The following is a 118,129-nucleotide window of genomic DNA, read 5'->3' on the forward strand; positions in this document are numbered from 1 at the left end:
AACTTGGTATCAAGCTTAAAATTTTAGATATGAAATTTCAATTCAATAAACCAAAAGGCTTTTGAGAAAAAGATAAAAAGCCTTGATTCTTTAGAGTAAAAGTACTACTTCCGGTTCAGGTAAAAATATTAGGATATAAAATTTATAATTTCTATGACATGTAAAAAAATTGAGGTTACATATAGGCATAAGGGGAGGTACCATTTCCAATCAATTTAAAATTTGAAAAAAAATTACGTTGTATCGTTAAGAATTTCAGTAACCGATACTAAGTTTCAGTTCAATAGGATTAACGGTGTTTAAAAAATCCCCAAAATACACACACACACACACACACACACATACACATAGACGCACACATTTTTTCTAGATTATGAAAACGTGACCAGTGATCGATTCTGAGTTCGAATCAGTCAAAATCTCGAGTTCGAATTTTCTCATCATCACAAAACTTCATCTATTATTACTACAGCTATAGATAAAGTAATAAAGGTGCATAATTAAGCACAACTAACTGTTGACAATTCAAGTTACATAAATTTCCAACATTCTGATTATTCAAGTGTAGACAACAAAGATATATATATTTTTTTATTTACAAAGTACACACAAGACAATGTCGTGTAAATAATGTGTTACTATAAAACCCCTGTCATAGAGCTTCATATCTAACAAATTGCAAAATGACGACTTTCACGGTTTTTTTGAAATGTGTTTACATCTTCGCATTCATTGGTTACATTCAAGGAACTGCTATACAGCATCCGGATAACAACGGTAAGTCATCACTTTTCATTTTATAATTATTGATTTTTATTTTAATTAATATGTATTATTTATGTATTCGAAAAGATGGATGAAACTATTTTTAAGCTGCAAAAAGTATCACTACTACGGCACTACATAGTGCTTTTAATATTATGTATTTTATAATTTTGGAAATTTTTGTTTGGGAACTGGGTTTCTGAACGAAATACTTTAATATCTCTTAATAAATAGAAGAGGGAAAGTATTGTCACTATCCCTAGATTATTTGATTTTTACTACATATATATTGTTCATGACAGATGAAAACAGGTGCATGAAGAAAAATGAAGAGTGGGATTGGTGCAAGTGTGAAAAAACATGCTTAGATCAAAATCCTGTATGTCCTGATTGGTGCCAACCAGGATGCGCATGCAAACATCCATATCTGAGAGATACTTGGACTGGCCAATGTGTACTTAGCTCACAATGTTCTAACGGTAAGTTTAATTGATTACTACTATCAAGGAACTGCTATGAGTATTCATAAACCCAGCAATTAAGCAGTGGTGTAATCGAGCCAGGTCGCCGCCCTGGCACTTTGATTGATATAAACATAGTTTTTCGAGTACAATTAAAAAATATTTTGAATAAAATTTAATATAAAATTTTGTATTCCAAATATTGTGAGCAGACTCTCGTTATAACACTCGATTACCACAATCGAATAGTAATCTGAGCACATTCAAAACTTAAAATACATTTAATGAACTTTATTGGATTTTTTATCTGAAACCACCCAAAACTTCGAAAGAAAACATTCTTTGAACTATTGACCATACGCACTCGAGGATAGATAAAATGAGGAAACTCAGCTTTAATGAATACTCGAATATTTTTCATGACAGATGACAACAGGTGCTGGAAGAAAAATGAAGTGTGGGATTGGTGCAAGTGTGAAAAAACATGCTTAGACCAAAATCCTGTATGTCCTCAATGGTGCCAACCAGGATGTGCATGCAAACATCCATACCTGAGAGATCCTTGGACTGGCGAATGTGTAAATCGCTCACAATGTTATAACTGTAAGTATATGTATGTATGTGGTAGTAAAAATCTTTAAAGAAAATAATCAATTTGTAACTATTCGTGTGTAATAGCAATTCCAGTGTGTCCAAGGAATGAAGTATACACTGAATGCGGTACCAATTGTCCTTTAACGTGTGATAATATGCACAATGCTCCGTTAGCTTGTAATCGTGGTTGCTTTGTTGGGTGTGAATGTAAAAAGGGATATGTAAGGGACACCAGATCAAACAGATGCGTACATCCATCGCAATGTTATTATCGTAAGTATTTATTTTTTGAACTACTAGCTGAAATAATTTGCCTATTGATTTTTAGAAATATTTTTTCGAACTCTATTATCCATTTTATTTTATTCTTTTCCAATTCTTCACCATTCCACAGCTTAAATTTCTCTAAAAACTCTTTAAGTCAACAGTCCTGAATTGTTGGATTGTTTTATATAAATCTTTTATTTTTTCAGGTTGGTAAGCAGCTGTCAAAAATCAATGATACGTTTTCGCCTGAAAATTTTTTTTAATATATGAAACATCCTTCTACATGAAGATTTATTTTACATTTAAAATACTTGTCAAATGTATTAAAAATAAAAATAAAATTACCGATTGCAATCTAATGATTTCTTTTTTACAAACCTCTTCTTACTTCAACAACGATTTGGTCGTGTGACAAAGTTTGGGTTCTTATCCGATCGTTTTAAAACTTTGCCATTTTTTTTATAACTTAAATGTGAAAGCTACAAGAAAGATCTTCCTTTCTAGTGATTTTATTTTAATTTTTGTTTGAAATGGTTATAGTTTAATTTCATCATATCAATAGAAAGCGTTTAAGAGCACAAAAATAATAGTCAATTTGGTCACATTTTATTTTATTGGTTATATTTTTTTTTTGATTTTTAAATGCTTTTTATTATTACGAAATTATGTTCACAATACATCTTATATCTATTTTAATAGCTACTGATCTACTGATCATTTTCTATTTTACAATTTTAATTTAATTTGGTTAGTAATCACAGTATTATATTATTCTAATGTTAATCTAAAGCATAATAGGAAAAAGAGCTCAAAAACCTATTTACAATCCTTATTGGTTATATACATATCTACCAATATATCAATCTTGGAAAATTTCTTGAAAAACCGGTAACACTCATTATATCGTGGAACTTTTTTTTGCAAATTTAGGAATAAATTTCTTGGTTTCTAATGAACTTCAGGATTTTTAAATGAATGGAAAATTTGCAGGGTATTAAAAATATGGATAAAAAAATAAGAAATTATCAATTGCATTGGGCACAATGCAATACTGACTTTTTTTGTCAATCTATTGAAGTTGATCGATAAATGATTGTTTTAATATAACAGTTTAGTTATTAGGAAAATCATAGTCCTCGCCTCTGCTGGTTAGATTTGGGGGTTTTGTGTCTCCAAATCGATCGTTTCTCTATCAGAGTTTGCCAATTTTATCTGATCATTGCTGAAACGGTTCCTGAAAATTGGTATTAGATCTAATCCTGTTGTCACAAAATCTACCTGTGTATAATTTGTAATAATTATACAGAGTAATCTGAAATCAATAGATATCTCTATAGACATCTCTATATTTTCGTATTTATTATATGTAAAAAAATTGTATACAAAAAAAAAATCTAAAAATAATCCATAGATGTCTCTATGATTATTATTTCTGATTAATTGTTATATGCTATATATTCTGATTGTATATATATGTATTACTGTATTTCTGATTGTTTATGTATTCTGTATTTCGTTAACGTACACCCGTCGCATTGGAGCAAATCTGTAATGGCGAGTTTATATTGATTTGTAACAATAAAATAGAATGAATAAATATTGACTTAATTGTACATCGTCAAAAAAAAGATTCTCAGAAACACAATTATCGCAGATATTTAAACAAATAATCCATATTGAACATTTGAATCTGTTGACTGTATTAAAAATATATTATCGTACTTTAAAACGAGATGCAAATTAACTGTTTGGATCATCCATATTTTTTAATTATCCGTGTCCTCTTCCTTCCTCATCATAATAAGCCTGGATAACCCATTATATGTATGTACATACATAACTAGTAAAAACCAAAGAGAATACAAACATTATATGTACATATGTATATATGTATACTGCTTTCTGAGAATACAAACATTATTTAAAAATCACAAACTACTAAAAATTGCAAGAAAAAGTTTTACTTTCATATCATAAGAAGACGAAATATGAGATAAAAAAATTCTAGAATATTTAAATAAAACACTAAAACATTAGTCTTATTAAATTGACATCTACTAAATTATCGTAGAGTTATTGTCACTGCAAAATTCTTGAATCATTAATTTTAATGTCTAGGCTCTAAATATACAAACTTGAACACGATGATTATATAAATATTAAGTTAGCAAAAAAAATCTGATCATTAATAATGAAAATTGACAGATGTATGGCTGTATCTATGATATACATATGTACATATGTATGTATGAATGTAGGTATAGTTATGTAGATACATAAAATTCCTCAGTTTTCAACAACGCAAACAATTATATATAACTAGTTGTTTTACCCGGCTTCGCTTAGTATTTGTAATATAAACAGCTTAAACATGGCGAATCTAATAGTAAATATTATATATAATCGTAATAAATGTGTAAAATTCTATAACTGAGAGGTTTGAATAGTCATATGTTCAATTTTCCACAAAAAGCAATTACACATTTCGACACAAAAAATGGTTCAGAGACGAGATATGACTTTTCTTATAGATTTATGCCCAGTGAACACGAATCTGGTAAGAAAAAATGTTGATTGGCTTGAGATTCGATGTATGTGTTTACTAAATCGAACAGTTTTTCTATATCTTGGTGTTGTTCGGTCGACGTCTCAAAATCTGTCAATTTCCTGTTCAAAATGAATATTTGAATCTATAGTCGGGTATTTAATCTTTCATTTGTAGTACTTTTCAGCTTTCAAATCTCTCTAAGTAGTCGTTTAGTTCAAATCAAAAGTCAAAAGTACGTATTTTCACTTGGATTTTTTTTCCACTGTTAATACTATTTTATATTTCAATAGAAAATACTCAATGTAGCGTTTTCATCTCCCGATGGTTTTTTTTTAAAGTTTCATTGGATTGATTTTAAGCGTATATGTATAATATTTTATTTGTGTTGACTTTTTTCTATGGAAGGAAATATGTATGTCCATTTTACTAATTCGAATCGCGTTATATGTAAAATGTCTTCATGAGAGAAATCCAGTTTGGTGTTATTTGCTTTTTATTAGATAGTAGAATTTATGAAGTAGAAGCTTAAAATTTAATTAAAGTAGTTGTCAATATACATATGTACATAGGTATGCATATATTATACATATTGATCATGTGAGTGGATTTTTATTTGGAATTACATGTAAACATGCATGTATACGTATGTGAAAATTTCTGTTAGATAAATCATTTAAAAGATTTTTTATAATTGTTCAAGTGTTTGTTATTGTATTTATTATTATTATATGAAATTGAAATACAAGTATAAAACCCCTGGCAGAGTAGTTTATGTACAATAGACAGCAAAATGTCAACTTTAGCGGTTCTTTTGAAGTGCGCTTTCATCTTCGCATCCATTGGTTGCATCCAGGGATGCAGCGAAGAGGGTGTCAACGATACGCCTCCAAGTAGTGAGTCAATAAAAGAAATCCTTATGAAAAAAATATGACCTAATTTTACGTGGCTTGTGGCTTGTCTGCAGATAAGTCGGTTGTACTGATAACACTGAGCAACAAAAAATCACGTTTTTGAGTTACCAGAGCGGAGACTAGCCAATCTTTACTAAGTTTGACCCACTGAATTCGAATATGATATTGATTTTTGTTGGTGGGTGATCGTTTACGAGATATGAGCGTTTAAAAAAATCCGCGATTTTTACAGTTTTTTGGCTTTTGCGGTCTTTAACTCAAAATTTAGGATTGTTACGCTCAAAGTGAGTATTGGAATCAATAGTCAGATATTTTTCCTATTAATTCTTATATTTCATTGCTTTAAAATACTTCTAATTAATTGTCTAGCGAACTTTAAAAGTCAAAAATATATTTTTTCTTACGGATTTTTTGTCCGTGCTATTTTTCATTTATTTGGCAAATTTTTTATTTCACCACGTTTATAAAGATTGGTTTTCTATCTCAATATTTTTTTTTTATCTAAACGTACTAACTAAAGCGGTAATTGCAATTTAAATGCTTTCGTTGTATATATGGTTGTATCGCGTAATATGTTAGGGCAAGCGAGATGCCGTAATATGTTAGGGCAAGCGACATTTAAAAATTTTATTCGAGTTTTTGTAAAACTGGGTTTTTTAAAAGATTTTGTTGTCTTATAGAAAAAAAATGGTTTTTGGCATAGAATCTATTTATTTATTAAATTTTTTTTACTTATATTATATCTACATATATAATACTCATTAAAAACACTTAATCTAATATTGTGCACCCCTTCCTTTATTTTATATCACTTCTCTTATTCTTGAAGGCATCGATTCCACCAATATTTTTAAACAATCACCTGTAATGTCGTCATACCACACTTTTTCTAATGTTTGTACGTTCTCAATCGGGTTTAAGTCAGGACTATTACCCAGCCACTCCAGCGTCAAAATTCCATGTTTTTTTAATAAAGTCTTTCACCCTAATATCATAACTAGTCACCGGAGCCTGAGGGGGCCGTCTATTGTTCAATGGTTGTAAATGCATTGTTAAAGGTTTGCCGAACAATGGATAGCACTGTAACTATCCTACCTCTAATCATAACATTAAATTGTACAATATTTTTGCATTTAAAATATTGCCTAGGATATGAAGTATTTTAAAAAATATAAATATGCGGATTTAGCGCGATGACACGGTGCAGAATCGTCCTGGAAAATGCTCTGTGTTCCATACGAGCAATGCATTTCAATAGATGGGAACAGGTTCATTGTTAATATATTTTTGTAAACTTCTGCGTTTACCGTTCCATCAATAAAAGCCAACTGGTCCACCCAAAAGTAAAAGAAAGACCCCAGACCATCTTTCCTGCAGGATACTTCACCATTGGCAAAAAGCATTCGTCACTTAGATGTTCCAGACGTTCCAGAGTTCTGCGTCTCACACACCGCATTTAATCGGACCCGAATAAATTTGATTTACTCTCATCCGAGAAGATGATATTCTGCCAATCACTTAGGGTCCAATTTTCATATTTCTCGGCCCATTCCAGACGCTGCAGACGCATTTTTTTGGTGAGAAATGGTTTTGTTGTTGGTCTTCTAGCAAAAAAACCCCATTCACGAAGGTGATTTCACAATGTTTCTTAACTTATTTCAGAACCACTAGCTGCTATAAACTGCAATCTGATATCGGGTCTATCACTATATTACAGGTCTGTTACCGAGAGTTGGCGCGTTCTCATACTCACGCACATGCGCGCGAAAGAGACAGAGCGTCTTTTTATTATTGAATGCAGTGTGACAGCATGCTATGCACCTATTCACAGACACTACACAAGCGCATTTGTTCTATAATAGACCTATAATTGAAATTGCTTATGTCACACCATATAACAAAAATACATAACGGTAATTTGATTTAGCGAGGTTTTGAACCATTTTTTTCATATTAAAGAATTGAATAGAGATATTAAATTAATTATATTTTAAAGATATTTGAAAAAAACAAAACGACCGCGATGCGAATCGAACACATGACCAACATATGTATTTTTTTTATTTTTTTTATTGAAAAACCTAATATGCTATAAACCCATGCGATGATTTTTCATCGGTCTCATCATATTTTGATAATAACATTTCTAAGTGATTCCTGTATCAATTCCTTTTCAGAAACAACCCGTTGAAATATCAACGGGCTCAACACTAGTTATAAATAAAAGGCTTGTCTGTTGGAAGATAAGATTCTAGTCACTAAGAAACAGCTACGATAGAAAAATTGTTAGATACTTATGTATCAATTTGTTTACAGACTTTATATCAATGGTCAATCATTGAGTTTCGTATAAGGTTAAAAGGAATCATAATCCAACGTGCATACATAACTAATATATAGAGGTAGGATAGTCACAGTGCTATCCATTGTTCTATTGTTGTAAATCCTTTGTAAAAAAGGTTCGGCAAACCTTTAACAATGCATTTACAACCTTTGAACAATAAGCGGCACTTTCTGGGTCCGGTGACTACTAATATATGTACTTTTCATGTCAGTCGGTTCTAAATGCTGGAAGCAAAATGAAGTGTTAGATTGGTATAAGTGTGAAAAAAGTTGCGATAATCCTAACCCCAAGTGTCCCGAATGGAGGCAACCAGGTTGCACCTGTAAATCTGGATATCTGAGAGATCCTTGGACTGGAGAGTGCGTCCTTCCTTCGCAATGTTCCAACGGTATTTCAAATTTTTATACTATTATTCATATGTTTTAACTTTGTAATAAATACTTCTGATTATATACATATGTAGTATGCACTGGACCAAATGAAGTATTTTCACCTTGTTCCAAAAGTTGCGAGAAGACTTGCGACAACGATGACCCAATTTGTAGTACTGTTTGCAAACCAGGATGCATATGCAAAGAAGGTTATGTGAGAGATACTACGAATGGAAAATGCGTCCTTCGTCAACAATGTTCTGGAGGTACATGTCCAAGATCTTTCCATTTTTATTTTGGTTAAAAATTATTATATTAAGCTAGTACATAGAAGAGATAAGAATATTTCACTACTTGTACCTATAGGTACATATAATATGTGTGCAATAACTTCCGAAAACATGCACAATCCACCCAAAGATTGTCCTTCGGGGTGTTTCGAGGGATCTATCTGCCATCATGGGTATCTGAGGGAAACTTAATCAAATAAATGCATACGTCCTTATACGTGTTAATATAAATATGTATTATAAAAATAATAAATTTGATTTAATGTTTTGGGACTTCTTTTCTCACTTTAAAATCTTCTAATGTTGTCAACTATTCAATACACCAAAAATAAGTTACATGTTTTTCTCTTGGATGTGTATCCATGTGTATCATCTTCATCATTAATTTTAATGTCTAGACTCGATATACAAACTTGAACACGATGATTATATAAATATTAAGTTAGCAAAAAAAATCTGGTCATTAATAATGAAAATTGACAGTTGTATGGCTGTATCTATGATATACGGGTCTACGTGACGAGACAGAATGTTAAACGACGGATATATATATATATATATATATATATATATATATATATATATATATATATATATATATATATATATATTTATCTATATAATCAAATTGAATAGAAAAATGATATAATTTATGATATTTATTCAATTTTACTTCGATTTAATTATTCAAGTGTAACCGAAGTCTAGACATATGCTTACAAACAACAATGTAAATATGAATCGGCATTATAAAACCGCTGACTATTCAGTACTATTCTATAGACTGCAAAATGTCGACTTTCGCGGTTCTTTTGAAGTGCATTCTCATCTTCGGATTCATTGGATATATCCAAGGATATAACACTTGTAAGTTGAAACTACAAGTATTTAGTTTTAAAATATACATATACATATGTACATATGTCCTACAACATATGTATATTAAGCTTTGAGTTTTATTGAGAATGATAACAAGCAGTTTCATGATTTTGTTACTATATTTTTTTATTTACATACATATTAAATATTTTATGTATGCATTTAATGGCTTTTTCCGACTTCCCAGTGTTTGTTTGTTCATGTTTTATCATTAAATTAATGCTCGTTTTATATATTGTTTATTTTTTAGCGTATATACATATGTTTATATGTCTCAGTTGGCATGCCGAAAATCTCTCTGTTTTTGTCGCATAGCATTACTTACGTGAGCGCGAGCAGGATACAAGGGGACTCGGTTTGATGTCACCTGGTCCAATTGTATCCTTCTCGCTCACACGCATCTAAGGTTTTGCGACAAAAGCAGGGAGATTTTCACGACATGCCACTGGTATGAACATATGTATGTATAAATAAATTAGATTGGTTCCCCATGTTGTATGAAATTTATCTAATGTCGGCTAGATTTGATATAAATTATTTTATATATAGTGTACCTAATCCGCTTATATGAAAAATAGTGCTTTCAACTAGTGGTGGCTCGTGCGAAATTACGAAAAAATTGAATTTACAACCTGTGAATGTAATTAAAATAAAACGATTAGCCGCCACTGCTCTTAACACTAATAAATAATTTTTTAATATCAACAGGCTGAATGAAATTACTGAATCTATTTTTTTGTAACAAAAATACAATACCTTTGATTGATTGATAATTTAGCATAATGCTGTTGCGTCGGGGTGGGTGGAGGATCCAAATGAAAGGCCAAAGTCACTTCACAGCATTTATTGACTGATTAAGGAGGTCCACGCGCAGCCAGCGCTCATTCCAAAACAATCCCCTATGCCAAGTGCACTTGGCATAGGGGATTCTGAGAACTCTAGCGGGAAGTGACTGAGTGCCGTTACCGACCACTTAGAATCCCGCTAGGTCAATTCGAGGGTCTCCATTGTTAGCCCCCGACTGCACTTTAGGCTATATTAGGGGGATAATCCCTAATGCACTTAACCGTCGGCTCCTCTTTCCTACTCTACAATAATTACGAGTAAATAGTTTTCTTTCCAAATTTCAAAAAAATATTTTATAAAGATGAAACTTTGTAAATTTCTTAGTATACCAAATCTAAATAAAAAAAGACTATATGGAGATATTGGGACTTATGTCTATGTATGTATATGAGACTTATACTATGTATGTCTTAATCATAAACACTTCATTTTATGATAGGTGGGTTACACTGCTTGAAGAAAAATGAGGTATTTGATAAATGTCTAGGATTGTGTGATAAAAGATGCGATAACAAAAATCCTGCATGCCCTAAAATATGTCATCCAGGGTGCATTTGCAAATGTGGTTACCTGAGAGATCCCTGGACTGGAGAATGCGTTCTTCCCTCGGAATGTAGCAACGGTATGTATACATAGAACAAACATCTTAAAATGTTTATTTTATTATTCGTGCGATTTCACTTTCTAATAATTATTCTAAAAATGTGAATATACAGTATGCAATGGACAGCACGAAATTTTCTCACCCTGTTCTAAACATTGTGAGAAGACTTGCGACAATGATAACCCTTTCTGTACCAAGATTTGCAAACCGGGATGCATCTGCAAAGAGGGATACGTGAGAAATACTGAGATCGGAAAATGCGTTCTACCTGCGCAATGTCCCAAAGGTGCGTGTCCTTGTCTAATCAACATTTAATATTCACCTATAATGTAAAATACAATATTTATTTTCAATTTCAGTGTGTCCATTGAACGAAGAATATCAACAATGTGGCACCATGTGTCCCATAACTTGTGATAATAGGCACAATCCTCCGAAAGTTTGTGGTCTGGCTTGCGTTTCAGGATGTTTTTGCGTTAAGGGGTACGTGAGGGATACTAAATCAAAGAAATGCGTTCTTCCATGTGATTGTCCACGTTGTGAGTATAAATTTATTATCTATTTTTGATCAATCTAAGCTGATGCATTGGGCCAAACAGTTCATTTCTGATGCAGGCTAGAAACTTTTTATTAATCCGTCCAAGATTTCGAATTCTGGCGACTTCAAATCTAATATTGTATATGTAATTTGGAAAGAGACTTTGTATATATGTATGCATGTACATACATATGTATGTATGTATGTATGTATCCTTCGTTCGTAGAAATCCGTGACGTCACCGAACAAATAATTTGCTTTTTTCCGATTCAAAGGATTCAAAGTTCCCAGGGGCGTAGGCGCTGAGGGCGGAGCCCTATTGGGCGCAGCCACCAGGGGTGGAGCTCTGGGAGGAAAAGCCCTAGGGGCGCAGACGTCTGGGGCGGAGCCCTAGGGGGCGCAGATGCCGAGGGTGGAGCCCTGGGGGGCGAAGTCCTAGGGCTCCGCCCCCTAGAGGGCACAGACGCCGAGAGCGGAGACCTAGGGGGTGCAGACGCTGGGGGTGTACATATAATTTTTTATAAGAGACTTACTATATATGTACATATGTTTGTTTGTTCGTGACAGTCAATTTAATAAAATAAAACAAATCAGTATTCATATAAATTTATATAAAATAAAAATATTCAAATAAATTTATATAAAATGAAAATATTCAAATAAATTTATATAAAATAAAAATATTCAATTAAATTTAATAAGATTATTCATGTTTAAGCGGTTTATATTACAAATGCCGAGCGAAGCCGGGTAATACAGCTAGTTAATTATAAAATAAAACTTTATTTTTAGCCTAGGTAGAAAATATGTTAAAATTTTACTTAAATGTATTTTTTTATTGTAGGTCCAGGACATCGTGGTGAAAGTTCAGAGAAAAAAATTTCCCATCGAAGTTGCGTAGCTCCAAGATCCAAAGAAAGGGGTCATGGTAGACATTCAACAGAACGAAAGGGTTCCAAAGAAAAGGGTCATGGTGGACATTCAAAAGAAAGAAAGGGTTCCAAAGAAAAGCGTCACGGTGGACATTCAAAAGAAAGAAAGGGTTCCAAAGAAAAGCGTCATGGTGGACATTCAAAAGAAAGAAAGGGTTCCAAAGAAAAGGGTCATGGTGGACATTCAAAAGAAAGAAAAGGTTCCAAAGAAAAGGGTCATGGTCATTCAAAAGAAAAAAAGGGTTCCAAGGAAAAGGGTCATGGGAGACATTCAAACGAATACAGAAGCCGAGAAAACTGTGGTTGTTATTAATTATGGATTTTGATGTCTTTGAAAAAAATAAATGAAAATACATTGTATCAAAAATACTTATTATTGTGATTATTACTGATCAGAGAAATGTTTTATTAATAGAAGTGGCTTTAGGCGTCATATTGTTGTCAAGTGATGATTGTCCACAGAAAATCCTAAATAATTTTAGCATCAGTCGTATTTGATGCTTGGTGCTCGACGTAGTATGTCCGATAAAAACTTCTCTGTTTGTTTATATTATTTGCAAGATGGGTAAGCATCGGAAAAATGCATTCAGAAACACACAATAAACAACATGGGATACATTTTTTATAATTGATCTGATTGTAGTCCGTGCGTTGTAACGTAGTTATGGAGACGTGGGTTCGACGGGCTCTTCTATAGTGGCAGATCTTCGTGTGATGTAATCCAGGAAGAAATGGAAATAGATTACCAGGCAGAAAACGCTTTCACAGTTCCTAAGGAATTAGACACACGACTACAGTTAGTAGAAGAACAGTTCAGGAAGCACTTGGAATAGGGTTTCTGAAGTCTTGAGTTTTATTATATTTCTCTGTTCCTGGGACTCGAGATTATGACTTTTTTTCATTTGAATCAAATTGGAAATACTTATTGGAAAAACATGCATATGCATATGTATATAAATTTATTTAATTTTAAAATACTATTTTTTTTGAGACAACTTGAAAAAGTTTTAATTGACAACATAGTCGGGAAATAATTTTGTAACAAATATTGTATATTTGTACATATGATTGTTAATTAATAATATGAGAACACATATTTTAATAGCACATGTTTTTTAATCAGTGATCATTTGTCATTATTTTTTATTAGATGATTCCAAAAATATAAGTCATCGATTTGTGTTCTAAATCATAATGATACAATGTATTCTAGAACATCAAGGGATAAACCTTCAATTAAAAATAATTATTGATTAAGGTGTATTAAATGGGTAAAAAGTCATCGGTTCTCATGGATTTCTTTTTGTTCATCAAAGAATTGTAAAAATATACAGCCAAAATTGCACTAAAAAACGGTGAAGCATCCTCCAAGTAAAATTGCCTGAGAATACTTTTCTTATTGGACAAACTTGTTTATACAATTTGAACCATTAACAAAATAGGTAATATTAAGATACATAAAATGTAATGGGAGACTGTTATTTCATGGTACCCCGACTTTTCCACGCGGTCAATAAGCGCCCCTTCGTTACCGCGCCGCGACAAAACAATTTGGATTACCATTAAAAGCCCGAGTGAAGTAGTATTTAGTGATACATATACAGGTATTCCTCGACTTACGACGGAGATACGTTCTTTTTTTTCGGTGATTTTACTTACTTTTATTAATACAGTAATTCAAATGAATTCATATTAAAATTAAAAAAAAATTAAACATCTACCTCATCCGTACTTATTAATTATAAATTATACATCCTCATCACTTATCACTAGTCACCGGAGCCTGAGGGGGCTGTGTATTGTTCAAAGGTTGTAAATGCATTGTTAAAGGTTTGCCGAATAATGGATAGCACTGTGACTATCCTACCTCTACTTATCACATAAGTACAATCCATTTCTTCATCTTCAGTTTGAGATACAGTCGTATGAGTTTTTTTGAAAAATGTGTCTAATTTTGTTTGAACAGTATCCTGTTTTTTTTCTCTATATATTTCTTGGTAGCATGCGAGATTTTCTTGAATCCTGCGGTTCACATTTGAAAATCTTTCACTGTATGGGTCCATCATTTCAAACTTTTGTATTCCTTGATTAATTAAATTAAAAGCAGCAGCCATTTCTTTCAATACAAATTTTTTCAGCGGTTCCGCAGATGTGATTAATTCATTTTCATCAATATCCTCTTCTACAACCATTTGAGTTTCAAGATCTAATAATTCTGCATTGGTTAGATCTTCTGAATCTTTTTCAAGAAGTTGGTTGATGTCTTCGTTATCTACGTTCAATTGTAGACGTTCACTAAATTGTACGATTAGGTTAGTAATATCCTCGACATTTTTTTCTTTTTCGTATATGGAAAGAGAAACGGGTTCAAATCGATTGGTGAGTTTTTTCCATATTCCGTACATACATACTGAAGTAACTTCTTTCCATCCCTTATCTATATTTTTTATAGCATGAAGGTTATTATAATTTTTCCAAAATTATTGAAAAGTTTTTCCTTCTTCTATTGCTTCAATGCCTTGCGCAATGCCTTCAATGTAATTTTTAAATAATGAGGTTTAAGAGGGTTGGATAGCAGCGTCACTTTTGAATATCGCTTTATAAAAAATGTTGTTTTTGTTTCTGTCTTCGAGCTAAAGCCCGACCTACCACGAAAGTGAGTGAGAGTGTGTGTGTGCGCGCGCGCTTTGCATCGAGCACAAATTCCCAAACATCGAATATTATTGATGTACTAGTGTTGGACCCGTTGATTTCAACGGGTGGTTTCGAAAAGGAATTGAAACTCGAATAAAAATAAAGTTAAAGATATTGAATCGACTGGTTTCGGAAAGAAATTGATGCACGAATTACGAAGTGATTACGAATTACGAACTACGTTTTGTGCATCGCCGACCTCCTGCCGCCTTTGCCCCCGATGCCTCCGTCGCTCCGGGGCCTTCGGCCCCAGCGCCGCCGACGCCTCCGGCGCCCCCGACGCCTTCGGCACCCCGGGGGCTTCGCCCCCAGCGCCGCCGACGCCTCCGGCGCCCCCAGCACCCCCGATGCCTTCGGCACCCCGGGGGCTTCGCCCCCAGCGCCGCCAACGCCTCCGGCGCCCCCAGCCCCCCCCGATGCCTTCGGCACCCCGGGGGCTTCGCCCCCAGCGTCCCCGATGCCTTCGGCACCCCGGGGGCTTCGCCCCCAGCGCCGCCGACGCCTCCGGCGCCCCCAGCCCCCCCGATGCCTTCGGCACCCCGGGGGCTTCGCCCCCAGCGTCCCCGATGCCTTCGGCATCCCGGGGGCTTCGCCCCCAGCGCCCCGATGCCTTCGGCACCCCGGGGGCTTCGCCCCCAGCGCCGCTGACGCCTTCGGCGCCGCCAGCGCCCCCGGCAATGAAAAAAATGAAAAAACTGAAAAAATGAAAAAAATGAAAAAACTGAAAAAATGAAAAAAATGAAAAAACTGAAAAAATTAAAAAAATTAAACTGAAAAAATGAAAAAAATGAAAAAACTGAAAAAATGAAAAAAATGAAAAAAATGAAAAAACTGAAAAAATGAAAAAAATGAAAAAACTGAAGAAAATAAAAAAAATGAAAAAACTGAAAAAATGAAAAAAATTAAAAAACTGAAAAAATGAAAAAAATGAAAATTATGAAAAAAATGAAAATTATGAAAAAAATGAAAAAAACTGAAAAAACCTGAAAAAAACTGAAAAATATGAAAAAACTGAAAAATATGAAAAAACTGAAAAATATGAAAAATATGAAAAAAATGAAAAAAAAAAAAATTTTGTTCCCCATACTGGTTGACGGTTGATCGTCCGTCACATATATACAAATATACATACAAATATACATACAAATATACATACAAATATACAAATATATTTAGCGACAGTCCGTTTTTATATAGATTGATGCGAGCGGGAAATATTTGTACTTGCATCGTTTGGGAACATGCATCTTTCGTAATATGCTGTTTCGGTCGCTCGCGCTTATGAATTATTTACGCGTCCCGCTTCTTTGTTCAGTCGTGTCATATGCATATCGTTCAGCGTTTGTTTGTACGAAAGTCTAAGAACTGAGTACTTACAATGGATGGAAGAAAAGGGAAGAAATATCGTATGTTCCAGTCGACTAAAAGACAAAAACGATATTTTAAACGAAATATCCATCTTACAACACATTCGACCACCAGGTAATAATGCTTTCTTGTGACTTAGTAACTATTATTTATTATGCAAAATGTAGTGATGTGAGTCGAGAATATTCTCCAAATGATTATATTTATTTATTTATTTATTTTATACCAGGAAGGCCTAACAGGTAAACCCAATGCGCCTTACTGGCCAAAGACAATTATATAAACATATATTTATGAACACCATCCATATATACACAAAAACTTACACGTATACACGAATACACATACATACATAAATATAAAAATACACAGACATACATATGTACACACCTATACATATAAATATTCACGTATACGTTATACGTATATATATATATATATATATATATATATATATATATATATATATATATATATATATATATATATATATATATATATATATGTATATATGTATATATATATATATATATTTATATATATATATATATATATATATATATATATATATATATATATATATATATCATCATCATCATCATTTACAGCCATTCGCCATCCACTGCTGGATGAAGGCCTCTCCAACACGCTTCCACTCGTCTCTGTTTTGCGCAACACTCATCCATCTCATTCCGCACATTTTCCTAATTTCGTTCACCCATCTTCCTTGCGGTCTTCCTTTTACTCTTTTGCCTTCTCTCGGGTACCATTCAAGCACTTCTTTTGTCCACCTTTCGTCCATCCTCCTAGCTACGTGACCCGCCCATTGCCATTTCAATCTCTTCACTCTATCCACTATGTCCACTACCCTTGTCATATTTCTCACCCACGTGTTCCGCTTCCTGTCTTTCCTCGTTATGCCAAGCATACAGCGTTCCATACTTCTTTGAGTGCATTGGATTTTATTTTGCATCTTGGCGTTCAGTGTCCAAGTTTCACATCCATACGTCATCACTGGCAAAACGCATTGATCAAAGATCCTTTTCTTCAGGCAGAGTGGCATTTTTGATTTAAAAACAGCATTCATCCGTCCAAATGCACTCCACCCCAGTTTCATACGTCTCTTTATCTCTTCATTTTTACTACCAGACATGTCAATTATTTGACCTAAATATAAATAATTATTTACTACTTCTACTGGTTTATCATCTAAGGGGATGCTATCAGGCATGCAATAACTATTGAACATTAGTTTAGTCTTATCTACGTTAATTTTTAATCCTACTTTTCTACTTTCCCTGTCCAGCTGTGTTAGTCTGATAAGTAGGTCAGCTGAATCACGAGCTACTAAAACTATATCGTCTGCGAACCGAAGGTGACTCAAAAAGCGACCATTGATGCTTACTCCGGCTGTATCCCAATCCAATTTCCTGAAAACTCCCTCAAGCACCGCATTGAATAACTTGGGCGAGATTGTATCTCCTTGTCTTACTCCTTTTCCTATGCTAAATCTATCTGTACCTGAAAAAATTTTAACTGAAGCTGTGGCATTCTTATATATTGTAGCTAACAGTCCCACATAGGGTTCCGGCACTCCCTGTGTTTTTAGAGCGTTAAGTACTGCATTATGACTAACTGTATCGAAGGCTTTCTCATAATCGACGAAACCTAGGCACAGTGGCCGTTGATATTCGTTGGCGCGCTCGATTAGTTCGCCAACTACTTGGAGGTGGTCCATTGTGCATATATATATATATATATATATATATGTGCTAATAGAAAATACCATTAAGAATAACCGTAGCCTGAAAAAGTGCAAACAAAGCAATCTTAGGCAAAAACCAAATGATCGCAATCAGATCAGAGAGCGGAGTAATAATTAGGAATAGAGAAGAGATCATAGACAGAGTTTATACGTTCTATGAAGAACTTTACGAGAACAAGAACGGCCAATTCCCCGCTCTGGAATCGACACACGGCCAAAGGGTTCCTGCAGTATTGCCTAGCGAAGTAGAGGCCGCGCTAAAAACTGCAAAGAACGGTAAAACCCCAGGGGAAGATAATATTCCCATTGACTTACTAAAATGTGGCGGCCCCCCCCTAATTAATATCTTAGCTAGGCTTTTCAGCAAATGCATCCAGAACCAAGCTATACCAGAAGGATGGAATAACGCAACTATCATTTTAATACACAAAAAAGGCGACAAAAGCGATATCAAGAACTACCGACCCATTAGTCTACTTTCAGCGGTCTACAAGCTCTTCACGAAGGTTATTACAGAAAGGCTGAAGAATATCCTCGACGAGAACCAACCTATAGAGCAGGCAGGGTTTAGGGCAAATTTCAGCACAATGGACCACCTCCAAGTAGTTGGCGAACTAATCGAGCGCGCCAACGAATATCAACGGCCATTGTGCCTAGGTTTCGTCGATTATGAGAAAGCCTTCGATACAGTTAGTCATAATGCAGTACTTAACGCTCTACAAACACAGGGAGTGCCGGAACCCTATGTGGGACTGTTAGCTGCAATATATAAGAATGCCACAGCTTCGGTTAAAATTTTTTCAGGTACAGATAGATTTAGCATAGGAAAAGGAGTAAGACAAGGAGATACAATCTCGCCCAAGTTATTCAATGCGGTGCTTGAGGGAGTTTTCAGGAAATTGGATTGGGATACAGCCGGAGTAAGCATCAATGGTCGCTTTTTGAGTCACCTTCCGTTCGCAGACGATATAGTTTTAGTAGCTCGTGATTCAGCTGACCTACTTATCAGACAAACACAGCTGGACAGGGAAAGTAGAAAAGTAGGATTAAAAATTAACGTAGATAAGACTAAACTAATGTTCAATAGTTATTGCATGCCTGATAGAATTTCCCTTAGATGATAAACCAGTAGAAGTAGTAAATAATTATTTATATTTAGGTCAAATAATTGACATGTCTGGTAGTAAAAATGAAGAGATAAAGAGACTTATGAAATTAGGATGGAGTGCATTTGGACGGATGAATGCTGTTTTTAAATCAAAAATGCCACTCTGCCTGAAGAAAAGGATCTTTGATCAATGCGTTTTGCCAGTGATGACGTATGGATGTGAAACTTGGACACTGAACGCCAAGATGCTAAATCCAATGCACTCAAAGAAGTATGGAACGCTGTATGCTTGGCATAACGAGGAAAGACAGAAAGCGGAACACGTGGGTGAGAAATATGACAAGGGTAGTGGACATAGTGGATAGAGTGAAGAGATTGAAATGGCAATGGGCGGGTCACGTAGCTAGGAGGATGGACGAAAGGTGGACAAAAGAAGTGCTTGAATGGTACCCGAGAGAAGGCAAAAGAGTAAAAGGAAGACCGCAAGGAAGATGGGTGAACGAAATTAGGAAAATGTGCGGAATGAGATGGATGAGTGTTGCGCAAAACAGAGACGAGTGGAAGCGTGTTGGAGAGGCCTTCATCCAGCAGTGGATGGCGAATGGCTGTAAATGATGATGATGATGATATATATATACATATATATATATATATATATATATATATATATATATATATATATATATATATATATATATACATACATACATATACATATACATATGTATTCGACTTACGACCGACGGTCAGGAACGTATCTCCGTCGTAAGTCGAGGAATTCCTGTTTACTTTATAGTATTCTCGATTTACAAGCCATCGATGTCGCCAATGCTGCTGCTGTTGGAAACTTAGCTGTAGCCTCCACAAGTTCTGGACCGACATCTTTGTATACAGTTCCGCGAGATTTATTCGATCAAAATTTATCAGAAACAGCTAGTTCAACGTCATCAACAAGGCTTGATGATTTAGTTATAGAAACAGAAGCAGACAATCCCAACGAAACAGATATTCATGAACAATTAGAAGGGCGCAGAATAGTAGATATTAAATATTTATTTTCAGCGCTTTCAAAAATTAAGCATGAACACACTAATTGTACATTATCTGACTTAAATTTTGTGAAAGAAATAAGAAAAGGTTTTCTCAGCGAATATGTTTTTCGGTGTAGAATGTGCTTAGCAAAGGAAACTGTATACTCCGAAGATCCGAAACTGCAAGTTTCCGCAAATACTGCTTTCGTAGAAGGAATTATTTGTACAGGTAATGGCTATTCACAATTAAATGAAATTTGAGTCGTGGAACTTACACAAGCATAGAACAACATTTAGCGCCTACAATCGAAGAATGTGCCTTTGATGAAATGATTGTCGTTGGTGAAGACGAAAAAAGGCTCGCCATTTTAAATGGTGACATAGACGAGGAAAGATATCCCTTACTGACAGTCATTGCAGACGGTTCTTGAGCAAAGAGATCATATAAAAGTGGGTTTAACTCCTTGTCTGGTGCAGCGTGCATAGTAGGGCTCCGAACTAAAAAAGTTTTATATCTCGGAGTACGAAACTCTTAGGGCGGTTTCAGACTAGCGTTTTATACGCGCGTATAATCTCGTTTTTTGAAGTGCATGTAGGCACATACAGGCGCTTCATTTTCCATACGCGCAACTCGTACGAGCGTAGACGCGCTTATAAGCTCGTATTATCCATGTTGATACTAAATCACCACTACCGGTTCGAGCGAAAACACCGAAAGAAGCCCGTGTACGCGCGTTCGGTTTTTTGAAGCGCAAAAAGTAGCGCGCGTGTAAGCGCGTATGGCGAAATGACCGTATACGCGCAGAAATAAAACGCTAGTCTGAAACCGCCCTTACTGCTGCATATGTGCCAGAGCTACAAAATTAAATATAGATGCAACTGAGCACAAGTGTTTTAAAAATTGGCGTGACAGCGCTAATGCCATGGAAGCTGATAAGTCTATTTAAATATATCTATATTTTATTTAATAATGTGTGTTTTATTTTCATTTATTATTTTATGTTCAGTATATTTGTTATCTGCAAATGCATTTTCATTTTTCAAAACTGCACCAAGGAAAGATCCCTGGAAAATATACTTCCCACTTTTATTACCAATTGTTTTAATAAAAAATATATTTGCCTTCTGTTTGTACCTGTGAACAATATTCAAGAAGAAAAAAATCGTATATATCAATTTAAAATAATTTGCCCGTGAAAGGGTTTAATTACTATAATCTTTTCCAATTCCATTTAAATGGTAAGAGTAACTAAACCGGTTTCTAGATCTGGTGAAGTTAATAAAGCAGCATTTCTCGATGTTGAACGGCAACAAGTTCTTCGTTGACCAATTGAAAATCGCGTCCAAATCCGATTGAAGGTCAGCTGAATCGCAATGGGCATCAATAGATTTGAATAATTTGAGATCGTCAGCAAACAATAAATATTCAGAGTGTTCAATTTCCTTATATATGTATATCATTAATAAATATATTGAATAGGAGGGGACCTAGATTAGAACCCTGTGGAACACCAGAAAGGGTTGGATATTCATTGGAAATTCTACCGTAGTACGATACGTTTTGTTTCCTATTTATAAAATAGGAATTTATAAGATTGAGAAAATTATTAGATAATCCCAGACTGCTCAGTTTGATGATTAAAATCTGGTGATTGACAAGGTCAAAGGCTTTTTTGAAATCTGTATAGCAACATCCACCTGCCCACCGACATCCAGTGATTTAGTAATGTAATTTGACAGACAGAGTAAATTTGTCACCGTCGACCGGGACTGCCTGAATCCATGCTGTTGATCTATTATAAAAGGATCACAGTGTCTATATAGGTATCTATGGATAATTATTTCCAAAAGTTTGGCAGGAGCTGATAGAACGGCTATAGGTCTGTGACTGTCTATCAATTGCCTATCACCCTTTTTGTAAACGGGAATTACTTTGGAGATTTTCCATTTATCTGGAAAAACTCCAGATTTGAGACATAGGTTAAAAATGAAGTGTAGAGGCTGAGTTAGCGCTTTCTGGCAACTTTTCAAGATAAATGGTGGAATGAAATCGGGCCCGCTGAGAATTTAGGTTTTATCTTAATAAAAGCAAAGTTTAGATCTTCAATAGTGCATTGATCTAAATGAAAAGTTGGAGACCAATCGATCTCGTCAGAAGGATTGTAGGTCATATTTGTGGCATTTTTTGTGGGAGCTTGGGTATTGCCGAAGTAATCAGCAAAAGCATCAGCAATATTTTGTAAGCCAATCACATCAGCATTTTTATATTTGTAAGAACGTATTTGGTTTAATGAACGTTTGGATTTAATGAGAGACCAAAATGCTGAAGGATCAGGAGACAGGGTATGTTCACACGCAGTGATATAGTTTCTATGGCAGTCCCTTATTAGGGATTTAGAGAGATTGCGCAATTGGATAAAGTCTGCTCTAGCGATAAAACATTTGGTGGCCTTCCAGATCTTATGCACGTAGTTATTTTTTCTAACTACCCTATTAGTTCATTGGAGAACCACTTCGGGTAGTTAGCATTTGAATTAGGAATCAAAACTTTTCTATTAAATAATAGGTCACACGTTTCATAGACAGTTTTATAAAATGTATTAACAGCATGATTTATATCTTTACAATTATATAAAACGCTCCAATCAGAAAATAATAAAATATTAGACAGCTTGGTGAAGTCATCTTTAGGCTTGAATATCCAACCAAGCATCATCTGTCCATCACCTCTCAAAGAATGACTATCATGGAACTTTCCAGATACACTAAACTCAATGGAGAGCTCAATTGATGGGTGGTAGATGTCCTCCGTGATTAACGGGTCAATCGATCGAGTGACAGTGATATTAGATGATGTATTGGCATAAATCAAGTCCAAAATGGCACCATTATAGTCATTCTGGATTGTATTTACTTGAACTATGTTTACCAATGAAATAATATAGTCAAGGTCAGCGTTAGCGCAATTTGATGAACACAAATTAACTCAGATGAACGCCAAATATTAAAATATGACCCTTTGCCAGTTTTGAATAGTTATTAGAGATAAAGTCAAAGAAACACATATGTATATGTAGGTCTCATGTGTAGATCGGGGAGGGAAGTATACAGCACAAATGTAAACATATTAGGCACACCTACTAATTTAACTTTTAGCCATAAACATTAATTATTTTCTAGATCAGGTAACCTTTCGATTGCTAAAACGATTTTACTTCTCAGAGCTAATAAGACTCCCCCTCCTCTAGTACCTCTATCGCGCCGGTAGATATATCTTCTGTCAAATAGTTCCCCATCCAATACAGATTCACTAAGCCATGTTTCTGCTAAAGCAATGACATCAGGACATTGGGTGGTGGCACTATTAAACAGAACCTCCGTTTTTGAATTTAACCCACGTACATTTTGGAAGTAACACAAAAATTTTAAGTTGGTGGGTTCCAACCTATTTGGAGGCAACACTTTTTTATACTTATTAAAGGTCGTGAGATCGCGTTTACCTCGATGGTCCATTGGTATTTTACTTTTAGAATGTAGTGCTGTCAGCAACCGGTTCTCACTTATCCTGTTGGAGGAATCTAAGAGCACCCTATTTGTTATAGGGTGCAAGGCTCCCACGAAATTTCCATGGATTGAATGATATACCAGTGGGCCAAAAGTCCGGATCCAAGACACTCGTAAAAACAGCTTCGACGACAGATAGTTTAAATGATGAGTACAGGTTGGGGCCCTTAGAATTTAATTTTACAGCTGTAGCATCACTGGATGGCAATTTAATGTTAACGTAATTAGTTAATGAGTCAATGGTGGTGTCCTTGTGAAGATAAAGAACATGAACAAACTTCCTATGTTGTGCTGGCAATAATAGGTTGCTAGTAGAACCGGTACCAGTAAAGAATTGTCGAGAAGGACGAGATGATGTTCCTGGAGACGAAGATAGTGCGGTGTTCTGTAGAATATTATCAGGTGTAGAAGCAGAAGCAGGAGCACAAGAAACAGGAACACAAGCAGATGCTGGAACAGAAGCTGATGTAAGTGTAGTTGAAGCTGAAGATGGCAGATGTGAAGAAGAAGACTTGACTGTAAGATTTCGCGGGTTTTATAGGAGAAGAAGGAGAAGTAGAAACAGAAACAGGAGAAGCAGAAACAGTAGCACAACCAGGAGTAAATGCTGAAGCTGAAGCAGATGCAAGTGAAGTTGAAGTTGAAGAATGCTGAGGTGAAGCGGCAGAGGATACCGCTGAAACGTCATACTGGCCACTGACAGGTGTTTGTTTACACACAGTGGTATTGTTGCATTCCGTGTGTGTTGTCGAAGTGAAGAGTACATGTAATATTACCTCATCCGATTGCAGAGTCGTAGGTACGCCAGAAACAGCTGGAGCCAGGATTGCTGCCGGAGAAGGACGACACATCATCCTCCTAATTTCACCGATATCTGAGTGGACAGTCTGGAGGAACTCCACAGACTGTTTCAGCGAGGCCAGACTGTCAAAAGCTGAGGCCAGACTGTCAAAATATGTATCTAAACGCATTATAACATTATAGACTCGTTATTAAATAATTATTTAAAAAGCATAATTTTCAACAATAACCATAGAACGGGAGATGTTAATGTGGGTACCTTTAAAACTGCTTTAAAAAGATAATTTTTTCGAGAATTGCCTCTGCGAATCGTAAATGATGTAATAATTTTACTATGGGAAAAGCCGAAAAAAATTATTCGAGCTCCGCAAACGACTTATTTTATATTTGTGAACGAAGATATCGGTGAACGAACGGCCAGTGAAAAAGATGGCCGTATACGAAATGCCGGGAGCGACGCGTCAGTAAACGAGATGTCGGTGAACGGGCGGTCTGTGAAAGAGATGGCCGTATACATAATGCCTGGAGCGACGCGTCAAGTAAACGAGATATTGGTGAACGGACGGTCTGTGCAAGAGATGGCCGTATACATAATGCCTGGAGCGCGTCCTCGGTTAACAGAAATTCTGTGAACGTGTTGTCGTGTCACCATATATTATATATGTACATATTATGTATGTATATGGAAATTTTTGAAAGAACTTCTTTTTCACTTGGTAATTTTATACTTAATCGATATTTGAACAGCTATCTGTTTTCACATTTGTATTCACAAATTGAACATTATATAATTTATGATATTTATTCAATTTTAAGACCTCTCATTTAATTATTCAAGTGTAACCGAAGCCAAGACATTTGTATATGTATATTGACAAACAACAATGTAAATTTTAATCGGCATTATAAAACTGCTGACTATTCAGTCCTATTCTATAGACCGCAAAATGTCGACTTTAGCGGTTCTTCTGAAGTGCATTCTCATCTTTGGATTCATTGGATATATCCAAGGAGATAACACTTGTAAGTTGAAGCTACAAGTATTTAGTTTTCAAATATAATATACATATACATATGTACATATACAGCACCCCAATTTGCGTTCACACAAAAAAATCCTACTACAAATGTATCAGCTTTGAGTTTTATTGAGAATGATAACAAGCAGTTTCATGGTTTTGTTACAATTTATGTTATGGTATGTACGTAGTAACAATAGATGAAATTTTGTGATCATGCGAAAATTCGAACTCGAGATTTTGACTGATTCGATTACTGATCTAGGAAAAATGTGTATCTGTATATTTTCAAGATTTTTTGAACACCGTTAATTCTATAGGTTACTGAAATCCCTATCGACACGACGTAATTTTTTTTCAAGTTGACCGGAAATGGTACCTCACCATATACATATGTAGGTTTCCCCTTTTTTTTAAGTTTTTGAATTCAATTATCTCCCAAATCGCTAACTGAATCGGACTGAAATTTTTTTATATGTAATATAAATTATAAATTTTATAACCTAATATTTTTATCTGAACCGGAAGTAGTACTTTTACTCCATAGAATCAAGGTTTTTTTTATGTTTTTCTAAAAAACCTTTTAGTTTATTGAACTGAAATTTCAAATCTAGAAGTTTAAGCTTAATACCAAGTTATTTATAAAATTTGGTAAGCATCCGTCAACCGAAAGTGGTAGTTTACTCTTGTTCGATTTTTCGTCCACTATTTTGTATCGAAAATGTTGTCATAGCTATTAGTATTTCATAATGCGGCCGGTATGTGTGTTTGTACGGTTCAATATCTAATTTTGTTTTGTAACCTCCTTATATTCCTCTAATACATAGATAAAGTCATGGGTTGGTCACATCCAATTTTTTTTAATTTACTAAGGGGACTCGGTTTGATGTCACCTGGTCCAATTGTATTCTTCTCGCTCACACGTATGAATGGTTTTGCGACAAAAGTAGGAAGATTTTCACGACGGTATGTATGTGTATGTGTAAATACATTAGATTGGTTCCCCATGTTGTTTAAAAAATTTTCATTTTATCGAAATTTAAAATTGCAATATCTAATTTCATCTAAATTTTATATAAACTTTGGTTTTTTAAGATTATTTTATTTATAGTGTACCTAATCCGCTTATATGTACATACATATACTAATAGTAAGACATGAAAAATAATGCTTCCAACCAGTGGTGGCTCGTGCGAAATTACGAAAAAATTGAATTCGCAACCAAATTTAATTGTAATTAAAATAAAATGATTATCCGCCACTGCTCCGAACACTAAGGACCAAAGATTGGCGTTGAAAGGATGCTTTTCAAATAAAATACTAAAACTACTAAGAACCCTCTCAAAATTTTTATATTATTTTAAATAAATTTTTAATATCAACAGGCTGAATGAAAATAACTCAATCTATTTTTTTGTAACAAAAATACAACAAACAACTTTGATTCATTGATAATTTAGCATAATACTGTTGCGGCGGGGTGGGCCAGCGGCACTCCGATACTGCCGACCAATCAGCGTTCTCCCGCATTGGCCCGTTGGTTGGGGTACCAACTCTTAACACTATAGCACTCACGTGCAACAACCTTTCAACTTCACTCACATTATTATACATTAATTATAATCATTTAGATTAATTCCTACATATATGTACATATATGTACAAGAGTAAGAGAGAATCCTCATTTATACGTACATAAAATAAAAAGAGAGCAAAAATAAAAAGGTTGAAAAATAAGAGAGGTTTACAAGAAAATTACAGAACAAGTTAAAAATCATTGAAAAGGCGTGCTGCTTGGCGGCGCCCCTTAAGTCTTGGCGCCCCCCCCCCGCATTGCGGGGTCTGCGGGCGCGGTAGCCACGCCACTGTCCCTAATGTACCTAACCAGTGGCTCGTCTTTCCTACGCTACAATTTTACGAGTGTATTTTTTGCAAAAAAAATACATAAAAAATAGTTTTTTTCCAAAATTCAAAAAAATATTTTACAAAGATGAAATATTGTAAATTTCTTAGTATACCAAATCTAAATACAAAAAAATATATTGAGATATTGGGACTTAAGTTGTGTATGTATGCATACATATGTACATATATGTATGTATGTATAATATATATATATGTATGTATGTATAATATATATATACTATGTATGTATGTATAAATCATAAAAACTGTTCATTTTATGATAGGTGAAACACAATGCTCGAAGAAAAATGAAGTATTTGATAAATGTCTAGGATTGTGTGATAAAAGATGCGATAACGAAAATCCTGCATGCCCTGAAATATGCCGTCCAGGGTGTATTTGCAAATGTGGTTACCTGAGAGATCCCTGGACTGGAGAATGCGTTCTTCCATCGGAATGTAGCAACGGTATGTATATAACAAACATCTTAAAATGTTTATTTTATTATTCGTGAGATTTCACTTTGTAATAAATATTCTAAAAATGTGAATATACAGTATGCAATGGACAGCACGAAGTTTTCTCACCCTGTTCTAAACATTGTGAGAAGACTTGCGACAATGATAACCCTTTATGTAACAAGATGTGCAAACCGGGATGCATCTGCAAAGAGGGATACGTGAGAAATACTAAGATCGGAAAATGCGTTCTTCCATGTGATTGTCCACGTAGTGAGTATAAATTTATTATCTATTTGTTAATCTAAACTGGTGCGTTGGGCCAAAGAGTTCATTTCTGATGCAGGCTAGAAACTTTGACTCTTTTTTTTAATCCGTCCAAGAACTTTTTTTAACCAGGGTAAAAATTAGGTTAAAATTTTACATAAATGCATTGTTTTATTGTAGGTCCAGGACATCGTGGTAAAAGTTCAGAGGAAAAAAATTCCCGTCGAAGTTGCATAGTTCCAAGTTCCAAAGAAAGGCGTCATGGTGGACATTCAAAAGAACGAAAGGGTTCTAAAGAAAAGGGTCATGGTGGACATTCAAAAGAAGGAAAGGGTTCCAAAGAAAAGGGTCATGGTAGACATTCAAAAGAAAAAATGGGTTCCAAAGAAAGGGGTCATGGTGGACATTCCAAAGAACGAAAGGGTTCCAAAGAAAGGGGTCATGGTGGACATTCCAAAGAACGAAAGGGTTCCAAAGAAAAGGGTCATGGTGGACATTCAATGGAAGGAAAGGGTTCTAAAGAAAGGGGTCATGGTGGACATCGTGGTAAAAGTTCAGAGGAAAAAATTTCCCATCGAAGTTGCATAGTTCCAAATCCCAAAGAAAGGGGTCATGGTGGACATTCAAAAGAACGAAAGGGTTCCAAAGAAAAGGGTCATGTTGGACATTCAATTGAAGCAAAAGGTTCCAAAGAAAGGGGTCATGGTGGACATTCAAAAGAACGAAAGGGTTCCAAAGAAAAGGGTCATGGTGGACATTCAATAATAGGAAAGGGTTCCAAAGAAAGGGGTCATGGTGGACATTCAAAAGAACGAAAGGGTTCCAAAGAAAAGGGTCATGGTGGACATTCAATAATAGGAAAGGGTTCCAAAGAAAGAGGTCATGGTGGAAATTCAAAAGAACGAAAGGGTTCCAAAGAAAATGGTCATGGCGGACATTCAAAAATAGGAAAGGGTTCCAAAGAAAGAGGTCATGGCGGACATTCAAATGAACGAAAGGGTTCCAAAGAAAAGGGTCATGGTGGACATTCAATAATAGGAAAGGGTTCCAAAGAAAGAGGTCATGGTGGACATTCAAAAGAACGAAAGGGTTCCAAAGAAAATGGTCATTGTCGACATTCAAAAGAAAGAAAGGGTTCCAAAGAAAAGGGTCATGGTGGACATTCAAAAGAAAGAAAGGGTTCCAAAGAAAAGCGTCATGGTGGACATTCAAAAGAAAGAAAGGGTTCCAAAGAAAAGGGTCATGGTCATTCAAAAGAATACAGAAGTAAAAAAAACTGTGGTTGTTAATTATGGATTTTGATGTCTTTGAAAAAAAGTAAATAAAAATACATTGTATCAAAATAACTGATTATTGAAAAGTCAATCCATATAAATTAAGTTCATTTGTTTTTTTATTATAAACTACCGATAGACCCGATGAAATTTTCATAGGGTGTATTAAAACTACGTACATACTTACCAACCTACATATGAACAATATAAAACAACAATAGAAAAATTAATTTATTAATTTTCAGTAGATGGCGCTAAATGCTCATGGTCCGATTATCCCATAGGAAATATTGATAGCAAATAATATATATATATACAGGTTTTATTTTGATTCTACCACCCAAACCTTACATACATACAGTCTCTTTCGAAATTATATATTACTAGTTGTTTTACTCGGCTTCGCTCAGTACTTGTTATATAAACAGCTTAAACATGGCGAATCTAAACTCTTAATCCCAATAAATACTGTGAAACGACTTTGGCCTTTTAATTGGATCCCATCTAGAGGTTGTGATTTCTCGACTTTTTTTGATTCTCGAGATTCGAGAATCTCCTTTTCTCGGAATATTAGAATCTCGAGATTTGAGAATCTTATTTTCTCGAAATATTTGAATCTCGAGAATTCGAGATTTTCTTTTTTTGTTTCTCGAGATTCTCGAGAATTCTCGAGAAAGTATAATTTTTTTTTTAATATAGTGAATTGATTTTTTTAGCATATAAACTTGACAACATACAAAAATAAAAAGGACACAAACACTACATACATATGTATATTACATATATCAGGGGTTTACAACTTTATTAAAGACATGACGAAAGAAAGATATAGAGAGATATAATAGAACATTGAAAAGAAAAAAAAGTAAAATTATATAAAAAAAATATTATAAAAGAAGGCATGAAAAGAAAATAAAAATATACAAAAGTAATTTAAAATAGTAAAAATAACAATATGTAAAAAATAATTTTATAAAATTCCCAGTGTTGCTACCCGGCTTTGCCCATGTTTTTGTGACCGGACAAATAATAAAAATACTGACCATCTATGCATATTAAAATACTGACTATAAATTGATTAATATCTAAGGAATAAATAAATAATAAATCAAAAATCTTTGTTTTATGTGTGTTAAGTGGGGTCAGATTGTCAGTGAAAATATATTTTCACTAGCGTTTTAGTGATATCATAACCGAATAATTTCGCACTAGTGACTAGTACCTACATGCACATACATATGTATATGTAACTTAAAAATGGTGCGATTTCGTTGTAACATGTGTATATGTACTTACATATATGATGACCGAATAATAACTTACCGGACAAATAATAAAAATACTGACCATCTATACATATTACAATACTTCACAAAATTATTTACGAGTTAACAAGTATACAAATCAGTCAGTTTATTGAGCAAAAACATGAAGTGACAAATTAAGAATATTCTCGATATTTTCGAGATTCTAATAAACGATTTCTCGAGATACGAGAATCTCGAATTTTCATAATAAAATATTCTCGAGAAATGAGAATCTCAAAATTTTACAATAAAATATTCTCGAGAAACGAGAATCAAAATTTCTCGAGAAATCTCGAGACGAGATTTCTCAATCACAACCTCTAATCCCATCCCTACGCAACAATAGTAACAATCAATTTTATTTAATAGAATTAACATGACTAATAGATTATGTCAAAGAAAACAATTTACTTTCTAAGTAAAAATATATTTTTTTAAATTTTTATCATTTCGAATTCAGAAAATAAAAAAAAACTTATAAAATTACAAATTATTTCAGGTTTTAATTAATTATAATACAATGTTATTTGAAGACAATTGATTGGTGATCCACATGGTGAGCTGGGGTACGTTTGTGAACATACCCAGAGTGTTTGGTGTTTTGAAATTGAGTGCCACGCCGATGATCCCACTTAGCATGTATCGGTTTTTTTTATACTATTGAAATATAAATTAATAACCGCAGCAAAAGTATAGTTCATATTATAAAAATTCCAACACAAATCAATACTAACCGGCATCAGACAAACGAGTGGTCCTCCATTGTCTCCTTGATTGGTACCAATTTCTTTACCTTCGGCACACATATAAGAAATATGTAAACTAAATGTTTTGCCAAAGTCACTATTTTTAAGGATATTTTCACATTTGTTGTTTTCAATAATTTGTAATTCCATCTCAAGATTCATTAAAATGAAAACAAAAAACATTAATTTGTTATGTCTATACCATCAAACTAGCAATTATGTCAATTTTATTTTGAAAATTGTTTGAAATATTTTGTTAAAATTACCGTCACTATCATTCTAATGCCTAAAAAATCTATACTTATCTACTTTTGTAGAAAGAATGAACAAAAAAAAAGCTTTACAAAGCAAAAACACATAATCTACAAAACAAAGAAGTCAAAAATAAATTTTATAATATAAAATTTGAAGTGAATTAATTAAGATTACTTTTAAAAATAAATATATAATTTTAAATTTTTTTATGCTGTTGGTGTTTATCGAGCAAAACTCGATCTTCTTGATGTTATATGATATATAATATGATAAAGGATATTTCGATACAAATAAATTATGTAATAGAGAAGTACCTTTTTTAACTGTCTTCCATTTCCAAGGATATTTTTTCCCCAACCTGAAGAAAAACACCATTCACCGATTGGTACTCTATAATCTGATAAACAAATCAAGCCGGTATTTTCTTCTTCAAATACAGGTGACTCCAAAATTAGCAAGGCTATGTCAAAACTCAACGCACCTGAAAAATACACTAACTCATACAAAAATCTCAATCATTTAGTAAAAGTGATATAAGATTTCAATACCAGCTCGATAATACAGGTGTGTTATTATTTTAGCGACATTTCTCTCTTGATAATCATATCTTTCGCTTTCACTTTCTATATCCCAATCGCCGGCTCTAATTTTAAGTTGGGGTAATGCAGTCCCATTGCGTGCCATTACACAGTGAGCTGCGGTTACAACCACCTTCCAATGAATCAAAGAACCTCCACATATGAAAAGGTGTGAATTCTCTGCAAATGTTGCTCCTGTATTTTCTCTGTGAATGTGGTTATACAATAGTTTACAATTAAATATGATGAAATTCCTATACCAAGATTTACCTCATAAATGTTCCCACAAATGGCAGTCAGTAATACAATATTTAGGAGTAACGTTCGAAAAAAGAATGATATGGGCACCTCACATTAAGGGAGCGAAATGCAAGGCGATGCGGGGTATATCCTCAATATATCCAATATTTAATCGCCATAGTTCTTTATCAACTCAAAATAAAATAAAATCATATCGCGCGCTCATATTACCATTATTAACCTATGCTTCACCTGTATGGAATAACGCCTCGAATACTAACCTTTCCAAGCTCCAAGTAATACAAAATAAATCCCTAAAAATAATTTATAATACACCCATATATACTAGCTTGAAAAAACTGCATGCCATATATAATATTCCGTTTGTTACAGACATAACTAACAAACTAACAGATTCTATGACAGAATCACTAATAACCATACACTAACACACTTGTGAAGAGTCTCGGTGATTACAACAAAATGTCTATATATACCCTTCAGGTATAAACATAGATTACCTAAACACAATCTGCTTTAGATCGTCGACTTTAGAGAGTCTTTAATTAATATTATGTATTAGATGTATTATGAGCATTTATACGAATTGTAAATAGGTTTTTGAGCTCTTTTTCCTATTACGCTGTACATATTAACATTATAATAATATAATACTATGATTACTAACAAAAATAATTTAAAATTGTAAAATAGAAAATGATCAGTAGATCAGTAGCTATTAAAATAGATATAAGATGTATTGTGAACATAATTTAGTAATAATAAAAGCATTTAAAAATCAAAAATCAAATAAATGTTCCCAAACTCACGGTGAATATATTATTATATTTGAGAATCTTCATCTCTCAATACAATTTTCTAAAGAAATGTCCAAGAAACCAAAATTAACAATGGAAGTTATCCATTGAAAAATAGATGTGTATGAATGTATTTAAAAATTCTCTTGAATAATTAATTTTATAACATTTATTTTCACAATTGTGGCATCTCCATTTTTCCATTTATCTTATTTAACTTCTAATTTTTTAGTAAGTATATAATTATTTAAATTTAATTTTAATTTTGAATTTTATAAATACCTGAAAATCGCAACCATCCAAGGATATTCCCCAAATTCCGTCTCAAATTCATTGCTTTTAACTTTTGGACCGATTCCAATACTTTTTATTTCACCACAATTACTATTGGAGGCATCGATGGGTGTAGATTTGGCAGGCGGTTTAATTATTTCAGTGATATTCACAATACTTGAAAGGGGGCAACATACTTCCAGATAACTTTTACATTCTGTCACCCTACGCAATAGATTTCACTTTTTTATAGGTACGAAGTTAGATCAATTTAATTAAGGTTAAACTGATACCATACCTGATATCAATTATTCCTACTCCATCTGTTTTTAAATCAATGTCTTCGCAAGTATAATATGGGACGCATTTACAAGACTGTTCTAAAACAAAAAAAGTAGCGTTATTTTTATTTTCTATGAATGAATATGCTTTATATAACTTACAATAATTATCAAAAATTCCAACTCTAAAACGTCGTGATTATAAAAAAATCTATGAAAACTGCTTAAATTAATTTATTAATCATTATAGCTATTTTTTACTTTATTTTGACCTATTATTTGGTAGTTCATTTTTGGAAAAACCGATAAGTTTATGCAAAATTATTCAAGCTTTAACATTTCTATAAATGATAGCATTTCCACAACTATCATGGCATTGCTACATTGTAAAAAAACTTTTGTTAATCGATTCTCATTCTATCTATGTACATACATATGTTCATCAGTTTTTATAGGTTGTGGCTTGTACTTGTATGTAGGTATTATTCGTTGTACATACATATGTATATGATAATAATTTTTTAACAATTAATAATATTAACTAATTTGGATTATATTTTTTACTCTACGTCACTTTACGAGTTCGAATTAAATTTTAAGAGGTTTAAAACATAATTTTAACAGTAAACACGCTGACAGTGACAGTCCACGCGCATGCGCAGAAGTCTTTGCGCCTGTCGCAGATATAGTACCTTCAAATAGCCACAACCGTTTTTATATTAAAAAAATATTCAATAAAACTATTATAATTATTTATATGTATTATCAACCAGGTTTCTAATGATAAATGAAGTGTTTACGCGTAAATATAATATTGTATTATTATATATATATATATACATAGTATGTACTTGCGAGGTTTTGCGGTCGTTGTGCTAAAAATTTGATCTATTAAGTCGTCCAAGTTTGTTTGCGGAAATCCACCAACGAAAGCAATGAAGCAAATCAGGAAAATAATCTTCCAATACATCCTAAAAAAAGAGTAATATTTGTTTACATGTCATTAATATCACACATACTTATACACGTATGCATTTTAAGGAGGGTCCCTAAAAAGAAATAAAATGCTTTGAAAAATAATTTCTTTAAAAATCGTATAAACGTTAACCTTTTCAGAACTTTATAAGCAAATGGAATTTCAATATAATGATATCAACTAATAATAAGAGTTGTTATCATTGATAACAAAATGAAAGCAATAATTCTTGACTGGTTTTTAACCAAAAACGATCATGTGAATAATAGAAACAAAAAAAAATTAATAATACTCGTCTTGACCTCAGATTGATACGTTGAGGTTAATGAAGAGCAACCAGTTTTAGAGATTAACAAAAACAAGTTTTCGAGGACATACAATCATATGGACGATTGAGAAAATACAAAATGGCTGTTTTGTTGTATTATTTGACTGTTTTGATATATATTGTGTACATACCTATGTATATTATCAATACGAATTAGTGTGAATTCATTCCAGCTTTATAATAAACACGGTCAAAGCAATATGGATCGTCGCAAAACACTGATAAGGGATCTTGGCTAGAGTGTTGTACAGCGATTTAGTTCTTAAAAAAGAGTGCCGGAGCGTCAGACTTACATATGTACCTCCTCTCCCCTCCCCTAGCCCATTTTTTTTTAATTGGTCAATATTCAATTTTTATGATTTTTAAAAGCTTTTTATTAGCTTCACTATTTGTATAATGTAAGAAAAACAGACGAAAATATTTTTTGAAAAATATTACAGAAAGTGATCTCAAAAGCATCAAATTGATGCTGAAGTTCCATTAAAGCTTTGAAAACAGCACTAAAATATGTTTCCTTGTTCTATTACATATAATTATTGTAACTTACCTTTTGAAATTTTGAATAAAGCATGTACATATATACAAACTCCATTCCATGGGTAAACGGATTATTCCGCAATAAGCGATCTAGCGTAAATCATTAAAATCTCGATCACGGAACATCTGACAATCGAGTTCTCGTTATTAGAATATTTTGCGTGGGTGAATTTCGATTGATGGAGTTTTTGGGTGCCAGATGTACCGAGATTGGGATTTTAGTGACGTGCGCGAGATCACTTTTTGCGGAATAATCACCGAATCGTTTCAAAATATTGTATGAACGCTTTCAAAAAGTTATTCACCCGCTATACAAAATAATGGACAAATGATTTTATTTCAGAAAAGCTATTCAATTCAATTTTATGTGTGAAGTCGAAAATAATTAGTGAAAAAATACATCAATAAGATTTTCTAATCTAATTGTATAAGTATAATAAATCAAGTTAATTGTTGTGCATTTTCCCCCAGGGCAATTTTATGGTTAGTCGTGAAGTGGATTATCATCAAAGGTATAAACGTTTTGTGAAAAACACTTTTACGCGCGGAAATGGCCCCCACGCAGTGACACGCAGGGCGAACAGGTGTCCTCCAAGAACACATTCAAGAACACCTCCAAGAGAAACCGTGGACTGACCTGGAATGTGTCGTTATCTGTCGTAGGAGTTTTCTTCGTTCTATGCTCCTCGTCGAATCGCAACCAGCTGTACGAGCTGGCGGGAGAAAAGCTGGAGACCAGGTCACGGGGTCCTTCCTCTATGCAGTCGGATTTTGACTGTTTCGCAAACAGCTGCGTATGAAGAGGGCGGGAGCTCCAAGAACTGTACAGCTACTACCGAGGCTCAACCGCACGTAGCACTCGGGATGCAGGGAGACACATGACTGTGTCTCTCGAAGGTCTTGTGATAGACGTGTGGGATGGAAGATCTGAGCTCGCCCGTCTCCAAAGAAAGTTCGATGGTAAGAGAGCAGTGGTGTCACTCCAATTTTGGAACAACGGGTTTCCAATTTTTTTTCAATACAATTATTTTGAAAATATATATTGTAACGTGACGTCCTTCCAATTGTCCCGTCAGTTGGCAGCAGTATCACTATTTATGGTGCCCCCCTCCGCTAAAAGGAGACGAGAGCCGCCGTCTATCGGACATTCGTACGCCGACCGTCAAGGGGCACAAGCGTGCCCCCCCCCTATCTCTCCCACGCCGTCTCCATCGCAGACGCGCCTAAAGATCATCCATCTTGTTGTAGAACCGTGGGACGGTTGAGTTTATCATCACTCCCTCCCCTGAGTTCCAACAGCCAGTCTCCTGTATCTTCCACGCAGCTTCCTACCCCCGTGTGAGTTAACCTTTCCGTGGTAGCCACCAGCTCCAGAAAGCCACAAGAAGCATCAGCCGCTGGAAGACAGACCAGGTGACCTGATAGCCAGCTTCACAACAGCTGCGCATCTATAGACGACGAGAACTTCTAACCAGGAAACTTAATGACAAATACAAAACATTCCTGGTCAGTCAATCTGTTCCCTTTGACCCCCACCACGGAACGAACGCACCTGGAAGAACGAGAAACGTGTCCCTGTACACCCATCTGGCCTCCCATCGAGAGAGTTGTATACCCACATTTGTCACAATATGTATACATATTTTTTTTAGTTCAAGGCACTATTACATGAAAGTTCATTAAATTTTCAAGATTTGTATAATTTTTGACAAAAATTATATGAATTTTTAGATTTAATAACGGGTTTCCGGAAACTTTTGATTTTTAACAACGGGTTTCTATGCGCCGGGATCTATCTCCAGGGAGTGGGGGTCGGTAAGATGCCAACCTAACCATTGGCATTGCCGCCAACTGAAAGGACGGTGACGAATACGTGGTGTTACAGTTTTCAATAATATTAGAGAGTTTTATATTTTTCAATTTAAAATGTAAATGACTGTAGGCATATAGTACAACTGAAATGATCTCATCAGGTCACTGCGACACATATCCAGGAAAGTCAGTAACGCATGGCACACGCTCGCCTCGTCAAAAGGTCGACACGTGTTTCTATACACGTATCTTGGAAACAAAGGAAGAACTCACTGAACCCATAAAAACCACGAACTACGTCCAGGCGTATGAACCCATAAAACCACGCTCGCAGCATAACTAGGGCAGCGCGAGTACCAAGAACAAAAGATGTGCACACGACACACTTCAACCCAAAACGTTTATAAGCAACGCAGCAACCTCCACCGGCAGAGTGAGCCTCTAGAGTTCAACTAGATCACATCTCCGAAGAAACCTCTTCGTACATACAATAACCATTGTACCAATTGAACAAAAATAAACGATCCTCTTTCAAACTACTCAACACGTGTTTCGTTAGACCGGGATACGGTCAACATACCTTCCCTGTCTTACATGACCAATACACTAATGAATAACTGTGGCTTTTCTTCCTTTTTATAAATCTTATGAAAAATCTAAAAAAATATTTTAAAAACCCGTTAATTAAATTAACAGCATATTCAATATTTATATTATGCTATTTTTATCATTTCGATTTAAAAATTTTGTACAATTTCAAAGTTTTCAATTTAGATTTGGCCGAAAACGACATGGCCGTAATATCGATCATCAGGTTTATAATTCGTGACTGAGTGCGGCTTGAAAACTCCTGAGTAACGCTGCCGCTTCACTCAACTGTCAGATATGTCTTCGGAACGCTATAGTTTTTCTCTTACGACATTCAGGTGAGCCTAATTCAACTTTTCACGGCTTCCATCATCGTACTCCATCAATTCCATTCTTTTACTACCCTATTTTGTGCAACAATCGTTTTTTGGATACATACAGTTGAGGTTATGTTTTGGCCGCTGTCAAATTGTGACCGGGTCTGGGGTTTCCCACTCGCTACATTCAATCAATCGAGTGCAGCAAGCCATTTTCAGTTATCAAAAGAAAGTGTCGTGACTGAAGAGTTGCTTGTGACAAATCAAAAACTGCCATCTCATTCATTCGTCCCATACAAGTGTGAGTGTGAATTGCACTTGAGATGACCATGCCTATAAAAACAACCATATTGCAGTTGAAATTTTCGATGAATTAATACAATTCATGTATTCTTACAGTGCTGTATTTTAGCAGTATGTAAATGGTGATTATTGCCCACAAAGCGCTCGTCCAAAAGTCATTAAAATCTCTATAACGGAACATCTGGCAGCCGAAAAGTCCATCATACTAACGAGAACTCGAGTGCCAAATATTCCGTATTCGCGATTTTCATGGCAAAAATTGTCTTTTAGGCGATCGCAATGTGCGTAATAAAACAATTATTACCATCTAAATATCTCTTTTTTTCTATGGATTATTGTCATCCGATCCAATTTATCATACATTTGTCAATTAATGGTCTTTCATTGTACATTATATGAATATGTGTGGATCAATGGATTTCTAATGATTTTTTATTCTTTATTATAGTCCGTCGGGTAAATTGGTGCAGATTGAATATGCATTGTCGGCTGTAGCAGCAGGTGCACCTTCCGTCGGAATTAAAGGTAATTGTCTAATGTTATACACAATTGAAAACACTATATATTAAAATAATATATACTAAATTAATATATTTTAAAATTTGACTTTAATTAATTACACTGAGCAACAACAAAAAAAAATACCAGAGTGGAGATTAACCAATCTTTACTAAGTTTGACCCACTGAATTTGAATATGATAATGATTTTTTTTGTTTGGGTCTCCTTTACGAGATATGAGCGTTTAAACAAATGCGCACTTTTTACAGATTTTTGGCTTTTGCGGTCTTTAATTCAAAATCTAGTATTGCTGTAAGAGGGACGGCAAGCGAAAGTGGCGAACTTGCCATCTCGCTTGCACCAACGCTTCTAGTGTACGCTCACGGAAACTGAACGAAAGTCTTTCTTAGCAATTACCGCTCGAGTTAGGACGTTTAGATAAAAATAAAAAATATGGAGATAGAAAACCAATCCTTATGAACGTGGTGAAATAAAAAACTGACCAAACAAATGCAAAATAGCACAGAGAAAAAATCCGTAAAAAAAATATATTTTTGACTTTTAAAATTCGCTAGAAAATTAATTATAAGTATTTTAAAACAATAAAAAATCACAATCAATAGAAAAAACATTCCAATATTCACTTTGAGCACAGCAATACTAGATTTTGAATTAAAGACCGCAAAAGCCAAAAAACTGTAAAAATTGTGCATTTTTTTAAACCCTCACATCTCATAAAGGATACCCAAACAACAAAAATCATTATCATATTTGAATTCAGTGGGTCAAATTTAGCAAAGATTGGTTAGTCTCTGCTCTGGTAACTCGAAAACGTGATTTTTTTGTTGTTCAGTGTTATTAATATACTAGTGTAGGGCTCGTTAATTCCAACGGCTGGTTTTGAAAAGTAATTGAAACTGGAATAAAAATAAAATTAAAGATATAAAGTAGTTACGAATTACCTTTTGTAATTCTTAGTTTTGTTATTCGAGCCTTAGGACACACACACACACAGAGATTACCGTCTTTATATATATGATATGTATATTAAAATTTGACTTTGTCTCTTTCAGTGCGCAATGGTGTAGTAATTGCGACAGAAAACAAGCACAAGTCGACTCTCTACGAGTCCGAATCTGTTTACAAAGTTGAGATGGTCACTCCGCACTCTGGCCTCGTCTATTCAGGAATGGGGCCTGACTATCGTCTTTTGGTGAAACGGGCGCGCAAAATGGCACAAGAATACTACCTCGTGTACGGTCAACAAATTCCCACAGCTCAGTTGGTACAACGAGTTGCCACGGTTATGCAAGAATATACACAATCTGGGTAATTTATCTATTTACTACTACGACGAACTTTAAATGAAAATTCTGAATTATTTACATGTTGTGTATGTTTCCAGTGGTGTACGGCCATTTGGAGTATCGCTACTGATCTGTGGATGGGACGACGGCAGACCTTACTTGTTCCAGTGTGATCCGTCAGGAGCGTACTTTGCGTGGAAAGCCACCGCTATGGGAAAGAATCACATTAATGGAAAAACATTTTTAGAAAAACGGTGAATATTTTGTATATCGATTATTTATTTAATATCGCTGCACTCTTGGATTGAGTGTAAGCGGTTGTTTTTTGTATTATTATCTAGTTATTTTATTTGACATACAGTGACGGTCACTGAAAACGGAACGACTTACAAAAACACGAAAAAAACATTTTACGCGTTTATTTGGATTTAAAGTCACGCCCAAATGATTTAAAATGATGGTTAATATCATTGTAGTTAATATGTTTGTTAGAAAAATGTAAAAAAACGAACTAGGACAAATTAAGCGTTAAGGATATTTTACGACCAGATTGCTTCTTCACGCATTATTTCTGTAGAAAATAAACCCCAACACTTTTGAACATTTTTTTAATTGAATAACAACATATTGACACATAAAAATAAGATAATAAAATATTTAATATTTAGTTGCTCCCCCTTTGTTTTAATGACTGCGACAATTCCGCAAAGCATAGTATTTACGAATTCCTCGAGGATTTGTAATGGGAATTCCTCAAATCATATTTTTTGGATGGTATTTTGTGATGATTGAAGGTTTGGAATGATATTTTTGCTGATTTTTCGTTTAATAATACTCCACATGCTCTCGATGGGGTTCAAATCGGGGCTTTTTCCAGGCCAAGTTAATGTTGTAAATAAGTCTTCACCTTTGAAAAAATAATTCAAATATCACATTTTTTTGTCTTTATTATTATTGTACACATTCAAATGCATAAAATAAAGAAAAGAAATTAGCGATTTTGCACGATGGGAAAGTGCAGAATCGTCCTGAAATGTGACGTCATGACACCTAGAAAGGTGTTTTTCTATTGATGGTATGAGATGCTCTTTTAAAATATTTTTGTAAATTTATCCATTCACGAACCCTTTCATAAATGTAATTTTTCCAACTCCATAATAAAAAAAACATCTCCAGATGATTATACTCTGAGGGTGCTTTGCAGTATTCCGGGTGCAATTTTTCTTGTAGCGTACTCCACATTTACCCTGGAAATTCTGCAACCCACTTGAGCCAACCATGTTGAATTTGGATTCAGAAATATCCAAGTCTGACCAGCAACATTATAGATATACTCAGAATAAATTCTTTTCAATCGAGGTCAATGCACGGGATCGAACCTGGCGCCTTTTAGTGCTAGGCACAAGCCCAACCACCGAGCCATGCTGTTGGATAATGAAAGCAATTCACATATTTTAACATATGATGTATAAAAACGAACTCGTAAAATTCAAGTGTGGTAAATGACAATATATTATAGCCGATTTTTATCGATTTGTAAAAGGGCTTGCACAACTTGCGCATTGAAAATTTATGAACTTGTTTAATTCTGAGCGCCGAGAAAATCTTTGTGGAATTTCAACTTGGCACAGAACCTCCCGATCCTATACAAGTTTAAAGCAGCGTTAAGGGACAATCCCATCAGTTCTTTAATTTGGTCTGGCTATCTTATGGGAGATCGTCCTGTCGCTCGCCTTCCCGCTAGTGTTCTGGTGAATACCAGCTTCTCTACACTTCACATTCTTCCTGACAATGTGGCTAAAGTACAAAAGAATTATTTTCTTACATGTCGTGGAGAGTCTCTGAATCTGAATCCGCCTCCTACACCACATTTCGAATGCATCTTATATGTCGCCTTCCCTATTTTTAGGCGTCCATCTCTCGACTCCATACAATGCAATGAGGATCCTGAGATCGCACCAGATGAATTCTCTTTGTCAGACTGATCATTCTATTCCTATTTTTCTGCAGATTTCTGATCGGGATCCTTATTCTCTTGAGATTAAGGTACTTGGGTAGATAAAATCGTTGACTTTCTTACAGTCTTTTATAGGATTGGACTTTATGAGAGACTCAAATCTATCAACAGAGAGAATTTTTGTTAATCTCTAGTCCCAAACGTTTACTCTCTATTTCTATTCTACAAATTATTTCAGCCATTTAATCCTCATTGCTGGCCATCAACATTGAATATTATGTACATATATTAGAAATCTTTCTGTCACCTATTGTTATGACACCTTCCCATCCGTCAAGTACTCTTCTCACTGTGTACTCCTCATACATATTAAAGATCAGGAAACAGTATGCATCACTGTCGGAAGCATTTGAAAGAAACATTTACTCTTACTTAGCGGTAGCCCGCATTCTGTATATATAATTTATCAATGATTGTTATAACGTTATGGATGTCGAAACATTGCTCTTGTGGGTTGGTTCTCTTAGAAAAATTATTCTTGTGTTTGTGTGGTATAGTTATCTAATGTGAGATTATCATATCCTGGTCATTAAAAAAAAAAGAAGACACCAATATGGCAAAAAAACAAATCAATAAGCAAAATCATATTATATTTTTTGTTCTTTGTTCATCAGATACAATGAAAATTTGGAGCTTGAAGATGCTGTGGACACTGCTATACTTACACTAAAAGAAGGATTTGAAGGTCAAATGACAGCTGAAAACATTCAGGTAAGACGGTTGATGCAATGCTCAAATTGTGTTCACAAAAAGCGAAAATGACATACTATTTTATTATTCATTTTCAGATCGGAATCTGCGATGAAAAAGGTTTCAAGCGTTTAACTCCGTCTGAAGTGAAGGACTATCTGGCCAATATTTAAGATTATCTGCATCAACATTTATGATTATTTTATGCAATAATTGTGCCTATAAGATATTGTTACACAATAACAAGCATATATGTATATTTATTTTTTATTTTTCAACAACCTTCTATATATGTATTTTCAATTCAAAAAATTTTTCAAATGGCATTTGTATTACAAAACTTATAAGGTGCAAATTATTATAAATAGGTTATAATTTTGTACATCTAAATTTTTTCCATTAAACATAAAAAAAAACTTACACTTTTTCTAATTTATCTTAACTTTCTGTATTACGCCTCATATGGAGTCATGTCAATAGCATTGACAATCATTTGTTGGTCAATCCAATTTCTTACTGCTCCGACGTGCGCGTAGACTCCAGGTATACCCGTGTCTCCGCAGCCGATTCCCCAAGAAACTATGCCAGATTGTATGTAACGGTCTGGCTTTCCCTGGTTATGAATCATTGATATATAATCATCATACATAATAAGTGAAAGGATGTTAGAATGAAATGTATATATTTACAATCATGGGGCAGATGAGCGGCGAGCCTCCGTCTCCTTTGCAAGTGTCCTTTCCAGGTTCTCCGCCAGCACATATGAACGAATCGTGCAATTCGAATCGTTCGCCAAGTCTCGTTGTTCTCAGATCGATTTGGCATCTACCATGTTGGACTATCGGCAATTCTAACTAATGCGGAAACATATTTAAGAACCTATTACTGTGTCTGAAAGATTATACAGAGTGGGGCGGAAACAATTAGACGATTTTCAACTTGACTATTAACACAAATTGAAAAATAACTAAATAAAATCGAAGTATGTAGAATAGGATCGTGCCACAAAGTCGTTTTTTGAAGATAATGAGACAGGTTCAATGTGTTGTAGAGCTGTAATAGTATCTGTAATTCATTGGATTTCCACTCGGATATTGGAACTGATTTCCACTATGACTCCTGGATAGTTTGAAGTCAATGAACATATGTACACTTTTTCCTTAAAATAAACCGCACAAATCCAAGGTCTGACCAGCAGAAACCAGTGGTATACGAACCCGTGACCATTTTGTTCAAAGCATTATATGCTAACGACTAGTCTATTCAGCTAAACATACGTTTTTTCGGGTTTGGATGAAAAGCTTTCCTACTTATTCCGACATTACATCATCATCGTCATCGCCCAGCCTTGCAAATACTCCATCGATGACTTCAAATATCGCACTCCGTGGCCCTTTTACTATCACTTATTATTATTACGATACTATTAAATTACTTAAAAATGAAAATGTTCAAATTAATTTTTATACCAAAAAACAAAAGACAATGCTTAATCGTTTCGCTAAGAAAATTTTTGTCACAGTTTTTGGAGACAAATTATTTCATAATGCTTTATTATTTAAAGATATTATTCCAACTGGAGTTTTAGATCATTCATATTCGAATACAATTGAAATAGTAAATTATATCTACAAGTGCAAATACACTTTCAACAATGTGCGCCAGTTGTAATAAAACAGTTGTGTTTTGAAAGTTCTGATCAGAGAAATGTTATAATAATAGAATGTGCGATGTTAATTGAATAATATATTACTTAAAAATAAATGATCAATTTACTTATAAAAATGAGTTCGGTGATTACTGGTCACAAATTGCTCGTCACAAAGTCACTAAAATCTCTATAACGGAACATCTGGCAGCCGAAAAGTCCATCATACTAACGATAACTATCACAGTAACGAGAACTTGAGTGCCAAATATTGTGTATTCGCGATTTTCATGGCAAAAATTGTCTTTGTGACCACCCCAATGTGACGAATAGTCCAATTACCATAAAAATGTATCCCATGTTGTTAATTGTGTGTTTTTGAATGCATCGTGCAATTTTTAACGATGCACTTGCCCAGAGAAGTTTTTATCGGACATATGTACGTATGTACGTCAACCACTAAGCATCAAATACGACTGATGCTAAATTTATTTAGGATTGTCTGTGGACAATTGTCACTTGACAACAATATAACGCCTAAAGCCACTTCTATTTTTATAACATTTCTCTGGTTCTGATGTTTTTACGAATAATTTACTAGTCGAGTTACGTTATCACGAAAACCTAACATCTCCATCTTACCTGGTAACAACTAATAGTTGACCTGTATTTTCAATTGTAATATATTTTGAGCAGTGGAATGTAATTCGCCATATGAATCGAATTACGTGGGTTAGACAAAATATATTAGCCAGCAGCATAGCTCGGACGTTAAGCTTCTGCTTACCGTCAAGAAGGTGCCGGGTTCTATCCCTGAATGAAAATGAATTTTTCAGAGTATGCTGTTGGTCAGACCTGGATTTGTGACTCCAGGTTGATCGTTTCCTATCAGAGTTTGCCAATTTTCTCTGATTTCATTGTTGAAACGGTTCCCGGAAAAAAAATTGGCTAAAAATCCTTCCTACCTACTATGTCACCACTATTTGAAATTTGATTGATGTACAATAAAAATTTATGTACAATTCATAGATGTCTCGTTAATTTGCGAGTTTTTTCAGTGTCTCGCAATTCAACGACTTATAATAAAAATGCTGCATTTGTATTTGTAATTGGCCAGGAAGGCGCATTGGGATTTACCTGTAAGGCCTTCCTGGTATATATGTAAAAAATAAAATAAAATAAAAATTAAATAAAATTACAACTGGAAGACACACTTCAACTGTAACGGATACATACATATATTGGCTTTGTTTAGGTGGTGAATATTTACATTTCAATCAAAGTGTTCATTCTCCACAAACTAATCGTCCGTTTGCTTCTATCTCACTCTGTATAATGCAATGGAATCACAATTGTTACCTTTTTCAAGATAACCCGATAGATTCCATCTTGACCGAAGTTGTCTCTTCCCCAGCCAGTAGCGAAGCAACGTGAATCCGGGGGATCGATTCTGGCTGGTGGCAGACAGACGTATCCAATATTTTCAGCATCATCGACCGGTGATTTCAAAATCAGCAGGGCTACATCGTTATAAACGGCATCTTAAAAAATATATATTATGTACATGTTTGTCTAAAAACGGTAACTTATTTTGTGGGTCGTCAAACTAACCGGCATAATATTGAGGATGTATGATTATTTTTTCGACGTCTCTGTCCTGATGAGGTAGTATTTCATTATCAGTCTGCGTGTCCCATTCTCCAGCGCGGATCTTGAGTTTGGCCGCTGAAGACTCAGCGAATGAAGATACGCAGTGTGCGGCCGTCATCACGACCTTCGGATGTATCAAAGAACCTCCACAAACGTATTTCGACAGATTATCGCTGTATAATAAAAACAATAGTTATTATAGGTGTATATTGGATGAATTGAAATGGTTGGATATTAGAAATTAATAGTAAATCTTGATAAAGCTTGATCGTTTAGTACGCGGGACAGATGTGTTGACTGTGTTCCGGTCTAAGAAAACACCGTTTGTGTTTGTAAGAGGATCGTTTATTTTTGTTCAATTGTTACAATGGTTATCGTATGTACGAAGAAGTTGAAATTCGGAGAAGTGAGCTGGTTGAACTACAGAGGTTCACTCTGATGTTTGTAGCTGGTGCGTCGCTTTATATACGTTCTGGCTAGAAGCGTGCCGTGTGCAGATGCTTTGTCTTCGTCTCCAGGACACGTGTTTTCGGAATACGTGTGTTGACTTGTTTTCGAGGCACGTGTTTTCGGGACACGTATGTTGATGTGTTTTCGGGGCGCGTGTTTTATAGCTATGGGATCAGCGCCAGGACGTCGTTCATTTAAGAATGCGGTCGTGTGCCACGTGTAAACGTCTTTCAGGACACGTGCTACAGTTTCCTGATGACATCACTGTTAGGTTTCGTTCGTTTTACGATCAAGCGATAAACTCTTTCTTCTGGAATGGTCAAAGGGGACGTTGCCCTCGAGTTATGCATGTTTGTACAGGAGCGATGATGATTGGTGTGAAACGTATGAGATCACTGGTTTTCATTCGTAATAGTACATTCGTAATAACTCGATCCAAACACCTTCACATACCTAAGACACAATACATTGAACACAAATTAGAGATAACTGACTTTGTTGCAAATCTAATTAAAAGTAAAAATAAACTCCGTAAAATTTGGCAAACATCAAAAAATCCAGCATTGAAAACATTAATTAATAAGCTCACATATCAAATTAAAATTAGAATCAAAGAAATCAAAAATGAAGCTTGGTCTAAAAAATTAGAAAAATTGAGCTCAGTTGATGGCTCTCTATGGAAATTAGCTAAAGCGATTCGCAGGACAAAAAACTCGATTCCTCCATTAGATGATGCTGGAATCTCAGTGACGCGTGATTGCGACAAAGCAGAACTATTATCAAAATCCTTCCAAAAACATCACACACTCACACAACATTACAATCACATACCAACGCATAATAAAGTCAACCGGTCCATTAAAATCATCACAAAAACTCCCACTAACAGTACTAAAAATATAAAATTGGTGCATCCGTGTGAAATCCAAAATATAATACGTAATTTAAAAAATAAAAAGGCACCTGGGCGAGATTCAATAGATAACATCACAATCAAACAACTTCCATTTAAAGCTTTAGTCTCACTATCTAAAATATTCAACGCATGTTTACTCACCGGGTATTTCCCAGAATACTGGAAAACAGCCAACGTAATTCCCATACTTAAGCCCGATAAAAGCTCAAAAAACCCGGCCAATTATCGACCCATTAGCTTACTTTGCACGCTTTCAAAAATTCTGGAAAAAATAATCTTAACACGTTTACTTAAAGTCGTAAATAAGAAATTAATAAATGAACAATTTGGATTTCGCACTGGACATTCCACGACCCAACAACTAACAAGACTAACTGAACACGTGACGAAGAACTTTAATATGAAGAGAAGTACCAGAATGGTATGTCTCGACATAGAAAAGGCCTTCGACACGGTTTGGCACGATGGACTCATTCATAAGCTCCTTATTAACAAAATACCAAACTACCTAATTCTCATCATCAAATCGTACTTAACTCGTAGAAAGCTAGTGGTTAGCGTAAATAATGAATCATCGTCTCCAAAAATAATCGCAGCTGGCGTTCCGCAGGGGAGCTTGCTTGGCCCACTCTTGTTCTCCATATATATAAATGACATACCTATTCCAAAAAACTGTCACATAGCCCTATATGCAGATGATACAGCTTGCTTCACAAGTAGCAAAAAACCAGACACTATTCTTAAAAATCTTGAATTTGCAATTAAAACAATGACTGAACACTTCACTAAGTGGAAAATTCAAATTAATCAAACCAAAACAGACGCCATATTCTTTAGTGTTAGAAAACATAAGCCAAGTTCAGATCTGAAAATCCCCGCTGGAGAAAGTCTGAAATGGCAGTCAGTAATAAAATATTTAGGAGTAACGTTTGATAAAAGAATGAGATGGGCACCTCACATTGAGGCAGCGAAATGCAAGGCGATGCGGGGTATATCCTCAATATATCCAATATTTAATCGCCATAGTTCTTTATCAACGCTAAATAAAATAAAATTATATCGCGCGCTCATATTACCATTATTAACCTATGCTTCACCTGTATGGAATAACGCCTCGAATACTAACCTTTCCAAGCTCCAAGTAATACAAAATAAATCCCTTAAAATAATTTATAATACACCCATATATACTAACCTGAAAAAAACTGCATGCTATATATAATATTCCGTTTGTTACAGACATTACTAACAAACTAACCAGTAGATTCTATGAAAGAATCACTAATAACCATACTAACACACTTGTGAAGAGTCTCGGTGATTACAATAAAATGTCTATACCCTTCAGGTATAAACACAGATTACCTAAACACAATCTGCTTTAGGTCATCGACTTTAGATAGTCTTTAATTAATATTATGTATTAGATGTATTATGAACATTTATAAGGATTGTAAATAGGTTTTTGAGCTCTTTTTCCTATTATGCTTTAGATTAAAATTAGAATAATATAATACTGTGATTACTAACCAAATTAAATTAAAATTGTAAAATAGAAAATGATCAGTAGATCAGTAGCTATTAAAATAGATATAAGATGTATTGTGAACATAATTTCGTAATAATAAAAAGCATTTAAAAATCAAAATTCGTAATAGTACAAGTTGTGCTAGATTCCTACAATAGTAATCTATTATGGAGTCCCACTGAAGTTAAATTCTCTGTCTTGATAGAAAGAGTTCAAATTTTTTTTCGAATTCCTTTATATGAGGAAATATAAATATTACCCCTATTTATTTCCCGCTGCCTTTTTATAAGGTATGCTAGGCTTTGACTCACTATCTTCGAGAAAAATTATTGCCATTTCCAAATATTTCTTTGGAGTAGGTAAGTATTAAAGGGAAGAATCGACTAGCCTTCGATTTTATTAGAATTTAAATTTTCGGCGCCTAAATGCGGTAGAGCTTTGCGTCATCATTTACTTCTCCCACCTATTCCTGCGAAAACGTCTGGTTTCTATAACTCGTCTCTTGTAAAGGCTATCCGGTTCCTTAATACGATAGATGAACATTTGGACCAGTTCAATTGTCATGTTGATGAGCTAATCAGTTTCTTGAGATTCAACACGAGACTATTTGAATGAGATGAATGATAGTTAATTTTTATTTTCTTTCTTTGTTCTTTTCTTTTTTTTGTAATACTGGTGTGACGCTTTGGGGCAACCTGTAAGGTCACATTGGTCATTTTATTGTTATTATTATTATAAAATAATAAATAAATTACCTAGATATTTTAATAATTCCATAGTTAGGAATAGAGATATGCATAATCATAAAACTAGAAATAGGAATCAATTAATTATAGGTAGAGTTAAGAAAGCAAGAACTGCAAGTGTTTATATCTATAAAGAGCCGCACCCGTACATATGTGCGAATTGTGCAAATCACACAATTCGTACATATGGACGGATTCGGTGGCCGAATTTCTTGGGGCGGCCGTCCACGAACCAAAAAAAAATCCTCGGGTCCCATTTCATTATTACTAGATGTGAAACAAAAATCTACATGTTTTGCCGGATGTTGTCATACAATAAGGGTGTGACCGTAAACGAGAAGCCTTAGAGCGCCAGAGGCGTCGGGAGACGCGGGGGGCGAAGCTCCCAGGGCACACAACTCCCACACACACATTCATTCATCATTTCGAACGTTGCATTTGAGATAGATATTTGCAGAAGCTTGCCTTAAAATTGCAACCATCCAAGGAAATTCTCCGAATTTGGCTTCGTCAGTATTGCCCACGATTTTGAAGCCGACTCCTTCTGGATTTATGACTCCGCATCCGCTGACGATGCGATCTGGTTGTGGTTCTTTTCGTATTGCCGTTGTTGTAATTTGTCCAATTTTACAACAAATGTCCATGTAGTAAGGACATTCTCGTTCAATACCCACCCTTTAAACATTTAATTATTATGTGTCAGTGAAAGTATATGTCGAAATTTCGGATGAAAATTTATTTGTTTGTATAATTTATAACTCTATTTATTAGTACAAATACCAGGACTGCCCTAGTTGTCGACCGCGATGACAAATAATTCGGAATAACTATTCGTCGGCAGATTTTGTGTTCTGATTCAGTCAATTATGTATAATAATTATATTATAAAATAATAAATTCTCACCTAATAAGTAATGAAGTTGAAATCAGATTATAATAGTGTATTTTTTCCTCAAACACAAACAGTTGAGGAGCACTACGTAATATACATAATTAAATTCCTAGTATGCAAATGCTTAACCTCTTAAAAAAACATACATAAAAGAAAATATTCTTAGAACCAATAGACTATTTTTGTTAGAGCTATACTAAGTTGAAAAACTTTATATGTATGTATGTATGTTCAAATTAATAGATAAATATATCTTATATATCAAAAAAAATACCTTCAAAAATATAAATATATAAATAAATGTCATACCTCAGATCTATAACTCCAGCACCATTTAAAATAATGGTTTTATTTTTGGCACACAAATAAAATAAAACACATTCTCCCATTGTGTCGTCATCCAGTATACAACTTTTATTGGTTGCTTCTAGATATAAATACATATTAAATTAATGCAAAATCTTTTATAAAATATTGACATAGCAAAATTATTGCTTACCAGAGGTCATGGGATTTATAGAATTAAGATTGTCACTTTGCGGTGCCCCGTGAACTATTACCACTAAACATAACAGGTAAATATTACTCGAAAACATTCTGAAACAAAATATTAATATACATATATATTTTGTTTGTTTTTTTTTCTCTTAGATATGTTTATGATAGTTTTTATGTATGTATATTTGAAGAATTGATACTATTTAATCTACATATATGTATGTACATATGTAAACTAGGGTTACCATTCGTCTCGAATTTCCCGGGACAATTCCAGATTCCAGCTCTGCGTCCCGCATAGATAAATGTCCCGGATTTAACAATTTATCAAAATATATTTAGTTTCTATAGTATTTTCATTTTATTTTGGTGGTATTATTGTAGCACTAGTGTTGTGCCCGTTGATTTCAACGCGTGACTTCGGAAATGAATTGATACACAAATTGAAATAAAGTTATACATATTATATATAAATATAGTGTAAGGTAATTTATAGGCGCGCGCGCGTATTAATGCGCCGTTCACCCTTTCGAAATGATGGATGAATGTGTGTGAGTGTGTAACCTGTTGCTCGGCCTGATGTCACATGATGCTCCACCCCCCCCCCCCAACTTCCCCGCTACCACCTTTCCCCGCATCTCCCCGACCACTTCACTCTGATTGGCCGTGTGTTGACGGTCTGGCACAAACACACATACCGACACACATCGCATCCGTTTTTATATCTAACTAGTTGTTTTACCAAGCTTCGCTCAGTATTTGTTATATAAACAGCGTAAACATGGCGAATCTAATAGTAAATATTCATTTGATTTTTTTATTAAATTTATTTGAATCGAAAAAAATATAATATTCAACCAATTGAATTGTCGTCATAGAAACTTTGTTCTGTTTACGAAGTTTCCAACCAAAGATACATGCAAACATACAAAGTCTCTTTCGAAATTATATATTAGATATATAATTTGAAAAGAGACTTTGTATGTATGTATGTAACTATTGCTGGTTCGTAGAAAAACAAATGAATATTCAAATAAATTTAAATAACATAAAACTAATGTTTACTATTACATTGGCCATGTTTAAGCGGTTTATATTACAAAAACCGAGCGAAGCCGGGTAAAAAACACTAGTATATTATATTATACTAGTGTTGTACCCGATGAAATATCATCGCATGGGTGTTGGCATATTAAGTTAAAAAAATGAAAGTTAAGTGTCGGTCATTTATATTTAATTGTTTAATATGAAAAATAAAATGGTAAAATCTACCTACATATAAACAATATAAAACACCGATAGAAAAATAAATTAAAAAACCGTTGCAAAATATTCTTAATTTAAATGTAATTTTTATTGTCTTTATATTTGTTTCATTAAGCGTTTTCTTTTCTTTTCTACAAAATTGTCTCGGATTTCACTGCAGAAAAAATGGTAACCCTAGTATAAACATATACATTCATATGCGTTTATTTATGAAGGTGAATGTTTGTTTGTTTGTTTGTTATGTATCTTAAAAATGTGATTTTACTTTTTATCCAAATGCCACACAATTCTGTGCCACTTTTAATTACAAAAAGTTTTGTCTTAGTTTATGTGAACTTTATTTATTTATTTAAACTGGTCAGCATATTCAGATGCATCTTTATTTGTAACTGGTTTAATTTAAAAAAAAATGTATCTTTTTCAGATACACCTTACCTTCAGGTAGGGTTGCCAACAGGTATCTTTTTAAGAGAGCATGTTGTCTTTTTTGACGCAATTCTTTTGTTCTCTATTTTTTAATATTGTGCCCATAATGTCCTCTTTTTTCAATTTTGACAATAGTTTCACGCAGTCTGTACTATATTTTCTCTCACAAGATATGACGTGAGTGGAGAGGCTTTTGCAATACCTGGCCATAATGTCAATGTAGAACTAATATTTTCCATGAACAGCGGACAGTGGACTAAAGAAAGAAATAAGATGAAAAATGTCTGGGGTATTTTAAGTGTACTATATAATTACAAAAATATTCATGTTTAGAATTTTGTAAAGAAATAAAAGAAAATAAGAAAATTTTGTATCAAATTAGCAGTGTAGATATACATATATGGCAACAGAGATTATGAAATTGAGATTGAGAATGAAGATGATTAAATTCAACAATTAAATTTTAAGCGCAATTTTCATGTTCCTACATATGTATGTTCCGGTAATTATGAAAGTGGAATAAGTCATATAATATTTCGTTTGACATAATTGGACTTTTGCGTAAATTTGTTTTAAAAAATATTTTGATACTGCATAAAAATATATGTATACATTATGATTCTTAGCCTTATAGATATAATCTTTTCTATACTGGTGGAATTTTACGATTACCTTGTGAAATAATGGTATTTTTGGTACCTTAAATGACTTATTTCCATAGATATAGAATACCATAGATACGCCCTGACGCTCAAAGCCGATCACCCTGTTGGACCATGCACACACAAAAAAAAAGTACAGATCATGCACACTCTCTCTCAGTAGCTATTTAGCTTCTAAGTAGGAAGGTCGATTGACATTTTTCGAAAATGCCAACGTGTTCAGTGAAATTGTGTTACAATTACTCAAGAAAACATAAAAAGGCGGATGGCATCACATATCATAAGTAAGAATTAATATATAATGTCTTCAATTATAGTAGTATTTTAACATATAATGAAATATCGGCACGATGTATGTACTGATAGAACAGCGGTCGACAACCTCTGCCACAGGTGTCACTAAATGCACGCGTATATCTTGTTGGCACTGAAGGAAATTCAGAAATCGACATTAAGTTTAAAACTACAAACAAATAACTAAATATTAAAGTGTCAGCTTTAAAATTGATCCTTGTGGAAGTTACTAATGCTTAAATATTGTAATAGTTAATGATGGTTTTATTATAGTAACATACATTTGTAGTTTATTTATATATATTATTTTTCTTAATATGGCTTTATTAGTTTGGTTTACTGTCATGTGGAGTGTCCAATAAAATATAGTTATAAATAAAATAAAACTTCAGTGCATGTACATATGTACATAAACTGGTTGCTGACCGCTGCCGACCGTTGCGTCCCTTCCTTTTTTTTCACCACTTCCCCGCTAGTTAAACCCCCCGCACCCCTCAGTTAGTGGCGACAAGATCTCCAACGAAATTTTATATGTAATGGCATATCTAGATTATTCTACATCTATGCTTATTTCACTTTAATAATAACCAGCACAATTATTAAGAACATTAACATTTTTTTGCTAAATGTTCTCTTTTTTTTCTCCATGACACTTGGCAACCCTACCTTCAGGTAGAGGTCAAAACTCTTATTTTAGATTCAGAAGACAGAAAATTTTGAAATATGCAGATTTTTATTTAGAAATAAGACCAGTTTTTGAATGTAGTTAAAATGTATCAAATAAAAATAAAATAATTATGTTTTGTTGTAATATTAATGTATGTACATGTATATACTGATAATTATTTTGGATGATGTAAGTCGATTAAATTTAAAGATGTGCAAATACATCCACAGTCTGTGTAAAATAGTTTACCTACATGAACTCGGTATGAAGAGAGTATGAAGAGAGTTGCACTAGCCTCCACAAAACGCTGATCAGGTTTGACCACTGCGTATAATGTCCTGAAGATATATACATACATACCTACATACGAATAATTACACACGTTCCACAACTGTGAGACTCTATTCTTGAGAATTTCAATAAAAATATTATTAAATATAAAGCTGACAACAATCTTTTGAGATTTTTAAAGAATTATGATAGTCGACTTCAAGGAACGAAATACTACAAAAACTGGTGAATACATCGAAGGATGTACACATTGTACTTCATTAATGTACACATTGAAGGATGCCATTAAGAGAAGTGATGTTTGCAGAAAATAATTCACTGAATATACAGGCGGACCTCAACTTTCGCACATAATTGGTTCCTGAAAATGTGTGCGAAAGTTAAATGTTCGAAAGTAGAGGGATGTAAAAAAAAATCAAAAAATGTATGTATTAAATAAAAATTATTTATATACATTAAAAAGTAAAGTAAATACACAAAATAAAAAGCAAAAGCAGAAAAACACGATAAAATAAAAAATAAAAACAAAAGAAAAATAACACGTAAATAAAATACTCAAATCCTATTCTTAGTTTTACATTCTGCAAAAGAAAAATAGTAAAAAAAAAATCACAGCGAGGCCCAAATGGAAGAGAGTAGATTAAGATTCCACACATACATCACATTCAAATTAAGAGAATAATGGTGAGCGCAGGCTGCCAGATACATATGTTAAAATAACATCCGATAATCTACACTCACTTAGGTGGGAAAATATCGCATTCAGGCACGGCAAATTATAATCTCGTAATGAACTTGTCAAGAGTTAGTTGAATATGACAAATTTTTTTTCTTCATAGAGTGTTCTGTAACAGACAGTACTCTTATGAATAGCCCTACGTTCTTGAGATATTCGTTCTCCATTGGGATCACAGTCTTCCATAATGTTCAAAAACTTTTCGAGATGCGTAAAAGCTTCGTTCATATTTTTTATAGTTAAGGTATTAATGATTTCTTCTGGTTCTTCTTCCTCACTTTCAATATGTATATCATTCTCGTTCTCTTGTCGGTCCATTAGAAATTCATTGGTCATGGGTTCAGAATGAGATTCAATCATCTCATTAATATCTTCAATGTTAACATCTAGGCTAAGTTCGTTCATTAAGTGAACTATTTCAAGTGTGATAGTTTCTGGAGTTTCATCAAAATTTATATCACCCATCATTTGTGGGCATAGTTTTCTCCATGAACCTTTCATTGTTGACTCTTTTATTTCAGCCCACGCGTCTCCAATATTGTTTGTTGCGTTCCATATGTTATAATTCCTCCAGAAATCTTTTAATGTGGGCCCACCTTCCATGTCAGTTGTCTTGATGGCCTGATTCATTATCGACCTCATATAATATCGTTTAAACGTAGCTATCACTGTTTGGTCCATGGGTTGTATGAGAGTCCTGTAGCATTATCTAAGATTAATAATATTTTAAATGGTAAATTATTAACTTCACAATATTGCTTTACTGCTGGTACGAAATGTGAAGTGAACCAATCTTTAAATATTAAAGCAGTAACCCAGGCTTTTTTATTTGATTTCCAAATGACTGGAAGCAATTTTTATCTTTCCCTTTCAATGCTCTAGGATTTTCTGCTTGATAAATTAACATTGGAATCAATTTTAAATCACCAGCTAAATTTCCACCAAGAAGCAATCGGTTTTTAGAAGGTTTATGGCCAGGGGCAACTGATTCTTCCTTTGATAAGAATGTACGATTAGGCATCTTCTTCCAAAATAAATCAGTCTCATCTACATTGAATATTTGACTAGAGGAATATTCACCATCTTCAATAATTTTGGACAATGAGGAAATAAAGTCTTTTGCAGCATCTTCATCCGCATCAGCTGATTCTCCAGTGAATTTAATATTGTGTAAAGAAAATCTTGTTTTAAAAATTGAAAACCAGCCGTGACTTGCATGAAACACCGTGTTAGAATCTTCTTTTAGTCTAGCCTTCCAATCCTTATGCAAACTAAGAGCTCTAGCTTGAATTATTGAAGTACTCAGAGGGATGTTTTTTGATTTTGGTCACTTATGCAATAAGACAAAGATTTCTCCATTTCATCCATCATTATGCCGTGCAGGATGTAACACTTTTCACAGTACGGGCTCGTTCATACGCATTTCATAGTGCAACAGGGAATGGAGGAGAGGGAAACAATTGCACGCAAACAAAAATTTTTGCATTATCACCAAAAAAAAACGATTTTTTAAAAATGTGCGAAATAGCGAATTGTGCGAAAGTCGAATGTGCGAAAGTTGAGGTCCGCCTGTATTTTGTTTTCAAAACAATTTTTTTGTTTTTATGTATTTAGACGGTCTCCGTGACGAGACAGAATGTTAAATTACAGAAAACGCAAATATCGGAAGGCAAAGATCGAAAATCGAAAGATCTTAAGTCGAAAGATCAAAACAAAATGGTGCATGGTAAACGGTACATACTCACTTAATTTGCGCGAGCAGGATACAACAGGAACAAGAGGAACAGGCTTTTCCTCCCGTATTAATGTGCGCGCGCAGAATACGGGAGGAAAAGCATGTTCCTCTTGTTTCTGTTATATCCTGCTCGCGCAAATTAAGCGAGTATGTACGTGAGTATGTACCGTTTACCATGCACCATTTTTTTTTTGGCCTTAAGATCTTTCGATTTTCGATCTTTGCCTTTCGATATTTGTATTTTCTGTAATTTAACATTCTGTCTCGTCACGTAGACCCGTATTTAGACCACTTTAAGTACAAAACTTCAGGTAGTTTTTTTAATAAAATAATAAAATTGATCGGCCATTCTATAAAATGTATTTAAATAAATGGTAATAAGAGCTATGTAGGTATGTATGTATATTGAAAATTATAATTTTATGTAGATTTGTTGTGTTTAAATCCAAAGTTTCTACATATACCGATAATTACTTTTTTCTTCACACATAATAGTATTTTAAATTTATAAATACACATAAATACTTCCAAAACCACTTTTTCTATTTTTTTCAGTGCCAAATGTAGAGAAATGAGATTTGTTGGGAAAGAAGGAGTTACTGTGTAAGATCAAATTTGCACATAGCACAGACAATGAAATCCTTAACCGCTTAGACGCCCAGCTGACGCGCTGAGCGTATGATTGATACGGCTGTTTGCGCCTTAAGGCGCTTTGGGCAGCTAAGCGGTTAAATGTCCATTCAATACTGAGAGATAGCAATCAAGTTAACTGGAACACAATCTCAGAATGTTTGGAGAAAATTTTCAAAAATTCTAAAACCAGTAGGAAAAAAGTCTGTGAGGTGTCTAGAAGTTAGAAAAATCCGATGCGGTGCAAACGATCGACAAGCGCCAGACAGACCGAACCACAGATTAACTGTACGTGTACCTTATGCGTGCGCACTGCTCGCACTTACACTAAGCGAAATCTACCCGAAGTCCCGACATACCTACCCTGTGTACGTTATGTGCTTCTGATACTTTAGTTCCTTATTAAACTCGCCAGAAAGATCCAACTCAATTTTAATAATTACCATTTTAATAATTGCATCTGTGCACATCGAAAGGTTACTCGTCATCCGATGTGCAATCTATCATTCGTGAAGTCGAGAATTGCGTTTAAAGCAGCCATCCAGTTAATCTGTGATTCAGTCTGTCTGGCGCTTGTCGATCGTTTGCACCAAACCCGGAAAAAACACATGAAAGGTTTCTTTTGGAAGTACGTACTATTTATAAGAAACCCCAGACCATCATTAGATTAGAAGTAAAATTAACAATGGGAAGCAAGTAAATTGAAAACATCACAAATAGAAATCATATTTTATTTTTATTTTTCATAATTATACACTGAAGGTCATATAATCGATTGATTGTGCATATAATCTCATATTAATACATTAATCACTATGGTGCATAAGAAGTCATATCAATGTTGTTGTAAATCAATTGTTCATCAACCCATTCCCTGAGAGCACCTACGTGTGCGTATACTCCAGGTATTCCCTTTTCTCCGCAGCCTATTCCCCATGCAACAATGCCGGATAGCATATAATGATCTGGCTTTCCCTGAAAAATTCATATGAAACATATTTAAACAAATCAAAACATTTTTATATAACAACGGCGTACAATACTTACTGGTATGGGGCACATAAGTGGTGATCCTCCATCACCTTTGCACGTGTCTTTTCCTGGTTCTCCACCGGCGCATATGAATGAACGATTCAACTCGAATTTGGAACCGAGTCTTGTTGTTCTTAGATCCCGTTGACACTTCTTCCTATCAACGATTGGCAGCTCAGCCTAATAAAATAAAATATACATATACAATTTCAGCAAAATGATGTGCAACTACATATATGAAATTGAATATGTAAATATGTACATATCTAAATAATTTAACAGTATCGTATTAAAAATAAATTAAAGATAAAGGTTTATTAAATAGATTGACTATTTTTTTCGAATTGTTTGAACTGTTTTTCGCATTAATAATTTTGCGAAAAGGGCTACGGAGTGCGATATGTGAAGTCATTGATGGAATATTTGCAAGGCTGGGCGATGACGATGATGTAATGTCGTAGCAAGGAAAGCTTTTCATCCAAACCCAAAAAAAAACGTATGTGCAGCAGAATAGACTAGTGGTAGCATATAATCAGTCAATCAATCAATTTAACGTCGTCAGCAAACAAGAGACATGATGCATTACATAAAACTCTAGGGAGGTTATTAATAAGAATTGTAAATAGTAATGGGCCTAAAGTGGATCCCTGAGTAACACCAGATCGAGTAAAAAATGAAGGAGATTCATAAATATAAATATATAAATATAAATATATAAATATAAATATATAAATATATAAATATATAAATATATAAATATATAAATATATAAATATATAAATATATAAATATATAAATATATAAATATATAAATATATAAATATATAAATATATAAATATATAAATATATAAATATATAAATATATAAATATATAAATATATAAATATATAAATATATAAATATATAAATATATAAATATATAAATATATAAATATATAAATATATAAATATATAAATATATAAATATATAAATATATAAATATATAAATATATAAATATATAAATATATAAATATATAAATACATAAATATATAAATATATAAATATATAAATATATAAATATATAAATATATAAATATATAAATATATAAATATAAATATATATATATATATATATATATATATATATATATATACATATATATGCAGTGCCGGCCTTAAACCCATTGGCGCCCTCCGGCAATTTTTTCTGAACACCCTTAGAAAAAAATTTCGCCTTTGGCGCTCTAATCTAAAATTTTGTATGGCTTTTGGCGCTCTAATTTTAAATTTTAAAGCGCATTTGGCGCATCGAGCGGCGCCCTAATTTATTTGGCGCCCTTGGGCGCCGCCTGACCCAGCCCCCCCCTAAAACCGGCACTGCATATAATGCTTTGAACAAAGTGGTCACGGGTTCAAATCCTACTGATTTCTACTGGCCAGATCTTGGATTTCTGACTACAGTCAGATCTTTCCCTATCAGAGTTTGCTAATTTATCTGATTTTTATTGAAACGGTTCCAACAAATTGACAACTTTATCCATTTTCTCGCAAATCTTCGCTGAATTGTATAAAATGCTGCTAATTTACAAATTTAGTCATAAATGCTTCTGTAGATGTTAATTAATATGTATTTACTTTGTATAATAATATTTATTTATTTAATTTATTATTTTAAAATAATAACAACAATAAAATGACCAGTGTGACCTGACAGGTTGCCCTAAAGCGTCACACCGGTCTTTGTGTCAAATATAAAATGTTTCTGGCCAAGAAGGCGCGTTAGGGTTACCTTTGAGGCCTTCCTGGTATAAATGAAAAATAAAATAAAGGACAAAATAAAATATCTAGAACAGACGATGTTTCATTTTTAACGTAACTTATTATAACATCAGTGTATGGCTTTGATATACGTATGTATGTTATAGACAGTAAAATCAACACAACCTAAACATACAGACAGTAAAAAAATATATAAAGCAGATACTAAAATTTTTGTCCAATTAGAAATCTCATTAAAATGATAGTAGGGGTGGACTTAAACTTTTTACCGACCTATTAAACAGATTTAATTAGATTTCAATTTGACTATGTATTTATAGGGAATTGTGTGAATTGTTGACTATGTATTTATAATATTGTTCATGACAGTCATTGAAAAATGTGCTAAATGTCCTCAAGGAAAAGATGCACACTGATCAACACGTGTACCTTTTTGAGAATAACTTGATATTTTCCCTCTGCTCCAAAGGTGTCTTTGCCCCAACCGGATGAAAAGCACCGTGCATTTGGAGGCTCGATACCAGCCGGAGGCAGACAGACATATCCAATGTTTTCCATATCTTCTACTGGCTTGTCCAAAATCAGCATAGCGATATCGTTAAACAAAGATCCTATAATATTGGATAATTTAAGTATTTATGTACATAGATAAAGGAAACAATATATACATTGGCCTTTGTAACAGCCATCATCCTCTTGGAAAAATATAATACACATTAACGCTAATCGACAGTATTGTTACGTACACTCGGATTAGGCCGAGTAAGTGCAATCGGATTAGGCCGAGTAGCATCCCAGAGACTGTGTGACCGTTATAATTGGTTTCGAGGATTATCTCCCCCGAATGCACTTAGCGGGGGTAGCGGTCTCATTCCGGTAGAGTTCTTAGAACCGACAGCGGCAGCGTGGGATACTTCCGTGGCACATCTAGTACGTGACCATAACAATAGGTAAACAAATCGGACGTCGAAGATGCCCTGAGAGACCTGCCCCTTATAAGGTGGTACTTAGGCGATATCAAGACATTCTGGACGGAGCACTGCCAGTGCGTGCATCTCCTTAATCATCAATAAATGCTGTGAAACGACTGTTGGCCTTTTACTTGGATCCTCCACCCACCCCTACGCAACAATATCTTATGAATAATATAATATACTATAATAATTATGAATAATATAATTGATGTACCGGCAAGGTAATGAGAATGCTTGATTATTTTAACGACTTCTCTGTCCTGGTGAGGGAAAATTTCATTTTTGGTTTGAGTGTCCCATTCACCAGCGCGGACCTTAAGTTTCCATGGCGCCAAGGTAATATTTTTTGGAGTCACGCTGTGAGCAGCAGTCAGTACGACCTTCGGATGAATTAATGAACCACCGCCGACGTAGACGTTCAGGTTGTGTCCTTGATTAGCTACAGGCTCCTCCCTAAAAACGATGGTTTATATATGTACATATGTAGCTTAGCATTTTTTACCAGTAAAGCAGTTCTCATTTTCCTTTATCCCTTTGAATGCTGACCAATGCAGATCGGCGTCTTGCCAACAAGTGCATGGGTATGAAAAACGCAGTTGGCGTTGGTTTTTAGCATGTACAAAGTTAACAAAAATACTACCCGCTAAGCCTTCCCAAGTATGTAGCATTGAAATAAAAATACATTGAACACGCGTCGTGTAATCCGTGATATTCATTTATCAACTTTTATTAATACTGATTTACACCAGAATTTTTCGATGGAAATCCCTAACTGCTGAATATTTTAGATTGTGGCTTGGCATTTAGATTGTGAGCATTACATTTTAACAACAATGAAGAAGATGGAACTAGTTTTATTATAATAGATTCTTTTGTTTATTTTATATTGTTGCAAAATATATTAGAGAGTTTAAACACACCTTTACAAAACTCGAAATCTTCGACGTGAGTTATTTATTTATTTAATAGTTTTGGACCATTGTGGCATTACAGGAAGAATCTAATGCGCCACAATGTCCTACATTTGAAAAATATATAAAAACATGATATAAAAACAAGTAAACTGTAAATAAAGGAAAAAAGCAAAAGCAGAAAACATGGTAAATAAAATAATAACAAAAAAAAAAGTAACAAAAGGAAAATAATACATTATTCAGAGAGAAAAAAAAATAACAAAAGTGTAAAAAACAAAAATAAAATCCATAAATCCCATTCTTTGTTTACACTGAACAAAATTAAAATAGTATATAAAAATGTACAAAGGAGAAAGAAAAAGTAAAACAAAATATGAATAAAAAATAAAATCACAAGTTATCTAGGGTAGTGATCTAGGGTTTGTTTGGATTAACTACAATTTTTTATTTCTAAATAATTCTAGTTGGAAATATTAGAAAAGACGTCAGCACTCAAAGAGTTAAGGATTAACTGGATGTGGTTTATTTAAGTAAAGCAACTCACACGATTTCATTTTTGACGCTATACTATTCTCAAACTATAAAAGTGGGTTAGTTCAAACAGGCAAAACTAAATCCAATTGAAGTATTTAATTTATAAAATATTATACTTTTGGATATGCAGAATTCTTTATCTTTCCATAATCAATAACTAATAATTCGGTCATGCTGCTTTTAGCATTCTTGGAATAAGCTTTATAATAAATACGTATTATATATTATATAATGTGCTATCTAGAATTCTATACAATAAGAAGAGGTTCTATCAAGGCCGTCACGAATCACATTAATTAACAATCGAGACGGGCTTAACAACAGAACGGCAGCTTTACACGTAATTCTCGTTTTCTCGAATGATAGATTGCACATCAGATGACGAGTAACCTTTCGATGTGCACAGATGCAATTATTAAAATTGAGTTGGATCTTTCTGGCGAGTTTAATAAGGCAAGATTCGGAACTTATCGAATCTTGCCTTATTAAACTCGCCTGAAAGATCCAACTCAATTTTAATAATTACCATTTTAATAATTGCATCTGTGCACATCGAAAGGTAACCCGTCATCTGATGTTCAATCTATCATACGAGAAGATGAGAATTGCATTTAAAGCAGCCGTCCGTTAATCTGTCGTTCAATTTGTCTGGCGATTTTAGAGCGGATGCACTGCATCCATCGAGACAGGTCTGTTGCCAGAACTATCAATTAAGGAAAGCAAGAATAATAAAAATGAAACATACATAGATGGGCTTTTCTTCTGTATATCAACCATTTAAAAATACCAATGCTTACATACATACCTCAAAATGGCGACCATCCAAGGGAATTCTCCAAATTGGGCTTCGTTGTCTTTGTCGCCTTTGATTCTGAAACCCACTCCATCTTGGTTTATCATACCACAACCTCCAATACCACGATTTGTCGGTGGTGGTGGAGTTATCTTTTCTACTACGATTCCTCCTGTGCCACAGCAAATGTCCATGTATTGGGCGCATGGACTTTCTTCGTTTATTCTGTACAACAATCACATACATACATATATATATATATATATATATGTACATATGTACATATGTAGTCATTAACAAACATTCGTAGAAAAAGTTTAAAGTATATATGTACATAAAATTGAATTCAAAAGTTTTCCTATGAATGCGTAATTCTGATTTTTGATTGCTAAATATGAACCTTGAATGTTGTGAAATGCTGAGAAGAATTCATCATAGTCATGTGTGTATATAAATATATGTAGTTATGTATGAGTATGTGTATGTATGTTAATGCAATTTAAAAACGCAAACAGGTTAGGTGAAGATTTAGTAAGGACTATAATATTATTGTCAGAGTTATCTTATATGAAATCAATTTGTTGAAGTTTTTTTAGTGTTGTTTAAAAGATTTTTTTGTGTCAATTAATTCGAACGTTTTAATGTTATTATTTTTTTGTTGTCTAATTTTAATGATGACTATTGATTCGTGCTGCAGATTAGAATTCTACGAATTAAAATAAAACAAATCTTGAAGTAAATAAAAAAATAAGTATACCTGATGTCTATCAATCCCACACCATCGCTGATAATAGTATTATTTTCACTGCACAAGTAATACGGAACACATTCTCCCGGTTGGTTGTTGTTTGTTGTGCATTCATTAGTATTGGATTCTACGCAAACGACAAAAATCAGTCAGATATCAAGCACTTCGTTGTTAACAGGTTGATACTAGGGATTGCGAAAATAACGGAATTTCCGATACCGGTATTATTAAAATAAAATAGAACGATACCGGTATTTTATTTTAATTAAGTAATTTTTAGTAAAAAAAAATGCTTCCGATATCCCGAGCACCGTTTGCATGTTTCAACATGCTTATTGAAAAATACACCAAATCCAAACATTCAAATACAGTATAAAATTTTCGGGTATAAAACTGTAAAGTAGGTACGTCCCACGTATAAAGGATTATTATGTTTCGTAGATACTAGTGCTCCGACTTAAGCTTATCACATATCCAATCATTGCTCACTGGAGATGCAAACAAAGAGTCAACCATCAGCTAGGGAATTAGTTGTTGTTGAAAGACAAATATTATATATATTTTTTCCCGGTCTCCGTCATGGGACCGAAAGTGAAACGCCCGAAATCGCAAATATCGGAAGGCAAAAATCGAAAGATCTTAAGTCGAAAGATCAAAAAAAAAAGGGTGCATGGTAAACGGTACTATGTATATATAATATATATATGAGTGGCATGCGGTGAAATTATCTCTCTTTTTGTCATACAGCCTTGTTTAATGTGCGCGCGCAGTATATGGGAGGAAAAGCCTGTTCCTCTTGTTCCTGTTGTATCCTGCTCGCGCAAATTAAGTGAGTATGTACGACGGGGGGGAGAGACCTTTTGTTTTTTATCTTTCGACTTAAGATCTTTCGATTTTCGATCTTTGCCTTCCGATATTTGCATTTTCGGACGTTTCACTTTCGGTCCCGTGAGGTAAACCCGTAATTAAAAAAAAACCACTTTATAGTAAACGTTTTCTTATTTAAATTAAAATTGAAAAAGTTTGCGAACTTGAGACACATTGTAAGGGGGCCACGATACCGAAAATGTTTCCGAACATTGTATTTAACGATATGTATCGGAATACAGTAAAAATAAAACAATTTTACATGCGTGTGATGTGATAAAATAAAGAGAGATCGAAAACAATTCATAAAATAATAACTTGCTCAATATCACGTATGCAAGATATACATATATCGGTATATACCGGTATCGATAGTTTCGGTATTGCAATCCCTAGTTGATTCATATGTAATCGTTTGCAGTATGTGTACATTCATATGTTACTAAACAGATCCAAGAGACAAGATGGGGTCCGAAAAAGAAATTACAAAAAATTGATTTTTTTTTTTTATTTTTTAATACAAAATTACAAAATTTTATAATAGATTTGCCTGCAACGCTGTTTACTACAATTTTTTTCTTTTATATATGTATAATAATTTGTTTTTTAGTTCGAATAGATAGGCGTTTATGGCCAGACCCGGTTGTTACGAAAGTGGTAACGACAATTGTGTATACTCACGAGACCCAGCTGGATTATAATTGGGTGCTTGTCCTACTGCGTTTATATTGGGTTTTTGGGTATTGAGTGCATTAATAAGAGAGTCCAAATCACCTCCTTGTGGTGCTCCAATGACTCCAACAACCACGAACCCGCATATTAGGAAGACAGCCTTCCAATACATTCTGTAACTAAACAATCTACTGTATATATTTGAAGACTTAATATTTTTATAGCTCTTTTAAGTTTGAACACCTTAAAAGAGCTATGAGCTCGATGGTTTTTGAGAATGTAAGAATTTGCTTGTATACTTATCAACTAGTCGTAATTGATATTAGCAACTTGACTAATTCCGACTTTAGCAACTTGTCTATCAATATAAATATAGATTTTATTCTCCTTTTTTTTAAATTATATATACCTACCATATATTGTCAATGTCGCAACAACAAAAGAATAATTTTTTTTAAATGTTTTGTGAAAATAAAAAAAAATGTATATTAGACAATATAAGTATATGTAATATTTCGGTCTCCGTGACGAGCCGGAATGTTAAATTACAGAAAACGCAAATATCGGAAAGCAGAGATCGAAAATCGAAAGATCTTAAGTTGAAAGATCAAAAAAAAAGGGTGCATGGTAAACGGTACATACTCACTTAATTTGCGCGAGCAGGATACAACAGGAACAAAGGAACAGGCTTTTCCTCCCGCATTAATGTGCGCGCGCAGAATACGGCAGGAAAGCCTGTTCCTCTTGTTCCTGTTGTACCCTGCTCGCGCAAATTAAGTGAGTATGTACCGTTTACCATGCAACCTTTTTTTTTGATCTTTCGATTTTCGATCTTTGCCTTCCGATATTTGTGTTTTCTGTAATTTAACATTCGGGCTCGTCACGTAGACCCGTAATATTTGTATGAAGTAAGGAAAAAAAAGAGCCATGGGCAAAATTTTTTTCAAATTAATATAGTAAATTTATTAGTTCTTAAATTTTGAGGACTGAAACAACGTCTCGAATTAAATAAAAACTTCATCTATTGTTACTACGTACATAAATAAATTAAAAATGTTTTGAGAAGTGATAGCTAGGCACAATAACGTACTACGAAAGCGTCGAATTGATGTACATATGTACATATGTAGATGTTCCATAAAAGATTTAAAAACTAAAATATTTTTCCTGATTCTATTCGAATTATTGTAACTTTAAAGTTTTAAACGAATAGACATTATCAAAGTCTGTTATTATGTTATCAAAATTTATATGATTCGCTAATTTATATTCTATTGTTAATATGCTTAAATTTTATGTCCGATCTTGAGCGCTGGTCGATCTTAAATCGTTTTTGATAATTTGAAAAAAATAAAAAACGGTGGGGGTACCCAAGGCGCCCCTCGAATCCGGCGCCCTTGGCAACTGTCCCGTTGCCAATGCGTTGCCACGGCACTGCCTGCGAGAGACAAGTCAGTCGAGGCATTTAAAGGTTGTACCTATGTACATATATTGTATATATTTTCTTGGAATTTGCATAACATAATGAATTAAATTGCTTTAATTACTAAATTGAGTCTCCCGTGCTCGACGACTCGCGCGTCAAGGACTGTAATCCAGGCATCCCGCACGTAATGTGTTAAAAGTGTCTGACTTTCCTGTTATGCATATTAATACTATTACCGGTTATCCTAGCAAGTTTATTTTTTTTACAGTTGGCTTCTAAGCAAGCTGAGTTCAGATTTTTGTTTTGTATTGAAATTTATTGCATTTACAATCTACATTTTAAATTTAAATGAACAAAAGCAATCAGCAAGTCTTGATTGTGTATTTTTTTCGCGTTACAAAAAAATTATAATCATCATTCAAACAAAACTATCGTGGCAATAACCGGGGTCACATCTAACGTTGATGTATCATACCGAACCGGTTGTTCAAAATTCAATATAACCAGTAATTATTGTTTTCAATTGTTACTCAAGCAAACTCTACTTTATTAATTTGTTATAATATTTCATTGATATTGTCTATACAAATTTTATATGAATTTTGTACGATTTTCAATAAGTGATAATTAGTATATGTAGTATCAGGTCAAGCTCTCATTTTATGAAATATTTGCACTATTCTTAGTGATACTTGTACTTGTATAAGATATGAACGTTTAGATCAGTAGCCATGGGAAAACATGGTTTTGCATTATTTCTTAGAACAGAAAAATTATAAAATCGTTCGTTAATACCTCTTTGCTGGAGTGATGCGCAGACCACGACGAAACACTCACAAATGACCAGGTATGACCGTGAACATCAAATTATTAAGCTTTAGTCACACACTCCAATCGTCCACATATTTTCCGACTGTGGGTCGAATCAGTGTCAAACATTAACGACAATACATATGTATTAATGTATTATATTTTTTTATTTTTTGTCATTGTGTATGTTATTTTTTGTAATATTGAAGAGCTTCTTCGAATGCGTGACTTAGACTAGTCGGTTACCAGACAATCCCACAAAAGACAAATTCATACGAGAAAAACACACTGAAAATTACTATTTAAGATTGAAGATTTACAATAGGAAAATTACGATGCGGTGCAAACGATCGACAAGCGCCAGACAGACTGAATCACAGATTAACTGTACGTGTACCTTATGCGTGCGCACTGCTCGCACTTACACTAAGCGAAATCTACCCGAAGTCCCGACATACCTACCCTGTATACGTTCTGTGCTTCTGATACTTTAGTTCCGAATTTTGCCTTATTAAACTCGCCAGAAAGATCCAACTCAATTTTAATAATTACCATTTTAATAATTAAATCTGTGCAAATCGAAAGGTTACTCTTTATCTGATGTGCAATCTATCATTCGTGAAGTCGAGAATTGCGTTTAAAGTAGCCATCCAGTTAATCTGTGTTTCAGTCTGTCTGGCGCTTGTCGATCGTTTGCACCAAACCCGGAAAATGACTATGAAAATGTCATTTTAAAATTTTATTTAACTAGCAACATAAATTCCATAATATAAAGGCGCTTGAAAAAAATTTCAGTCGTACTTTTTAAAATGCATTTAGGTTGTCTCGTTGTATACTTGTGGATTTCTGTTGCAAATTACAACTTGTAACACACCCGAACTATAATTTGGGGAAATAACGGGACAGCAGGTATAGCTTCGGTCCGCATAGTGTCCTTTATGTTCTATTATCTTTGCGACTGTCAGATGAATTTCTTCAAGGATGTTGAGTATTGGTTGGTCATCGAAAGAACAATTTCCTACATGTGGAATTGGGGGTAAAAACACTATATTTTCATGAATAAACTTGCAAACGTTCAGTCTCTCTTATCGTCTGGTCCTGCTCAGAACTAAATATTTTTATTTTCTTTTTTTTTCTGTTTAATTTTATTTATTGTGGTTTAAATTTTCAATACTATATTTCTCACACAATACTTATCAAAAGGTGAGATTTTTGCACTACTCGCATGCGCTTCATTTTTTTATTATTATATTCATATGATTTATACAAATTCTGATAAAATTAAAGAGGATCCGATTTAAATTTGATTAATTTTAATTTTGCACACAGGTGGCTAAACTCCTAGGCGCGGTTAGACTAGTGGTTAGCATATAATGCTTTCGAACAAAGTGGTCACAAGTTCAATCACACCGGTTCACGCTGGCCAAACCTTGGATGTTTGTACTTGCCTGTGTATAATAGTTACAATACTTCTGTACATACAATTTTTAGCCATATATGTCGTGTTTAACGTAAATATAATATATGGGTGTATACCTGTATATGTATATATCTAATAATTTTTAATCTGTATACCACACTCGTTGCTTTGGAGAAATCTGTTAAGACGAGTGTTCATGATTGATTGAAATAAAATAAAATTTAAAAAAAGTTGGGGCTTTTATGTAGACTTTCTTCTCCGGTATTACAATACCGAACGAAAATTTCCAAACGAACTGAAAATTTGGTAAATCATTCGCGTGCCACCTTGGCACGCGCGCCATAGGTTCGCCAGCCTAGATATAATATATTCAATGGTCCTTGTGGCCGTATATGTAAAATAAAATAAAAATATGTATAATTCTACATATTTCCAGTTGTCCGATTTTGTTCATATTTTTTCTTAAATTGATATCGCTATAAGGATTATAATAAAAAAAAAATCACAAAAACAAGTGGATTTCGATTAAATTATTTTTTTTATTTTCTTATTAGTAATACATATTTTCGGCCACGTTTATATATGTATGTGCATACAAACACAAAAAAATGGGTTAACTTAATATAATATATCGTTTTACATTATGTTTTATATTATGGTGTATTCAATTTAATTGTATATATATATATATATATATATATATATATATATATATATATATATATACATATATATATATATATATATATATATATATATATATATATATATATATATATATATATATATATATATATATATACCGATGCGGTGCAAACGATCGACAAGCGCCATACAGACTGAACCACAGATTAACGACATGTGTACTTTATGCGTGCGCACTGCTCGCACTTACACTAAGCGAAATCTACCCGAAGTCCCGACATACCTACCTTGTATAAGTTCTGTGCTTCTGATACTTAAGTTCCGAAACTCGCCAGAAAGATCCAATTTTAATAATTACCATTTTAATAATTGCATCTGTGCACATCGAAAGGTTACTCGTTATCTGATGTGCAATCTATCATTCGTGAAGTCTAGAATTGCTTTTAACGTAGCCATCCAGTTAATCTGTGGTTCAGTCTGTCTGGCGCTTGTCGATCGTTTGCACCAAACCCCATTTGATTAAGTCGTGCTGGTTTTTATTTTGTATGAAAAATTACAAGCCATTTACAAAAACATTTTCCGAGAAATAAGAAATCATGTCAATATCATTCTTTGTCAATTGCTCGTCGATCCATTCCCGAAGTGCTCCCACGTGCGTGTAAACCCCAGGTACGTTAATTTCTCCACATTCGATTCCCCAGGAAACAATTCCGGATAACATATAATGATCCGGTGTAGAATTTTCCTAATAAAATATGTGAATCAACTTAGTGTTTGCACGTTTATTTTATTTCGACACGAACAAAAAATAATAGTTACCTTGATAGGACACGCGAGAGGTGATCCTCCATCTCCAGTGCACATATCTCGTTTTGGTTCACCACCAGCGCATATAAAACTGTGATGCAATTCGAAAAATTCACCGAGGATCGTCTTTCTAAGATCCGTCTCGCATTTGCTTCGTTCAACTATCGGCAACTCCACCTGATCAATTTATCTAAATATTACTTACATATATATCACATATTATACTGGTAAAAACCCATTTCAGTACATCGTACAATATAAATAATAATAACATAAGAAAGCAGTATTAATAAATAAAAGTAATAAAAAACAATAATATGCAATTAAACGATAGAATAAGAGGAAACTAATAAAAATAATATTCTGAATACATCTAATAAACCAATAGTACTAGTGGTTAGCATATAATGCTTTCGAACAACGTGGTCACGAGTTCATGCTGACTAAACCTTCAATATGTGACTCTGGTTCGATCAGAGTTTGACAAAACGGTTCCAAAAAATTTACAACCTTAGCCATTTTCTCGCAAAATCTTCAGTTTTCATCAATCTCGAATATCGCTTAATTGTATAAAATGCTGCAAATTTAAAAATTTGAGCATAAATGTCTATGTGGGTGTTTATTGATATTTATTTACTGAATTGTTTAAAATGCTGCAAATTTACAAATTTGACCTTATTTAGGTGTCTCTGTGGATATTAATTGATATGTATTTACATATGTACTTTGTATAATACTAATAATATTTGTATCAAATTTACAATGTTTCTGGCCAAGAATTGGGGCTACCTGTTAGGCCTTCCTGATATAAATTAAAGATAAAATTACGTTTAAAAATAAAACAGTAATCGATGCTGAGTGCGAATCAGTCAAAATCTCGAGTTCGAATTTTCGCATGATCACAAAACTTCATCTATTGTTACTACGTACATAGATAAAGTAAAAACTGACCAAAAGTCACACTAAATATGTACACATGTATGTCGATGTCCGTATTACCAGCCATATGGTTAAATATTGTAAAGAATTGTAAAGTATTGAAAAGAATGCTAGATTTCGCAATAATAGGCGAAAGCAGAACGTGTCACGTACTCTAAAATAATTTTAGATGCATAAAAAGTGCATTCACTGAGAATCGGTGGATTGTAAATAATTCTACGAAGAACAAGGAATATGTGTGGTAAAAATAAAATCTGACGATGAGATTCAAGATTACTCGATTTAGAACAATCTCATCCATTGAATATTGGAAACATGAAAAGTTTCGCGATCTAGTAAAGGTGATCGTTTTGCATTTGCTTAATGAAAGCGACATACGACTATTTTAAACCCACTGCAAAAGCGCATCCAAATCTTTTTGGAAGGAAAACTGACCGTCATTAGTAAAGCCCGGACCCAGAGCGTGCCGCGTATTGTTCAAATGTTGTAAATGCATTGTTAAAGGTTTGCCGAACCTTTTTTACAAATGATTTACAACAATGGAACAATGAGCGGCCCCTTGGCTATCCTACCTCTAGTCATTAGTTATACATATGTATATAACATAATATAATTTCCTTATATATTTTTATGTCGTCTGCAAAAAAGAAGTATTATTAATGAGAATTAAGAAGTGTTCATATTATTCTCTTATCACATTTTATTGGTTTTTAGAGAATATACATATACAGATGTGTGAATGTCTATTAATTAATTAAAAATTTTGAAACGTCTAGAAATCCACTAGATGATGGCACTTCAAAGAAGTCATGTTTGGATATGTTTGAACTTTTTATTTTTTCCTTCTTAGTCGCTACATGGATTGAAAATAAAACTTTTAGACTTAGAAGTGATAATTAACTAACAGTATGCTAAACATAAACACAACCACTGTATTGCGTATATGTTTAGCACCGAGAGGTTACCGGGCTCGATCCCGTGCTAATCTATAATGCTGCTGGTCAGACTTGAATATTTGTGACTCCAAGTCGATCGTTTCCTATCAGAGTTTAATTTATTTGATTTCGTTGTTGAAACAGTTCCTCCATCAAATTTGCAAAACCCACCCTATCCGCTATGTCACAAATATCTGAATTTGATTTATGTTATTATATTAATTTATTGACACAACGCTCATAGCTAATAATCATGAAGAAATGGCCGAACTGATCCGTCGTGTTGAGACCGAGAGTAATGTACTTGGCCTCCAGATAAACCGCCCAAAACAAAAATTATGATAATTGACCGTCACCAACAGCTGCAAAACAACAACCCAGCTTTAAACGGTATAGAGGTGGTCGATAATTTTGTCTATCTTGGGTCACTCATATCTAACAACGGCGGCAGCGAATTGGAAATACGGCGCCGGATTACATTAGCAAAATCGGCAATGTCGCAACTAACGAAGATTTGGAAGAATAGAGCCATTACAACTGCTGTCAAAATTCGTCTCGTGAAGAGTCTCGTTTTTTCTGTCTGCATTTATGGTGTCGAGACGTGGACCATGAAGGCGGCGGATAGACGGAGAATCGATGCCTTCGAGATGTGGTCCTGGAGACGGCTACTGCGCGTGCCTTGGACCGACAAACGCACGAATGTGTCTATTCTTGAAGAATTAAAAATCAAGGATAGACTGTCAACAATATTCCTGAAACGTATATTGGAGTTCTTCGGCCACATTGCACGAAGAGGTGAGGAGAGCCTGGAGCGGTTGGTTGTGGTTGGTAGCGTCGAAGGCAGAAGAGCTAGAGGCAGATCCCCCGCACGCTGGACTGACCAAGTATCTGAAGCGGCGGGCGCTTTCACGGTAGCAAGTCTTCGCCTGGCCGAATTTAGAACTGAATGGAGGCAGCTGGTTGACCGGACATCATAGTCACGATCCTCAGTGATGAGGGAACCGACAGCAATATTAATATATTAAATAATTAATTGTTAATTTCGTGTTCTTGAGCCTCTCAGAATACAGCGATTTATGTCATAAAAAACTAGCAAGGTTTTTTGTCTCCTAAATATTTCATTGATATTTATTGTATTGAGTGATAATTTACTCTTGATTATAGTTTTTCTAGTATTTTTTCAACCTCAGATCGTCATGATAAAATTTAAATATAATCCTTATACTAATATCTTGTTAAAAATGTATCTAAATTCGGCTAAATCTAGAAGGAAATATTCGTAGAACTCAATTAAAATTTTCGATTTTGCTTGGGATTTGGATCCACGACTTTTCAACTGGTAAATTGTTAGACTTAAACAACAAACTACTCTTGTATTTCTACTAATCGAATTGTCCTACTGTCCTAGTTTTCTGTTGATTTTAAAAGTATTCTGTCAACTAAAAAATGGTTAAGAATCAATGACTTATAAATAATTGTTTTTTTTTTATATTTTCAAATAAAATCAGTACCAGAGATCATATTTTTCACCTTTTTCAGGATTGTTTGATATGATCCGATGCTCCCAAAAACATCTTTGCCCCAACCAGAAGCAAAGCAACGCGAATCTGGCTCAGCTTCACCGGCCGGTGGTAAGCAGATATAGCCAATGTGGTCATAAGAATCGTTAATTGGCACATCCAAGATCAGCACAGCGATATCGTTATACAAGGCGTCTGAAACAAATTGGAAAACAACAATCAATCGTAGCAACTAGTTATAAAGACAAACAAAGTATTTCAAATAGAACTTGGTTTGGAATCACCATATTTCTGCGAACACAAACCAATTTATGTATATCTCTACTAGCGTTTAGCCTCAGTCATTTACAAAATGACTGAGACTATCTTGGGATCGCCATCTTGCGAATGATTTGAGACTTGATACCCTTACAAGTGGTATCATAGGCGATTCGTAGTAGCAGAGATATAGCAATTCCAAATCAGGTCCATATTTTTGATATATCTAAAGATGGCAATTATGTATGTATGTACTCTCATGATGGGCAGGATGTATGACTATTTTTGAAATGTTTCTTTCTTGTCTAGGGAATGTTTGGTCTTTGGTATGCGAATCCCATGCACCGGCGCAAATTTTGAGCTTCGATGTTGAAGATTTTGTATAAGATGTGACACAGTTTGCCGAAGTTATGACAACTTTGGGATGAATCAGGGAACCACCACAAACATATACGACAATTTTTTTGTCTCCGATTAATATCTCCCTATAAACCAATATTATTCACTGGTCACCTCGTTTCAGTGTCTAAGGCAGAACATATTTTATTTTATCAATTTGTACATATGTATATACCTTGTAATGGCGACTATCCAAGGAAATTCTCCGAATTCTGCGCTATTATTTTTTTTTGATGTTAGTGAGCCTAACCCTTTCGCGTTTATTTTTCCACAATTTCCATTATACGGTTTTAGCTGTGGTAACGATGGTGATGGTATTGTTTTCGATTCACTTTTGGGAACTTCACAACATGCCAATAGATTTTTACAACCTTCATTTGATGATGCATCCTCAACAGAAGGAGAACTTCTTTTGCCTCCAATTTTTCCTCTAAAATGTTTTTGTATTGGTAACTTTATTTTATACAAAATTTGCATAAAATAAAACTATTGAAAAAAAATTAATAAAATGTTTACTATTAGATTAGTCAAATTTAAGCGGTTTATATTACAAGTCGGGTAATACAGCTAGTCTAATATATAATTTGGATAGAGACTTTGTATTATATGTATGTTCGTTCGTTAGTTCTTCAACGACAAATTCAATTTTTTTTTTTATTTAAAGCATTCGAAGTCCCGGGGGGTGAAGGCGCCGGGGGCGCAGGCACCAGTGGCGCAGCCGCCAAGGGCGCAGCCTCCGGGGGCGAAGACTTAGGGGATTAAGTCTTCGCTTCTTAGCTAAGAAGTCTGGGGGCAAAGGCTCCGGGGGTGCAGGCGCCGGATTTTGTAATACATATAATTTCAAAAGAGACAGTATATATGGAGTGCGGGGGGCGCTCTGGGCGTCGGGGGCCCTGGGGGTGAAGCCCCAGAGCGCCAGGGGCACTGGGACGAAGCCCCCAGGGTGCCAGAGGTGTCGGGGGGTGCGGGGGGCGAAGCTCCCAGGGCGACGTAGGCTTTGAGAGCAAAGCCCCCAGGCCACTGGATGCGTCGGGGGCGTGAGGGGCGACGCCTTCAGGGCACACACACATACACCTTCATTCATCATTTCGAACGGGTTGGATTGCTAAGTGTATAATGTGCCACTTTTATTACGATTAATATTACGTGCGCGTGCGTCTATAAATTACCTTACATTATACATACATTATACTACATATAACTTTATTTTTATTCATGGTTCAATTCCTTTTCGAAACCACCCGTTGAAATCAACGGGCAAAACACTAGTAATGATATAATAATGTTGGATAATAAAAAATAATAATAACAATTACAATATGAGGACAATTAGACGACAAAAATACACAACGACGTAGAGAGGCCGCTGTCATCGTGAGGATGGACTCAAAATGAGGCAGGCAAATGCCCCTTTACGAACATCTGCGACGCATGTACATAAGCTATGGGTTTGGTGAACATTTTAGAAGTTGTATTTGTAAAATAATTATGTAATAGGTACACCTACCTGAAATTCAATAATCCGACTCCATTTTTAATAATTGTGCCGTTGTTGCACAAATATTTTGGGACACACTTGCCCACTTCATTGTCACGAATTGTGCATTGGTTATCATCAGTATCTAAAACCAGTAAGTGTAATTAAAACCAAATCAACAATTTTATCGATATTTATTTTTATTTTTAATATATAGAAGATATGTATGCAAACTATTGGCAGGAACTGTAGACTGAGATGTCAAATCGGAGCTTGATGTCGGCACTCCATTGACAGTTGCAATCGACCAAACCATAACAATAGCCATCAAGTACATTTTGATTTTGATGATGCAAATGTAATTTAAACTGAAATACATATATAGCATTATCGTTAATATGAAGAGCATTTTTTACATACCTCTTATACAGTTCACATGGTTTTTATATTATCATTTGTATTTTATATTTTTACTGTGTATACATATGTATGTACATATATGTATATTTTCCCATGAATTCTGATTAGTTTCCTAATAAGGCAGATTTTTTTCTTGAAAAATTGAATTCGTTATCTTGATATGTCAGGGGAAAAGTAAAATATGATACAATTTTTTTTAGTATACATATACGTACGTACGAGAGAAAGACGATGTACATATATGATCATCGTCTTTCTCCCTCCTCTCTAATGCCTCTTTAAAACCCTTTCATTCTTGTTTGTCCATTCACCTTACAGATTTTCCTTAATTCGTCCACTCACCTCACTTATGGCCTTCCTTATATCCTTTTAAACTCTCTTGGGTACCATTTGAGCATTTGTTTTGTCTATTCGTGTATCTTTCGTCCATTATTCTAGATATCCATAATGTCCCTCCTCGTTACATATGTATGTACTTCTTTGAGTGTACATCGGAATTTGGATAGCATTTTAACATTCAATACCCAAGCTTCACGAGCATACATTATTTTACCAAGAAGCATTTGAAACATGCAATCTTTCATTTTTCAATATAAAAGAGCTGAAGTTTTAGTTCGTTTTATTAGTGATCGGATTACGAACGAATCATTGTAGTCACAAAAAGGGAAACATCAATCTTTTGGAACTGGTTTTAAACTGCCTGCAGGAATTTCATCAATTTTACCGTCGTTGACCTCTAAACAAGTGATATCGAGGTCAAAACCATGCTAAATGTCGTTCAGATAACGCTAAATTTACAGTAATCTAATCCGAAAAGGATATATACATATGTATGTATGTATATATAAAAGCAGTTCATACTATATATCTATATTATACATAGGTACAATAGTGATTTTGACCGATATTCACTGTTTAAAAAAAATTAAGTAACAACTAAACGTTCTGAAAAGAGTATTTATTTTAATAATCTAATCTATAATTTGGAAAGAGACTTTGTATGTATGTAAATATGTAAATATCCTTGGTCGTCGTCGTCTTCGTCGTCCGTAGATCGGTGACGTCATCGAACACGTGATTCGATTTTTTTTTTTCGATCCATGGGCGCCGATTTGTTTTTTTCGTTTCAATGGATTCACCCCCGCGGGGGCGCAAGGCGAGTAGCTTCATGGGGCCCCGCCAGGGGCGCCACAAGGGGCGCAGCCCCGAAGGGGGCCCGGGGGGCGCAGCCCCGTGGGGCCCCAGCCTCATGGGGCGCAGCCCCATGGGGCTCAAAAGGGGGCGCCACAAGGGGCGCAGCCCCGTGGGGCCCCGAAGGGGGCCCGGGAGGCCCAGCCTCATGGGGCGCAGCCCCATGGGGCTCAAAAGGGGGCGCCACAAGGGGCACAGCCCCGTGGGGCCCCAGCCTCATGGGGCGCAGCCCCATGGGGCTCAAAAGGGGGCGCCAACAGGGGCACAGCCCCGTGGGGCCCCGAAGGGGGCCCGGGGGGCCGAGCCTCATGGGGCGCAGCCCCATGGGGCTCAAAAGGGGGCGCCACAAGGGGCGCAGCCCCGTGGGGCCCCGAAGGGGGCCCGGGGGGCCCAGCCTCATGGGGCGCAGCCCCATGAGGCTCAAAAGGGGGCGCCACAAGGGGCGCAGCCCCGTGGGGCCCCGAAGGGGGCCCGGGGGGCCCAGCCTCATGGGGCGCAGCCCCATGGGGCTCAAAAGGGGGCGCCACAAGGGGCGCAGCCCCGGGGGGCCCAGCCTCATGGGGCGCAGCCCCATGGGGCTCAAAAGGGGGTGCCACAAGGGGCGCAGCCCCGTGAAGCCCCGAAGGGGGCGCGGGGGGCCCAGCCTCATGGGGCGCAGCCCCATGGGGCTCAAAAGGGGGCGCCACAAGGGGCGCAGCCCCGTGGGGCCCCGAAGGGGGCCCGGGGGGCCCAACCTCATGGGGCGCAGCCCCATGAGGCTCAAAAGGGGGCGCCACAAGGGGCGCAGCCCCGTGGGGCCCCGAAGGGGGCCCAGGGGGCCCAGCCTCATGGGGCGCAGCCCCATGGGGCTCAAAAGGGGGCGCCACAAGGGGCGCAGCCCCGTGGGGCCCCGAAGGGGGCCCGGGGGGCCCAGCCTCATGGGGCGCAGCCCCATGGGGCTCAAAAGGGGGCGCCACAAGGGGCGCAGCCCCGTGGGGCCCCGAAGGGGGCCCGGGGGGCCCAGCCTCATGGGGCGCAGCCCCATGGGGCTCAAAAGGGGGCGCCACAAGGGGCGCAGCCCCGTGGGGCCCCGAAGGGGGCCCGGGGGGCCCAGCCTCATGGGGCGCAGCCCCATGGGGCTCAAAAGGGGGCGCCACAAGGGGCGCAGCCCCGTGGGGCCCCGAAGGGGGCCCGGGGGGCCCAGCCTCATGGGGCGCAAGCCCTAATAGGCATTAACTAAGGGGGGCGAAGCCCTAGACGGCAATTAATCATGGGGGCGCGGAGGGGCGAAGCCCTAAAAGGCATTAACTAAGGGGGGCGAAGCCCTAAACGGCAATTAATCTTGGGGGCGTGGGGGGCGAAGCCCTAAAAGGCAACTGATCATGGGAGCGAAGCCTTAGACGGCATTTAATCATGGGGGCGCGGAGGGGCGAAGCCCTAAAAGGCATTAACTAAGGGGGGCGAAGCCCTAAACGGCAATTAATCTTGGGGGCGCGGGGGGCGAAGCCCTAAAAGGCATTAACTAAGGGGGGCGAAGCCCTAGACGGCATTTAATCATGGGGGTGCGGAGGGGCGAAGCCCTAAAAGGCATTAACTAAGGGGGGCGAAGCCCTAAACGGCAATTGCTCATGGGGCGTGGAGGGGCGAAGCCCTAGAAGGCAAAGGCTCAGGGGGGCGCCGAGGGCGAAGCCCTAGAAGGCAAAAAAAAAATTTGATTTTTTTTTTTGATTTTTTAAAAATTTTTTTTTTAATTTTTTTTTTATTTTTTTTTTAATTTTTTTTTTTATTTTTTTTTTATTTTTTTTTTATTTTTTTTTTTAATTTTTAAATTTTTTTTTAATTTTTTTTTTTTTTTAATTAAATTAGCTTAGTCATGTTTAAGCGGTTTATATTATAAACACTGAGCGAAGCCGGGTAATACAGCTAGTATATTATAATTTGTGCAACTTACTTTGATATACATATAAAAGTTCGGAAAAATCAATATATAATATATATGTATATAAACGGACGCAATGTATGTATATACATACATATGTGTAGGACGCGTCGACCAGTATGGAGATTTCAAAAAAAAGTGTTTGAATGCCAGGAGTATATTTTGTGCCTAGAGATATTGAATACATATAAATACACGTGAACAAAGTGCACAACCAATCAGCGTGAAGTGGTACACGTGGACTAAATCGTTTGACCAAGTAGAACAACTACGATACGTTCTGACCAATGGGTGCGTTTTAAGCATCCGCTATAGGGATGTGGCGTGACGACCGATCATCAAGGAGACGCGGGGAAGTGGGGGAGTGGGGAAGTGGCGGGATGTGGAGCATCTGACATGTGCTCCTGATATTAAGCACTTGACTTGGAACGGGTGATGTCAGCGTCAGATGTGCTGCGCGGGAGCGTACACACATGCATACATCCACAAAAACGCACACACACACATACATTCTAAAATAACTCTCGCACGACAGATTCTGCGTCAACCCGGCAAATCAAACCTCAAATGGGTTGCCAGTAACAAAAATAAAATTTGACGTTTCAGTATAATCATATCCCATTACATTTTCACTGGCCCCTATCAGTGAAATTATAATTTTTGACTTTTGGTTGATAGCGCATCGCCCCGCTCCGGTCCATTCCCACTCTCCTCGTGGTCCACACATCGTAATATCCACCCAAACAAATCGTAATATCTTAGGAGCCGACACTTATTTATTTAAGGGTTAAGTTAGGTAAGGTTAAGTTAGGGTTGGTTTTATTAATTTAAGATTTGGTTGCTGGGGTCAGTATTTATTTTTGTCAAATTTTATTTTTGTTACTATTTTGTAGGTTTGCCGGGCGGACACCGATTGGGTCGTGCGAGCTATTTTAGAGAGGGGCAATCTTTTTATTTGCAGGGCGAAATGTTTTAGAGAAGGCCATTTGCATATTATGTATGTCGTGATAAATACCCAATTTGTTTGGAAATAGGGCTATTTTGCCGGGCCGATAAATGGTACCCATATATACATAATAAGGCCCCATATGCACTTGCGACCTTCGAACGCGCGATCTTTTTTTGCGCGATCTTTTTTTGCACGATCGAAACCATGTGCGCATCAGCGCAAACCATTGCATGTTCGTGCAGTCGTACTTTAAAATGTTCTATTTTTGCGACTAATTGATCGCGCGACAAAAAATCGCAAGTGCGTATGGGGGCCTAAATGGTATTATAATAAAATGGTTAATTTATTTTGACAGTTCGGTCTTAATAAATGAATTGATTTTTAAAGTCCAAAGTACGTGAATGGTTTTTAAATATTATTTAATGGAAATTTTAAAGAATCCAATAAAATATTCACCAACCAAACAAGTATATTAACTGACCATTTCATTTAAAGCAAAGTATTGAATAAGGACACCAAATAAGTTGGTCAAAAAATCATCATGATAATAAATGATAAATATATTCTTAGCATATTTTGAATCCAGATTTTCAAGTTAATAAAATACAATATATATGTACATATGTTACTTTTACCTTAAAGAACGTAACGTAGACCACAACGAACCTCCGACAAATGATCAGGTTTGACCGCGAAAGACAAATGCTAAAGCTCGATCCATACATACGCCGATTCTTCAACTTTGAGATACATAATTTCTTATTTTATGTCTACAGATATTAACTAATACTCACTCGACTATTTTTGGTCAGTGTCTGTTGTGTGATAAAGTATATATTATATGTTTCAACAACTTTTTAACCTTTTACATAATAATATTTGATGCTGTTAGTAGTTAGTTTTAACATTATAGTAGTACATAAAACAACTTGATTTATATATTAGAAGTACAGTGTGGGGTGGGTCAATGTATCCTGGCTTATTCAACTTGTACATGAATGAACTTTCTTAAGAGGGCTGTACACCCGAAACCTTAATTTTGTTGCCGTTCCTTGCTTCGATATATATAATGAGTGAATGTATATATTGAGTGAATGCGACAATATATATCAATATATATATTGAGTGAATGCGACAGTTGCGTTTCGACCAGATAATACGTATTTTAAATCGGCAAAATCGAGGTTTCGTATTCTACAATTTTCTCCTCCGAAACTGGACCAATTTTTAAAAAAATTTCATCATCAGTACGAGAAAGATTTTTTCTATGCAACTGCGTGCGTTTTTTTTTTAATCGACCGTTAAATAATCACGCTGGACTCTTTTCGTGGGTGTAAAAAAGAGGTGATTTTATAGATGTTTGGCGGCTCCTAGCTCATATAAAAAATAACTAACCAAAAAAATAAAAGCACAGATACATCCCAATGGTGAATATCCATAGCATATTAAAAAATTATTACTCTAGTGCCACAATTGAGGAAGGGAGAAGTGTAATACGTTTGTATGGACAAGGCGCTGGTGTTCAGCCCCCTTAACTGTTCAATATGTATTAAAAATATTATGAAATAAATAACGAATATGCAATAGTGAATGAGGCTATGTGAAATTTTACTTTGAATTCCAAAAAATGACATAAAAATTGAATTAAAAGGCTTGTGATATTTCATACCATGTAACATTCATACAGAAATTCTATTGGTTTCAGCTATTGTGTGATTTATTTTGAATAGATTGAAGACAAAAAAATAAAAAAATATCCACTATAGTCAGTCAACTATTCATCTGATCAGATAACCAGACCGTGTCCAACTAAAATTGAACAATCAAAGAATCTACTTTTAATTTAACCAATGCTAATTCTCTAGTGCTACAATTGAGGAAGGGAGAAGTGTAATACGTTTGTATGGACAAGGCACTGGCACAATACAATACAACATACGTATGTATATAATTTAATTCCATACTTCGCCTTTTTCCATTTCATGTATTGACGAATGAGAAGTCTACCCCTCCACAAAACAAATGATTCATCAATCGTCAATTGTCTACTGGGAGAATATATTTCCGTCATTTTGGAATTAAAAAATTGTATAAGTGGCTTTATTTTACCCATGCTAGTGTCATCTTCTTCATTATTATTAAAATGCAAAGCCCTCTGAATCAAAATTGAATAGTAATAATAATAAATTGATTAATTTATTAATATTATAACTGTTATTTTTATTTATTATTCATTGATCAATGCGTTTTGCCAGTGATGACGTATGGATGTGAAACTTGGACACTGAACGCCAAGATGCTAAATAAAATCCAATGCACTCAAAGAAGTATGGAACGCTGTATGCTTGGCATAACGAGGAAAGACAGAAAGCGGAACACGTGGGTGAGAAATATGGCAAGGGTAGTGGACATAGTGGATAGAGTGAAGAGATTGAAATGACAATGGGCGGGTCACGTAGCTAGGAGGATGGACGAAAGGTGGACAAAATAAGTGCTTGAATGGTACCCGAGAGAAGGCAAAAGAGTAAAAGGAAGACCGCAAGGAAGATGGGTGAACGAAATTAGGAAAATGTGCGGAATGAGATGGATGAGTGTTGCGCAAAACAGAGACGAGTGGAAGCGTGTTGGAGAGGCCTTCATCCAGCAGTGGATGGCGAATGGCTGTAAATGATGATGATGATGATTACTATATCATTAGATGTACATAAATGTACAGTATTGTTCGTGTCGTGATCGTGTACAGACGTTGATTACGTGTGTGGCGATTTGGACAACGAAATTGTAACAATTAAAAAATTAAAAATAAATTTGTAATATATAATTATGTGTACGTCCTAAGTGTATAATAATGGCATCAGAACGCATAAGTGAAGTAATAACAATTGAAAAAAAAATTATGGACATTTTGACCACAAAAACTAACAGTATATCAAATGACAATAAGACATTTTTAATTACATCAGTAAAAAAATTAGTTGAATATATTTGTAAAAATGAAAATAATGATAAGGAACAATTTTTGGATGTAATATGTGAATTAAGAAGTGAATTTAAAAATTTGAAAAACAATATACAAAAAGACATAAATATAATAAAAACCAACAGTGAATTAAACATTTTAAAAAGTGTAAATAAGAGTGAAAATAGTTTTAGTTATGCAAATGCACTTAAGAAGAATAATAAAGACATAACAATAATTGTTCCGAAAAAAATCCAAGAAACGGACAAGACAAAGGAAGAATGTAAAAGTTTAATAAACCCTAAGGAACTAAAAATAGGAATACAAGGGGTTAAAAAAATCGGTAAAGGGGGCATTGCTGTAACGTGTAACAGTGCACAGGATAGTATTAAATTAATAAAAGAAGTAGAAAATAAATTAGGGGAGAATTATAATGTTAAAAGAGGGGAATTAAAAAATCCCAAAATTAAAATTGTAGATATGTCGGAGGAACTTACAAGTGAACAGTTGGCTGAGTGTTTGATGAATCAAAATCAAGAAGTTATAAATGATGGTGAACTGAAGGTGTTAAAAATATGGAAAAGTAGAAAAAATAATAAATATAATGCGATAGTGGAAGTAGATTGCAATACATTTAAAAGATTTATTGAAGATGGAAAAGTAAATATAAATTGGGATAGATGTAGGGTTTTTGAAGAAATTAATATTCTAAGATGTCTAAATTGTTACGGATTTAATCACAAAGCGGTGGATTGTAGAAACAAGGTGACATGTGCGAAATGTGGAGAAGAAGGGCACAAAAGCGAGGGATGTAACAATAAAATAATAAAATGTAATAATTGCTTTAAAAGTAATAATAAATTAAAATTAAATTTGAACACAAATCACGGACCGTTGGACACTAAGTGCAGTGTATATAAAAGAAATATAGAATTAATGAGAAATAGAATTAAGTATAATAATATATAGCAACCACCAAAAGGTATCGGTATAAATGTACAAAGTTTTTTTGCTCACAAGGATGAGGTTTGGAGTTTAACTGTAAGTCAAAAACCATTATTTATAGGTTTAAGTGAAACGCATGTAACTAGTGATTTTGAAGATTTTGAGCTGAATATAGATGGATATTGTGTTTTGAGATGTGACTCTAATTCTAGACATACGGGTGGGGTACTATTGTATTTAAGGGATGATTTAAGTTACGGTAATGTAATAGTTAATAAGGTTGATGGTGAGTTTTGGACAATTGGTGTGGATCTGCTTGTGAATGGAGTTACTGTGTTTTTGCTAGTAATTTACCGCTCTCCGAATGGTAGAAGTGGAAGATTTCTTAAATTTTTAGAAGAATTGAGTGAAAGAAGTATAGATGTGAGTAAAAATATAATTATGTTTGGGGACTGGAATTTTAATTGGTTACAGACAGAAGAATTTTATGTAAAAAAGTTGAGAAATTGGGTAAATGAATTGGGTTTTAAACAAAAAGTGACGGAAGCAACGAGAGTGAATAATTTATCAAGCTCTCTCATTGATTTGGTTATAACGAATATAATGGATCTGCGGTGTGAGGTGAAAGATGTACCGAAAATAGGAGACCATTCTATTGTCAACATGTTTTTGGGACAGCGGTTTAGTAACGGAGGACTTAAAAATATGCAGGTGACTGAAAGAGAAAACATTGATTATCAATTGATGAATGAATTGTTAAAGGAGTGTGTATGGGGAAAGGATGGTGATAGTGTGAATGAAATGTGGGAGATAATGTATCGTAATATAACATATTCTAAAAGTAAATGCGTAAAAACCACAAGAATCATGCATAAGCATAAGCTGAAACCTTGGTTTACCAAGGAAGTAAAGGAAAGCTTAGTTGATAAGAATGTTAGTTATAAAAGATATAAAATTATTAAGGCTATGGATGGAATCCAATTAGAAAAGGCTTGGTTAGAGTATAAAAGAAAGAGGAATAAATGTGTGAATGTTTTACGTAATGCGAAGAGGGATTGGCATGAAAGAAATATTGATGGTGCAAAAAAAGATCCCACAAAAATGTGGCGAATAATTAAAACTTTGATTTCCGGGGGAAAAAATGTTTCTTTGAATGAATTAGAAGTCGAGGGAGTAGTATATAATGATAAAGAGGATATGGTTGAAAGATTGAATGAGTTTTACATCAATAGTGTGAATGATATAGTTAATTCAATACAAACAAGGCATAATAGTGTGAATGATGATATTAACTTGGGTTTAAATAAGTTTGAAAGGTTTAAATTAGTGGAAATGGAGGGATTAAATGGTGTATTGAAGGGCATGAAATCAGTTTCTAGTATGGATGGATTGACTCTAGATATTTTAATCAACACTTGGGATATGGTTGGACCTCAGTTACTGAAATTAATAAATGAATCGTTAGAAGTGGGATCCGTCCCGGATGCATGGAAGGTGTCTACTATTGTACCGGTACCAAAGGTTACGGGCACACATAAAGCCAGTGAAATGAGGCCCATCAATATGTTACCGATTGTTGAGAAGATGCTGGAGGAAATCGTTATGATTCAATTGAAAGAGTTCATTAGTATAAATGATTGTTTGGTTGTGGAACAGTCTGGATTTAGAGTGAAACATTCAACAGAAACCGCTATCCAATTGGTGGTTTCTGATTGGATGGAGACGATGGATGAATCTAGCATGGTTGTTGGAGCAGTTTTTCTAGATTTTAAGCGAGCGTTCGAGACAGTAGATAGGAATATTTTATTACAAAAATTATATAAGTTAGGAATAAATGGTATAGTATTAAAGTGGCTTCAATCATACTTAAATAATAGAAGGCAAAGAGTAAAAATTGATAAGGTGTTATCCTCTGAATATGTAACACCTCATGGAGTGCCGCAAGGGTCCAAATTGGGACCCTTATTATTTATATTATATATAAACGATATTATTAAGGTAATTAAGATGTGTAAAATACATTTGTTTGCAGATGATACATTGATATATATAATTGGAAAGAATGTTGATGTAATGTCTGAGATTTTAAATATAGAATTAAATTATGTGAATGACTGGTTGTGTGAAAATAAATTAAAGTTGAATGTGAATAAAACAAAAATGATGTGGTTGAATGGTAAAAATAAAAATATATTGAATGAAATTAGAATTAATGATAAGTTAATTGAAAAAGTTGAAAATATAAAATACTTAGGTGTATACATAGATTCAGGACTAAATTTTAAAATGCACGCTGACTATATAATAAAAAAAATGGCTAGAAAAGTTGGTGTATTATGTAGATTAAGAAATATTTTAAGTAAAAAAAGTAAAATTTTAGTGTTTAATTCAATTGTCTTGCCACATGTGGTTTATTGTGCCACTGTGCTTAATTTGTTTAGTGGCCAAGATTTAGAAAAAATGCAAAAAATACAGAATAAAGCTATGAGAGCTATTTTGAATGTGAGTAGATTTAAGAGTATTGGAAGTATGTTAGATGAATTAGGATGGATGAGTATTAGAATTAGTCTAAATATTAGTACATTGTCTTTTGTTTATAAGTTAGATCATAAGTTATTACCTAAGTATTTTGATGATTATATAATAAGGAATAGAGATAAACATAGTTTTTATACTAGAAATAAGGACAAACTAGTTGTAAGTAGAGTAAGAAAGAATAAGACGGCTGGGGGTGTTTTTCACAGGGGTGTGCTCATGTATAATGCCCTCCCTGAGTGCGTCAGGTCTGCTAAAAACATGGATGCATTCCTGCGAGGTGCGAAGAGACACCTCTGTGAGGGACAGTACATATAAGTTAATTATAAATTTTAGAGTTAAGTATAATAATTAAGATGTATTTTTTTTTAAATTAGCTTGATAGCTAAAATATATATATAAATAAAAATAAATAAAATAAATATATACTATATATGGGATACACCGTTATCGATCACTGTCAAGCAAGGATACAATTTTACCGAAAATGATCTAAAGGGTCGTTTTGGTATAGATCACTGTCAAGCTAGGATAAATACTACCATACAATTTCAACGACGAACGGTCGAATGTGTCGTTTTGAAAGGACTATCCCATGTACGCATGCCATGAACGTCACATTTTTTCTATATGTTTAAAACTATCTAAAAAAAACCACGTGCCACATTCACCGTTGTCTGATTTCACCCTTAATGATTTCGTAGTGACTTCCAGTGACAGTAAGCTTCGAGTGGTGGCTGATAGAGTTCAGCAATATCCAAACGTGTGCAAAATTCATCAGCACGATTAAGGAGAGGGGTGGCCATATCCCCCCCGATGACCATATGACACCACTAGTGCTTCCAATCCCGGAAGGTTTCGTCAGCACCGGGATTGCGGTGCTGGGAAATTTCGATCCCGGGATCCCGGTGCTGGCACCGGGATTCCGTGCGGCCATATTCCCCCGTATGGCCATATTACAAACTTTCCCCTACTAGATTATTTTCAGACTTTTCTTGAATTAAAGAGTACAAAAATTTTTTCGACATTTTATGTTTTAAATGTTCGTTAAAGGAATATTTATTCTTTGACTTTGAAAGGCCAAGTTTTACTACTATTCATCATTATTGCAAAAAGTGGCGTCGAATGTAATATTAAATAATAACCTCATTATATTTTTCATTTACCAGAGTAAAATAATAAGAGGCTTGTAAAAAGCAGAACTTCTATATGGTTTTAGTATTGGTAGGATTACAAGCATATAATAATGTATGTATGTATGTACATACATATGTATGTATGTACATACTTCTAAAAGAGGACAGGTTTTAAGCTTGTTAAAGGACTTTTATTCATGTTAGTTTCATCGACCTTTAAGCAAAACGACGTGACACTGTACATAGTTCAACCAAGCCAACCACGCAAAGTCCAACTAAATGATTTTGCTGAATATATGTATGTATTTGTACTTAAATCAAATTTAGAGATTTTCAGTTTTGATAGTGATTGTGTCCGATATTCACAAAAGCTTAAACTTAAAGTTAGAGAAAGCGTTATTGTATAAATATATGTATGTATGTTATGTAATATGTAAAATTAAAAATAAATTTAAAAAAAAACAAAAGAAAGAATATTGGAAATACCAAAATCACGAAGATAATTAGGAGTAAAGATATCAGTATGACTTGCCAAAATGTGGAAATGATTCATGGCAATAGATAGATGCGTGTCCATGAAAATATTGATCGTAGATATAAGAAATTCAGATGAACCTTGTAAAAATGGTAAAGGACCTAGGAAAAAAATATTCTAGAACGAGATTCCCTACTATGTTCAAGGACCCAACATTTAAAATAGAAGCACTAAAACAGAAAAATGTTATAATAACAGAAGTGCCTTTACCAATAAATTGCCTGTTTCAAAATAATAAGCGTACCGTCTCCATAACTACACATATACATACATATACGCTACAACACACGGAATATAATCCGGGTCATCACATATTCACTACAGAAATAAAAGTTTTATTTTGATATATGTAGATTTATTTACAATTTAAGTACATACATATATGGTGGTGTTGGGCGTTGGTAGCCAATCCGTTTCTTTTCTCAATTACTTTTTTGTATTTGTCTGCCCTTGGGAATTCTTAAATTAACATGTAATGTATAGTTTCAACAAAAATATGTGTGTTGCGTAGGGGTGGGTGGAGGATCCAAGTAAAAGGCCAACAGTCGTTTCACAGCATTTATTGATGATTAAGGAGATACACGCACTGGCAGTGCTCAGTCCAGAATGACATGATATCGCCTACGTACCGCCTTACAAAGGGTCGATCTCTCAGGACGTCTAATCTGTTTACCTGCTGTATAGTCACGTATTCGGATATGTATTTCCACGACATTGGGTCTCCTCGTACCGATTCTGAGAAAAGCCTAATAACGGTCATTGTTTAGCCTAAATGCACTTAGAGTCCAGATATAATCCTGGAAGTAAGTGCAATCATTGTTTAGCTTTCATGCACTTAGCTTGTCGCTTTTCCTTAAAACCACTTACACCGGTCACACGGTCTCTCAGGACGCTACCCGGCCTAATCCGATCGCAATTACTCGGCGGCTCTTTTTAGTATACGTAACAATATGTATAATATAAAATGAACGATGTTTATAGTAATTAAACTTAAATAATTGATTATTAATATAACTGAGTATTCGGCGCCACCAAGAGAAATGTTTTTACATTTATTTAAAAATAATTTTTACATTTCTCTAGTGCCACCCCTGAAATTTTATGTAGAATGCGGGTGATCGCCATGCCACTTTTAAAAACTGTCAAACTACGATGTTAATCGATGAATATGTTACTTAAATGATCAATTTACTTGTATCCGTATGTATCCCATGTTATTTATTGTGTGATGCATTGTGCAATTTTTAACGATGCACCTGCCCATCTTGCGAGTAATATAAACAAACAGAGAAGATTTTATCGGACATACGTCGAGCACCAAGCATCAAATACGACTGACGATAAAATTATTTGAAAAGGTGTATGGACTTTCCTTACTTGACAACAATATGACGCCTAAAGCCACTTATATTATTATAACATTTCTCTGGACTAAACCTTTAAGGAGTCTTTCAATATATGAACATCTCCTAGAAGTAAATAGTGGTCAAGGGTTCTATCCCTGGCTTTGTTGCTAGCCAGACTTTGGATATGTGACTCCACGGTCGATTGTTTCCTTCCAGAGTTTGCCAACTTATCTGACTAAATTTGAAACGATTCCAACAAATTTGTAAACCTGTCATATTTCTCACAGAATTTGAGTTTACAGCATCTCAAAATTTGTTGATATTTAAAATGCTGCATAAAATTGTCCATAAGTGTCTCTATGATTGTAAATCGATGTTTATAATTGGCCTTGAATAATACTTACAATAATTATGTACAACTTTTGACTATACGCAGATGTACATTGACCATATGTATAATTTCGGTCTCCGTGACGAGACAGAATGTTAAACGACAGAAAACGCAAATATCGGAAGGCAAAGATCGAAATCGAAAGATCAAAAAAAAAATGGTTTAACATTCTGTCTCGTCACGTAGACCCATATAATTTAGACCATAGTTAAAATAAATAAATAAATACAAAATTAATGTATGTATACTTGTATAATTAAATAAATTTTAAATACAAATACCGAAATAAACGTCCTCCTCCAATAACAACGAAGTAATTTTCTTTGAACTCTTTCAGTTTGACTGGGATACCAAATGATCGAACCAGCTCGACCAAACTACAAAATTCAAATCATAATTCTAATTGAGTATGTTTTTTTAAGCATACATTAATACATAATGAGGAGTTTATTATGTTTTTGATATACGTATGTATAAGATTAAATATATGAATATAAACCGAAAAACAATAATTTTTTATTTGAAATTTATTAGGTACTAGCTGAACCCGTGGCATGCAATTACCGTTCTCGTTCCCTTTCCCGTTCCCGTTCCCGTTTGCGTTCCCGTTCCTGTTCCCGTTCCCGTTCCCGTTCCCGTTCCCGTTCCCGTTCCCGTTCCCGTTCCCGTTCTTGTTTCAAGTGATGGTTGGAGCCCTACTAACGTCTCTTCAACGCCGTGTCGTCATAAACCAACTGGTAACATGGTTACCAACGAACACATTTCCTTGACTACACAATGGCGCTTAAAATTTTCGCGTCGGTAAAATCGTAATTACGAATATTATTATTAAGAGGTTTTTTTCACAGTAAGCTTCCCGGATATGCATACAACAAATCCTGAAAGTTCCATCGTAACCGGTCGAGTGGTTTAGGATCCTATACGAGACAGACAGACAGACATTAAATTTTATATACTTGTATTGTGAATAAACTGTCTATATATGTAAATATATCATAAATGGAAACACACGTCCGTCCGCACGGAGTAATTAATAAGCTCAGAGCAGAGCTCCATGCAACCGCTCAGGTCCCCAAGTTGCAAATAGGGGAACGACTCTTGCAGTCAACTGCCATGGCGACATGGTGGTCCTGGACAAGGAGCGCTGAGATAAGAGTGGTGATGAGTGAATCCGTGGTAAGTTTCACTCTATAAAATGTCACACAACACTATGACGGTCTCAGGTCAGCGGCGAGTAAGTGCCGCCGCTTAACAAAAGCACAACCCGGTTTTCAAAGGTACCGTATCATCTTTGACAGAGAAGGAAACTCTATAATAAATCCCTGGTAGTGGGCAGCAGCTCTGCCAGTATAAGATGTCAAAACATTTACTGCGCTGTAGAAGGAAGTGGGAATCCACTGCAGTATTCTCCCAAGATAACTATGATGTACAAAAATAAAAGTGTGAAGAAGTCTGACTCTCCGGCTGACACCCGGCGCCTTCGAGGTTCCAGGTCTCACGGTGTGAAATTGGCTACTGGCCACATGCATGTGACTCACCAGGCATCATGTGGAAAATATGCGACTGGAGAAACTTTACGGAACAAATCCAAAATAGGTACTTGGAACGTTAGAGGACTCCTGAATCCTGGGAAAACACTGGTTGTTGAGAAAGAGATGTACAGTCATGGGCTAGATATACTCGGAATCTCGGAAACGCACTGGAAGAACAACGGCCATTATAAAACTTCAAATGGAAATACGATATATTTTTCTGGTAACCAAGATTCGTCACATAGCGGTGTCGCGGTGATCTTAGCATCTAAATTAACCAGTGCACTAATTGGCTACAACCCCATAAGTGACAGACTTATACACTTAAAACTCAACACGCATCCGTATAAACTAAACATCCTTCAAATATATGCTCCTACTGCAGATGCCGAAGATATTAAAATAAATGCGTTCTATGCTTCACTACTCGATACATTGTCAAATATCTCAAACAAAGAAATGACCATCATTCTTGGTGATTTTAATGCCAAAGTCGGTAATAATAGCAACATTGATAACATAGTAGGTAAATATGGATTGGGTATTCAAAATGAGAGAGGAGAGAAACTTATAAGTTTCTGCATTGAAAATAAAATGTCCATTATGAATACTTGGTTTCAACATCATCCTAGGCGATTGTACACTTGGATATCTCCTGGGGATCGTCACCGCAACCAAATCGATTATGTATTAATAAATTCTAGATGGAAATCATCGATACATAACGTCAAAACATATCCAGGTGCAGATTGCGGATCGGACCATAACTTACTTGTTGCTAAATTTCGACTGAAATTGAAAATGATTAAAAGACATCAAAATAAAGCAATTAAACTCACCAATGATGATGTAATTAATTTTGGCAATGTAATCAGAGAAAAAGATGCAGAATTCCAAATAAATCCTAATGTAGATGTAGAAGAGTCTTGGAAAATTTTTAAAGATCTCATAATTCGGTATGCCAGAAAACATCAAACACCGCAAAATGAACATCGTAAGTCTTTTATCTCTGATTCAACTTGGGTTAAGATAAAAGAACGTAAAAGACTTAAACAAACTGGCATAACATCGACAGAATATCTTGAAAGGTATGCAATATTACATAAAGATATTCAAAGGAGTTGTAGGCGGGATAAAGCTAAATATATAAATGACATATGTGAGGAGATAGAAAAACACGCATTAAAGAATCAGGCAAGGGATATTTTTCACAAAGTAAAAATCGTCACTCAAAAATTTTCACCCAAAACTTGGACAATAGATGATCAATTTGGAAACACGCTTACAGATATTGATGTGATACTCAACCGATGGAAAGAATACTGTTCGGAATTGTACAGTGGTAGTTCGTCGACCTCAATTGTTTCCCTAATTGATGATGTCAGGGAGCCTGACATCTTGACATCTGAAGTTGTAAATGCCATAAAGAAACTGAAATGTAAAAAGTCTCCTGGCAGCGATGGTATACAAGCTGAACTTCTGAAAGAGCTTGGTGAAACTGCGATAAAGGCGCTATGTAATATGTGCAACAAGATCTGGGTAAACGGAGTATGGCCGAAAGATTGGGTCAATTCAATATTCATTCCCTTACACAAGAAAGGATCTACAAAAAAATGCGAGAATTACAGGACCTTAGCCTTAATATCGCACTCTAGTAAAGTATTGCTGTATATAATTAAAGATCGTTTGAGCAGTTACCTTGGATGGCAAATACCGAACGAACAAGCAGGGTTTGTAAAAGGCAAAGGGACGAGGGAACAAATACTGAATATACGTCAACTCATTGAAAAATGTCGGGAGTTTCAAACTCCAGCCGTTCTTTGTTTTATAGACTATAAAAAAGCTTTTGACTTTGTGAACTGGGACTATCTGTGGAAAGTTCTACTGGACATGGGAGTCCCCATGCATCTTGTAAAGATAATACATAACTTGTATAATGATAACAATGCAGTAGTTCGAATCAATTCGCTAAACTCGACAAATTTTCGAGTACAACGTGGAGTAAGGCAAGGGTGTATATTATCTCCAGACCTATTTAATATATATGGAGAGTATATAATGCGTAGAGCACTGGATGGTTGGAAGGGTGGAGTGTCCATTGGTGGAAAAAAACTATCCAATCTTCGGTATGCGGATGACACAACGCTCATAGCTAATAATCATGAAGAAATGGCCGAACTGATCCGTCGTGTTGAGACAGAGAGTAATGTGCTTGGCCTCCAGATAAACCGCCCCAAAACAAAAATTATGATAATTGACCGTCACCAACAGCTGCAAAACAACAACTCAGCTTTAAACGGTATAGATGTGGTTGATAATTTTGTCTATCTGGGGTCACTCATATCTAACAACGGCGGCAGCGAATTGGAAATACGGCGCCGGATTACATTAGCAAAATCGGCAATGTCACAACTAACGAAGATTTGGAAGAATAGAGCCATTACAACTGCTGTCAAAATCCGTCTCGTGAAGAGTCTCGTTTTTTCTGTCTGCCTTTATGGTGTCGAGACGTGGACCATGAAGGCGGCGGATAGACGGAGAATCGATGCCTTCGAGATGTGGTCCTGGAGACGGCTACTGCGCGTGCCTTGGACCGACAAACGCACGAATGTGTCTATTCTTGAAGAATTGAAAATCAAGGATAGATTGTCAACAATATGCCTGAAACGTATATTGCAGTTCTTCGGCCACATTGCACGAAGAGGTGAGGAGAGCCTGGAGTGGTTGGTTGTGGTTGGTAGCGTCGAAGGCAGAAGAGCCAGAGGCAGATCCCCCGCACGCTGGACTGACCAAGTATCTGCAGCGACGGGCGCTTCCACGGTAGCAAGTCTTCGCCTGGCCGAATTTAGAACTGAATGGAGGCAGCTGGTTGACCGCACATCATAGTCACGATCCTCAGTGATGAGGGAACCGACAGCAATATTAATTTATTAAATAATTAATTGTTAATTTCGTGTTCTTGAGCCTCTCAGAATACAGCGATTTATGTAATAAAAAATTAGCAAGGTTTTTGTCTCCTAAATATTTCATTGATATTTATTGTATTGAGTTGTTGTATTGAAAATATTTAAATAAATGGTATACATATTTGTTTTAAAAATATTTATATTCTTTGATTATGATATACATATAATACATAACTAATTCATATACATTGTACATTATAATGTATTATACAAATTACCCAGTACACGTTTTACATAAATATAATATTTGTTGATATGAACTGTTGATATGAACTATTGTGTTGTGTTGATTAAAAAAAGTATATTCACTTTCTATTATATTGTGTTGATTTAAAAAAGTGAAATTTCGACAAAATTTATTATGTTTTCACACGTTACAACAAATGTCCAAGGATTGTTTACATTCACTCTCCTCAAATCTAAAACACATGAAATTTGAATACATGGATTACTATCAAATTATTAGATTCTAATATCATTATAGTGGTGTCTTTTTGTGTAATTATAAATTTTCTATATATTATAAAACCTAGGTATGTACATATATTAGGATGACCATATTTTCCATGAGTCAAAACGGGACGCTCCGCAAAAAAATTCACCACCCCTCAATTCAAAATGTATTGCACGTTCAAAAATTTTATAATTTTTCCCTCAAATAACCATTAAGAGGGCTGGACCCCATCGCCTTGTCCAAACAAACGTATTAGACTTCTCCCTTCCTCAATTATGGGACTAGAGAAATTATTTTTAATATGCTATTTATATCCACCATAGGCATGTTTCAATTTTTTTTTATTTTTTTGATTAATTAATTTTTACAAACCTCCTTTACGTTTCACATGGCTTTCGTGTTAGTGGTCATTTTTATCTCTTATCCGATCGTTTTTTAATTTTTTGATAAATCAAAAAAAAAAATATTAAACATGCCTATGGTGGATATATAAAAATAAAATAATTTCTCTAGTTCCATAATTGAGGAAGGGAGAAGTCTAATACGTTTGTATGGACAAGGCGCTGAGGTCCAGCCCTCTTAATATTGTAAAGGAATTATAATATTTTTTCTGATCAAAAACCTTATCAACTAAGTTAGTACATAAATAATACAAATATAAATTTTCAGCTTGATACGTTCAGAGGTGTGGACAGAATAGTGGCCACAACATTTTTAACCTTTCTAAGAGACAAAAATCCCACTTTCAGTTTATTAAATTTTGTTATTTATTTTTTATTTTCATCACATTGATACAAGAATTAAACTTGAATTTTTTTGTGAACAGCACACATGTTTAAAGGGTCGAAAAAAATAGTGGAAGACAAATCGAACGAGAGTAAACTGTCACTTCCGGTTGACGGATGCTTACCAAATTTTATACATAACTTGGTATTAATCTTATTAACTTAATTTAAGTTCAATAAAGCAAAATTTTTCTGAGAAAAACATAAAAAACCTTGATTCTCTAGAGTAAAAGTACTACTTCCGGTTTAATTAAAAATATTGGGGTTTAAAATTTATAATTTCTATTACATGTAAAAAATTTTAAATAGCTATGATGAAAATAATAGCAGATAGCGATTTTTTTTCAGAGAGAGATAAATTAATCATTTAAAAAAACATTTAAACAATACTTTTAATTCAATATATCGTATGTAAATGAATGTATATTTATTTAATATTTATTTATATTTGATTTGGAAAAACAAAGAAAAATATGGAAATAAAAACAATATCGAAAAAAAATTCCTGTGTGCATCAGTGGACGGACAAAACGGGACAAATCAAACAATTTTATGAAAACGACGTGAAAAGCACGTAAAAAACGGGAATGTCCAGGTGGAAACGGACGTATGGTCACCCTAACACATATACATATTTTATTTAGAACGATTCAATATATGATCATATTGTAGCTAATAATAGTAGCATAGATATATCTATTACCTACATTTTGAGCATAATGTTAACTGAGTTTATATATTTACCTGATATCCATTAATCCAGTGTCAATTGTGGATTTCTTAATTTCGCACATATAATAAGGAACACAATACCCTTTTTGATTGTTTCCCATAGTGCATTGCGTGCGTTTATCTATTTACGAGCAGGAAGTAGAATAAACATGAGTTTTAACGATCATAAATTATTGTGATATTTTCAGATACACATATAGTAATGCTTACCAGATGAAGGTGCTCCTTGTATGGTGACAATCAAGCAGATAACGAATAATATCTTCCAGTGCATCCTGAAATCGGTATTAATACGTCATTTATACAATAGTAACGAAACCAAGCAGTTTGATTATATAATGTAATATTATACTACTTACATTTTTATTATATATCGACTGAGTGTATTCGCGACAAACAGATAAATGATTAGAGCATAGGGAAAAAATGTATTATATATATTGTATGTACATACATATGTTTATAATACATACATACATCCATACTATATGTATGTAATGCTCTTATCTTGGCCGTTGAAATTCAATGAGTTTTTATGCGAAGGAATTGTTAAATGATTTAATTTACAATTGATTATTATAGACACTCAATGAAACTGTGTAACGGTTCCAATTTCTACCAGGTTCAGGCGAATTTCTTAATCCAAAACGCTTTCTAGCAATTTGTGTATAAGAAACATCCCATAGAAATATTATATATATGTACATGCATATATCCATCATTTATTTATTTATAAATTGATTAATTTTGGACCATTATAGCATTACAGGAAATCCTTATGCGCCACAATGGTCAAAAATATAACAGAAAAAAAAACAAAATAATAACTAAAGAAATTAGACATGACAAAAATAAAACATACATATTGTATATATGTACACAAACAACACATTTAACACAATCATAAAAATAATAAGCTATATAATAGTGGATAATAATAATAATTACAAATTATAAAAAAAAACAACAAATAAGGGAATGTCTTATATATATTTGGGGGTATTTGTGACTGCAAATCGATCGTTTCTTATCAGAGTTTGCCAATTTTATCTCATCATTGTTGAAACGGTTCCTCAAAATTGACAAAAAATCATCTTACCTGTTGTCACAAATCTTCTGTATTTGTTGTGTGTATAATTTGTAAAAATTATGTACAAAATCTAAATCCATAGATGTCTCAATGGATTAATTCTGTGATTAATTAATTAATTCATTGTTATTTCGTGTTGTTCAGCTTCAGGAAATACAGTGTCCAGAAAGGCGCATTGTGGTCTTCCTGTCAAGCCTTCCTTTATTTTTTTTTATTTTTTATGTAAAAATAAAAAATAAATTAATATGTACATATATGTATGTATGAATGTCTGACTGTCAATAATATGTAGATTATTTTTTTTGTAACTCAAGTGTTTTATTGTTAAAAGTTGATACCACATTGTATTTATTTATTTTAAATTTGGCTCAAAAGCTTATCGTAGTATTGACCTATTATGCTGTGTTTAATATTTTTACACACATACATATATATGAATGTAGAATGTAGAATGAGTAATTATAAAATAAACAAAGATAACATACATATGTATGTGTTTTATTTTTCTTTACTCAGGTTCAATAGAATTCAGTTCTTTGGCTAGTAGGAAATGTTTCATTCTTATCAAACACTCAATAAGGGCTTTAGTGAACGTATTGACCATATATTTTTACATATTTACTGCCAATTGTGTAGAGATTGAAAAATTTCTATTGTACATGCATATATTTATAATCTTTTTACTTAACTTTTATATTATTTTTGTCTTTCACGTAATTTTATAATGAACTTATTTACATATTTGGTCTTGTTGATTACATTTTACGTACACGGCGTTACCCAACAGTCGACGGAAAAACCGAAAGTTTATCATTATCAATTTAATAACACGCAATAAATAAAGAATTGAATCATTAATTAAATTATCTATTTCATAACTTGTTTTTCTTATAATTTTAAGATTATGTACCAGAAAACACCAGATCCCGGTGCCCGGGATCAACCTCAATAGCCCCAAAAACCCTTAACAACTTGCTTGTGACAACAACTATTACTCAACATTTTCAATTGAGCTTTTATCTCCTGTAACTTCAGTATATACTTCTATTAGATCATCGTCTTCAAATCAAAGTAGCTGTGGTTTTTTTGATTTATCAAATCAATGAGAAAGTTTCAGTAATGGTTCAATTTACTTTAAGCTCATCAAATGAATATTATGTTTCAAAATATTTGATTTTATATTCTTTGTATTATTCGCGTTCTTATTAACCAGCAGCGTGGTCTAGTGGTGAATGTTGAATTATTTCGTACTTGATGTTACGGGTTCGATTCCCACTAAGTCTCGTTGTTGGCCAGACCTTGGTTTGTCGAGGTCGATCGTTTCTTATCAGAATTTGCCAATTTTTATGATTTTCATTGAAACGGTTCCTGTAAAAATTGGCGTTTCCTTCCTTTCCTTCCCAATTTTCTGTTGCAACCCTTTAGTTATTGTTATAACTTAGGTTTCACCATATTGCTCACCATAGATGCCTCTGTGGTAGTTTATCGAATATAAAAATTCGTATTGTTACATGAAAATTATTCATCGTTATTTTTTGTATTCATACGATGTTTGTAATATATGACCATAGATGTCAGATATTGTTTAGATTTACATGTATCTATGTAATAATTATGTGCACCAGGAAGGCGCATTTGGGGTTTACCTGTTAAGCCTTCCTGGTATATTTGTATATATGTATGTAAAATAAAATAAAATAAAAAAAATAAAAATACATACATACATATGTCATGTTCATATATTAATATTAAAAGAATTCCTCCATTTCGTATCTTTGTATACTATTCTAGATTCAATTAGATGCAGTGGTTCATCAAAGCTCCTAATACTCATTTTATAGAAATTGAAAAGTTTCTTGAGATGACTTGTAAGATCGAGATGAATTTTATGAAATCGTCCTTTTAGAAGCTTCTGACTAATAATGGGATGTACCCAATATCTTTTTTACGCTTGTTTTCTTTTGATTTTAAGCGCAACAACAGCCATAACACAACGTGTTTCTGTAAAATCCATTTTGACCAATTAAAATCCAATTGACAAAGTTGCGACTGTTAGGGCGAAAACACACAGGAAGGAATGCGACGCGTGGTTATTTTTAGATACATGCGAAAAAAATGTGGCATGCCCAGCACATATTCAAGGCACATATAGCACACACCGTCCCAAAATCACCCCCTGGAGTGTTTTCGGTAAAATTGTATCCTTATATTTATCCTTGCTTGACAGTGGTCTATAAGGGTGTATCCCATATTTGAAGAAATGTAGGAGAATTCCCACAGCGTGGAGCCAAGCACACGACGTGCCATTCTTCCCTGTGTGACTTTGCCCTATGTCGCAAGTGCACGCCCTATAATATTTTTGTGCGATAGAACAGTGATGTGCGGTTGTTCTTGTGCGATATTCATGAACAACCGTCTCGTTCTCCGACGAAAGGGTCTCTTAGACCAGCGGTTTCCAAACTTTATGCTACTGCGCCTCCCTAAAAAAAAATATTTTTTTCCGCGCCTCCCTACCTTTTATTTTTTAATAGATATAATAATATAGACACGTTTTAAATAATAAACCTTTATTTTAAAAAAATACTGAACACTACAATAGACAGAATAATAAAAAGGTTTTGCTAGGTTTTAACTAGGGTTGCCATACGTCCCGTATTTCACTACTCGGTCCCGTATTACAATTTGTCCCGTTTTCTTCCTAAACTTTTCTCCAAAAACAGACTGTCGATTTCTTTAACACTGCATTGATAAGTGATCCCAATCATTCAAAAAATTTAATGCTTTCGATTGGATGACTCTCAAGCAAGTTCCTGAATGGGGGGAAATAGAACGAACCGTTGAATATTTGCAAGTAAGGAACATCGATGTTCGAAACAATGAGCTTCTTTTCAACCAGTTCGTATATTTAAATAAAAATAATACCAACGAAAAGTGGGAGACAACGCTGAAATTGAGTATGGAAGAGAAATGGCTGAAGTTTTTTAGAGATACCAAGCATATTGAACAGAAGTCATGTTTAATAAAACTATGTGAGTATATATTCCATATTGCCATTCCAGCCCACAATGCCAATGTGGAGAGAATATTTTCCCTGATGTCAACACAATGGTCGGACGAAAGAAATAAGCTGGCAGTTGAGACAGTTGAGGCAATTTTGGTTTGCCAGTATAATTTTAAAATGACTTGCGCCCAATTTTATCATCAAGCAAAAGAGGAAAACGATTTAATTTACGATTTAATAAAAAAGTTAAATCATCGTTAAAATACGATTGGTCTAAAAAAGACAATTTTTTTAAAATATTGAAATATAGTCATCATACACGAATACAGTCTAAGACTTAGACTGTATTCGTTGGGGGGATTGTGGCCTCATGTTGAGGGCTTTAATGGTCAAATTCCTTGATCTTTAAAGCGGGATCAGTAGTTTCTGTCGCGGGAGAAAACGATATAGTAATTTAAAAAAAAAAACAAAGCACTGAAGTTTTAAACTTTTATTAAAAATTTTAGCTCACATCACAAGATAATAAAAGTAAGTCGTTGATTTCAATTCATATATGCATATATGTACGTTGAGAATTGTAAATTTTATTTTAAACATGTCACTAGGCTACATAGGGGGTCATGTCAATGTTATTGTAAATCATCTGCTCATCGATCCATTCCCTGAGGACTCCAATGTGAGAGTAGACTCCGGGAGTACCATTTTCTCCACAACCGATTCCCCAAGCGACGATTCCAGATTGCATATAAACATTCGGTTTTCCCTAATCAAAGAATTAGACGTGTGAATTAAATTGAAAAACTAAACTGATAGATTAGCATAATCTTTGTATATGAATAGAACATTACCGGTATGGGGCACACGAGTGGTGATCCTCCGTCTCCTTTGCAGGTGTCTTTTCCTGGTTCACCTCCTGCACATATGAAAGAGCGATGCAATTCGAATTTTGGCCCTAGTCTGGTCTCTCTGAGTTTCGATTGACATTGACGACGTGCTACGACCGGTAATTCCACCTACAAAGTAAAATTGTGTAAGTACTTTAAACAAATTTGAGTTCTCATATGTAGAAATTGTCTCCTTCGACTGATCAAACTCCTTACCCTCTTTAGAATGACTTGATATTTGCCTTCCTTGCCAAAGACGTCTTTGCCCCAACCGGAAGCAATACAACGGCTATTTGGAGGATCAGCACCTGCTGGTGGAAGACACACGTATCCAATATTCTCAGCATCATCAACAGGCGATTCCAAAATCAACAAGGCAATGTCGTTATAAAGAGCACCTGAAATACAAACACACATTTATATTGAATCGATTTTCTCAATAGAAGCATTAAATGATAAAACGGACGCTGATATATGAGCCGTTATATTTGTAAGTGGCGTAAGTTCAATTTTCTTCATTTCGAGAAATATCTCGCAAAACATTAAATGTAATGTTTTACGTATATTTAAACATATTGATGGCTTGCAATAAGTTTATTCTGTTATTTCCATATTCTGGACATATCGAATTAAAGTAGTGATATAAATTTGTAAATTGACTTGAAGTAAAAATATGAAATTTGTCTATAGTAGTGTATATATGTAACTAGGCAAATTTTGCCATTTTTATACAAGCAAACATTTTTTTTCCAAATAGAGTCATAGGCGGCGGGTTCGATCCCTGGGCCCGAGCCTCGAATGAAAATGAATTTTGCAGAGTATGCTGTTGGTTAGACCTGGATTTGTGACTTCAGGTTGATCGTTTCCTATCAGAGTTTGCCAATTTTCTCTGATTTCATTGTTGAAACGGTTCCCGGAAAAAAAATTGGCTAAAAATCTCTCCTATACGATATGTCACCTATAATTTGTTATTAATTAATGTACAATAAATAAGTTTGTGTACAAATTAATAGATGTCTCATTGATTTACGAGCTTTACAGTGTCTCGTAATTCAGTGATTTATATAAAAAAAAATGCTGAATTGTAATTTATAAATTTGTAATTGGCCAGAAAGGCGCATTGGGGTTTACCTGTAAGGCCTTCCTGGTATATATGTAAAAATAAATAAATATATATTTCCCTCAAATCGTTGCTATGCGCCAATAATTAATACACAATAATTAAGTGTGTAAATACAAAAAGCAAGAAGGATGAAAAAATAGAGATTGAGAAAATCATATTGCTAAAATACAAAATAAGCTTCTCAATCTTAACGGAATTGTTAGTAAAGACATCAATATGCATTGGCAAAATATTGATAGAAGTAAGTTCATAAAAATATTGTTTCTGGATTTTACAGGGAGGAAAAGCACTTTAAGGCGAGATTCCCTACTACGCTTAGAAATCTAATTTTTTTTTCTTAAATAGAAAAATCTTTGATTTCACCCATTTAAAATCTTTATAGAATGTCTCGATAGAAAAAAACATCGCCCAAAAGCCGAAGGGTAGAATACTGTTGCGTAAACGTGAAGAGGGGGCTTCCAGGATCGGAAAGAAAGACGCAGGAGCGTTGTAGAAGTCGTTTATTCGTCTGCTCTCGTCGACCCTCCAGGTCGGAATGGTTTCCAATTTGAGAGCGCCCCATATTTATACATGTTTGGGCTCAACAACTATTGGTCGATGAGTCAGACGATCCCATTGGCCGTTGCATACGGCTCATTCATTCGTAGAGGCCATTATGTTTGACTTAATTCACAAATTGTTATCACTTATTTTAATTCGATATGTCCAGAATCTCGGAAAAGCAGATTAAACGTTTTACAGGTCACCAGTATTTTTAAATATTATTAAACGCAGAACATTATATTTAATATGTACATTAATACAATTTTGAATAAAAATGAGACTGACCAGCGTAGTACTGTGAATGTGAAACTATTTTCGCCACATTTCTATCCTGATGAGGGAATATTTCATTTTTGGTCTGTGTGTCCCATTCACCAGCTCTGATCTTGAGTTTTGGTGCTGCACCAGCTCGTGCAGCCACACAATGGGCTGCTGTCATGACAACCTTCGGATGGATCAAGGAACCACCGCATATATATACGTTCAACTTTTGTCCACTAGATGCTACTGGCTCCTCCCTATACACATGAAAACATTTGTTACAAAGTCCTTAAACTAAAAGTTATCAATATGGGAATAGATACCTTAAAATTGCGACCATCCATGGGAATTCCCCGAATTGGGACTCATTATCCTTTTCACCCTTGATTCTGAAACCTACTCCATCTATATTTCTGACACCACATCCACTAGTGGTACCAGGAGGTGGGGGTGGTGGGGGTGCGGGTGTTATCGGATCAACTCTGATTTCTCCAGAACCACAACAAACTTCCATGTAGCTTTCACATGGACTTTCTTCATTAATTCTAAATAAAATGACCAAAATATGTAATTTAGAAATACAATAGAAACATACATACAAAAAAAAATCAAATGCACCGTAAAATTCAGACAATACTAATATTAAAACTAAAGATATGGGTTTACTTTTATCGACACGGCCATTTTTCATTATACAGTAGATATTCAAAGGTTACGACAATCAGATCATTATTTGACAAGTTACTGTCGCCAAAAGTAAAGCCCATACAAAAGTAAAGTCAATGTATCATTCGATGTTGATATTATGAACTTATAGTGTAATTTTATTGCTAAAAGATCAAAACCAAATAAAAATTTCATTGTAAATACAACATTTGTGCAAAAAACCAGTGCTTTTGAGAAGGACAATGAGTCCAGACTCTTTTTAAAAATACCTAGATCTATAACACATTTAATATTTTAATAAAACCACGTGTACAAAACTCAACACAAAATCAGTGTGCAGTTTTTAAATCTTACTGTTTGGGTCGGTATATGCATTTGCGACATATCACTCGTCTTGCAACTATGGAATTTTTCGTTTTGTTCTTATAGCTTTTTAAAAGACCTCTTCTTCTGTGGATCAATGATTATTAAAGCCATATAAATTTTATTTAATATATTATATATGTATTGTTTTTACCATATATGTACTTATTCAATAGTGAAAAATAATAAAGATTAATCTCACTGGCTAAAATATTTATACATATCTAAAAATATTGTATTTACATATAAAAATAAACAATATTGTGATATAAACCCTATCCATTTAAATGTTTTGAAAATAAATATAAATCTTGTTTTTCTTGTTCAACTTTCAACCGAACTGAACGATACTTCTACATGAAAATAATCAAACAGCATTAAAAAATGTTCTAATGAAAGTTTAAAAAAATTGAAGTTGCTAATGCATACATATACACATACATCTATATATATGTACAGATACATATATATGTACATCTTTTTTTATCTGTAATTTTAAATCAGTATGTAAGTGTATATTTATTTAAATCAGATTCGCTTTAATTGATTTGAATTCTAAAGAACTAGAATCCACAATTAAGAATTCGCTATTAGTAGGTCTGAATTCTGAATTTTAAAAATTGAAATTATACTAAAAATAGCAAAAACTATTTTGTATTTTTCTTAAGAGGGCTGTACACCCGAAACCTTAATTTTGTTACCGTTCCTTTCTTCGATATATATATTGAGTGAATGCGATAATATATATATCAATATATATATTGAGTGAATGCGACAGTTGCGCTTCGACCAGATAATACGTACATATTTTAAATCGACAAAATCGAGGTTTCGTATTCTCCAATTTTCTCCTCCCAAACTGGCCCAATTTTTAAAAAAATTTCATCATCAGTACGAGAAAGATTTTTTCTATGCAACTGTGTGCGTTTTTTTTTTTTTAAATCGACCGTTAAATAATCACGTTGGACTCTTTCGTGGGTGTAAAAAAGAGGCGATTTTATAGATGTTTGGCGGCTCCTAGCTCATATAAAAAATAACTAACCAAAAAAATAAAAGCACAGATACATCCCAATGGTGGATATCCATAGCATATTAAAAAAATATTACTCTAGTGCCACAATTGAGGAAGGGAGAAGTGTAATACGTTTGTATGGACAAGGCGCTGGTGTCCAGCCCTCTTAACTGTTCAATATGTATTAAAAATATTATGAAAGAAATAACGAATATGCAATAGTGAATGATGCTATGTGAAAATTTACTTTGAATTCCAAAAAAATGATATAAAAATTTAATTAAAAGGCTTGTGATATTTCATACCATGTAACATTCATACAGAAATTCTATTGGTTTCAGCTATTGTGTGATTATTTTGAATAGATTGAAGACAAAAAAATAACAAATATCCACTATAGTCAGCCAACTATTCATCTGATCAGATAACCAGAACGTGTCCAACTAAAATTGAACAATCAAAGAATCTACTTTTAAGTTAACCAATGCTAACACAAAATAATGTCTAAATCTAAATCATCTCTGAAAGTAAAAATGCACTTGAAAAATGATTTCACACAAACTTGATAAACTTAGACTTAAATATGTATTAGATAATTTATAATTTTAATTACACATCTTAATTATTGCTATAATTTTTGCTAAGTATTTATGTAAATGTAAAGTACCTGATATCAATCAGACCAAGTCCATTAGTAATGATAGTACCATTTTCGCATAAATAATACGGGACACATTCTCCTGGTTGGTTGGTTTCCGTCAAACAGGTTTTATCGCCGGATTCTAAGGATAAAATAAATATAAATGAAAACTGGTCTTCTTGAAAAACAAACCTTACAAACGAATGAAACTTACGAGCAGGATTGAGGTTAACTGCTCCTTGGGGCACTCCATATACGAAGGTGATCGAGCATATTAAAAATATAGCCTTCCAATACATCCTGGAATTAAAAAAAAATAAAATATATAGTTAATATATTTATTTTCAATTTTTTTTCATTTTGTTATTCTTTTTTTTCATTCTATAGATTCTACTTATTTTATTTACTTAGGTTATCAAAGTGTTATCATTTGTAATGGCATATCATCAACCTGGGTCATTATATGTATATATTTAAATACATATTCAAATTCATATTCTTATCATACAATAGATATTCTTGAAATTCTTAAAAATGAAAACGAGTAACCAAAATATTGAATACCCAGCATCGTACCATCACGATACTTCCCAAAGTTTTTCCGGTGATGTTTTATCCTTATATTGAAATAGATTTAATAATGATCGATAGCGGTGATTCCCATATTTTCAGAACTGTAGAAAAAACTTGTCGAAATAATAAAATCGTACGAATTAACAACGATACGAAGACACGCTTATCACAGCTGGAGTTTATCTAGGCGTACCGTGCCGCAATTTTGAAAGTCCTTTTACCATAAAGATACCGGCAACTGCACGTAACAAGCAATACGAAAAGTATTATTTGGTAAATTTTGTATCGACACATTCATGTCCAACGTTGCGTAGACGTAACATCAAGTAACAGCATAAGCCGAAAAAATCTATTCATACTATAGTTAATATATTATATTTAAAATTCATATACACTCATTTTTAATATAATACACCTCCCCCTGGGAAAAGCTGAAATGACGCCCCTGAATATTATGGTTCAAAAAAATAATTAGTTTTTAGATTTTATGAGGGCAAATTTGGCGAATTAAGTGTAATATATTATAATATATTAGTGCCAATATATTCTAATATAAAAAAAAAGAATAATATTTTTGGCACGGCTGTAAAATAAATTACACGACAAATGTCAAATAGCTCACACGACAGAATCAGCGTTCGTTCGACAAATCAAACGTCAAACGGGCTGCCAGTAACAAAAATAAAATTTGACGTTTCAGTGAAATCAGGTTATTAGTAGAGGTAGGACCGGAAGCGCGCCGTCTATTGTTCCATTATTGTAAATGCTTTGCTTTGTAAAGGTTCGGCAAACCTTTAACAATGCATTTACAACATGTAAACAATGAACAGCACGCTCTGGGTCCGCTCTTTAGTTATTAGTCACATTTAGATCGCCCAAAAAACAATTTTTGCCATGAAAATCGGGAATATGGAATATTTGGCACTCGAGTTCTCGTTTTGTATGATGGACTTTTCGGCTGCCAGATGTTCCGTTATAGAGATTTTAGTGACTTTTGGGCGAGCGCTTTGTGACCAATAATCACTGAACCGTGGAATCATAACCAGTTACATTTTCACTGGGTAATCGTAATATCTTAATCGTTAATCGTAGCAGCCAACACTTATTTATTTAAGGGTTAGATTAAGTTAGGGATGGTTTTATTCATTTAAGATTAGGTTTTTAGGGTCGGTATTTATTTTTGTCGAATTTTATTTTTGTTACTGGCACCCATTTGACGTTTGATTTGCCGGGCGAAAACCGAATCTGTCATGCGAGCTATTTTAGAGAGGGGCATTCTTTTTTATTTAAATAGCCAAATTTATTTAAATATAATTATTTTTTTCTTATGTATGCACATATATTAAATTCGTGCTTATGAGGAAAATATTTTTCTTGTTAAAAAAACTATATTATATTTAATTGGAGATTTAAAATGAGCAATTTTTCATTTTTACATACCTCCTTTACGTTTCACTTACGATTACAATTCAGGAAAAAGTTCGCCTCTTATCCGATCGTTTTCATACTTTGCCATATTGCTCATTTTGGTCATCAATATAAGTGAATGGATCCGCCGCCATTACGATGGTGCAAAAATAACGTGTAAGACGCGTTTGATATCTGCCCGGCGAGATAGTCGTTGAAGTTTATCCATCGTTTGTTTATTAGTTTTAAACATAGATGGCGGTAGTAAAATAAAATTATTGTTTTTATTCAAAATAATAATTTTATCCTAACGTTAACGAAAACCAGTTAGAGCTTATACGTACATATATGCATACATATTGGTGATTGGTTTATGTGCGATGTACTCGCAAAGTAAATAAACAATCATTTGAACCGGTTTTGAGCTTGCTGCAGGATCCTTATTTATTTTAGCAACATCGACTTCAAAGCCAGAGGATGTCGAGGTCAAAGCCACGTCAAATTTGCATTCAGACAACGTAAATTTACAGTTGACTTTCATTCGAGACAATTTATGTATGTAGGTCCTAATCACGCATAGCAACAACGCAAGTATTGCTGAAAAACTTGAGCTATTATTACCAAATATATAAAACGGTCATTGCATTGTCTATTGTCGCGTGCTATAAAAAATATAGATAAAATAAAAAAAATAGATAAACTAGTGGTCTCTCTAAAAACAGTCGTATTTATGTACATATGTAGTTAAGGTTATAAGGAAATACATATGAAATGCCCAATGCACAATTCGAATAGTGTTTGTGATGATGTGTGAGCGTAATAATTTTGTCATTGGCCGTAATCGCCATTCAAAACGGCCATGCGCGGTCAAACAACGTTTTTAAAAGAGCGTACATTCTGTACGTTTTAAAATGTTAATATTTGTTTTAGTTGTGCTTTGCGAAAATTCATTAAATCATACTTCAGTATTATCCTTATTGACATCATATACAGTTATGTACATTTCTTTTTTTTTCTAAAACTTTTTAACCACTTAATGACTCTTGAATATATCACAAACTAACGGAAAGTATTGACTTTTTTCAATTTAATTAGTATCACAGGATATTTTTAGATGTCACTGTGAAGAAACCAAAATTAATTTCGAGTCATAGCCTTAAATACGATGGAGCGCGCACCGGTGCGCTTATGGTGATGAAGTGGTTAATCATTGCGGAATGAGTTACAAAAACTTGCAAATTTCCCCTTCCCCGTAGCAAAATTGAAACATTGCACAAAACTAGGGTGTAATGCTTCCCTTCGTCCCTATTTTAAGAATTAGCTCACAAACCAAACCTGTTTTTTGTATGTATATAGTGTTAGGGATCCCAATCGAATATACGAATATTCGAGTATTTGAATTATTCGTCTGATTTTTCAGCCATTCGTTATTCGAATATTTCATCAACTATTCGAATATTGTTCGTGTATATATTTTTTTATAAAATAAATACATAAAATCAATATGAGTGATGACGAATAAGCCGATGATTATGAAGAAAATTAAATATGTAATGGGGATGATTGTGATGAAAATAAAGATAATGAGGAAGATGAAATGTCTACATGTGAAGAAACGGTTAAATATATTTAAATTAAATAGAGGAAACATTGGTAGCAAACATTATGTATGTATATATAGGCGTTTTTTCTTTTGTTATTATATACTTATACGTTTTGTTGGCAGTGGTTTAGCTATGACGTACATATGTATGTCGAATCGAAACGACTATTATAGTACGGCGAGCGTTATCTCAGACAGACAGACAGACACACAGAATAGCGATATAGATATTACATACATATATGATGATTCGGGGTCATCAGCAAGAAATTTTTAAAACATATGATCTGACAATAAGAGTCTATTCCATAAGTTGGCTTGAAATGCTTGATGTATAAATTTATGAATACATTGTTTGTAGTAAGGAATAATGACTTTTGTGTGTATAAATAAAAGGGAACAAGGATTTTTACACTAATACTAGGTTTCAAATTAGAAAAAGCCTTGTATTTTAATTTTACAAATCAATTAGATAAAATCAATCTGCAATTGAGAAATATGCGGACCAGTCAGCTTCCGGTATCCGATCACCCAATTCGATATGGAATTGATTACATTGAACTACATAACTAGAACTGATTTTAGCATGATGGTCTGATGAGCTCAAATTTTCAAGCTATCGTTTCACTGTAGTCGTTTTCACAAAGACATTTTTCATTTAATGGAAATCATATGAATGGCGGAAATTCAAACAATCACATAAATCAATTAAAACAAAACAAGCTTTAAAAATGAGTTGAAAATATTAAGGTGAAAACATAACATTGACATGACCTCAAAAAGTCACGGTCGATTTGAAAACCGAGTGTGAATTTTCCTCATTTTCTGTAATTCCCAGAATGATCTGCTGATCTCGATCTATTGCAACATCTCGCTATATGAATAATATGCTATATATAATATTTAACGAATGAAGAATAAAAAAAAAAGTAGTTCGATGTTTTTATAATAATTTTAAATAGTGTCAAACATGACAATATTTAAAAACAAAAAACAAGATAAAGTGAGAACAACTTTGACCTTTTTGCTTTAAAATAAAACGAATTTAAATATCACGTACATGTTTCTAATTACGAAACTACACAAATCAATGTTGAAATAAATTCGAAGGGTCAGTTTTTTATTATTTATTTACAAGGCGTAATTTTCCATTGTTCATTTTTCTTGGAACGACTTTGGTGAAAAAGTGACCTCGTCCTCACATGACTTGAATACACATTTACATACATATTATATATGTATATAAATGTTCATCTATACAATCTATACCTATATTTATACTAGAATATACACATATAGGTATAGATTGTCAATATAAATGTTAATTTTTCCATTTACAGTCATATTTGTCTTATTTTTGCAATTGAATGACATTTAAATACGACTTCTACAACATAAGGATATATGTATATTTTTCTGATTGTTAGCTATGCAAACCTTCAGTTTTCCATTAAAACAGCATAATTTGATATACATATGTACCATCTCATAATGCTTTAACTTAGACCGCATACTACAATAATAATAAACTTTTCACCCGACCGAGAAACGCCGGGCAATTCAGCTAGTCCTTCATAATATGTATCTATGTAAGTTATCTGCATTGAAAGTTTTTGCTATTCTGTATAACTTATAAATAAGGTGATTAAGAGGGCTGTACACCCGAAACCTTAATTTTGTTGCCGTTGCGCAAAATATAATTTTCCAAAATATATATTGAGTGAATGCGACAGTTGCGCTTCGACCAGATAATACGTATGTTAAATCGACAAAATCGAGGTTTCGTATTCTCCAATTTTCTCCTCCGAAACTGGCCCAATTTTTAAAAAAATTTCATCATCGGTATGAGAAAGATATTTTCTATGCACCTGTGTGCGTATTTTTTTTTAAATCGACCGTTAAATAAGCACGCTGGACTCTTTTCGTGGGTGTAAAAATGAGGCGATTTTATAGATGTTTGGCGGCTCCTAGCTCCTATAAAAAATAGCTTATCAAAAAAATAAAAGCATAGATGCATGCCAATGGTGGATATCCATAGCATATTAAAAAACTATTACTCTAGTGCCATAATTGAGGAAGGGAGAAGTGTAATACGTTTGTATGGACAAGGCGCTGGTGTCCAGCCCTCTTAAATGTAAAATTCTGAATGTGAAAATTAAATGAAAAAATAATTAAAAATATTTCATTTTCAGATATTTCAGACTACCTACAGTTTCTGTGTTGGTGTTGGATAGTGATTAATGCCAATATCGATAAATAAACTTGTTTATATTATATTTCGTGCATATCGTATATTATGACATAACGACCTCAACCTCTTCATACTCACGTATAATAAATAATTTATATTTAAATATGTATAACTGTGCGAGTGAAACTAGCCGGTTAGCGACATATTTATATATGTAATATTTATGTCCTTGGAAAATGAATTTTGAAAATATTGTAAAACAATTACGATGCATCAGTGTTTGTTCTTAATAATTATGCTAGGGGCTATTTTTCGAGATAGATTTCAAATAATATGAATATAAAAGTTGTTTCCAGTATTTAATGTGTTAATGGGTGAAATTATGTATTTTAATATCATTTGATGACTGAGTTATTATCATATCATTCATAATCTATAATTAAAACAACTATTTAGGTTGGTAATTGTTTAACTTTCTTGAATTTTGCATATTTTTGATGACAATACGTATGTAAATATGTACTTACAATTTAAATTTTATAATTGAATCAACTATGTATATTCATAAAGATATAAAAATTGAAGTTTAAAAACCAAAACTAATTTAACTTTAAAATCGTCTATTTTCGAAAAATATTAACTCTTTGAGTGCTGACGTATTTTCTGTTGAAATCCCGCCACATTTCCAAACTAGAATTATTTAGAAATCCAATAGAAAGCAGGTATAAAAATTGTAGCTAATCCAAACAAACCCTAGATCACTAACGCTGATGAATTCGAGTTTTCTAAAGGTGTGTTTAGACTCTCTAATATATCTTCCAACAATATAAAATAAACTAAAGAAGTCTATGAATGAATGTATTTTTCCAAAACTAGTTCCATCTTCTTCATTGTTGTTAAAATGCAATGCTCACAATCTAAATGCCAAGCCACAATATTTCCATCGGGAAATTCTGCTATGGTTATAAATTCAGAAATTCCGGTGTCAACCAGTCATTATAAACGTTGACAAATTAATGATACGGATTACAAGACCCATGTTCAATGCTTCCTGGAAAGGCTTAGCGGGCAGTATTCTTGTTTATTTTTTACATACTCAAAATACAACGCCTATCGGCGTATTTCAGGCTCGTGGACTTGTTGGCAAAACGCCGATCGGCGTTGGTCATCATTCAAAGGGTTAATATATAGGTATATACATTTGTATACATATATTCAAATATGAATAGTATAATATTATTCAAACAAATCAACATAATGTTTGTGATCATCATTGAATGTAGGTAGAATTTAGAATTAATTTAGATAAAAAAAATAAAACAAAATACTAAAGAATTGTAAATCATTCTATAAACATCAAGTACGTTGGATACAATGAAATTACCAAGTTATCAAATGATCGACTTTTTTCAAAAGGTATAGCTTTTAAAGAAAATATATGTAAAATGACAAACCTGTGTCTGAAGAGCGCAACGTAGACTACAACGAAACACTGGCTAATGATCAGGTTTGGCTGCTGAACAACAAATTAAGTTCCAGTCACACTATCACAGATTCTCCAACTGTGGGGTACATATCTATACATTCGAATAAAATAAATACCTACGTGTATTGGTATTCCGCTTATTTGTGGTCAGAGGTTATCTCGAAAGAGGAAAATTCTACAAAATAATACAACCACATTTAAAAATAACAGACTTTCATCGATTGATACTTCGTATGCATATGTATGTATACTAGATAAAATAATAATTTCACATATAATATAAAAATATTATATAAGGTTTTTGAGCTCTTTTTCCTATTATGCTGTACATTACCATTAGAATAACATAATACTATGAATACTAACAAAATTAAATTATAATTTTAAAATAGAAAATGATCAGTAGATCAGTAGCTATTAAAATAGATTGTAAGATGTATTGTTTATTTAGTAATAATACTCGTATTTACACGAATCTGAATTGAATTAATAGGGATAATATATTAAATTATCTCTATATGAGAATTAAATAAAATTCCACTTAGAAAAATCATATTTCAACCATTCTTGTGGATCAATAACAACAATTCGTTTATTTTATCGAGGTAAGCCAGTTATCAATAGAATTTCTGTTATTAATCCACAAAAATAGTCGAAATATGATTTTTCTAATTGTTATTTTATTTAATTCTCATATAAAGATAATTTAATATATTATCCCTATTAATTCAATTCAGATTCGTGTAAATACGAGTAAACACTAGTACGAGCTTTTTGCTCGCAGTTTTTCCGATTTAAAGTTCAGCACACTTCCAGTTAACCCTTTTAAACGAAATCAAAAAATAGTTTGGCCAGAACACTATCCTAATAAACATGTTTCAATAGAAAATACTCAATATAGTATAGTATTGTCAGTGGGAAAAAATCCCAAGTGAAAATACGTAATTTTGACTTTTGATTTGAACTGGACGATTACTTAGAGAGATTTAAAAGCTGAAAAGTACTACAAATGAAAGATAAAATACCCGACTATAGATTCCAATATTCATTTTGAACAGAAAATTAACAGATTTTGAGAAATCAACCGAACAACACCAAGATATAGAAAAATCGCGCGATTTAAAAACACATATATCTCCGAATCTCGAGCCAATCAACACTTTTTATTACCAGATTCGTGTTCACTGGGCATAAATCTATAAGAAAAGTCATATTTCGTCTCTGAAACATTTTTCGTGTCGAACAGTGTTATTATTAGATTGTTTTGCCATGTTTAAGCTGTTTATATTACAAATACCGAGCGAAGCCGGGTAAAAATACTAGTATGCAATAATACTATACGTTCTTATACACGATACATGATTTCAAAGGATTTTACCCTTTGTAATAATTAATTACAAATAATTATTTTCCCTTCACGACCTAATTCAGATTTCATGTTATTCATGTATTTTTGCATATATTTTTAATACTTTACTATTTAGTTTGATATTTTTTTGTCCGCATTAAATCAATTGTTGGCATATTTCTGCAAACTCTCATGTGAAACTCACTACATAAATGTATGCTATACTACTTATGTATCTTGCGAAGGGAGTAAATATAGTTCATATGAAGTAAATACAATCAAATTCAGCAAAGTTTCTGGATAAATATAAATACCAATATTCAGACACAAGTGATTTAAGGAAAATTAGTTGTTGATCAATTAGATTTTATAGTGAGAAATTTAGAATTACATAGCATTGAGATATATTTACGCCTTTGTTAGTGTTCATATTCACTACTGAAATAATAATGAATTGTTTTGCATCAATTGGTATTGTTTTAGTTCAAGCGGCCAATAACTACATATACACCGGGCTACAACTTTAACATCTGCCTATTCCCTGAATTATCATTTTACCATCAGGCCAGTTAAAGTGTATACAGTGCTGGTTTTAGGGGGGAGGGGGGCTGGGTCGGGCGCCAAATAAGTAAGGCGCCGCTCGATGCATCAAGGCGTTTTAAAATTAGAATTAGAGCGTCAAAGGTGCCTCTACTTTCTAAACTCAAACATTCGTACTCGGCAAATTGTATTCATTGGCTGAAGGCACATTCCCTTTTGTATTATAATTAACGTTTTCATGTGGTAGCCACAATTGAAATCTTGTGGTATACGACGCTGCGAAATCTTTCTATCGCAATATATTCTCCAAAGATTGTTTACACTATTTTCACCTTCAGTATAACGTTGGAATATTCTAACTGATTACATGCAATTATATTCCGAAAAAAAATATCTTAGATTTGAACAGTTAAACGAATGGTCAAAAATGTAAGGTTTTTTGTATTTAGTAAACAGCCTACTGGAAAGAGCTGACCTTCAAATTAAGCTCACTGCGAATTCAAAATCTGATATTACTAGCAATTAAGTTATCAATTTAAAAGCCTTTCTTTAAAATAAAGTTCAAGGTAAAATTAATCCACTCCTTGTATTAAATTTTATAATACAGCATAATATACAAGAATTATATCCAAGCATTTGGGTTGCTATGCTTTTTCTGACACTGCCTGAAACGGTAGCAAGGTCCCAAGCCCGGAAGAAGGAGGATGGTAAACCATTTTTTATAATTCTTTTCTGAAGATGTTTAGAAAAACTTGCCGAGGGCGCCATTGGATGTAAGGCCGACACTGAGTGTACACAAAAGAATAAAATTACAAACGAAATAGTATGTCCAAGCACAAACTATTAGGCATGAGTCAATCGTTGGTTCCATTCTTTATACCGGTCGATCTAGATCGGTCACACGTGATCACCCGTCTCAATAAAACTGGTCACGAGAAAACTGGTCACACCCTAAAATCAGTCAACCAATTTTTCGTGACCGATTTTAGGGTGTGACCAGTTTTAGGGTGTGACCAGTTTTAGTGTAACGGGTGATCACGTTTGACCGATCTAGAGCAACCGGTTGTCCTGTGACCGGTTCACATTTGACTAGTAATCACCGAACCGTGTAGACAGTCAGTCGAAGCAGAGAAAAAAGATCCGTATTACCGTATACAGAA

At 34.3% G+C, this 118,129-nt stretch overlaps 13 protein-coding genes and 1 long non-coding RNA gene across 27 annotated transcripts; 6 read left to right on the forward strand and 8 right to left on the reverse strand.

Annotated features, from left to right (window-relative positions):
* Positions 1-505: 505 nt before the first annotated feature.
* LOC143914498 (hemocytin-like) lies at positions 506-2,459 on the forward strand. Its single transcript, XM_077434748.1, has 5 exons — positions 506-777; positions 1,068-1,244; positions 1,653-1,829; positions 1,905-2,093; positions 2,294-2,459. The coding sequence occupies exons 1-5, from the start codon at positions 684-686 to the stop codon at positions 2,299-2,301; spliced, it is 645 nt and encodes a 214-aa protein (XP_077290874.1). The 5' UTR covers positions 506-683; the 3' UTR covers positions 2,302-2,459.
* A 5,635-nt stretch (positions 2,460-8,094) lies between these two features.
* On the forward strand, positions 8,095-8,565 carry LOC143914123 (zonadhesin-like). Its single transcript, XM_077434213.1, has 2 exons — positions 8,095-8,278; positions 8,354-8,565. The coding sequence occupies exons 1-2, from the start codon at positions 8,095-8,097 to the stop codon at positions 8,563-8,565; spliced, it is 396 nt and encodes a 131-aa protein (XP_077290339.1).
* A 756-nt stretch (positions 8,566-9,321) lies between these two features.
* Positions 9,322-12,712, forward strand: LOC143914488 (hemocytin-like). The gene is made up of 5 exons (XM_077434735.1): positions 9,322-9,418; positions 10,716-10,898; positions 10,993-11,166; positions 11,240-11,419; positions 12,263-12,712. Exons 1-5 carry the CDS (start codon positions 9,343-9,345, stop codon positions 12,661-12,663), a joined length of 1,014 nt encoding a protein of 337 aa, XP_077290861.1. The 5' UTR covers positions 9,322-9,342; the 3' UTR covers positions 12,664-12,712.
* Positions 12,713-20,756: 8,044 nt separating this feature from the next.
* LOC143914125 (uncharacterized) lies at positions 20,757-23,829 on the reverse strand. Its single transcript, XM_077434214.1, has 8 exons — positions 23,532-23,829; positions 22,806-23,235; positions 22,373-22,686; positions 21,974-22,268; positions 21,805-21,884; positions 21,528-21,680; positions 21,439-21,451; positions 20,757-20,814 (listed from the first exon to the last, which is right to left on the reverse strand). The coding sequence occupies exons 1-8, from the start codon at positions 23,827-23,829 to the stop codon at positions 20,757-20,759; spliced, it is 1,641 nt and encodes a 546-aa protein (XP_077290340.1).
* On the reverse strand, positions 22,894-25,346 carry LOC143914510 (uncharacterized). Of its 3 annotated transcripts, none has more exons than XM_077434766.1 (4): positions 24,941-25,346; positions 24,657-24,841; positions 24,159-24,330; positions 22,894-24,077 (listed from the first exon to the last, which is right to left on the reverse strand). In XM_077434766.1, the coding sequence occupies exons 2-4, from the start codon at positions 24,732-24,734 to the stop codon at positions 24,061-24,063; spliced, it is 267 nt and encodes an 88-aa protein (XP_077290892.1). In that variant the 5' UTR covers positions 24,735-24,841; positions 24,941-25,346; the 3' UTR covers positions 22,894-24,060. The 3 variants fall into 3 exon arrangements, with proteins under 3 accessions (XP_077290892.1, XP_077290893.1, XP_077290891.1); XM_077434767.1 differs by having other exon boundaries at positions 24,159-24,240; positions 24,941-25,315; XM_077434765.1 differs by having other exon boundaries at positions 22,898-24,077; positions 24,657-25,311.
* On the forward strand, positions 24,612-30,695 carry LOC143914470 (uncharacterized). Of its 2 annotated transcripts, XM_077434699.1 has the most exons (6): positions 24,612-25,397; positions 25,498-25,704; positions 27,890-28,072; positions 28,163-28,336; positions 28,511-29,479; positions 29,524-30,695. In XM_077434699.1, the coding sequence occupies exons 2-6, from the start codon at positions 25,629-25,631 to the stop codon at positions 29,598-29,600; spliced, it is 1,479 nt and encodes a 492-aa protein (XP_077290825.1). In that variant the 5' UTR covers positions 24,612-25,397; positions 25,498-25,628; the 3' UTR covers positions 29,601-30,695. The 2 variants fall into 2 exon arrangements, with proteins under 2 accessions (XP_077290825.1, XP_077290824.1); XM_077434698.1 differs by having other exon boundaries at positions 28,511-30,450.
* Positions 30,696-31,325: 630 nt separating this feature from the next.
* On the reverse strand, positions 31,326-36,720 carry LOC143914485 (phenoloxidase-activating factor 2-like). 2 transcript variants are annotated; one of them, XM_077434729.1, is made up of 8 exons: positions 36,581-36,720; positions 34,958-35,073; positions 34,120-34,201; positions 33,831-34,046; positions 32,461-32,696; positions 32,227-32,393; positions 31,646-31,807; positions 31,326-31,568 (listed from the first exon to the last, which is right to left on the reverse strand). In XM_077434729.1, the coding sequence occupies exons 2-8, from the start codon at positions 35,070-35,072 to the stop codon at positions 31,422-31,424; spliced, it is 1,125 nt and encodes a 374-aa protein (XP_077290855.1). In that variant the 5' UTR covers position 35,073; positions 36,581-36,720; the 3' UTR covers positions 31,326-31,421. The 2 variants fall into 2 exon arrangements, with proteins under 2 accessions (XP_077290855.1, XP_077290854.1); XM_077434728.1 differs by lacking the exon at positions 36,581-36,720 and adding an exon at positions 35,538-35,723.
* A 1,465-nt stretch (positions 36,721-38,185) lies between these two features.
* On the forward strand, positions 38,186-43,911 carry Prosalpha2 (proteasome alpha2 subunit). Of its 2 annotated transcripts, none has more exons than XM_077434747.1 (7): positions 38,186-38,254; positions 38,530-38,681; positions 39,412-39,488; positions 40,537-40,792; positions 40,869-41,024; positions 43,402-43,498; positions 43,576-43,911. In XM_077434747.1, the coding sequence occupies exons 2-7, from the start codon at positions 38,641-38,643 to the stop codon at positions 43,648-43,650; spliced, it is 702 nt and encodes a 233-aa protein (XP_077290873.1). In that variant the 5' UTR covers positions 38,186-38,254; positions 38,530-38,640; the 3' UTR covers positions 43,651-43,911. The 2 variants fall into 2 exon arrangements, with proteins under 2 accessions (XP_077290873.1, XP_077290872.1); XM_077434746.1 differs by having other exon boundaries at positions 38,186-38,236.
* On the reverse strand, positions 43,362-55,488 carry LOC143914479 (phenoloxidase-activating factor 2-like). 2 transcript variants are annotated; one of them, XM_077434719.1, is made up of 9 exons: positions 55,374-55,488; positions 51,807-51,904; positions 51,617-51,734; positions 50,881-51,090; positions 46,737-46,948; positions 46,485-46,666; positions 44,167-44,331; positions 43,899-44,090; positions 43,362-43,484 (listed from the first exon to the last, which is right to left on the reverse strand). In XM_077434719.1, the coding sequence occupies exons 1-8, from the start codon at positions 55,472-55,474 to the stop codon at positions 43,929-43,931; spliced, it is 1,248 nt and encodes a 415-aa protein (XP_077290845.1). In that variant the 5' UTR covers positions 55,475-55,488; the 3' UTR covers positions 43,362-43,484; positions 43,899-43,928. The 2 variants fall into 2 exon arrangements, with proteins under 2 accessions (XP_077290845.1, XP_077290846.1); XM_077434720.1 differs by having other exon boundaries at positions 55,370-55,457.
* Positions 55,489-59,227: 3,739 nt separating this feature from the next.
* LOC143914475 (phenoloxidase-activating factor 2-like) lies at positions 59,228-69,151 on the reverse strand. 6 transcript variants are annotated; one of them, XM_077434706.1, is made up of 8 exons: positions 69,030-69,151; positions 66,818-66,981; positions 65,279-65,396; positions 64,534-64,746; positions 62,495-62,733; positions 61,736-61,917; positions 59,560-59,724; positions 59,228-59,487 (listed from the first exon to the last, which is right to left on the reverse strand). In XM_077434706.1, the coding sequence occupies exons 2-8, from the start codon at positions 66,978-66,980 to the stop codon at positions 59,326-59,328; spliced, it is 1,242 nt and encodes a 413-aa protein (XP_077290832.1). In that variant the 5' UTR covers position 66,981; positions 69,030-69,151; the 3' UTR covers positions 59,228-59,325. The 6 variants fall into 6 exon arrangements, with proteins under 6 accessions (XP_077290832.1, XP_077290831.1, XP_077290833.1 ...); XM_077434705.1 differs by having other exon boundaries at positions 66,818-66,987; XM_077434707.1 differs by having other exon boundaries at positions 59,229-59,487; positions 66,911-66,987; positions 69,030-69,117.
* A 2,474-nt stretch (positions 69,152-71,625) lies between these two features.
* LOC143914480 (phenoloxidase-activating factor 2-like) lies at positions 71,626-82,597 on the reverse strand. The gene is made up of 8 exons (XM_077434721.1): positions 82,558-82,597; positions 77,679-77,812; positions 77,475-77,589; positions 76,143-76,397; positions 75,824-76,053; positions 75,321-75,505; positions 71,929-72,093; positions 71,626-71,854 (listed from the first exon to the last, which is right to left on the reverse strand). Exons 2-8 carry the CDS (start codon positions 77,779-77,781, stop codon positions 71,663-71,665), a joined length of 1,245 nt encoding a protein of 414 aa, XP_077290847.1. The 5' UTR covers positions 77,782-77,812; positions 82,558-82,597; the 3' UTR covers positions 71,626-71,662.
* Positions 82,598-95,755: 13,158 nt separating this feature from the next.
* On the forward strand, positions 95,756-99,040 carry LOC143914511 (uncharacterized). The gene is made up of 2 exons (XM_077434768.1): positions 95,756-96,254; positions 98,427-99,040. Exon 1 carries the CDS (start codon positions 95,819-95,821, stop codon positions 96,185-96,187), a length of 369 nt encoding a protein of 122 aa, XP_077290894.1. The 5' UTR covers positions 95,756-95,818; the 3' UTR covers positions 96,188-96,254; positions 98,427-99,040.
* On the reverse strand, positions 96,396-98,649 carry LOC143914512 (uncharacterized). Its single transcript, XR_013260826.1, has 4 exons — positions 98,598-98,649; positions 98,449-98,513; positions 98,251-98,359; positions 96,396-96,686 (listed from the first exon to the last, which is right to left on the reverse strand). It is a non-coding gene; the product is annotated as an uncharacterized LOC143914512 (long non-coding RNA).
* A 2,010-nt stretch (positions 99,041-101,050) lies between the features above and the next one.
* LOC143914484 (phenoloxidase-activating factor 2-like) lies at positions 101,051-116,980 on the reverse strand. 3 transcript variants are annotated; one of them, XM_077434727.1, is made up of 9 exons: positions 116,821-116,980; positions 115,050-115,256; positions 108,036-108,121; positions 107,849-107,963; positions 105,464-105,685; positions 105,165-105,397; positions 103,430-103,611; positions 103,178-103,342; positions 101,051-103,092 (listed from the first exon to the last, which is right to left on the reverse strand). In XM_077434727.1, the coding sequence occupies exons 3-9, from the start codon at positions 108,118-108,120 to the stop codon at positions 102,931-102,933; spliced, it is 1,164 nt and encodes a 387-aa protein (XP_077290853.1). In that variant the 5' UTR covers position 108,121; positions 115,050-115,256; positions 116,821-116,980; the 3' UTR covers positions 101,051-102,930. The 3 variants fall into 3 exon arrangements, with proteins under 3 accessions (XP_077290853.1, XP_077290850.1, XP_077290851.1); XM_077434724.1 differs by lacking the exon at positions 116,821-116,980 and adding an exon at positions 116,107-116,267; XM_077434725.1 differs by lacking the exon at positions 116,821-116,980 and adding an exon at positions 115,416-115,439.
* Positions 116,981-118,129: the final 1,149 nt, after the last annotated feature.

Source organism: Arctopsyche grandis, chromosome 7 (assembly GCF_051622035.1).
Source record: "Arctopsyche grandis isolate Sample6627 chromosome 7, ASM5162203v2, whole genome shotgun sequence".
Taxonomy (NCBI): Eukaryota; Metazoa; Arthropoda; class Insecta; order Trichoptera; family Hydropsychidae; genus Arctopsyche; species Arctopsyche grandis.

Excerpts from the sequence above, each read along its gene's own strand:
- LOC143914484 (XM_077434727.1), bottom strand. The coding sequence starts at position 108,120 with ATGTATTGGAAGGCTATATTTTTAATATGCTCGATCACCTTCGTATAT. Across the intron at positions 105,398-105,463 it reads TGGATGGTCGCAATTTTAAG|GGAGGAGCCAGTAGCATCTA; the intron begins GTATCTATTCCC and ends TCATGTGTATAG. Across the intron at positions 103,612-105,164 it reads ACATTCACAGTACTACGCTG|GTGCTCTTTATAACGACATT; the intron begins GTCAGTCTCATT and ends TTTGTATTTCAG.
- LOC143914125 (XM_077434214.1), bottom strand. The coding sequence starts at position 23,829 with ATGGACCATCGAGGTAAACGCGATCTCACGACCTTTAATAAGTATAAA. Across the intron at positions 22,687-22,805 it reads TTCTCCAATGAACTAATAGG|AAACTATATCACTGCGTGTG; the intron begins GTAGTTAGAAAA and ends GGACTGCCATAG. Across the intron at positions 21,885-21,973 it reads TCAAAAAAGCCTTTGACCTT|GAAACAAAACGTATCGTACT; the intron begins GTCAATCACCAG and ends TTTTATAAATAG.
- Prosalpha2 (XM_077434747.1), top strand. The coding sequence starts at position 38,641 with ATGTCTTCGGAACGCTATAGTTTTTCTCTTACGACATTCAG. Across the intron at positions 38,682-39,411 it reads TTTTCTCTTACGACATTCAG|TCCGTCGGGTAAATTGGTGC; the intron begins GTGAGCCTAATT and ends TCTTTATTATAG. Across the intron at positions 39,489-40,536 it reads ACCTTCCGTCGGAATTAAAG|TGCGCAATGGTGTAGTAATT; the intron begins GTAATTGTCTAA and ends TGTCTCTTTCAG.
- LOC143914479 (XM_077434719.1), bottom strand. The coding sequence starts at position 55,474 with ATGTATATATCTTCAGGACATTATACGCAGTGGTCAAACCTGATCAGC. Across the intron at positions 46,949-50,880 it reads TGGATGGTTGCAATTTTAAG|CGATAATCTGTCGAAATACG; the intron begins GCAAGCTTCTGC and ends TTTATTATACAG. Across the intron at positions 46,667-46,736 it reads ACATCCTCAATATTATGCCG|ATGCCGTTTATAACGATGTA; the intron begins GTTAGTTTGACG and ends ATATTTTTTAAG.
- LOC143914123 (XM_077434213.1), top strand. The coding sequence starts at position 8,095 with ATGTCAGTCGGTTCTAAATGCTGGAAGCAAAATGAAGTGTTAGATTGG. Across the intron at positions 8,279-8,353 it reads TCCTTCGCAATGTTCCAACG|TATGCACTGGACCAAATGAA; the intron begins GTATTTCAAATT and ends ATACATATGTAG.
- LOC143914485 (XM_077434729.1), bottom strand. The coding sequence starts at position 35,072 with ATGTATTGGAAGATTATTTTCCTGATTTGCTTCATTGCTTTCGTTGGT. Across the intron at positions 32,394-32,460 it reads ACACCTGTATTATCGAGCTG|GTGCGTTGAGTTTTGACATA; the intron begins GTATTGAAATCT and ends TGTATTTTTCAG. Across the intron at positions 31,569-31,645 it reads CACTCGTTTGTCTGATGCCG|TATAAAAAAAACCGATACAT; the intron begins GTTAGTATTGAT and ends ATATTTCAATAG.
- LOC143914488 (XM_077434735.1), top strand. The coding sequence starts at position 9,343 with ATGTCGACTTTCGCGGTTCTTTTGAAGTGCATTCTCATCTTCGGATTC. Across the intron at positions 10,899-10,992 it reads TCCCTCGGAATGTAGCAACG|TATGCAATGGACAGCACGAA; the intron begins GTATGTATACAT and ends GTGAATATACAG. Across the intron at positions 11,167-11,239 it reads ACCTGCGCAATGTCCCAAAG|TGTGTCCATTGAACGAAGAA; the intron begins GTGCGTGTCCTT and ends TTTCAATTTCAG.
- LOC143914511 (XM_077434768.1), top strand. The coding sequence starts at position 95,819 with ATGAAGGCGGCGGATAGACGGAGAATCGATGCCTTCGAGATGTGGTCC.
- LOC143914498 (XM_077434748.1), top strand. The coding sequence starts at position 684 with ATGACGACTTTCACGGTTTTTTTGAAATGTGTTTACATCTTCGCATTC. Across the intron at positions 778-1,067 it reads ACAGCATCCGGATAACAACG|ATGAAAACAGGTGCATGAAG; the intron begins GTAAGTCATCAC and ends TGTTCATGACAG. Across the intron at positions 1,830-1,904 it reads TCGCTCACAATGTTATAACT|CAATTCCAGTGTGTCCAAGG; the intron begins GTAAGTATATGT and ends CGTGTGTAATAG.
- LOC143914470 (XM_077434698.1), top strand. The coding sequence starts at position 25,629 with ATGTCGACTTTAGCGGTTCTTCTGAAGTGCATTCTCATCTTTGGATTC. Across the intron at positions 25,705-27,889 it reads TATCCAAGGAGATAACACTT|GTGAAACACAATGCTCGAAG; the intron begins GTAAGTTGAAGC and ends ATTTTATGATAG. Across the intron at positions 28,337-28,510 it reads TCCATGTGATTGTCCACGTA|GTCCAGGACATCGTGGTAAA; the intron begins GTGAGTATAAAT and ends GTTTTATTGTAG.
- LOC143914480 (XM_077434721.1), bottom strand. The coding sequence starts at position 77,781 with ATGTACTTGATGGCTATTGTTATGGTTTGGTCGATTGCAACTGTCAAT. Across the intron at positions 75,506-75,823 it reads ACATCCTGCCCATCATGAGA|ACGCCTTGTATAACGATATC; the intron begins GTACATACATAC and ends AATTTGTTTCAG. Across the intron at positions 72,094-75,320 it reads ATCAAACAATCCTGAAAAAG|GTGGAGTTGCCGATAGTTGA; the intron begins GTGAAAAATATG and ends TAAATTGATCAG.
- LOC143914475 (XM_077434704.1), bottom strand. The coding sequence starts at position 68,273 with ATGCCTCGACTGACTTGTCTCTCGCAGGCAGTGCCGTGGCAACGCATT. Across the intron at positions 64,747-65,278 it reads GTGGGATTGATAGACATCAG|AATAAACGAAGAAAGTCCAT; the intron begins GTATACTTATTT and ends ATTGTTGTACAG. Across the intron at positions 59,488-59,559 it reads CACTTATGTGCCCCATACCA|GGAAAGCCAGATCATTATAT; the intron begins GTAAGTATTGTA and ends TGAATTTTTCAG.
- LOC143914510 (XM_077434765.1), bottom strand. The coding sequence starts at position 24,851 with ATGCGTTTAGATACATATTTTGACAGTCTGGCCTCAGCTTTTGACAGT. Across the intron at positions 24,331-24,656 it reads CGACTCTGCAATCGGATGAG|CATCTGCTTGTGTTCCTGTT; the intron begins GTAATATTACAT and ends CTTCTGTTCCAG.